This window comes from Centroberyx gerrardi, chromosome 11 (genome assembly GCF_048128805.1).
Source record: "Centroberyx gerrardi isolate f3 chromosome 11, fCenGer3.hap1.cur.20231027, whole genome shotgun sequence".
In the NCBI taxonomy this organism is placed as follows: Eukaryota; Metazoa; Chordata; class Actinopteri; order Beryciformes; family Berycidae; genus Centroberyx; species Centroberyx gerrardi.
Genome location: NC_136007.1, coordinates 8,564,098 through 8,708,276, shown reverse-complemented (window position 1 = coordinate 8,708,276; position 144,179 = coordinate 8,564,098). Strand labels below are relative to the sequence as shown.

General features: G+C 41.8%; 2 protein-coding genes across 4 annotated transcripts; one reads left to right on the top strand and one right to left on the bottom strand.

The window, feature by feature from the left end:
• Positions 1 to 32,980: 32,980 nt before the first annotated feature.
• Positions 32,981 to 83,432, top strand: sh3pxd2b (SH3 and PX domains 2B). Of its 3 annotated transcripts, XM_078286859.1 has the most exons (14): positions 32,981 to 33,287; positions 37,112 to 37,192; positions 51,003 to 51,078; positions 58,207 to 58,283; positions 64,402 to 64,493; positions 69,755 to 69,780; positions 70,643 to 70,678; positions 73,420 to 73,551; positions 74,288 to 74,389; positions 76,795 to 76,912; positions 77,477 to 77,679; positions 78,187 to 78,233; positions 78,576 to 78,701; positions 79,256 to 83,432. In XM_078286859.1, exons 1-14 carry the CDS (start codon positions 33,216 to 33,218, stop codon positions 80,798 to 80,800), a joined length of 2,733 nt encoding a protein of 910 aa, XP_078142985.1. In that variant the 5' UTR covers positions 32,981 to 33,215; the 3' UTR covers positions 80,801 to 83,432. The 3 variants fall into 3 exon arrangements, with proteins under 3 accessions (XP_078142985.1, XP_078142986.1, XP_071772415.1); XM_078286860.1 differs by lacking the exon at positions 70,643 to 70,678; XM_071916314.2 differs by lacking the exon at positions 70,643 to 70,678 and having other exon boundaries at positions 77,477 to 77,685; positions 78,190 to 78,233.
• stk10 (serine/threonine kinase 10) lies at positions 83,180 to 141,810 on the bottom strand. Its single transcript, XM_071916312.2, has 20 exons — positions 141,369 to 141,810; positions 124,677 to 124,841; positions 115,964 to 116,012; positions 114,294 to 114,443; positions 110,330 to 110,402; positions 107,801 to 107,995; positions 106,886 to 106,967; positions 100,665 to 100,799; positions 96,523 to 96,876; positions 95,734 to 96,177; positions 92,230 to 92,360; positions 91,201 to 91,324; positions 89,804 to 89,983; positions 89,407 to 89,499; positions 88,802 to 88,931; positions 87,848 to 87,972; positions 86,967 to 87,155; positions 86,149 to 86,274; positions 85,774 to 85,887; positions 83,180 to 85,290 (listed from the first exon to the last, which is right to left on the bottom strand). Exons 1-20 carry the CDS (start codon positions 141,525 to 141,527, stop codon positions 85,150 to 85,152), a joined length of 3,159 nt encoding a protein of 1,052 aa, XP_071772413.2. The 5' UTR covers positions 141,528 to 141,810; the 3' UTR covers positions 83,180 to 85,149.
• Positions 141,811 to 144,179: the final 2,369 nt, after the last annotated feature.

Sequence of the window (144,179 nt, the reverse complement as noted above, 5' to 3'; positions counted from 1 at the left end):
ATAAGAAGGTATTACATATATAAAAACATATTTAAAAAAAGATAAAAACATATAGGATAAGAAGGTATTCCAATAAAAAGGAATAAGATAAGAAGGTATTATTATTATTATTATTACTGTTATTATTATTATTAAAAAGGGAATAATAGTAATAATACTGATTCTAAAATAAAAGTTTTCCCATTAACCACACACTAACTAACCTAACTAAAAGCTTGCAAAAAGAGATATGTTTTTAGTCTGCTTTTAAAAGAAGACAAGATGAAGACCAGCCAGGTACACTGACTGCAGTACATGGAAGCACTCACCACATCAACATTCTTAGGTGTGGCATGTATTTTGCCAACACCACACTGAATTATTTCTGTCATTCTCAAAGGGAATTGCATTCAGTATGTGTCTTCAGTGCATGGCACCAGATCTGACCCCTTTTACACGGAGACAAGGATTTCACGGCCAAATAATTCCCTTCTAACATTTGTGGATGGTGGGGTCACAGGATAAAAAGCCTCATAAAGTGCTTTCTGCTATGGTAAGCAATTTAGGTGAGAGAGGACAATTTGCATACAGCTAACCTTTGCTATAGCAGCTCTCTGGAGAGTGTTCAGCAAGCAAATGCCCTATTACAATGAGGCAACCATCAAATCACAAAACTCCCTCTCCTCTTACTTGTATTTCACTCCTCTCTCACACACTTACTTCTCACATTCTCTCCCTGTCCTCTCTTTTTCACTCCTTCCATCATTTCTTCGCTTCTTCCAGAAATACATTTTGAGGTCTTCACCTATCAAGCAACTGGTTCCCTTGTGACTGTCAGCGTGTTTGCTGCAAGGTGCGGAGTTCACTACAATGAGCACACGCTGTCAAACTTTACAACTTTAAATAGACTTCTTTTTCTTCTCTCTCTCTCTCTCTCTCTCTCTCTCTCTCTCTCTCTCTCTCTCTCTCTCATTACGTGCAGAGGACAAGGGAGGATAAAAACATAGCAGATAATGTATATATTTGTTTCATTTCTTAAAGTCTTCCTCCTACAGTACACTTTGTACACGTGCTTTCCATAATTTAGGATTAACTCCGCTGCATCTTGTGTACCTGCTGCTAATGATGTTTGATTGTGTGTGTGTGTGTGTGTGTGTTCCATGCAGGCTGGACGAGGGAGAGAACCTTAGGGAGACTTGAGCTCAGTAGGGCTCCATGAAGCCAGAGGCATCAAAACTAGACATAGATGCAGAACTGCGGCAAATATGTCCACTTCTTGGGACAAAACCCAAAGTTACAGGCCCTGCTTATGACTCATGAAAGAAGCTGACTCTTCTGTGAGGCTCCCTTTAGGCTCAGGTCCCGGGACATCTGTCCTGGTTGCCCCCCCCCCCCCCCCCCCCCCCACCTCCACTGGTGTCAGTCCTGTATAGGCGCACAAGGGGCCTCGTTGTCACACGTACACAACATTGAAACTCCCTCTGCAGTACCAGGAAGTAGTCCGGCCCATTGTCGCTACAGAGGATTGCTGTAGCCCCAGGGAAAGGAGTGGAGGTGGGCAGAATCTAACAAAAACAAGGGAGGAGGAGTTGGAAGAGGAGAAGGAGGAGCAGTTGGTCCTCCTTTTTCATAGGGAGAAAGAGGAGGAGAAGGAGGAACGCTGTGTTTCCGCTGTCTTCAAGTAGGTCACGTATGCAGTGCTGCATTTGTCATAAGTGACAGCCCTATTAATCATGGGAGGGGCGGTGTCAATGCCCAGTGGCTTTGCTCTGCAGGTGGGTTGTCCCTCTGGATGCCAGGACTCCAACCTTTGTGTTCTGCCTCTGTTCTGTCCTCTTCCTCTCGCTCCTCTTCCTCTTATCCGAATCGGTTCTCCTCACGTCCTCTGTGTGCGTCTCACTCTCACCTCTCTGTTTTTATGGTCCCATATCTCACTCTCTTTCACTTTTCCCTCCGACGCCACACTGTTGTCCCTCCCCTCTTTCCCCCGCCCGTCTTCCTTTGCACTTATTTCAACTCTTGCACTCACTTTCCCATCAAAATGCAGACTGTCTTGCCTGTCTCGAAGTCTGAAATTTCTCGTCTCTCTGTCTCTTTCTCTCTGCCTCTCCTTATCATTCTGTCTCTCCTTCTCTTTCCCCTTTCAACTGTTCTCTTTCTTTCCACTCTGCCCCCCACCCTCTCTCTCCCTCCCTTCCTTCTCCTCTCCCCAGACGACTCCTCTGGTTTTAAGATGCTCAGCAGGCGCTGGATCTGCAGCCAGCCAGTTAGTACTCCAGGCGCTGGCATGTTTGGGTTCCCAGGAGTCTTGACCAACCCTTTTCCACCCCCACCCCACCCCCCACACACACACACACACACACACACACACACACATGCACTTGCACACACCTGTCTCTTAACAGCTCTCCTCTCCTCCATATAGAGAGTGGTTAGTATAGGCCTGCAGGGAGAAGGATTTTAAAGGGAGATGTCTGTGTAGTTGTCTGTTTGAGTGTCTGGCAGGCTGTCTATGAAGTATACAGGAATATGGAACATGGTAAGATGCCTGATATGACGTTAGAGGAGTTTCACTACTTTTGTGTCTTACCTTCCACTTTATTCATTTATTTATTTGTTTATATAGCCCTTTATCACACTCAAGTCTCAAAGGGCTTTGCATACAATCATATAGGCTACATGTCATATACCATACTACAATATTCAATATGCAGCCCAAGCATGTTTGTAATTCAGAATCAGAATTTAAAAAAAAAACACTTGACACAGTAAATGTATAGGAATATATTTTGGGGACACTGGTGGCAACTTACAGATTTAGACAGTATATACTGATATATAACAACAGGATTTCACATACAGTGCAAAGGGATACTGCAAGTTATACTATACACAGCAGACCTCAAATTGTCCAAATAGTGATGAGTAAGCTAACTAATTAGAGTAGAGATCCAACAGAAATGTCTAGTGAAGATAGATGGATAGATAAATCTTCAATGTCCACTACACCACTTGAATGGAAAATTGACTTTGGCACTCCAGAAACAAAAATCCAACACATCAGACTTTATATACATGAGATAAAATTCAATATAAAAGAAAAAGTAGAAAGTAGAGAATAGAAATGTAACTTATGAAGAGCACTGATAGTAAATTAAGAAGAGGATAGAAGAAGAGGTAACATATCATGACATATCAAAACACTGTAGTAATAATAATACTGCTTTGTCATTTGCTTTTTTTGACTAGAGAACAAGACTCATTAGCCTTCACACCTGAAATGTTTTACGACAGCGGTCTCTCGCTCATGGCACCGTCCCCCATCGTTGAGTGGTTGAAAATGCCAGTAGGTGGGTTGGAGGAGCGTTTTTGTTCCAAAACAGAGAACGGGCCATAAAGTGAGTTTTGAAAGCCAGAAATCTCAGCACCTGTCAAAGTAATTGTTGAGTCATCTGTTATTGGACAACCCCCCGCAGATATATTATGGTCATTTTGCGCTGTGGGGCAGTAAAAATCTGACTCATTGCCTCTTTAAATGTTAAAAAATTATTGGTATGGATAGGCCTCCAGTGACTCTTTCTGAAAATTTAATAAGTTGCTTTGTATATACTTGAAGGTTACACTTAATTAGATTAATTCAATTATACTGAACAAAAATATAAACGCAACACTTTTGTTTTTGCTCCCATTTTTCATGAGTTGAACTAAAAGATCTAAGACTTTTATTTCTCTCAAATTTTGTTCACAAATTTGTTTAAATCCGTGTTAGTGAGCACTTCTCCTTTGCCAAGATAATCCATCCACCTGACAAGTGTGGCATATCAAGATGCTGATTAAACAGCATGATTATTGCACAGGTGTGCCTTGGGCTGGTCACAATAAAAGGCCACTCTAAAATGTGCAGTTTTTAATCACACAACACAATGCCACAGATGTCGCAAGTTTTGACTGCAGGAATGTCCACTAGAGCTCATGTTGCAGCATGATAATGCACGGCCCCATGTTGCAAGGATCTGTACACAATTCCTGGAAGCTGAAAACATCCCAGTTCTTGCATGGCCTGCATACTCACTCATTGAGCATGTTTGGGACGCTCTGGGTCGGCGTGTACGACAGCGTGTTCCGATTCCTGCCGATATCCAGCAACTTCGCACAGCCATTGAAGAGAAGTGGGCCGACACTCCACAGGCCACAATCAACAACCTGATCAACTCTATGTGAAGGAGATGTGTCGCACTGCATGAGGCAAATGGTGGCCACACCAGATACTGACTGGTTTTCAAAAAATGCATATCTGTAGCCCTAGTCATGTGAGATCCATAGTTCAGTGCCTAATAAATGTCTTTTTGGACATTCCTGCAGTCAAAACTTGCGACATCTGTGGCATTGTGTTGTGTGATTAAAAACTGCACATTTTAGAGTGGCCTTTTATTGTGACCAGCCCAAGGCACACTTGTGCAATATTCATGCTGTTTAATCAGCATCTTGATATGCCACAACTGTCAGGTAGATGGATTATCTTGGCAAAGGAGAAGTGCTCACTAACATCGATTTAAACAAATTTGTGAACAAAATTTGAGCAAAACCAAAAGTGTTGCATTTATATTTTTGTTCAGTATACATTATTCTGATAGTAAATGTGATGGTGGATTGGGGTAGATTCAATGCTAAAACTACATCCCATGTTTAGTTACATTTGGAATTTCTGAGTGTTGACATTTAGACAGAGGCTGTTAAACACTGACAGAGGATATTAACTGTCATCTCACACAGAAACATTTTCAAGGTTACACTGATTGTGCGTGTGGAGTGGTTGCATCTGCTTGTTATTGCTACTGAGAGAGAGTGGCGCACTTTCATACACACTCGTCATGTGAGAGTGTGGGTGGGTGGGTGGGTGAGTTTATGCATACGGCACATCCATCAACAGCACCACGTGTTTGTGTATACACATGTTGAGCCGATACATGGGATATGTGGGTGTGTGGGAGGATGGTATATATATATAAGTAGATCTCAGAAAATGATTAGATGACACCCAGTGTAGTGTTTTCATATATATCTGTTTGTGTGTGTGCCAATGTATGTACGTGTGTAATATTGATTGATTTGGACAAGTGCATGCATTCATTTTTTTTAAATGCACATTTGCTATGGTTTGTTGGTTACAGTTACGCTTATGCATTTTTCATATATTTTGCTACGGCACACTGCATATTGATCTACAGCTAGCAATCACCTGGCTCAAATTGGCCTAAGGGCCGTAGCATTATGGTTGCTACCGGCCTTAACGCTGCATTAGGAAACAGCTCACTTTAACGGCGCCAAGTTGCAGCAAGACATAACTGTTTGCATTTTTGGAAAGTTTGAAGGACTTCATTACTCAGAAATCATGTAACGTGACATCAAGTGTGCACTCCTCGGACCAAAGTTTCTTCTTAGAGGCTGGCAGCGAAAACAAAACCTGCTGCGAAAACAATCTTTTCGCAGCAGGTTCAACCATCCCACTTTATCTGAACGGAGTGCGTCAGAGTTTCGATTCATCACTTCATGTGCAACGGGAGGATTTCCCATCAGTAACCATACCTGATACCTGAAATTAATTTGGGCAAACAGGATGAATGTACAGCATCACACTTACGGGGGATAGCACCGCTCCTCTGTTTTACAGCACCAGTTTGTGATTTTCTGTAGGCTGAAAAGTATTGAGTATTTTTACATGAAAACTTTGCTTAGTGCAGCTTTAATGCAGAGTAAGAGCGTGAAAGGTTTGAACAAAACAACACAGCATAAACCAAGCGGGTTGTGGATCATGTTTAACCTACTTTACCACCTGAAGTTCTTTAGACAGTTCCTCTTTGGGATTTAGAGTGCAGCATCAATGCAGCAAGCATGTAAAAAGTGATATTTCTCTGATGGCTACATCTAAATGCAGTATTTTCCAAACCTTAATCTTCAATTCACTTATACAATAGCTGCAAAGTGCTTTTGAGGCCACTTTCTGCAGATTCACAATGACTCCATTAAGATTATCAATCAGGAATCTAGGAAAACTAGCACAGCAACCGTGTTTCCACAACAACAAGCTGTTACCACGGAGATGTTAACTTAACTACTATGGCACAATTTATTCTGTGTGATGTTGACACTTTGGCTCACAATTCCTCCGAGGGACTGTCTTGTCACATTGTCTTCTCACACTAGCCTGTGTCGACGCATGTTTGTGTGTGTGTGTGTGTGTGCGTGTGTGTGTGTGTGTGTGTGTGTGTGTGTGTGTGTGTGCGTGCGTGTGTGTGTGTGCGTGCGCCTGTCTGTCTATGCTTGTTTGTGTGTGTGCCTTTATGTGTGTGTGTGGATGGGTGTGCCCATCACTACTGTTGATAGTGTTACATATTTCAGTCAGATTCCACGGTCATATATCTGGGTGCATTTGAGACCCGAGATAAGAAGGGATTTATGAAGGCAGCCCTCCGCTAAGTCAAGGTGAACACCAGAGATATGATGCTCCTGTGTGTCTGTGTGTGTGTTTCAGTGTGTGTGCGTGTGTCTGTGTGTGTGAGAGAGTGAGTGTGTGAGAGAAGGCGAATGTTTCTGTGCGCGTCTGTTTTTGAGTGTGTGTGTGTGTGTGTGCTCTCCATTGACTGGTGCCTGAAATTCGTCCTTTCAGTATCTCAGTATCATTATCTTCATTCATTCATTCATTTTCTCTACCCGCTTAATCCTTTTCATGGTCGCGGGTGGCTGAAGCCTTTCCCAGCATACAGAAGGCAGGGAAACCTGCGATGGACTGTCCAGCATGTCTTCCTCCATTCCACTCAATGTGTGCTGTAAGCCCATTACCTCGACATCATCTGCATAGCTGTCACTTATTTTCATATGATGGATTTCTTGTGGGAACAAAACTCTTCCTATAACTTGGAAGGCACTCAGAGAGCGCAAACCTTTGTTGAACAATTCTCCAATTTGTTTTTACACCCAAAGTCGTTCGTTCCTATCACTTAAATTTAAGTTAAGTTGATTTCTTGACCTCACAAACCCCCTTACCTTTACCTGTAGGTGTCGCTGTTGCACTTCGCCCCACCACCCTCTCCAACACAATGTTTACGAAACAAGTACAGAGTGGGGCGACACATCAATCACAGATTGTAGCTTTATGTCTCTGTCTCCGTTAGTTTCATAGTTTAGAGTTAAAAACAATAATCGTCTAATGGCGGGAATCCCAGATTTGGATCACACCTAAAATCAAATCAGTTGTTCCTTTGCCCAAGGCCTACCTGTCCAGCAAATTTCATGGAAATCTGTTAATAAGTTTTTGAGATTTGCTAGAGACAGACTAAATGACTAAATAACGGGCAAAAACATAATCTCCTTGGTGGAGGTCGTAAAAACAAAATCTGTCAGTAACAGTGACAAGTGAAGAGTGTTAGAGTTAGTGCGTATAAGGAAAATATAAATTATTAGAAAACACAACATGCAGTGAAACTGAAACCCGTAGGTGGTGTTTTTATCTTTTTGCCCGCCAAATTAGGCATTTTATATTCAACTAAGTTGTGCCTGCAGCACGATTTATATATTTTTCTTGACACCAGAAGTATATTTTTACCCATTATTTTGTTTTCTATCATAATACAGTTTTTCACAAATGCTTACACACATTTTCTGAAACCAGGGCTCATTTTCTCAAAACTCTTAACACAAAACACAAAACCACTAACACAAAATGCAAAAATCACTGGCAAAATGAAACACTGCATTCAAAACCATTTTATCTCTTTTCAAAATGCTATTTTGCAGTAAAATGACACACACAACCACCAAATGAATACATCTTTCTAACAACTGACTACACTGAAACACTATTATGAATATCTCATCAGTAGCCTTTTGCATGTTCAGAGGTACATTCATGCACAGTAGCATATTGTAAAAGACTGTTACAGTATACAGTAATATAAAATACTTTATTTCAATCACAAATACTTTATTTCAACACTTGAATGTGTTGGATATGTGAAGTGTTCTACATACAAAACACAATGCAGTAGGAAAAAAACAGAAAAAAAAAGGTTTTCTGTAAAAAAAAAAAGCCGTGTTCACACAGACTGGTCGTCTCTCAGCTCAGCTCTAAAAACATGATGTGATTGGTTATGGTACAAGAATATTTCTATTTTTCAATATGAAATGACACATTACTGTAACATTGGCCAACCATCACTGAGTAGCACAGGCCTAGTGATATGTAGGACTATAGTATACTATAAAGAACAGTAGCATGGGGTAGAGAGGCGTAACAGGCATGCAGCCTACTCTCTACACCATGCTACTGTTCTTTATAGTATACTGTAGTCCTATTTCTGAATGTCTGGATGATGGAAGCAGCAGTGAAGCTCAGGTTGGACTGGACTCTCTGCCCAGCCTCTCTCTCCTTGTCCTCTTTGTCCTCTTCCTCCTCTTCCTCTCACTCCTCTTCTTTTAGCTCTCACTGCAACATTGGTTTCCATTGTTCTCAAAAACAGGAGAGCTCACCTGTGGCCTTTTTTATAGTGCTAAAGCTCTGATTTCTGAGTGAACAATTCAGATATTAGTGTTTATATGTGTGATGAGTGGATGTTGCCAATTGGTAAATGAATTTAAGCATTTGGGATGGCAGTGCTTCCAAATGAACACATGTGATTTTAGTTTTTGAATGTTGTGCCTAAGGTAGAGAACGAGAGAAAACTACTCATTATTGTGTGTAGTGTTTTGCAAAAAGTGTGATAGAGAATTGCAAACTGAGTGAAAAGCAGAAAATGTGCTTGTAGTTTTGCAGACTTGGTTTAGGGATTTGATAAATGAGTTTCAGGTTTCAGTGACTGTGTCCGAAGTTCCAATTTTAGTGTGTAAACAATTGTGAAAAACTGTAATATACCCAGACAAGGAAGGATTTAGCGTTACAACCTATACTTGAGCCAAAACTGGGACAGAAGTAGAACTAAATCAAAAGTACCCCTAACCGTCACTCCTGCAAAAATTGCAAGGAATTTGCAGGAAGAAAGACTGGTAAGAGATGGTACAGGGTGTTATAGGGTGAGAGGGGTTTGGGACATTGGGGTGGATTCTAGGACAGAGTGGAGTGGGGTCTTTAAGGCGATATTTGAGGTAATATTTCAGAGGTGAATGATACTCGATGGACGTGAGATTTAGAGGAGAGAGACCCTGGGTTCACTGCTGGAAGAGAGCAGTAAATGCAGGGTTTGGGAGCGTCGGGGTGAATGCTAAGGCAGATCAGGATCATCAGAGTGGGAGAAAGTGAAATTTTGGCAAGTGGGATAGGTGCTAGGAGAAAAGGAAGTTTTGGAGAGAGAGGAGTGTGGGGTGATGTGTGTCAGTCCCTATTGGGCGTCTCCCTGCCTGCCTTCCCGTCCGCTGGCAGCCTCTTAACTGAGGGGGATCACACCGCATCAGCACAGTGGCTCCTGCCCTCTCGCATTTTGGTATTTCATCGCTGAGTCCGTCTCTTTTTGGACTTTTCTTTCCGGCCTCTCAGATCCCCTTCTCTTCCCTGTCACACCACTTTCCTCTCCCTCTCTCTCCAACTTTTTTCTTCCTCCAGTGAGAACGCTCATGCCTTCATCTACTCTTTCTTTCACTCTCTTTAACCAACATAAAGCGTTGTATGCAGCAAACTAGGATGGAGAGAGACAAAGTTTTAATTTTTTAGTTCAGAAATGTCACATGCTCTAAACTGCTTTGGCAACATTGTTTCTATTTCATTGTTCTTTGGATGCTGCTCTAGATAAAAGTGTCTGCTAAATGCCTAAAATGTAAATATAAATGCCAGTAAAGATTCAGAGACAGAAACAGAGACCACAAATCTATTTCTTTAGGGTATTTCTATTCTAATTGCATTTAAAGCATGCCATTTGTCTAGGTTTCCCCTCGCCATTCCTGGTTTGTATGCACACTGTCAGCATAGTTGGAGAAATTAGAGTTTGAGCCATTTGCTGCTATTAATTTTTTGTACAGCATGAAAAACAACTTCCACAGACTTGAAAATTGCTCGAGCTAGACAATCCATCACAATAAACATGAAACCTTAATTTGGTTTTGTCAAAGTTTCTGTTTTATCATTTAATTGTGCCCGAGTTGAGTGTTTCCAAGTCAGTGTGTGCATGAGAGACCTCACTAGAGAATATTTCAGACTGTTTGACTGGATGAGCGAGGCTGGAGGGCGTGGCTGTCACAATGTAAACATAGGATGTAGAGAAATGTTTTCACCAATCGCTGACATCCTGTGTGATTACGTTAAGCTGTGCTTACTGTCAATCACCTGACACCCACAGTCAGGAAGAAACTGAAGTCTCCATCAGGAAATAATCCCTCAAAAACATGTCGCCTTACAAACTCTATTGTCACATCCCTGTCTTTTTTATTCACAGTGTCTTTGTTAAAGGATAAGGCCGGTGTTTTTTAATGCATTGCTTACCAACAAATCCTATGAAAATAACAAAATCAGCAATGATTTTGCTTTGCCAACAAGTCTCGTCCATGTAGCCGGTGCCCAATGCAGCCACGTCCCAGCAGCCATAGAACTCCATTGTATTAAAAAAACGATTAAAAACACGTCAAAGAGCCATGCCGTTGCTCTGGGCAACATATTTCATCATCACGATGTACTGGGCCAGCCGACTTTTTCCTCAAACAACTTAATAAGCCGGCTGTAAACACGTTTTCCATCTCAGGAAAGTAGTTCCGTAGCACCAAAAATAGTCCCCGGCGTAATGAAGAATTTTTCCCATTTGAATTTGATTTGGTAATAACTACAACAGCCTGACTTTTCATGGTAACAGTTTAACGATTTTTAAAATTGACATTATGTCTTTGTGAGCTGTATTTCAAGGTTATTAGCTTACAATTGGAGCCAATGACTTCCGGGTTGACGGCTAAAAACGGTACATGGGAAGTCAGAAAGTAACGGGAGTAGAGCAAACGCATTGTTGATTTTGTTATTTTCATAGGATTTGTTGACGGTAAGCAATGCATTAAAAAACACCAGCCTTATCCTTTAAGTGGGACAGCAGTTGATTTCAAGTGGGTTTGACACATTGACGCAAAATGATTGGGAGAAATTTAAACTATGTAGATAGAAGTAAATGGGCTATAACTCTAAATGACACCGGTATTCTCTAATATACTCTAATATACAGCATTTTGTATTCCCATGTCACACTGTGTGAATTGACATGGATGAAGTACATATTTGTGTGTAGCCAATGCTTTAACCTCACCATGCTGGAAAATACTCAAACCACTGGTGAGTTCAATGACAAAATGCCATTTTCTTATTGGAGGATAAGGAAAATACATTACCACCATGGGAGTAGAATATAATTGGGATATGACACACACACAGTGAGAATTTTTACCAAGTTGGTCAATTCTTTCTGTGCTAAGTGAGTAAAAGGTGCCCCTGTGCATTCTTTGTACCCTTTATGTCTGACTTTGGCGACACTAATGACTCCTCTTAGCAATGTCCATGGCTCTGTTATAGACTGTGGGCCTATTACCATACACTGTAGCTATCTCTCTCTCTCTCTCTCTTTCTCTCTCTCCCTCTCTCTCTCTCTCTCTCTCTCTCTCCCTCCCTCCCTCCCCCCCCCCCCCCCCCCTCTCTCTCTCTCTCTCTCTCTCTCTCTCTCCCTCTGGCTCCCTTCCCTTGCTTTCTTTCTCTCATTTTTAACTATTCAGCTACGGAATGCAGTGTGCCACACAGATATGTACACACACACTCACACATACACACACACACACACACACACACACACACACAAACACGTACACAATACGCTATATATGTCATGGCTCTTGCCATGACTCTAGTTTTCCTTGTGTTTCTCGTTGTTCCCTGCCCCCTGTGTGTCTCCGCCTCCCTGGTTTGTCTTTCTGTGTTTGTCTGTGTCTGTCGTGTGTGGCGTGGGCGTGGCTCCCTCTCCTTCCCAGCTCCTGGGCTCCTGAGTTGCCGACACACCTGAACCTCATCACTCATCACCTCCTGTATATCAACCCCGGCGTACCTACCAGTGGTCGCCAGATTGTTCCACCAACTCCGTGGTAGACACACTCTCGGTCGCTCTGCACTTTATGTCTGGACTTACCTTGTGTATCAAGTTCTGTTAATGTTGATCGTGTCTCTCCTGTGCCCAGGATTTCCTCCATGAGTCTCTCCACCTGTCCACGCCACATCTGCCAGCCACCCAGCTTTCCTGCCTGTCCGCCAGCTCGTTACACTCCAACCCGAGCTCCAGCCAGCCGTCTCGCTCGCCGGCTAACCCACCAGCTCGTCAGCTCGCCGGTCAGCCCAGCTCCGATCATCTTCCCTACTCCGGCTGCCTGCCTTCATCTCACCACTTCTAATTCCAACCTCCAATAAATCGCTTTTCCTTTTACATTTTGTCTGTGTCTGCATTTGGGTCCAAGAAGACAACCATTCCTAACAATATACATATATAACGCTGAACACCAATCAATATAATTGCCCGTTCCTTTCCGTTTTGCACACTCATTTTCCTCTTCATGAATTGACCGGCCCCTGAGAGCATGAATGCAAATGTTTTCATTCTCCGTGAACAGGTTTAATAATGAATGACAAAGCATCAGAATATACATTTGATTCCGTGCATGGTCTCCCTTTTTTGTCCTTCCCTTGAGCCAGGGTTGTGACAACATGAAATTTTAACAAACAATATATATAATTGGACAATTTCCTTAAAAAAATAAATAAATAAATCTCTAGCCATCTGTAATCAAATGTATGGACTACATCTACATCAGTGCATTCTTTTACCTACAGCCAATATTTCTTTCATTATTCACTTTATTAACATTCAGGGTCAAAATGCCAAGGCCTCTGTCAAACAGGAAGGCTCTGAAAACCAGATGAAAACATGTATCCTGATCAGTGCAGATCAGCTGTGTGTTGTTGTGTGTGGATAACCATCCGTCCTCTAAAAAAATCTACTTTTCAGGAATAGAGTAGTGGCAGGTCTTCCAACTGATTCCTATGCTTTTAAGAGTCTTGAAACCTACTCAACCAATAAAGACCCATGCAAAGCCATCAGTTTGGCAGACAGCAGCACAGGGTGAGGGGGCAGCCTGGGTTAGAAAGACTGTCCCGTAACTGGACAGTCACAGGTTTGATCCCCACAACAACTAATGTGTCCAGCCTTAACAGTCTTGTATTAAGTGCCATAGAGCAGGACACTGAACTCACTACCTGCTCACTCATTGTAAATCACCCTGGATACGTGTAAATATCTAAAAGCCTAAAATGTGAAATGTATACTCATGCAAACAGAAAGAAAGAAAATCTCCAATATCAGAGTTCCCAAGGTTTTGTACGATAGAAGAGTTCTGAATATGGGTTACCAGAGTTTGGTATTCATCACTTCAGTCTCTTAGAGTGGATGTGCTGGCCTAGAATGGGTTTTTATGGTTGTCAAAGCTGGTTAAGGCCATCACATCAGTGCTAGACCTGTACTATCTAGTAGGAGTATGACCCGTCTGGATAAACAACTCCTATGAAAAGTTGTATTTATTTTGTATTATATATTTGTTATGGTGCTACCTTTTTGGCAGATGTATTAGAATAAATTTGGCTTGAATCATTTGTGCTGCTTGCAAGGGCTAAATATACATACAGAGAGAGAATGCGTAGAAGGAGTTTTATCAAGCAGTCAAGAAGTTTTATCAAAGCTCCAGCAGAAGAGTTACTAAGCTTTTACACACCAGCAGAGTTCCCAGGGTTTGGTATTCATGAAGTGTTGAAGTGTTGATTTAGAAATGGTTTTCTCGAATGAAGCAGCCAAGGCTGGATATCAGGTCAGTGATCCTTGATCTGCTCTCCTTAGATCTGAACCTTTATGAATATGGATCTGTGGGAGAAAGAGAAGTGTGGAAAACCTGGTCTCATGAAATTCTGTGAAATGAGCACAAACAATGGGCTCCTCGCACGGAAAGTGACAGAAATGTGTTTATGGATTGTATACACATATCAGGATTATGCGGAGGAGTCACAAGTCGAAACAGGCAGTAGTTTTTACATTGAAGTAATGTGAGGGAGGGTAAAGGTGTGGAGGTCAGGGTGGTGAATGGGTGGAATTTTTATACAGCGAGTGACGTTTTCATTTTCAGCAAACGTTTTCCTATTTAACTGTGACCTAAACCTCAACCAAAGTTGTTTAAGTTGTCTAACCTTAACCCCAACCTTAACTAAAGTTGTTTTACTTTCCTAAACTCAACTGCTAACATTTTTTCACGTGGAACACTTGAAAATGGCGTGTCCAATTTCGTGCTGTTGTCACATAATCCTTTTGTGGTGGAGGAACGCAATGTTCACATTATTTGTGTCCACAACACGTCGTCTGCCTTTCAGAGTTTGTGCTCATTTCGGGAAATTTCCTGAGACTGTGGAATGGAAGTGTGGCAGGTTATGCCTACAGATAGAGAAGCTGAAGATAGGAGAGTGCATTTAGACTATGAGCTGGGGACAAAAAGGATGAATTGTTTTACATCTCGTCACTGTCAGGTGAAAACCCTGTATCTCCAAAATGTCAACGTTTCAGGAACTAAGAAAAATGTTTTAGCTTGATCACAATGCATTTTTGACTTTATCCTGTGGATTTTCTTTGGGTTTCATATAAGCCCAAGAGGTCGGAGAATTTTCTCAACCATCTGAGGAGCATGCAATCCTTCAACTGAAGTGAAAATATAAAAATCACCAAAATTGGAATCGCACACCCTCACTGCTGATGTGCCTTTGACCAAGGCACTGAACCCTAAACTTGCTCCCTGGGTGCTGCACTATGGATGAACCTGCAGTCTGACCTCTCTGATGAAATATCTCTGTGTACAAGGCTGCATGTGTGTGTATCTAGACGGGATAAAATAAGAAATTCTGGTTACTTTGTGTGACACCTTGGCTGACAAAATGATCTTGTTCTCCTTCCTCCCTCTCAAGACAAGCCAGTGAGCGCGGCCTTGTTTGTCATCGCCCGGTCAGTGATAGAAATTAAATGTTCGGCACAGAAACTGTAATGCCAAAGCAAGAAAATGTGTGCAGATTATTAGCTTGCAAACAGATTTCTCTTCTTTCTCTACCTTCCCTCTCTCCCTCTCTCTCTCTCACACACACTCTTTCTCTTTATCTCTCTGTCTCAATCTCTCTTCTGTGCTTCTATCCAGTTAGCTACTGTTTGAATGATCACGTTCCCTGGCATGAGAGTGCTATGTAATTAACCTATGAGTTTCCTGCTGTTGCAACGTGCCTCCTGCCTGCCTCACAGGCCTCCTCTGGTGGATTATTACTGCCATCTCCTGGCCAGACAAAACCCCCCCGCTGTCCCCGTGGTGAGAGAAAGATGGGACAGACGCAAAAGCCAGGCCAGTTCAGACCGCACACATTTTTTTTATTTTTCTTTATTTTTGTCCTTTGGAGAGAGACTTGCTTTTGCAGCAGAGATTTTATACCTCCAAACATTCTTCAGATGATAAACTGGTGTCCAGCTGAATGTTTGATTTTATCAACAAAGTGGTCATGCGGTATGGGCTCTCACTCTCTTAATCTGTCTATCTTTCTTTCTCTGTATGTGTGTTGTTTCTCTTTGAAGATATATGATGGGGAGGCTGCCTTTTTCTGCTCAGTTCTGCTCCATCTATTCTTGCACCTCTCTGCTCCTCACCATCTGTTGGCCCGGTAGAATTGCAACCTATTCCGTTAAACAATGATCATCCCTATTTTGTGTTTTTATAGGTTCTAGCTTTTGCTCTGAGCGGCAGACAGGTATATTAGAATCAGTTTTGCTCTAATTATGTCTGCAATAGGTGCTTACTAAGGCTAATTATACATGGAGGCTGCATTGAAGGAGTTTTATCTAGCAAGCGTGATGTAAAAACACAGTAATTATAGATAATGTGGGTGTAATTAGGTACTTCTTAATGAACAGAGTTTTAAATGAGATGTTGCGAAGATGAGAGAGAGAGAGAGAGAGAGCAAGAGAGAGAGAGGACAGAGAGAGAGAGAGAGAGAAAGAGAGGACAGAGGGAGAGAGAGTTGCTTGTGGCTAAGCATTGTTTGCACTTCCAAAAGTCTATACTTCTCCTATATGAGCTTGCAACAACGATCTCTGCTGTGCAAATGGGTGGCATCCCTGTTGCTAGCTCCATCAATACAACTTCACAGTGCAGCTAATCGATGCAAAGAGAGCTGGGATATGTGCTTCATGACGAACACACACTGCTAGAATCCCTTAGTCTCCTTTTGTCATTTCCTGTTGAGAAATACAAACTTTAAGATGCGGCAAAACATTATTCTGTGCTGGTCTGGCTCAAACATGTGAGAACACACTTGTGATACCCGCTCCTGCACGGTTATTTCCAGACTGAGAAGCCGGAGTGTGAATCTACAGCTTAGCTACAGGCTCCATGAGCGGAGAGAGAGCCTGAATCAAACTCCTTCTTCTGGGAAAACAGCGGGTCCCCCCCCCCCCCCCCAGCCGTGATCACATGCAAGTGAGAGTGACAAGACTGACTGCCATGTTTTACAGCAGTGACTTCCACCACTTCTGCTCCCTGCCTCGCTCTCTCCCTCTCTCTCTCTCTCTCTCTCTCTCTCTCTCCTCTCCCTGTTCCCCCCGCTCTCCACCTCATCTTTCCCTGCGTACCTCTCTCTTCCTGCTCATCAAAGCGGAGGGATGTGATTTAGCCATCCTCCCCGCTGTGTTTCGTATTCTCACTCTCCTCCGCGCCGACCGATCCATCGTGGGCTCGGTCGGCACCCGGCTTTGATCCATACCTGATTGGCCGTGACATGTGTGACATTCATCTCCTCGGCCTATCACATTCACCCTTCCCGTTACGTCCACTCCTGCACAGTACAAAGGCTTCGGTCTTTAAACTTAAGGCTCTCTCATTCTCACATGTCCTCTGTCTCTCTCACTCTCTCTCATCTTTCTCCCTCTCGTTTTATCTCTCCCTAACTATTCTCACTTTCTCATTTTGCTCCGCGTCTTGTTTTCTCTCCTTCATCCCCGCATTTGTTGTGTCACGGGCTTCATTAGCTCTCTCACAACTGAGGTTGTCAAGCAACACGAAAGGAAATGTCAGAGGTCAAAGTGTCAAATGGAGCCATTTGTTTGAACAGAAAAAGATAAGATACACAGCCGTTACCTTTCGCAAACACTGCTCTAAATGCCACCTTTCATTACAGCGAACAGTGTTATAGAACAGCGAATATGAGGGGAAAAAAATGAAAAAACCATATGACTTCCGCCTCTGCATTTTTTTTTTTTTAATCCTTGTTGTACTTCTGGGAACAGCACTAGGTTTAATGGACCTTAGGCTCTGTCAATAAAAACATCCATTTTAGAATAATTGATGTTATTTAATGCTCTGAAAGAATATTGCGGCAGTAAACATTGCCTCCCTCATTCGATCCGTACCCGTGCGTTTCAGATCGACGGGCCTTAAGATTCCAGTCACATACAATCTTCTGCTCTGTTGCCTCTCCGCCTGTTGCTCAGGTCGGCTTTCAACTTGCAGGTTCACTGGAATTCACAGGGAGCGAATGCTGAAGGACACTGAGTGACATTCGTATATTTTTTAAAGGATATGTTCAGCCTAAATGTTGTTGTTGTTTTTTCCCCGCAGACCCAGAGAGAAGGACCCAGACGTGTGACCAGACTCCAGTCCGTCCACTAACACCCCTTGAAAGCCCTCCCCAGGCGTACATAGAAACGCTATTAGTGGAAGGCATTATCCAGACTTTGGCGCCCCCTGTCTGCCGCCGCCGGTATCACCCGGAGTTCATCCCTGCCCCGAGGCGCTCTGTTTGTCTGCTCAGCCTGGCTAAACCCACGTTCCCCAAGTCCCTCAAATATGTTAACAAATCGACAGAGCCAAGTGGGCGTGACTGGGCCGCTGTGTTGAGAAAGCTGATTTAGACCCGCAAGAGCCGCTCCGATCCATCATCAGACACACAGCGCTTTCTTTTCACAAGCCCCTTTTTTTGTGAGATGTTCCTTTCACCTGAGCGGCAGAAAGAAGCACCAAAAAATAATAAAAAATGAAAACGAGAAAAAGTCCTGGCTCTTGCCAAGTAACTGCACGGCTTGTAAAAGGGTGAAATATCACTGCGCTCTTTCGATATTTTGTCTGCTACCAGTTCTCAATTGCAGTGCCTTCAACCTTCACAGGGAATAGCCTCACTGTGTGCTTTTTCTTTACAGATGACAGGGGCCTGAATGTCATTTGATGCAGCCGTGGCAGTTTGCTGAAGGGAACAGGAGGGAGATGTAGGGAGAGAGAGACAGAGGGAGAGAGAGAGAGAGAGGGAGAGAGAGAGAGGGGGGGGGGGGGGGGGGAGTCAGGAGAATTAGAATGTATTTCAGGTCTGAAGCAAGTGGTGCATTGCTGCATCTCGTACCTCTGGGAAGGAGGGAGTTTAAAGGAGGGGGGGGGGTATAGAGAGCAGGTGGGAGGGGGAGTTTTTTTTTTTTTTTTTTGCTGCGAACTGTTGCTAGGAAACACTTGTGGCATCTCTTCTCCCTCTCCTTGAAATGCCAGAACTAACTGACAGAGAAGCCAGAGTGAAATGTCAGTCCTATCCTCCCAGGAGTTTGTGAGAATGTGGCGTGTGTTTCTATTTAAGTAGCCATGTTTATCAAAGGGTTTCTCAAAGAGTCAACACAAGCCTTTCTTCTGCCGGTGCGGAGACTGCTTAGGATGCAGGCAGGCTGGCTGCAGAGGAGTTTCAATTGCTTCTTTCTGTCTTTCTGGCCGGCTGTCTTTCTCTCTTCATCTCCTGCCTTTCTCGCTCCCGCCTTTCTTCTGCTAGAGAGGAGTCTCCATTCTTTCTCTTTCTTTCTCTTTCTCCGTCTATTTTTCCTCTCGCTCCGTTTCTCCAGATGTTTCTGCCTCTCATTCATTTGGTCACACCTGCCCACTCCTTCCCTCCTTCATTCACTCCCTCACGCAACTCACTCACTCTGCCTCAGTCGAGAGCTGTTACTATCTCTCTCTCTCTCTCATTATTTCCCCCTTTTCTCTCTGCCCATTATCAGACTCCCTCGCTCCCTCATTCCCTCTCTCCTTTTCAAATTCCAAGCCATATGGTCTATCAGTGTAATCCTCAGCCCAGATATTTGATTATCAAAGCCGTCTTGCTGCAAAAGGCTCAACTCTCCGCTGGCCGCTACTGAGCCCGTTCCCTGTGCAGTCAGTGCATTGTGATTCAGAGAGCGTAACCGGCACAGAATTGAAATGAAACTATTCAAATTCTGTAGTAACCACATCTGCACCACACTACAAGACAATATGCCACCAGCGGCACTGCCTGCTGCAGATGCTTGGACATACTAGATGGACAGGAGACAACCTTGGATATAAACAGCAATCAAACAACCACAGATCAGGATGTGTCAGGAAATGAAGGGTGTAGTTTCAAAACCCTATAGGAACAACACTCTTTTTTGATATTCATTAATGTTCAGGTAACACTTTACAATAAGGGTACACTAAGTTAAGGGTTAGTTAATGCTTAATAAGGGTTAGTTAATGCTTAATAAGCATTAACTAACCCTTAATTGTTGTACCCTTATTGTAAAGTGTTACTAATGTTCATTCATTAATTAACAAATGTTTGAATTGTAGAGCTGTTAAGATAGTTAATAACTTTAATAGTATTACATGAATGCGTTTTATTCTCATGCCTGCAACCATTTTGTGAGATTAGGTATTGCAAATCCAATCAGAATCATCGCCTCACGCATGTTTTGCACAAGCTTTGAACTGGATTACCGCGTTGCCCGTTGCAATGTAACCTTGAAGAAATCTGACTTGGTGTCTTTGAACGTCAGCACATAACATACAATACAGACTCGTAAAGGCCCTACTTCCACATGCCTCACATCATTCATCCACGTGCCTGAGTTTCATTCTACCATGGGGAGGGGAGGAAATTCATACCATTGATTGACTCCCATTGCATTGTGTGAGGCTTAAAGCTAATTATCTCATAATAGATGCCAGGCGGATGCTGAGAGCACTGAGCTTGGAGAATAATGGATTTTTTATCTTGTTAAGGGGGAGGAGCCAGGGTTTGACAGCGTGAGGGCATGCAGTGGTGAGAGACACTCGAGACACAACAGTCCCATGCCTGCAGACGGCTCCGCACATACTAATGCTGACGGGAAGCGTGTAGCACGACAGAATACATCATGTTCAGGATGCACGATAATATGTTGTGAGATAGTATGGCGAGAAATCACTCCCTCCATACTAATGTAGAGGTAACACAAAGTCATTCTGAAAAACCATAGAGGGGACACATATGTCTATATGGGTTATATACATGCAACCCTCATAGAAGTCATTTTTTACTGTGTGTTTGCTGCACAGTTGCTCTATCCTCATGAGGAATTATTGGCAATATATAATTTTGTTGTCTTTTTGGACTTTAGAAGGCACAAGGAATGGTATGCTAACCAGTCATTTAAGAAACCTGAATTTTATGTTACAGATTGTAGCAACTAATAATCTAATAACTGCTGGATAATATAATAAGCTGTCAAAATGTAATAAAATGTCCCTCTAAATGGGTTGAAAATGTAATAAAAACCTGTTAATGTAATGCATCACATTTCTACATTACTTGGCAATTAGTACTTAATAACATTTGTGTAACATGTATGACTGATAATGTAATATCTGAAGTTGTTACATTATTATTCAGTATTATTATTACATCATCAGTTACACATATGTAACTGATATAAATTATTACTATAAAGTAATAATTGCTGTTTAATGTAATGACGTAATGTGATGTTGTTACATGATCTGGTAGTTTATTACAGTGACAGGTTTTATAATGTTTTCAACCCATTTAGAGGGACATTTTTATTTCATTTTGACTAGTTATTACATTATCAGTTGCTACACAGCTTCAGCGATTTTGGTCTGCTGTGTAACATTCAAGACAGATTTATCTACACAGCCATAAAAGTATGATCAAGACTCAGTACTTGCAGGATCAGAGCAAACCAATATGTCATACAAGGCTGAGATATGGCACAATAAATTATTTTGCAATTTAGAAAATATTGAAAAGTGAAAAAGTAATTAAGATGAATTTATGTTGTTGTGGTTGCTGTTGTTGTTGATGATGTTGATAATATTTCATTTCATATGTGGCTGAAGGGTTACAGGTTCAAGCCTAATTTCCGGCTGCTCTTTTCCAGTGGCCACAGTAGTTCTGTGTGTGTTTCAGTATGGCATACTGAAAGAAAAAGTCCAAAAAAGCGACCATCTTCCGGCGAGAGTAAAGGAGTGTGTTTTCTAAAGGCCAATATCAATATTGACAGTGGGGGAAAGTCCCGTGGCCGGGGCCTATGCAGCTTCCACAGCAGACTGACCTGCTTTCCAACAGTCTCCTCTTTGTGTTTCTTCCCACTGCGCCGGCGCCCGCACTACAACTGCTCCACAGGACCGGTGAGTATGGTTCACTTTTCTCTCACTATAAGATCTGGGTTGTAAGACTGTCAGAAATGGGGAGTGGGGCTACTTCTGTTTGGCCCCCAGGAGCAGAAACATGTTTTTACTGTATGAGCCTGCATGGGGTGATGTGCAAGAATACATTTCTGATTTGGTTTCTGGGGTGAGATCAGTTATGCTCCTGCAAGAAGATGACACTACACTATGGTCATGAGAAATAACTGTAATATGCAGCAGGGTTGGGGTCATTTCATGAATGAACTCATCAATTGAAAAAGACTTGGAATTGAACTGGAATTTCAGGGTTAGAATTGAATTCAATGAAATTCAATGAAAGTGCTATTTATTAGCAATACTGAATATCATAAAATGTTAAAGGGACCTTCATTTGGTTTTAATGCATAACATGTAATCGTAATACATACATTATGATTGAATGTATTTGATTTGTTTAACTGTCTTTTATTTGATTCATACTGTTTGATTTATAATATTTAGCAAGTCAAGACCACCTGTCTTAGAAGTGGAATTTTATGGAATTTAATGGAATACATTCGTCATTCCAATTCAATTCCAATTCAATTTCCTTAGAGCTGGTTGCAATTCCAACTCCAGCTGCAACTCCAGGAACTGAATTGGAATTTACCCTGCATTCTCATTCAATTCATGAATGGCCCCTCCTTTGTTTGAAAATGACACCATGTGGGAAACTTACCTGAGCAGATGGAAAAAGCTCATGTTTATATGCTTGTTCTGCAGGTTTTTGAATTTTGATCTTCCTCCATCCTCTCTGATGAGAATGCTGTTCAGGGTCTGCCTTATTGCAGCTCTGCTAGTATGCTGTAAGTAGCCTATTGTATGCAAAATATACACATTGCCAGCCAATTTAAATGTGCATCACAACCTATATGTATGGAGTGCTTATGTAACTGTACAAAATTGACCACACACATAAACACACACACAAACACAAACAATTCAGCAGTGAATGCTAACAGGATTCCTATTATAGAAACAATAAATAGTGTATGTAATGTCTGCCTGCCTGGGGATTACCATGAACTGAGCCTTATTAAGAGACTGTAAACTCCTGTAAACACAAACCTCGGGGGTTGGGGCCTATTGCTGGAGTGACTAAAGTGTATGGGGCATTTAAAGCATGATTGAATACTTCATGCAACATTAGATTAATTGCGTCTAACTGCAAAGCTTCAAAAGCTCTCACTCTGCTGCGGCACTGTGGGACAACGACATGTTCACAATCAAACAGTTGCGTCAAATGTGTCCAGCAATACTGTGCCTTAAACGGAATTAATGGACACACACCAGCCAATCAGAATTGAGTATTCTCTCAGGCCATGATGTGGCATGCTGCACTGCACTGAGCATTACTCCATGTACTTAATTGCTATCCGTCATTGGCTACGTTTACATACACAGAATAACTCGGCTATTGGTCACGCTCCAGTTAAGGTCTTATTTGGGTTAACGGTTGATTGAATATCCCTGTTTCCATTAATAAACAGGTTAACAGAATATTCCTGTCTACCTGTGGATTTCCACTCACAGATAGATCGGTCTGACAGCAAAAAAAAAGTATGAAAAGGTGCAGCTACCCTCTTTGACTGAGCCGGAGGTTACTTCTAATACATGGGAAAGAAATGATGATCGCAGCAGAAATGGTAGTGTTCACCATCATGTTTTTTGTTGACACTAAAATGAACCCATAACTGTGCTAGTCTGAGTTTGTGCAGATGGTTTCCATGCCTCAGTAACCACTGCCAGAGTAAAGGCCCATTCACACCTACAGTGATAACTATAAAGATAACAATAAACTAGAACGATACACAGTTACTCAAGCATTCACACTACAACAATATTGTCTTATTTCGGTGCCGAATATTCAGAGGAAAAATGGAGCATGATTACTTGTCACCCAAAACCGGGTTACTTGAGCAACTTGGTTACTTGTTTATTAATGTAATGTAACGTCATTTATCAAGGGGGATGGTGGGCAGGTAAATTGCCATTTCCCCCCACATTTTTAAATTTAACAAATGGCATGCTTGCAACAAATTTCAAACATGGATGCCATTTCCTTCAGGCTCATGATCCAGCCAAGATTGACCTTATTCAACAATTCCATTTAAAAGCAGAGGACAGCATGTAAAAAAAAATAAATATCCCAGTAGATCTTGGGACTTGGCCGCAGAGCGAGAGCCACCTTGAAGATTAGTGTAACATGTTAGCTTGTGATGCAAAAACCCCTTCATCCCCACTCAGATCAACCACTGACTTGAATTATCCAAAACCCAGATCTTAGTGCTGTAAAATCTCAAGAAAAACTTTGTAAATGCGAGCGTGCACCTTACTTATTTACCTCACGTATCACTTGCCTGCGTATAGTCTTTTAGGAGGCCAACTGCTCTCCACATGCTCTCCTCTCAGTCATGGTAGTCCACGTGCGGAGGGAAATTGCTTTTCCATGCCAGTACCAGCCATCCAGCCCGCCTGTCTGCCAGCCATTACGGTCTTCTAGTGATAAGCAGCTTCTTTCAATCACGAGGCCCGGCGTGTGTTCCTGTGCCAGGGCAGAGTGATTGAAATATTCGTTGTGCCTCTGAGGTTAATAGAGTTAATGAAGATCAAAGACTCATGTCTGGGCAGGATAATTAGTTTGCTGTCAGAATGAAAACACACCATGAAAAACTGAACTTTGACTCTCTCCGTCTCTGTGGAGAAGTAACACAGTTTTCAACAAGTGTGGCCAGGCGGCGAGCTGAAGTGAGCTGAAGTGTGCCTTGAGATTTTGTTCAAATGTTAAGAAAATGTTATGAAAATCCACGTCAAACAAAAGTACTTCATAGACATAATTAAAAAGTCACTTTTATGAACTAATTAAACTTTTTCCATTAATTTAACACCCATCTGTTGCTATTGTCTAGTCTAGGAGGACATTGTGCTTGTTATTGTTATCTTTCTTTTATGATAATACAGATCGAGGGTTTTGTGTGGCATTTTGAAGCAATCAGCAGTTTGATGTAACATGGAATCTGATGATTTTGCTGAACTGTGCTGCAGCATCTAAATGTTTTGGGACCATTAATCTTTTTTTTTTTTTTTACTAACGCCCATTTCTGCACTCCGAGTTTGTGTTGTTTCAGCCCTAAGGTGAATTAAATTAGTTAGATTTCAATTAGAGTTAGAGCCTAATGTGACACCTTGATTGAAGCTTGTCCAATTACCGATGCTACCTCATGAATATTTTCCCACTCTGAATTTACTTGTGATGGCTCCATATAAAACACAATTTCAGGTTTTTAGAAGAAATGTAATGAATGGTTCAAGTTTTTGGGAGATTTGCCCGTTAAACTTACCTGCTAAGTAATGCAAACATCATCTGTGAGTCCCCAGTAGACCTTTCGCTCAGGCTCTCCATGCTAATTCATGCTAGTCACACCATGTTAAGTGGTAGTTGGCAACTAGCATTATCTCAAAGGTGAGAAAATTCTAAATGTTAAGTAATTAAAGCGAAATGATAAGTAATCCTAAATGTCAATCTCCCAAAAACTTGGTGTATTCCTATAACCAAGGAAGTTGTTTCAAGCCACATTGTCATTTATAACCCCCCCCTTCCTGAACTCTCTCACCACCTTTTCATCTCTCCATAAGACCTCCTGTTAAGTTGCGCTTTGGAAAATGAAAAGAAAAAGGGTGTCGGATTTCAAGGGAGGGAAAAGAAAGTTGACAGCGGCATCAAGGTGAAGAGAAACCACACGGCGGCGAGTGACAGACGGACGAAGGCTTCGACTCCGAGGAAAAGGGTCAAGGAGACGGGAAGCAGGAGAGCCGGCGCCGGGCCGAGGAGCGACTCCAGCTGCAGCCGACTGGGAGGCATCTGCCAGCCCAGCCGCTACGTCTGCCAGGGCCGCTACCTGACAGACAAGTGCTCCGGGGCCAAGACACGCCAGTGCTGCATGCCAGGTACAGTGACACAGTGACACACTCACATACAAACACACACACATGCACACACACAAATATTACAGAGCTTAAGAGTGGCTGAGGGACATAAATGATCTCCAGCACACAGGCTAGCTATCTGTTACATGCACACATCTTAAAACTTAAATCTTATCTTAAAACTCTTTTTGAAAAGGCCTTCTTATCATTTGCTGTGTTGTTCTCATTTGGTACTTTTTCTTGGTGTCTCATTTTAAATGTGTTTTTATTGTTTTTTTATTTTCTTATATATTGATATTACTCTATTTTTTGTAACTCATGTTGTATTTTTTCACTGTGAAGGACTTTATAACCTTGTTTTGAAAAGTGCTATATAAATAAATAAAGTTTATTATTATTATTATTATTATTATTATTAGACACACACACACACCGCTGCACTAACAAAGACAAAATGAAATGGCATTTGGAGAGTGTCTTGCTTCTGTAATTTGACGTATTTCCAGTTGAAACAGAACATGAGGCAGGACATAATGTGTGTGTGTGTGTGTGTGTGTGTGGTGGAGGGGTTGGGGGTTTGGGGGGTAGTTGGCATAGCAAACATGGAAGGTGACTCAGAAGAACTGGACACTAGCCTGCAGGCAACAGACAGATCTGTCAGAGTACAGGAAGCCCAGGAGGAAGAGGGAGAGGAGGAATAATTTGTCCCCCATGCATGTTGCCACTCGTGTCACTTTTATGATGGCGAGGGGTTTAAAAAATCTTATGGGTTGGAATTTTTATGTGCGCCTACTGGGAAATGGTGCAGCAACCACTAAAAACATGCTGTATTTCCAGAAGGAAAAGTAAAAGAGAAGAGTTTTTGATATATAAAATGAGAAAATGACAATTTTATTAACTTTTTGGCATGTATTGTTAAATAGGTGTATGTTACGACATGGAAAATTAATTAATAAGGTTCAAAAGTCATTTTTCATATCATTTTGTCTCTGTAGTCGGGGCCTGGAGCGTCCTGTGTGCCGGTCATCACAACAACAGAGTGAGAGCCTGTGATGTGTATGGCTGCGGGGCTTTCAACTCCAGAAGGTGATTCTGTCCGATCTCAGCTTCATGCTTAAAGGAATAGTTCACCCAAAAATTAAAATTCTATCATCATCTACTCACCCTCATGCCTGTTGAAACACAGGTGAAGTTTGTCCATATAACACACAGGGAGGTTGCCAGCACAACTCCATAGCAGCCTTCTCCAAAACAACTGAAGTCAGTGGGGACCAGTTCTTCAGAGCTCCAAAAAGGCCTACAGTATATTTACACCATAATTTAGTGAAAATCTTAACTACAGCTGATTGATTTGCAACAAATAATGGTGTATAGGTCTTTCTATTCACAGTGTGATTGTTTGGCTGTTTTTGTTTTGGAACTCTAAAGAACCGGTCCCCATTGACTTCAGTTGTTTTGGAGAAGGCTGCTACCAAGTTGTGCTGGCAACCTCCCTGTGTGTTATATGGACTAACAAATTTCACCTGTGTTTCATTTGGCATGAGGGTGAGTAGATGATGACAGAATTTTCATTTTTGGGTGAACTATTCCTTTAAGTTTCAGAGGATTACTTATACCATGTGTACAGTTCCATACTTAAAGCAGCACTAGGCAACTTTGCACGTTGCCAGTTCCAGGTTGCAGCGAGTTTGAAAAATGTCAACTTCAATATCCAGAAATTGTGTTCAATGTTGGCCGGTGTGTGATCACTTTATACCAAGGGATAACAAAGGGATGAGGGAGGTAAAAGATCTAATGTTGGTGGGTCAAGTTTCCAGTTTCAATTTGTCACCTCCTGTGGGCGGAGAAGTGTCCATACCTGGTCCATACCCAACACCAGACTTTCATTTGGGCATACAGGGTGAATCTACAGGGTCTCAGTTAGACTAGGGTGTTAGGGCATGGGACAGTTTTCTGTTGCAGCACCACTTTGTGATGTAGTCTGATGAAAAGGGTGAATTTTCACATAAAAATCTTTAAGAGTTTAGAGATAGTTCATGGTTTTTTTCAGCTACAGTATTTGACACATCTGATATTTTGTTGCTGTAAATATAACCACTAAAACCGAATAAAAGATCAGCCATGAACAGCTCAGATCTGCACCACATGAATAACTCAAATAATCATTTTAAGATGGTAGTGTAATTCCAACCTGGTATTTTAATGTCTGTGTCTCTTCTAACAGAGGTGAGGACCTCCATAAAGCGGTGGACGTGGTGTGTGACGACTACAGCATCGTCAACGCTCCGTTCTCAGGCTCGCTGGCTGGTCCAGTGGGGCGGACCGGGCCTGATGGGATCCAGTATGACGGGGTCAAACTCCTCAGTGATGGTAGGCACCACAAGTCCCAGTATATTTCTGTTGTTACACTGCTTGGAAGTGAGTGCAGCAAGGAATCAGATTGATGATCAGTGATTTTCCACTGTATATAAAGAGCTCTATTACAGAACACAATGTCCATTTTGGGACAAAAATATTACCTTAAGATCATCATTCAATATCTCTAAAATTGGAGGATCCAGTCTTTAAGGGTTATTTCTCAACCAAGGACAAAAGCATCATCATTGGTTTCAATTTAGCATTTTGTTTAGTTTTCTATAACTTTGTATCAATCATTTTGTAAGAATGTAAGAGGTGTCACTTTTTTTTTTTTTTTTTTTTAAATGGTGGGTATCTCATGAAAAGAGACAGATTGTGGCCTCTAGTGCTGGAACATGCAAAATTTAAAAATATAGTAATTGAGTCATTCACAAAAAATGATACAGAGGCATTTTGGTGGTAAGCCAATACAATAAAGGCTTTTTAATATGTTTCACTAAAAAAGTGCGCCATGGTATTATTTTTTGATAATGGCCCTTTTTTACATTTTTATATTTTGCATGTTCCAGCACTCCTTCTAGCCATGATGTATCTCTTTTCATGAGCTAACTCCCTGGTTTCCAAGATCACCTTTTTTGACACCAGTAACTTCATTTTTTGTGGACAGTGCAGCACTTTTTGTATATTCTCTTCTATGGCTTCTATCTCAGTTTGGAACAAGACTCCTCCTATATTATATCTGTGTACTGTATTTGTAATGCAACCGTTGCAATTCAAAGAACCCAATGTTACAGTCAAGATTTTTGAATATGACTGTTGGATACATTGAAGAAAAAGTCTATTTGCAGTTTCCTACTAATTATTAGCCTCATTTGCAACTACTGTACAATAAATCAAAACCAACTCACATACTGTATCTGCCCCATTTTCTGGAACAATCCCATCTCAGAACCAGCAGGCAAAATCAGACCTTAGAATGCATGCTTTATTAAACCACTGTAACCTCCTAGTATTATCCCTACAAGTAATTCCGGTAATCTATAGCGTATGTTAAGGGCAAGGGGTGAGAGCAGGGTTTCACGGTGGAGGCGTTGGGTAGGGATGTAAAGGCTGGCAGTGATTTGGAGGGATTAGTCAAGGTGCTGGAGAGAAGGGGCTGAGACTCCTGTGAACTCCTGCTTGCCTCTGACATCAGCCCCATGTGAAACCCCATCAAAGCCTGTTCATGTATAATGATCCCCCACTAAGGGCCATCATTACAGAACAGAGTCACGCATCAGCATTTGTTTTTTTTGTGTAGACGGTGTGTACATGTGCCTGCCCGAGAGTGCAATGTATATGTAGTGTTTATGCAATGTATATCTGTGTGTGTGTGTGTGTGTGTGTGTGTGTGAGAGTGTATTTTGAGAGCATCCTGAGTTGATAAGCCACCGGAGTGATGAGTAAACATCATTATTCCTCATTCTGCCTCTACCTCTAATTGAACTGCATTATGGGAAGAACACATGTACTGTCAGCTCCTTTCATCTCTGGGTAAAGCACAGACATGATTAGACATCACAGGGACACACAGCCTCTCCATGATACCCACATTAATGCTGAGACGTTGATTCATTAGGAGCTCAATGGTGGTGTCGACTTTGTTCCAGACTAGCCTACTTTTAGGTTGTTTTTTTTTCGTAACTTGACAACTCCCTTGTCTTTGTCTGAGGAGGGGAGACGGTGTAAACAAGACAGTTATTATTCAAGGTCTTGAGCCTAACTTGACCCATTTGGATTTATAAATTAGCAATTACAGAGCACTTATTTTGCTGCACTATTCAAACTGCTTAAATCCCCTTTAAAGTGCTGTGATCCAAAGAAGTGGTTACCTAAATAAAAAATAAAACATTTGTAACTTCTTTAGTCAAGTGGAAACGTCTTCTAATTTTGTCTAACTTGTTTGCCTTCCTCCGAGAAAGACAATGACTATTGTGTTTAGTGATTAGCCACTTGACTCCTATTATTCACATCTATTCAGCTGTGGTGGAGGAACAGTCATAAGCTCTCTGTTGAGCTGTTCTGCTATTCAGCTGCACCCGTTCTCTCGAGTGATTGGACAAACATGACTGAGCAATTCTAAGACTTCCCAATGAAAGAAAAGTAGTATGAACAACAAAAGAGAGCAGCAGTGCTCTTTTTCCTCCGCTGAATGACTGCACTCAAGTGTAAATTTGCCTTCGTTCCCTAACACAGTTCTTTATTGAGACTCACCATTTTTTTAAATACTGAGCTCTACCTAAAAACTGAAATTAGTCCTCATTAGGGATGGGATGATATATCGAAATTGAATATATTGCAATACAAAAATGTGACAATACGTATCGTGGGGAAGAAAAATTACCCATCACAATTTCACAAGCTCTCCATCCAAATTATATTATTTGTATTTTGTAATGACATTTTTAAATTGTTGTTTACATTCTAGCAAGCCAATGCCATTGTTAGAAAGATTTGTGGCTCAGAAATAAACATAATTCTGCACAGTCAGACTTTGTTGTCACTGAACTTGAATTTATTACATCGTATCGCAGTTGTATCGAATCATGAACCACATATCGCATATCGAATCGTATCGTGAGATAAGCATATCATCCCATCCCCTAGTCATCATCTCATTGTCTATTTCTGATCAAATGATTTTCAGTATCCTTATACATTGCACTACACATTTTGAACAGTCATATATTCCTGTGTATTATCTGTTTGTGTCTCATCCAGCGCACTGTGTGAAGATCTTCAACATCCGTCCTTACCGTTACGTCGGCCCGGTGTCTCAGGGAGAAGCCCTGGGCTATCTGCTGCCGCTGCAGGAACGCTTCGCTGGCATCACCTCGCACATGGAGCTGCAGCTGTGTGACGGCGCTGACCCTTCACCTTTCATCTGACCTCTGACCCCTCACCTTCCATCTGACCTCTGACCCCTCACCTTCCATCTGACCTCTGACCCCTCACCTTCCATCTGACCTCGGACCCCTCACCTTTCATTTAAGCCATGACCCTTCACATTTCCTATCACCTCTGACGCTTCATCAAGTTCAAGTTCAAGTCTGTTTATTTGTCATATAGGGTAATGAAATGCTTGTATGCTGGGTCCTTTCAGTATAAACAGAATAGTAACATATATTCACAGAGATAAATAAAGAATTAAGATACAATAAGAATCAACCTTTCACTTTTCATATGATCTATGACTTCTTCACTTCATCATTATTTTTTCCCACTTGACAGCACGTTTGTTTTGTAAAGTATAAAAAGCAGTTTTTAGAATTATTATTCTTACAAACTTTCAACTTTCTCCTTTTATATACCAAATGTCCCACCTCTCAACATTGATATGACCTCTTTTGGTACTTTTGATTCGACACAATAAATTCTCATTTTGTATTTTTCATTTCTGCTTTTCATTATAATGATTTCTACTTTCTACTTCTAAGTAAAATGTGAAAAATGAGAAACAAAACTGTTATAACTAGTTGAAACTGGGGACCTGATGCATACGCAGCCACATATTTTAACCACTTGTAATGAAAACTACATAATTCAAGTTCTCCCACTGCAGATAGGGACAGCTGCCACATGTAGACCATATTGATGTAATGAGCATAACACACCAAAAGATGGAGCTGCTTCTCAACAAAATTGTCAGTCAAAGACTCCAAGTGTGTGACTGCTCTGTCAAAAAGTTGTAAAAACAGGTCATGTAATAAATGTCCAGTATCACATTAGTAATTTCTTTGAGTGACTCATGAAACAAAGTGCTTCACAATCAGAAAAGTTAAGAAAAGTTAAACTTAAGAACATAGTGGAAAGAACATAATGATTCCAATAAATGATAATGTGAGTGATGTTTTTTTCTAAGAAAGGGATTTTGTGATGTTTGAAACAACCACATCAGTGATAGTTCAGGTCTGCCATTGTGTCCAACTAGGAAACATCTAGTAACTTTGTTTTTAACTTGCTGTTCATCCTCGGCTTAAGAAATTACACCTTACCCAATTACCCCCCATTAAAGTTTCATGGAATCATCTCATGACAGATTTAACAAGACATTTACCACATAGTGACATGTGGAGATCAGGTGATACAGCTTCAGTGAGTCATTCTCTCCATGACTCTTCCCCTTCTTCATCTAAACCATTTACAAAATTTCCTCAACATTATCAGATCATAGTCAGCCATGGCGGTTTTTCTGAAAAATAGTTACCCTATGACTATTTTTGTTTTTTTGTTTTTGTTTTTTTTGTTATCAACAGCAAACCTGTTACATAACACTATTGGACTCAAGTTCAGATCATTTTGCAATCCACTTGGACAAACAACAGGGCGACCATGAATCAATTACATGTGAGTGTGGCCAATCACAAAATTACCCATAATTACTTTTTATCTATTCATTATAAAACTTGGTACACATGCTCTGTACAGTCCTTTAACCATGCCCTTCTAGACATTTCCTAATTGACCAATAGGGGGCGCAACAAACGCCAAAAATTAGTCGATGCATGCTTGGAGTGTTCTCCCATTTTTGGGGCAGCAGGGAGACACTGGCCTCTGATTTACAGTTTTATTTCCATACAATTTTTAATTCGCTACAAATGATCCTAATTAGAGAATGTGTAAGAATGACTAGCCTATTGTAATGATAGGTTTCACTCTCACCTCTATCTCCCCCTACAGAGTACACAGTTCTAAAACTCAATATTAAGTCAACAATAACAACAATCCTTCCATATGGGGGAGGTTTCTGGGACTAATCTAACTAACTAATCTATTGAAATGGGGTCCTTGGTGTGTCTATTTGTGGATCCTTAACATGAAAGTGATTGAGGACTCCTGTCCTGGGTGGATCAATAAAGTATCATATTATTGCAAATATAAGACATGGATATAGATCAAAACTGTTTACATGCAGAGATACACATTTAAACTTCTGGATTTGAACCACTTTGTCTGAGTGATCCTGCAGCCTGTGGTTAACTAGTCGGAGGGTTGGTCCATGGAGCATAATGGAGCGTCCCAGTTGTGCAAATGGGAGTAGGTGAGCTGGGATAGGCTGGGAGTTTGGTTGGAGCCGACAGCGAGACGGGACAAGGCACGAGAGAAGAGGGGGGGAAAAGAGGAACCGACCGACCAACTTCTGACTCCCTGGTCGACTGAATGTGGGACAGGAAATCTGACGTAGGCCGATTACGGAAAATCACAATTGTTGCATTCACAAGTCACGGATCCTGAGCTGCGCGGATGACAAAAAAGCGTCGCGGTGCAAACTTTCTCAGTCGGGTTTGATCGCTCGTGAAACCCAACGGGGGATTTTAGTTTTTGAACGCAGACGCACAGAAGAGGACATCATGCCACGGCGGACTGTGCACGAAGTAACAGTGCAAGATGTCCAGAAGCGGAGGAATCCGAACAAACACTATGTAAGCTTTTTATTTTATTTTCATAACAGCGGTGCTTTGCTACTTGGAGCGCAACAGATCTAGGTTATTCCCTGCATTTTTTCCCTGGGCTGACTGTCGGGTAAAGTAAAAACAAAGGGAGTATCAAATTACAGTTTGCCAAGGCAGCCGAAATGGACAGACATCCACATTTTTAGGCGTTGTTTCACAACAATACATTAAAGGTTTTGAAAAGTTGTCAGGTTCAGACTCTTACTCTTTTAGGGTTTTATTATCATTATTTTTATTAGCCACGATAACAACAGGAACAGTCCGTTTATTAGGACTCCACACTTACTAAACGAAGAAATAAAAAAAATGCACACACTTTAAAGATTGACACCCTTAAAGATACACTTCATCTTACATTTAAGTAGTTCTTAAGTGTTTTTATGATAGGTTATTATCTTAATGTTGAATCAGAATGGAGAATTATGTCACTTTTATCAGTTCTTTGTTTGGGTTAGAGATTAAATCAGTAGTCCAGGAGTTTTATCTCTTCCTCCCTAGAGGGAATGAGGTCAATATTGTTGTTCTGGGTGCCAAGAAACAATCAAATAGATCAGGTCAGTGTGACCTATGACCCCGAGTCGGCATACTGTCAAGAGTGCAACCCTATAACCTGTTTATGAGTATTGGCAGTTCACTAGGTCTATCACATGTATGTATGGGAACACTGGTATTGTTCTGACAGGGTGTGTGAGTGGAAAATGGGTCCTTGCATGCTAATTTATGAATGGAGATTAATAGGGAAGGTACTGTATGGAGCTGGCAGAGTATTAGGCCCAGTCCCTTCCAAAATTTCCTCCATTACTGCTCATAGACCTACCAAGAGTGTGCCATCCTAGAAGAAGGTCCCAGAAGTCTTCTTCATAGGCGATCATAGGCAATCCAACCAATCCAATCCAATCCATGGGCAATCCAGACTGATCCCCTGAGGTTGGGATTAATCCTCAAGGCTGGAGTTCAGATTGAGCAGCACAGCTTTGTCATGCCTCCAGGCTCTCCAGCTCACTCAGACACACACACTTACCTGGCTGCAGGCTTTGCCAAACAGGAAGTACACATATGCTCACAAGACACAGTTCCTAAGGTCATTGTTATCACAGTGTACACAAAACTGTGGAGAAGTGTTTGAACAAGGGAACAGCCTAACCGTTATGATGACCGGCCACGTGTCCTGCAGCATGTTGTGACTACTGTTTTGTGTACTTTATGGTAGTTGTAAGGCTTTTGTTATATTTTAACTTGTCAGCTTTTGACCCAATTATGTATTCTATAAAGGCTTCAGTAGGCCCAGTTCGTTGATAATGTGTCTCAACTTTTCTCAACAGTAAGTTGATTATAAATTACACATGCAAGTGGCTTGTTACAGGGAAAAGCTCAGGTTCTAGACTTAGTTAAGAGAGACATCAACAGTAATGCAATCATGGTGTCCATAGGAAATGATGTGTGATGTGTGATAGTGCTGTGATTAGGCCATTGCCATGACAGTGTCTCTCCACCGGCATGTCTCCGCCACATGAGGGGCTCTGTTTTGAATTAGTACCTTCATTGCATGGTGGTGGTGGTGGTGGTGGTGGTGGGGGGGGGGGGGGGGGGGGGGGGGGGGGGGTGATGATGATGAAGAAGAAGAAGAAGAAGAAGAAGAGGAGTGTGTCTTGAGGCAGATGGAGCGGTATTTTTCCTGTTTTGACAGTCATTCCCCACTGGTTATGCAGGACTTGTGTGGGAGATAAAAATGTCCAAAAGACAAAGGCACATTTCTCACTTTCTCTGCAATTCATAAACAATAGAGCCTTTATCATTATTGGCAAACGGCAAGTAGTGGGAGTTATCATGTGGGTGATTTTGTCTACAACATTCCGTTTGTTTTGCATGCAGTCCATTTCAAGCAACAAACATGACATCATTTGAAGTAGAGGGCCAACAGTGAAGGCCACTGCCAAAGGCTTGGCAGGTGTGAATGTTGGTTTTGTGTTTGCAATCTGTGAATATGCATATGCGGTGTGTGTGTGCATGTGTGTGTGTGTGCGCACCCATATGCGTGTGTGTGCTCGCATCCATGAACGTGTGAAAACGGTGACTGGGTTGATGGACCAACAGACCTTAACGCTGTGAGTGTTAGTGGTGAAGGACATGAGGTTCTAGGGGTCCTGCGTCTCCTCCATCTGTCCGTTTGCTCTCTGGTCCAGGTCCGTGTTGTTTTCTGCTTCCGGTCTTCTCTCTAAACACAGAGGCCTCAGACCTCCGACCTCCAGAAACCTGAGGTGTGATTGAGAATACAAAATGCAGGATAAAGGTCATGTCACTTTTGAAATGAATGGGAGTTGAACCTATCCTGAAGGAAAAAACAACTGAAAAATCACATCCCTGAGAGGCTCTTTGTATGGGAGCATGTATACATATGAGAGTGTTTGTTTGACCTGAGGAACTTTGATAGGTATAATTGGTACGGTGACTGAGCTCCTTTTCTGTCTGGGAGCTATGGAGGAATTGTTTCCTTTTACAGGCCCCAGCCTCGCTTGCCTGGGTAGGAGTATGGACCTTGTAATCCCAGTTTAGAGGACTAATTCATCTTAATTATTCTTGCAGACTGTAGCAAGGAAAAAGCTCAGCCTACATGCTTTCCTTTGAATAAATCTCCTTCTGAACTGCAGAAAACTTAGTTAGCCACAAGCTATACTCTGGATATAGTCATTAGGCTCATTCTTGATGTGTAATGAAGCCACCATTGGTTAAAAGTGATACCTATTCTTACAAACTGATTGATAGCACAGAGTTGAAATAAGTTATGAAACCTTTTAAGGGATAGTGGGGGACAAAGGACTTAAATCCTTTGTTGACAAAATTATAACACAATTCTGGATCCTCTATACTTTAGGTAAGGGTTTCATTTCCAAAGAATGGATATACACTGTTTGGGGATATAACTCTTTTTCTACAATGAAGACAGCCTCCCAGCTAGCCAGCAGTTGGACCGTCCATGGCCATATCTGACTCCAGCGCCCTGAGAGGGAAAGCGAGGCCAGAGAAGGTCTGGGAGCGGGGCCAACAGAAGCATTCATCCAGACACAGCCAGCCACCAGGGAGTTTCCAATCACCTCCCTGCCTCTCCTCTTCTCCTGCTTCAGGGAGGGAAAAAAAGCAAAGTGTTTGTTCGAGTTGAAGCCCAGCCAACAGACTGTGATGATTAGGCTAGATGACGGCAGTGGGTTAGATGCTTTTTATGTTGTTTCACTGTTGAAGGTGTTGATCTGAGGCTGATCTGGTCTTGTGCGGTTTCACATGTACAAGAGGTTGACTTTTAATGCTACAAATGATGCACAGCTGAACAGCGATGTCTCTTTTGTATTTGAAAGGTCTTGAGATGCTTCATACAAATTTAGAGTGCGATGTAATGCTTTTCCTTGCATGTTCTCCATGGTAATATCTGGTATGACAGTCTATTCCTCAAAGATCAGAAGTAATTTGCAAAAACAACATGGCCAAATCTGCTGCACACGCATAATGATTTCCTCTTTCACGGGAAGTGATGATGCGTGTGGAGTGGGAAGTTAAATCATAGGATATCCCTGTTGCGTTTATGTGAGCGGATGATGACAGTGAACACCACCTGATGTTGCCCGGTGCACGCGCCATCCACCGTTCCTCTCATGCTATCCTCACCGCTGCTCACGCCAGCGCCCATTACTGGCACCATGAGTCAGGACTGATGTCCCAAGGGCTTTTGATCATCGGATCGCTGACAATTACGGTGGTTTGCTGGTTCAAATGTTCCAATTATCTCCGTCTTTGTGTTCCAGGTTTACATCATCAAAGTGTCCTGGAGCGATGGCAGCACAGAAATCATTTACAGACGCTACAGCAAATTCTTCGACCTGCAGGTGAGTGCGTGTGTGTGTGTGTGTGTGTTACTTTGTGTGTATTTATGTTGGTGTGTGAGTTAGGGTGTGTGCTAAAGTCCCCATGAAATAAACTCTCATTACTTTTACTTCCTGGAAAACAGAGTATTTTTAATGGTGACCTTATGCTGTACTAGTAGGCGTAAATATACATTTCTAACCAATAAAACCATCAGATTTTTTAACAATCCCGCCCCTCCGCACCCCTCCCATCAAATAAAACTGCCTTTCTCCCCCTGACTCATATTCCATTGGTTTAGACTCTTGAATCACTGTGTTATGTCCCGCCCCAATATCCTGTTTCAAAAAGAAATGCATCAAATCAAGGAAGTAAAGATGCCATTTCACGGGGTCTTTAAGAGTGTCTTGGTATGTGTTCCTGTATGTATACGTTGTGTGTGTGTGTGTGTGTGTGTATGCATGTGCAGTTGTGTGATTTAGGGGGCAAGGAGTGTGACAGGTTCTTAATTTATCTGCCAATGAAGACTAGCACAGGTCAGGAAGAGATTGGCGGCACTGTCACAGTTCTACACCCAACACTGGAGAGCTGGCGTCTCTGGCAAAGCTCTCCCTGCTCCACCCATATGACACCGATAATTATATATGTGCGCGAGGAGTCGGAAAAAAATGCCCCAATGAAGTTAATAGAGGACAGTAATGAACGAGATGACCGCACCGATGACCACAGAAATGTCTGAATCATTCTCGAACGTCACGCTGGCAGTGCGTGTTGCTCGAGGAGGGAACCTCATCAGCATCCTAGTTTCCCTTCTTGTTTCTAATGTAATGGATCCAGGCTCCTGTCCCTGTCTGGGCTTAGAGAGCAACCTCTTCTAATGAGCACATACTCAATTTAGGCGCAGCACGCTGTCAACCCTAATTGGATTATATTCCTTTTAATTGATCAGGAAAACTGAATAGTCAAGGCATGAGCAGTGGAATAAAGTTAAGTTACAGAATTATAATGATGCATCCGGGTTTTCTGAGGCTGCAAATGTACTGTTAACAGCAAGGATACAAACTATCTCAGTGCTAGTTTCATTAGGTTGATTTAAGCCTGGAAAAGCTGCCAAGCGCCTAATTATAGATCAGCTCTTCTTACTCTTGTAACTCACTGCAGTTTTGAATCATAGCACCCTTCTCTCCTGTTGAGGCTGTGCCAAAGTAATTCTCCATCTATGGCTATCAACAAGAACCTTTTTAGTGTGAAGTACACAGGTAGGCTAAAATACGTTGGCTGAGGCTTGTTGTTTGCCCTTCATCGATAATATTTAAAGGGTAGTTAAGTAAGGGATGGGTGTCTTTGCATTCCAATGGGCGATGTTTTCATGTTCCAAAACCGAGAGTATGGGTCAGTTTTTAAAGTCAGAAATCTCAGCACCTGGCAAAGTAATCGTTGACTCATTGGTATTAATGAATAACCATATCTTCCCCCCTGGTCATTTGTGCTGTGGGGCAGTAGACTCAACAATGAACATACTCCTGAAATAATAAAAAAAGGTGTTGCATTGCAAGTAGCAGAGTACTTGCAGTGCAACACCTTTTTTTGAATTTCACAGTAAAGTTTCGGTCCAACTGGACCTTCGCCAGACCTTCGTCATTGATGAGTCTGCTGCTTTTCTCCGACGCACCTGCACAAACGTTTTTGGATGTGCAAGTTTACCACTTGGGACAGTAAAAATCTTACCTATTGCCCCTTACCAAATCCTCAAATAGTTACCTTTTACTGAGAAGGTTTGTCATTTTCAACTATGTCATTCCACAGCTTTTCTTTCACCCGTAAGTAAGTCATCATATTGCCAGCACAATTCACAAGTGACGTCACTGAGAAACTATTGTATCAATGGTGTTTTGAAACCGATGAGCTGGTATGAATAATACCAACTGAGCCGGCTGGTATTTTCAGCAGGGGCATTCCCCCTGCTGGTGTTTCGCCGCTGCTGTGCCGCTCAGCTGCTTCCTGCTGCGTTGATAGCCTGTGGGTGGGCTGTCAGTGGTGAGGCAGATGTAGATAAACCCAGCTGGAGAGATTACAAGCCAATCTCTTATCTCCTGTTAGGTTTGGCATTAAGGTATGAAACTACCCCGAGGCTTTGGTATCTCTCACAGAGAGAGAGAGAGTGTTTGTGGCTGTTTGGAAAGGACTAAACCTCGCACACGCTTCACCTTGAAAAGAGATTATACACGTTTTATATGCAGTTGTTTGTAGCATTCCATGAAGTTGTGTTTCTTAATCTTCTTAAAAAAATCAATAATTCCTCGATATTGACCTTGTGTAAATTTACAGAACCTGCCTTGACTTTTGAGGGCACAAAGGCTGTATTTTTCCCTTCCCTTCACTTAATTTACCGGACTATGATGAGAGACAAGGTAGCGGTTTGACATCAGGCGTCATCTCAGATGTCTGGCCGGAATAGTGACATATAGTTGAGTCATCCAGCTTCTCTCTCTTCCCTTTCCTCTCTTCCTCTTTCCCGTCTCTCTGTCTTATCCTCCTCCCCTTTCTCCCTTCTGCCCGGGTCATCTCTCGTTCAGTGACGTGACGCTGTCTTCACGGTGACAGCCATGTGTTGCAGGAGGGGTTGAAATGAACAGAGACGGGCTGGTAACAAGTGACAGATGAAGTGTCCCTGCTCACAGCCAAAACAAAAAAATTCAGAGCCAGACAGGAAGTGTTATTCATCACATCCTGTCAGAGTAGCCAGTCCAAGCAGCTGATGCTTAAATTGAACCTCAGCAACATGGTTTTGTGTGTGATCACTGGCCACAGGATAGAGTTGATTCACAGAGACAAGTACTTTCTGACGTCAGTCTAAAGTCTACGTTTATTTAGGGGATTTGTGTTCTTTCTGACCTAATTGATTAGCGGTTTATGTTTTAAATCCACTTATTTTGTAGTCGGATAAGGTATTATAATTTTGTTTTCTTCCATTTAACAACCAAAATACAGACCAAGTTATATTGAGCAGACAGTGATCTTGACAACAAGGGGAAAAAACAGACGATGTCTCGATGCTAACTCACATTCCTTCACCTTTTAAAAGCAGGGCTTATGTTACATTAACTGGCCCAGTAATGCCTCCCCTTCCTTCTTAGATTGAAGTGGTTACCTGTTGATGAAGGTGATAAACACAAATAGCATAGTATTAACTCCACCACATCAAATACAGACTTGGGAACAAGGCCGGCATCATGGCTGAAACTGCGTTTACTTCTCTCTAATTACCGATACCTTGCTTGTCTGGCAGTACAGTGCAAACCTCCTGACTCTGAGGCTGCTTGACAGAGAGCCAGAGGATATTTCTGCTGCTTCACACCCACCGAAATTTCTTTCCTCTAACCATGGTTTATATGTGGCTGCTCACCCTAAATAGCATAAGGGAGAGTTGTATCCATTTATGTGTATTGGTGAATGACTAAGCTGTCTATGGAGAGGCAGGCACAACACCCCGTTCCCTGCATTTATCCATGCATGTAGGCAATAGCAAGTATGCGTATAAGTATAATAAGCAAGCTAGAAACAAATTGAACATGAATTCATTTGCATCTTAACATAGAAAACTGGTGTTTTGTCCCTGCGTTTCATCCTGACAACCTCCAAATAAACATCTACAACAAATTGACTAATGGGTTGCTTCAGAAAGACGGAAAGTGCAGAGATTTTTTGCCATGGGGTCATCCTAGTGGCTTTGTAATTGTATTTCCATGCCACCAAGAGCAGTTTCCATGCTGTACACGTGTCCACTCAACTTCACACAAACCCAGTCTCCCAGCTTTCTCAGTCTCGTTTGAGTACAAAAACTCTTATTACTGTAGCGTAAAGTTGTGTAAAATCCAGTACTTTGTTACTTGCTTCTTCAGAGTCGCACAGCTGTCACATATTTTCCATGTGCAGTAATCAAATAACAAAGGAGGGGTGCACAATGTTTTGCTGTGAGCAATAGGGCTGCCTGTTGTGAGCATTTCACAAAACAGCAAAAATGTGCTCATTTGCTACTAGTGCACAGTAAGTTGGGCATTTTCGCAATAAAGTGCCTCTACATCCTTATTCGTGCATTTTGTTCTGGGGGTAACTTCCCATAACATGTGTTATTACTTAGGAAATGTTGAATGAACGATAGATATACTTTGCTAAAGCACCATGGACTGGTTACGGTATATGTGTTAGGGGTCGTTTTAGAAGAGATTTAGAAGTTGGACTAAAGACGTGTGTGGAATACTATGAAAGGAAACAATATAATAGTCCAAAATAATCCATTGTTAGAAAATGTAGAGTCATCTTAACATTTTTTCAACCAAACTGTTCAATGCAGTGAAATGAACTTTGTTTTAGTTCTTTCCATACAACCATATGATCTGCGTTGGAGATGCTAGCCTTTATGATTCAGTGAAATGAAAACAAAAGACAAACATTCAGAAAGTTTATGTCACCAGAACGCTCAGTTTCACTCTTTCCCTATTCGTGTCTTTTTGTTTATGACTGTTGAGAATGGATGTGGTTTCTAGGCAGTATGTCCCAGACTCACACCATGCCAACAGTGAAATGGGAGATCTTTTTTCTCTTTACCATTTTTTTCTTGTCTTTTCTCATTTTTTTTTTTATTTGAAGACTTTCTTTACAAACAAAAAAAATGACAGCTGCTCTGAAATAATGATTATTGGCATCTCAAAGTAAAACTCACTATTGGATATTATCCAAGTTGTTAGCTATTGTTTATCTATTTACTTACAAAACAGCAACAAATATAGAGTAACAAACATCAGGTAACATTTTTTTCACCCAAAAAATTAATATATAGCATTTTGGATTGAAACCCTTCAATTCTCCTCAGTAGAATAATCAGTAGTTTGGAGTCTGTGTGCTGAGAGAGCAAATAGCTGGGAAGGCAGACAGGGAGTCAGGAAATGCATGTCTAAACCCAGTCTCCTCCCTGGGATGTTGATCCATGCAGCTCAACAGGCCGCATGCTCCCAGTGAGTCTTGTTAACAGCTCATGATGAGGAGAGGGCACACAATGCCACGGCCCTGTACAACTCAATATTTACAGCATAGCATTAGAAAAGCCAGCGTTAGCAGTTCTGTAGGATGCTGTAAGACGCTTTGGCAAAAAGCACCCACCAAATGATAGATGTTAAAGGCATACTGAGCAGGATTTTCCCCCTTGAAATAGCATAGACTCATCCAAAAATGAGCCTACTCAATCATTACTTATGGCCCATTGGTAGTCTAGTGTGACAGTGTGTGTGTCTGCAGAGACTCTGCCTTCTGCTTGGATTTTCTTATTTCTGAATGTTTGGGACGTTTCTGGGTGTCAACCTTTTGGCAGTGGGTGTATCCGACTGCAACCAAAACCACCGCTGAATCGTTTTATATCTAAAAGCCACGCTGGCTGTGGTAGCGGTCCCAAACTCTACCTACCTGTCCAACAGAAAACAGGCCAACTCTGCATCGCCCTTCATCCCCATCCTCTCCTTCAATACTCGCCAATGGGTGAAAGCCAACCCCAGATTCAGTTTCACCTCGCTAGCAACAGCGTTCAGGGGCGTGCGCTTTGCATCTTGTTGAGCTAGGGAGGAATACACTTTTTAGCAGTTTCTGGCAGCAGGGTGGCACAGTGCACAGCAGGGAGACGAGCCTTCAGCTGGAGGAACCAGGTTTTAAGCCCCTTTGTCGACAAGCCTCCATCCTGCTGAAGTGTCCTTGAGGAGACACTGACTCCCTGCCAGCCCCACGGGTGCTGTTGTATAGCCAACCCTCCCTCTCCACTCTGACCTCCCTGGAGGGGGTTAAGGGAGAAAAGAATGTCCCTACAGGGAGTTATAAAATATCACATTATCTAGACTATATCTAGACCCAGTTTTAGCGTCCCAGCGTCCATTGCAGACAACACTTCATGATCAGTGTTTTTACAGTGGATGGTTCTAGGGAGGAAATTATATACAAATTTTCTCCATGATCGTGTAAAGTTTTTGTGGGACTGCTAAACTGTTTGAGCACACTCTAATGTAGATGTCATGGAGATTGAAATTAAAGGAATACACCAAGTTTTTGGGAGAGTGATGCGTTGGTCAACTTGCCTGTTAATTGAGGAGATTGCAGATGCCAAAATCATCCATGTGTCCTCGGTAGATCATTTGCTCCAGTGCTCCATGCTAACACTTTAGCATATACACTATGTTGAGTGATTGTGTGTGGCTAGCATTATCCGAAGTAAGAAGACTGACCCTTTTAGTAATAAAGAGTTGAGTGTTTTTTTTTATTAAATGATCTGTGGATTTATACATTTTAAAAATAAAATATCATTGACTCAATATGGCTGATGTAGCCAGGTTTATTTTTGGAACTGTTTCACATGAGTTACCGCTTACTCATCACCGGGTGCTCAGTGATTTTTAACTGTATAAATTCTCCCCTCACCCACCACATTCACTTCCAAAGTAGTCTCTGTTAGTTCAAAGCACGATTTTATTTTTGCATCACATTTTGTGTAAATTTTACCTAATTTGTATCCTACACAAAACCACCAGACAGGAGCGACCGACCTGCCAGGGACACATGGATGATTTTGGTGTTTAAGTTCTCACTGCTTAACGCGTGAGTCGACCAACGGGCCAATCTCCCACAAACTTGGCATATTCCTTTAAGAAGAGAGTCGTCCACATCATATAGGAATGTACAGTAGCCTGAGTGGAAGAATCAGAAGCCTATCAAGATATAGACACTGAAGTCGCACAGAGAGCAGCCATTGTTCCGGAGCCTTTCATATTGAGTCTGATGCCTCTCACATCCTCTTCATAAGGCCTTTGTTCAAAGGCTGGTTGATGTGGTTACAGAGGATATGGACTAGACAAATAATAGCCTGTTGGAAAATTACATTAGTCTCTGACCCAGCAAGCATTTGTCAAATGAAATGACAGCATACAGTATGACTGGATGTACTTGTCATGTGACAGTGGAAAGTTCTGTTCCTGCGATGTCACTCCAGCCGGATAGAACCACTCTTACAGATATTGATATGTATTCCTGTTTGTAGAATATAATGGCCTGTGTTTGTGGATGGGAATATAGTCAGTCGGCCACAAAATAAGTTAAATTTCCGTATGTTTTTAACTAAGATAAGATCAAACTTTAATGATCCAGATGGAAACACCATATTCACGTTAAAGTGACAATGTGCATGGTGCGTGTGCATTGTTAGATAGAGGTAGTGTACGTACAGGAAAAACACCCAGAGATATGTTCAGATTAATGTAGAGAATGCACAGACTTACTGCCCTTAAGTACTATTTGATTTTGTCTGTTATTTTTCAATTAAGAAGTAAGGAAAAAATGCTTTTGTGAACATAAAATAGCTATTTACTAATACTTTGGATATATTCATGCAACATTCAGCTTCGTGTTCATCAGAGTGTCTCTTTGGTGTGAAGAGAAGGTTTTTCATGGCAGAGCGTCTCTGAGGAACGCCTGGAAAAACTGACTGCTGGCATGAAGAAAGTGTGAGCAGCAGTTCCAGCTGCTAAGGAGTTTTTTTTTATGAACGTATAGTTTACTTGTTTTAGTGTTATTATCACAAATATTTGCATGTATGATTATTTTTTCTCAAACTAACTAGTTAGTCGTTAATGGGGTTAAGTTATTGCCAACCGACAAAGAAAACATCCTTATTTATTTAGCATTTTCAAAAGCTAGGTGTCCCCAAACTTTTGACAGGCAGTGTTTGTACAGATAAACAGCGCAGTAAATAACTGACACTCTGGTCTCCCAGTAGACTGAATTGAGATGTTTCTGGCAACTTTATTGCGATGCGATCAGTGTGTGGTGTCAACAAATGTTTACATGAATCGGTTATGATGCTAATCTGTATAATGCTAACGCAGCGCGCATTTCCTTCCAACTGAGAGGAACGCAGCAGGGGATCGTTAAGCAAACATACTTCACTATAGCCTACAATAGGCACATGAAGCTCGGCTGTGCTCCGCCTCAGCCTGTCATCCGCCCGCCTGGGAAGCATGAATATTTGATGGTGGGTACATGATGTAACCGGCTGCCTGAAGAGACATCTTTACTCCATCCTCGTGTGAGTGGCTCTGATTACAGAGTAGATACAGGGTTTAGAGTAGAGATGGTAAAAAGGACACAGAGGCTGGGTGTGTCTCGCTCACGCATGGGAACAATTACAGCGTGTGGGGTATTGGCTCTTTCTCTCTGTTTGTCTCTCTCTCTCTCTCTCTCCCTCCCTCTCTCTCTCTCCCCCTCTCTCTCTCCGTCTCTCTCTCTAGCTCTTAACATGGAAGCTCTGTCTCTATGATGAGGCATCGGACTCTTTAGCCAGACAGATAAATGTCACGTCGGTTTTAGGGCTTTTCTTTTCTGAATCCCCTCTCTTCATGTCTGTGTGGAACTAAAGAAAGAGGGCTGAAAGACTTATATACCTGTTTTTCTTCAGCTCTTCTCTTTATTCTTCTCCTTATGTTGTGATAGAGGAAAGAGGGTTCAGGACTCTCTTTTCTGCGTATCTTCTCATTGTTTTGTTGCTTTGTTTAACAGAGAAAATGGTGGTTCTAACTGTATGATGTAGAGCTTTCGCAGTCAGAGCCAATCAGAAGTCAAGCACTTTGGTCAAACGTGTTTTGTGTTTAAAGTGCTATATAAAATCAATTGACACTTACATTTAACCCTGACCATAATCGGTTTGATAGTCATGCCTGACAGCTGATCTGGGGCCTCATATATATAAAAGATTCCTCTGCACAAATGTTATTCTCACAACCAAAACCAAGCCAAAGTTATGATTTATGAAAAGTGGTTACTGTGATTTTCTCCAGTTTCCTGAGATGTATCAAAAACTAATGTCAAAACTCATTTCTGTCATCACCCAAGGTATGAAGAGTATAGATGTTATGATTTGTTGTTTCATCATATTTTCATATATATTTTTTTTGATAAATGAGGCCCAGGTGTTTTAGCTATACTTTCCTGTAAGAATCAGTTCTCCACTGTAGGCTTATCGCGATGGACTGCTTGTTCTTGTTGTTTGGCCAGCTCTGCTCATTTTTAAAGAGGAGAGGAATACTTAATCAGCGGTCCTTTGAGATGGGAGTGTAGGTTTATTTAGTCAAACATCTGTCACAAATTGGATTTAGATACAAAGACCAGTTTCATATTTGGTACATTTCATGTCATGCTTGGTGATTTGTTGAACTCACAAAGGCTCTTCAGAGGTTTCGGAGATTAGGTTATCGATTAAGTGAGACATGTTGAACTCCCATGTATGTGAAATGATGCTGTTACATAAAATGATCAAATAGACACTGGGGATTTAGAAGCATTAGTTGTGAGCATGAGTTATTGGAGAAACAAGGTGGAGTGGAGAAAAAGAGCAGAGTCCAGGATAGTATAACATCCACAAGACCCTCTGGCTCTGCAAGAAACAGCCAATAGCTAGCCTGATATTCAGACTGAATGGCCATTTCATTACCACTCCATTCTTCAGCCTGAGATTGCCTTCTCGTTAGCCGTTTTCTGTGTGTGTGTGTGTGTGTGTGTGTGTGTGTGTGTGTGTGTGTGTGTGTGTGTGTGTGTGTGTGTGTGTGTGTGTGTGTGTGTGTGTGTGTGTGTGTGTGTGTGTGGGGGGGTTGATTTTCCCCTAACCAATCACTAGTGACTGAAGTATCCGGCCGCTCTGACGTTACTTCAGTCCGACACTGATGCTGCGCAGCCAGTTAGCCTCTACATCCATGGTTAGCCAGTGGATTTACCAACTTTACCAAGAATGTCGGTCGATTTTGACAAAATATATATAGTTTTTGCAAAGACAATATGTTAATATAACGTGTAACAATATGTTAAGGGAGTTATTTCAACAAATCCATTCTGCCAAAACGGTAATGAAAAACCGTTTCACGAACAGTTCAAACTTTAGTCCCGTCCGCAAAGGCGCTGATTGGCTCGATTGTTTCTCCGAGCGAGAACAAACCGTTGACTAGAGCAGTGATTCTCAACCTTTTTCATATCAAGGACCCCTAATTTAGTCCACATTAGGGCCACGGACCTCCATTTGATGAGATTTTGTCTCTCGGACCCAAATCTGAGAATATTTTTTATTGTTAGATATGATTTTGTCCAAAAGAGAGAGATAACAGTGAAACTATGATCAAAATATTAATTCTCTAACTTATTGTAAATTAAATAATGGTGAAGTTTAACAATTCATCAATTTGCTGGGGACCCCCTGGAACCCCCTCAAGGACCCCTGGTGGTCCCCGGACCCACGTTGAGAACCACTGGACTAGAGCAACAACAAACTCTCTGAATTGCTCAACAAAATCTGAAAAGTGGGCGGGATTCAGGAATCTGGAACCAGGCTAGCCGATAGTAGAATTTACACACATCTTTACAGCTAAAGACGTGCAGATCTGAAGATTCCTTTGTACATCGTTGTTCACCTGTAAAACACATGTCTTCCTACATCCTTGAACATCTGTCATGTTTTTCACACCGGGGTCAGATAGTATTTGCAAATAACTTTTAGCGGCAGTGCCAGTCAGCCTGGAGTACCAGATGGATGAGGTTTACCACATCAGTACAGTTCAGAAAGTGTCAAGTAAATTGCTAATTCTAAAAAAAAGAACTATACTAAATTGACTTGTGGCTGTCTAAACTTTCTGCTGCTCACTGTTCTATAGCAAACACCACCTCTCTCCACCTGAGTATCCTAAAACAAACCATAAACTAGTTTTTGAAAATACCGCTTGGCACAGGTCTGGGTCTTTCCCACACCCTCTCTCTCACCTCACCTCGGCTCACACCTCTCCCCTCCTTTCTCTGCTGGTTTTGGCTCAATCCAACATCGGACTGTTATTGTTTCTTTCAGATTTGCCGACGGACATTTTCTGACAGCTTTACTCTCCTGCATTTGTACAGCTGGTGTGCATGGAGGTGCTTTAATTCTGCTTACCTAAGAAACTATAGGCATATGATGACATTGAAATAAAGTACACTACCAGTCAAAAGTTTGGACACACCACATTTTTCTTTATTTTCCACATTTTAGAATAATAGTAAAGACATCAAAACTATGGAATAACACAAATGGAATTATGCAGTGTTAAAAGTGTTAAAAAAAACAAAACTATCTTATATTTTAGATTCTTTAAAGTAGCCGTCCTTTGCCTTGATGGAAAGGCAAAGGCTTTGGAAAGAAATTCATACATAGGCATCAACTTCACTATTTATATTTGTCTAAGAAACAAATTTCAAGCATTTAAGCATAAGCCTTTAGATTAAAATGGCTTTAAGATAATGAAGAACATAGTACATTCAATCGGGTGTGTCCAAACTTTTGACTGGTAGTGTATATAGCAAGAATCTGAACTGTGAACTTACTTATAATTAGAAGTTCATATGAACTACTGAGAGATTTCAGTGAACGTGATGTCTGGTTGAGCAGATGGAATGCAACAGCCTGTTTGTTGTTTATAGTTCACATTTTATGATTCACAAATTTGGATTGGAATTCAGCAGTAGGTGGACCACCAGTGGGCAGATCACCGATTTCCTGTTTTGAATGAATACCTGTCAATCATGTTTTATGAGGGCAGCAAGCTGGATGCTTCATATCCTCAACTATGAAATGAATGAATATGAGAACACCACATCAAATAGACAATCCCCCATACTGACCACATCATAAGCCTGCATTTTCCTTTGACATTTGATGGTGGAAGAGAGAAAATACACACACGCACACACACACACACACTGAGCTATGAATTCAACCATCTTGTACAGAGAGTAGACGTACCACTACTCATGTACATAAAAACTAGGACTGTATATTCCTAGTTGTACATTGCCAGTCCTGCATATTCCCGCATTCCTCTACAATCAGACCTAGGAGTGAATCACACATACCAGTCCAGGTTCACAGATTTTTAATGGGGAAGGGAATGAAAAACATTCCTGGTTTATCAAGAAGACGGCAGGGCAATTTGTTTTGACCCTCAGATGCCTCCATGGAGCTCAGCCCTGATAGATACCGTTTTATCAGGCTCACATTGCACATAACACAGCCAGAGAAGGGTATTACTTTCATCACATGCTCTTTCACAGTGTTCTGTTAACTGTCTTAATCCTTGGCTAAGTGGGCTCTTAGCTGTGAGCTGAGGATGACACATTCCAGCATTATCCAAGCCTGAATTTAGTTCAAGGATAACTAACCCTTCTTTCGAGCACCTCCAACTAGCCCTAAACAAATATCAAAGCAAGGAATCTCTGTCTGTATGTATGTGTGTGTGTGTGTGTGTGTGTGTGTCCTTCGCATATCTCGAGAACCGTTCGTTAGATCTACTTCACACTTGGCGGGTGTATTGCTGGGGACCCAAGGAAGTGCAGTGTTGGATTTGGTGCAATTTGGATACGCGACACGTTCAATACTAATAAACTTTGAATGAAGAAGCGAACAGCGCTCTGTGCAGCAGCGGGGCGAACGGGCACTGCACTAGTAACTTAAAGAATGAATGTCTAGTGTGAAAAGCACTATAGGGGGTTCATCCATCAAACACTTCCCTGACTTCCCCTAACAATATTCCTCTGTAGTGGAATAAAATTAGCTTTGAAATGTGAGAGTCTTCCCTTTGTGTTTTTGGAGTATTTGATTCTACACTCAGGGTGCAATATCAAAGAAATTTCCAGGCTCTCCTTTCTCAAAACATTACAAGTATTTTTCAAGTCTTCTGGCAGGAGGTTTCATGCGGTTTTTCCTCAAGTACCATACAGGGATCCGTAAGCGAAGACAAAGTGCAGATCTGCTGTCAGAAAAGTGCTTGCAGGCAGCAACAAACCTCCTGCGTTTTGTTGTGCTTAGCATGTAATGGTCTGCTCAGCTGGACTAAGAGTGACGCAACGCTTTTGAGTGCAGTGTGTCTGTGCTGAGAGAGAGAGAGAGAGGGAAGAGGTGATGAGAGAGCGAGAGAGAGAGAGAGAGAGACATGGTGAGAGAGGTGAAGAGAAAGATGAAGAATGAGAAGAGAAAGTGCAAGAGAGAGTTCATTGGTCGACACGGCCAGGTGTCATTTTATTGGCCTCCAGCTGCTTGGTGTATGCAGCTGGAGCCTGGAAACACACAGACACACACACAGACACACACACACACACACAAACACGTACACAGGCATATGTGTGCAAGCACACACAGATTTCATCAGATTGAACTGAAAGTGGCCAAGATGATGGAACATAACCTACAGTGCAATATGAAAGAGAGAGACGGGTAGAGAGAAAAAAAAGTGAGAGATGTCAAGAGAGAGAGAGAGAGACCAAACAACTGTATAGATAGATAGAGACAGAGAGACAGAGAGTGAGGGAGAGAGAAAGATAGAGAAAGATAAAGTGAGATCCAGAGAAATGGAGATTGAGAGAAAGAGAGAGAGAGACAAGGGAACCGCTGCTCTCTGGCCTATTAAAATTGGAGAAATGTTCCACTATGTCAGTGTTGCCTTGCTGCTAACAGCCCCGTAGCAGCAGCAGAGACAGCAGCATGTGTACTGGAAAGGAAAAACCATACCATCTGCTCAGTACATTCCTAATCATTGGCAGGCCTTCCTTTATTGGCCGAATTCCTTTTAGGAACTGCTGATTTGTAAAAATGTGAACCCTTCCTCTCCAGCCCCAGCTCTCATGTTGCGTGTAATGGGAAGTGTGTGTTTCTGTACGTGTTCGTGTGTGTGTGTGTGTCAGTGTGTGTATAGTATTTTGTGTAGTCATTAGTTTTAATTAATCTTGGTCTTTCAGATGGAATTGCTGGATAAATTCCCGGTGGAAGGAGGCCAGAAAGATCCCAAGCGCAGGATCATTCCTTTCCTGCCAGGTAAGAGTTAAACACAGTCATCCTCAACGCCCCTCCACACACACACACACACACACACACACACACACACATATTACACACTTGGAGTAATAATCTAATTTTCATATAAATAAATGTACAATTTCCTACTCTTTATCGGCAATTGATATAAAGCAATAGTGAATGATCTTATAGCCAGTTCATTAAAGCTTTTGCATTTGCTGTCCTAAACACTGGCCGTTAGATAGGTCTTTCCTGGGAGCAATCCTCTGGCTCACGGGAAGTGATGCATTTCAGTTTTCTGTCAGCAGCAACAGCAATTTGTCTGGGATAAATAGAAGAAGAACTGGGTAGTTAGCATGAGCAGTGATAGCCACCATGGCTGAAGAGACAAAGAAAAGAGCGCTACCTACAGAAACTCAAACTTCATAACCAAAAAATCCAAGGAAAAAGACGTCACAGTACCGAACACACTGTTTGATTGACAAGTGATCTCTTGCTAAATGTGTTCCCAAAAAAAACAACAACAAAAGAAAACGAGGAACTGGAGGATTACCACTTTAATCGCTCATTGTCCCTCCGTTTGATTTCTCTATCGCAAACACCTACACACACCGGGTTAAAATATAGACACAGACAGCAATGACTCAGTGACAGACTGTGAATGGAGCAGAGGTAGGCAGTAATGAAGCGACCAAAATAACCTACTGCAACCACACTTTCTCATAACCTCACTGTTTCTGTGGATCAAGCATGATTATGTTTTTCCATCTGCATTTTAAACATTTAGCTGACTCTCTAATTCAGACCAACTTAGAGTGAGTGAGAAGGTAGGAGTTAATTTTACAGCACATATGGCTGTTGATAGGCACATTGGATAGCAGTTTGGCATTTATTTTTCCTTGCACATTTGCATATTTGTTAATTTAATTGTTCAGTGTTGTGTTAATGTTTTATCTAAATCTTCATTTAAAGAGTTATGTATCCCAGAGTTTAAAAGAATGTCATTATTATGGGTTGCAATGTAGAGTTCTAGTGTCATATGGCCAAAAATGCAGTTTCAAAGGCCTTTCCATTCTGGCAAAAATAAAACTCTGGGGGAAACACTGAATACTTGTAATTTTGTGGCATGGAAATGGTCAAGATTAAAGATTCAATATTGGCACAAAATATCAGCTTTCGGTGACTTCAGTCTAAAAATATTTGTTGGCCTTCAGTTGAACTGTAGCATGGTTGGAATCTGCAAACTTTTGTTAGGAGTCAGTTTCTCTCACCATCTTCTCGTCTAAAATCTGACCAGAGGAGTTTAAGATTGCTGCTTTTTAGGAGTTTCCAATACTCTCCTGCAAGTACAAGTGGCAGTGGAGTTTATTTTGACTAAGGGCTTTGGGCGTTTTTGGACTAACTTTCGAAATAGAGCGATTGAGTCCCTGGTGAAAGTAATCCTTTATGAGTGTTTGGGAGAAAGCCTCACCCCAAAGACCCCACCCACCTCTCCCCTGCTGGGCGTAGGACGGGTGGGGGATAGGATTTTTCTGAGGCGAGCTGGAGGTCTGGAACTCATTGAGGGGATAGACACACACACACACACACACACACACACACCTACACTGTTTGATGAACTCAGACTGGAGGAGAAAAAGAGAGAGAGAGAGATAGGAAAACAATGGAGGCCATTCTTACTACCTCTTATTCGCCCTCTCAGAGGGAGAAGGGGGGTTCATTTTAATTTAAATGGAAACACAGTCAGACAAACCAAACCTGACCACGGATACTGTTACACATGCTCACCCACATTTAACTCTCTCTGCTTCCTTCCTGCCTTTACTGTTCGGCTTGGAAATTTATAGATTTTCTCTTGCATTGCTGTCCACTTCCCATTAGGGATCTCTCTCTTCCTATCTCTCTGTCTGTCTGTCTGTCTGTCTCTCTCGCTCTCTCTCTCTCTTCCTATCTCTCTCTCTCTCTCTCTCTCCCTCTCTCTCACAGTCTTTCAGTGTGGTTGTTAGATACATTCACTCCTGCTGTTTTCAGTTACAGTGTTTTATTTTCCCTTTCCTTCTTCCCCCCCCCCCCCTGAATGAAAGACACTGAACTGACATTTGTTCAGGTGGTTTTTATTTAACTCCTACCTCTCTGTCCCCCCTCAGATCTCTCTCTCCCTCCACCCACTCATCTGTCAGGAAGCGACAGGAAACACATTCTCTAGCTGTTTGACATCCTGCTCTGTAGGGTTTTTCTTGAGGTTTCCAGTATCTAAAATACATATCCAATAGTAGCATACAGCCATCCTTGACTTGCAGGATACATTTAACTCGCTCGTGATGCCAGTCTCTCTTTATGCCTGCTAGCAATACAAAGTTATTAATCCATGCCATACCAAAGTCTGGTTGACGTGTAAAAGCTGATGTGTGTGCAACAGTATGGCAGGTTTAAATAATATAAAATAGATCACTGAATGAAGGTGCAGTGATTTATCTCAACTCAGCAGGTGAAAGTGGATGTCAACCCAAAGAAGGCACTGGACCTCACAGATCACTGGTTATAATATCATTTAATAGGTGCAAGCACTGATGTTTCGATGCGACTGCGTCGTCCTCAGGCAATTTTTGACTTGTGTGGAAACATAAGTGCTTGCTCCTATTAAATTATATTATAACCAGTGATCTGTGTGCTCCATGCAGTGCCTTCTTTGGCTTGATATCCAGAGACTTTCACCTACAATCTAAAATAGATGTCAAGATTTGGTTGACCAGTGATCTAAAAATATGTGGCTTGAACAGAAAACTAAAACTGGGAATCAGTGTTATTCCTACTAGCATATTGTTCCCACTTAGACCTTGCCTGTCTGCGGTACAAGCTGGTGTTAATTTGGAGTCACCTTCGGTCTGAGCGGTGATTTAGGATCTGTCACTGTAAAGGGGTTAGAGAAGTGGGCTGGTGACCCAAAGGTTGCCGGTTCAAATCCCCGGACCGGCTGGGAACATCTGGACAGATAGTGAATGAGAGACCCTTCCCCCTCCCTCCTGCAAGGCACTTAACCCTCAAACTGCTCCGGTGGACCTGCTGAGAGACCAGCAGCAGAAGACTGGTTCTACTGGGCAGCTCCCAGGACTGAATATGTGGAACTGTATGAATGTGAAGCAGGGCATTTTTGGAAAAGATTATGCATGCTCAATCCCTGGATAAATTAAGGTTTAAAACATTTTTTAGATGATCAACCATGACTAATCCCAGATCAGATCAGGCACTTCTGTGAGAAGGTTGAAGTAACGTGGGTCTGATTTTCACAGGAAGTTTCCTGGCACCCGAGACCATATGGTGGTAAAAATGCGTTACTGACGGAGCAAAAATTTGGTCTGAGACCAGACTAACAAGGCACGGAAGTGGTTTTCCCTTCACAGCTTGGTTTGTTCAAGGCCCCAAACTGTTTTTACTCCTCTGGTATCTTCACATCAGCAAAGCGGTCTGTCTGTGTGTACACTGCAGAATGTCTACTGCATTTTTTTTTGCCAAATTTACTCACCAGAGGCCAAGCTATCATATTCTGTCCATCCTTGACCTTTAACAAGAGCTTTCCAAAGTTCCAAAACATGCCCATTCTTGACTTCTTCATTATCATTCTTTCCTGTATGATTATGTTGTTTTTTTTCTTGGTTCAAGATTACACATGTCTGTTGGGCATTTCTCATCTGAATACCTCACACGATGCTGTGTTTTTACATACCATACATAACCTTTAGGAAAAAGTGATGAATTTGATCTATTCGCCCCAGAACCCTGAACGCTGCATTTTAATGCGTAGTGTCAGTAGGTCACCCTTTGAAAAGCCGTTGATGTGCTCTTGACCAATAATCTAAACCCCAGGTTGTTAAACTATGAGTGAGAACCCAAGGTGGAATGTGGGTCTGTTTCCTTTGGGCCCCCAGCATGATAAAAGACGTGATATGCTTTCATGAACTTGGGTCCCAGAAAGAGACTATAAATTTGTAATCCCTTAAATGATAGATCTTCATACTGTATTCAGCCTTACAAATCAGGGCTTAGAAAGTATTTCTGTGGAGCCGAATAACTTGCATTCCCCTGTTGAAGGCCTCTGTGAAGGGCAAAACGAGACAAAATAACACTTAAAACGACCTTGTTGCTCATGCCCCATTCCCGTCACGTTCATGTCTTGTCTCAATGCATTACTCCCCTCAGGTTGCAGAGAGAGAAGCAATCATTGCTCTTTTCTGCTTGAGTGCGGTGTGCCAGTAGCATACCTGTCTTTTACAGCGGCTTATGAAGTCGTGTCTGCTCTTAGTCAGCAACTTACACAAGAACGCAGTAATTACAACACACACACAAACACAAACACACCTCATTGTTTCACCCTGTAACTTAGCAGCTCCACATACACGCCTTTGTTCGCCGCATTAAGCAAAAGTTTTAGCCAGCCAAAATTCCCAGAAGAGCGAGAATAGGGTCAGAGACAGGAGGAATTTACATCTGGTTCATCCAGTGACATACAGACTAAGGGGTGAATAGGAGGCAGCGCTAAGAGCAACTTTCTGTGTGTTCTCAGTTTGTCTGACTGTATTTCCATTTAACACACTCCTCTTTCTTCCTGAGAGGTGAGGAAGAACGACCTGTGTGTTCCCTCTCTCTCTCTCTCTCTCTCTGTCTCTTTATCCCTCTCTCTCTCCGTCTCCCTCCCTCACTCACTCTCCCCAGGAAACAAAAGTTGTTTGATACCCCTGGTCACTGCTGGCTCTCAGATTTACCATAAAGCCTGTCCTGACTAATCCTTGGCTCCAAGGCAGCGGTTTTCCTTCTCCCCCCCACTCCCCAAACAAGCCCTTTTCATCGGCTGCACCCATGGTCTGCCGTGCATACAGAGTGGGCAGTGTTGAGTCAACGCTTTTCTTCTGACCCCCCGAGAGCTTTGGAAAACTGTCAAGAAAGCTTTCTATTTGAGAAGTGACGAGGGACGGAGAGAAAGAAAAAAGAGAGAGAGACAGAGGAGAAGGAAGTGGACGAGGAGGAGGAGACTTGACTTTCAGCTAACTCTTTAGTCTTAGATGCTGTCCAGACACAGCGTCTGCTTTCGGTTTCTCTGGCAACATGTCGCCAAAACGGTTTGTCACTGTCATTGATGTTACATATTCTTCTTACTTGGTCAAATTGTTAGCTGTTAGCTTGTCGGCTAGCTAACGCTATAGGTGACTTTAGCCGGTTAAAAGGGATAGTTATAGGCTACAAGTTACACAATTAGACCAGGTTGTTTTGGAGATAAATCATAAACAAAATGGATTAACTGATCCGTACATAAAACAAATTATTCGCACTCTTCTCGTTAGTCACATGGAAAAGAGAGATGAGGGGGTGCCTCAAGGGAGGAAATGTAAATTAATGTTATTTCCTCTGGTTTCTGCCTCTCTCCGTTTTCCCCACCCACCTGAGTCAGCTAGCAGACCGCGGCCGGGGCAGAGATGAGATGGTTGGATACTGTATGGAGGCGGAGGGGTTGAAGGTTGGGTGTTGGTGGTTGCGGTTATTGTGTAAAGTGTGTGAGATCTGAACCTGTCCAGTCGACACAGACACATAGGAGTATACACTTTGTACACATTCGGTCTCTCTTCTCTCTGGTTGTCTCTCTCTTCCCCCTCTGTCTATATTTTTTTTAGAGATTTTGCAACACAGCTAGTTGACATCACAAGACAGTAAAACTTGATAAACATTCATAGACACTGATATTACAACATAATCATAAGTCTCTATGTGTCTATCATCTTTCACTATCAGTTTGTCTGTATGTCACTCGCTCACACACACACACACACACACACACTTACACACAAACAAAACAGACATCTGCGGTTTTGAGCTCTGTGGCTTAAGGAAGCAGAAAAGCCATTTCAGGCAACATGGGTAAATAAGGCGGACCTGGAGGGGGTCGACTTCTCAATGGCGATCTCCTGTGCGATAGATTCATGTTTCACCGAGTCTGCCTTAAATTCTCTCTCTAAACAAATACCACGAGCCCTTGATGGAGGTGATACAGTCACTCCTAAAACTGTGCCCCCTTTTTTGTACTCAGGATCTTTTTACAGTCTTGACTTGATGCCCAGTTCACATGCGTGCATTAGAGCTGTCTCAGTGAATTTACTGGAGAACCCTCACCAGTTAAAATGGAGAAGAAAATAGATGTTGGCTCTCGAATTTCCTGCATACCCTAAAAGTTAGAAGAGTGTTTTAAGAGGCCTATTTGTAGCCATTTCTTGTTATTGTTATGGCGACCCCGGCTCCTCCGTGCCTGTGGTTATTTGCGACTGGAGATAAGAATAGGGGAGTAGCATTTAAGATGTCACGCAGACGTAATTTGCTTTCCCGAAATCATTTATTCATGAGTTAGAAAGGCCAGCCATTCACCTAGCTCTTAACCCACCTCATTGTGCTGTCAAAGAGTTATTGATGACGCTACTGTATTGCGTCTGCATGCTAATGGACTAACTATGTTTTCTAAAGCCAGTATGGCCTTATTGTCCTTCACTGGATTTGTAACTTTTTAAAAGTTAGTAAGTTGCTTTGGATAAGAAATTAAAATCTATTACTGATACTTAGGTAGCTGTTTATTTGAAGTGTTACTCACAAGGAAATACATGACTGAAAATTTTAATATTTCATACAATTCAATACGCCATAGTCAAAATTCATACTGCAGTCAGGCTGATCAATCAAGCACCTTAAAATAACTTCACTTGGTGATAAGTGATAAGACAGTTTGTGTAAATTTGTTTCCTTTGTCCAAATGTGTAGGCTGTGCTACACTTATTTTTAGGAACCTTGTATGTACATATACCTTTTTTAAAATGTTATTCTGCTGATCTTTTAATTCATTTTAGTTATGTTTCTGTACTTTGTCTTGTCCACTTGTCCAAATGTGCTCTTTTTATGGATTCAAAAAATTCTGCTCTGTTTCAGTTTACTTTACTGCAAGCATGAATTAATAGTCAAAGACAAGGCTCTATGAACACATTATCTGCACATTATGAAAGCATTGGCAAAAAATTTCCCTGAAAATAATCTTAATTGACAACTGAAACTGATTAAAAGTTGGACTTCTCTGTACCGCCGGTCTCTAACACCGTTGTTCCTGATTTGTTCCAGGGAAAATCCTGTTCAGAAGGAGCCACATCAGAGATGTGGCCATGAAACGCCTGAGGCCCATCAACGAGTACTGCAGGGTGAGTAGACTGACCTACATGTGGCCTCAACCTGGAAAACTGTAACTGGTGTTTTAGACGGATCCAGGGAAGTTAAATACGTCCGCAACACAAACTGCTAAATTCAAGGTAGAAAGTGCAGTCCAATGGAAAAGAAAAAAATGTATCCCGCCCATGTTCCAACTTAGTGTTCAGGAAAATGGAAAAGAATCTTTTTATGTGCTCTGTGTTTATTTAAGCATTATGAGGAACTCTCTGTTTCTTTGGGCACATGCTATGTTACATTGAGAGTGACCAGACCATCTGGTTTCAAGACAATTTGTGGCTGAACTGACCATTTCCCATGATGATTTTATTGTCCCAAATTTGCCCAATTTGTAAACATTACCTTCTCCTCTCAGATGTCCCAGCTGTCAAACAGATAGACAGTCAGTTTAGCCGTTTAAAATTTCGCACACCCACGGATATAACGGGGTCACATCCATTAAAATTAAGCATGGACACATTTTAAGATTTCCATAACAAACAGATTTTTAGAATCACAGTGTTCCGGGAACAGCAGTATGAATAATGTTATTGCCCCAGCCTTCTAAATTGAAGCAGCGTGGTGTGTGTGGCATAATGAGTAAGGAGGCCGTGCTACAACTGGAAGTCCCGTTTGGGACTGGACGCTGGAACTGGAAGCCTTTGTGGCAGCAGGCGTCCAAACTGCTGAAGTGTCCTTGAGCAAGCTGTGGTGTCTCTTCTGCTGCAGGAGACAAGTGACAACAGAATTTCCCTCTAGGGATCAATAGAGTATCACAAAATAATCTTGTTCTGTGCATCTGTCTTAGCCAGTTCTAGGCAGTTGCTTGTTTTGTGTAGCTCAATAGGAAGAGGATGAACCTGTTGCCACCAAGTCTAGTGGTTTATTCCCCCATGGGGCTGCCCATGCTATAAATGCATACGTTTGTTTTTTATATGTTTGAGCCCGCCAGCCACCTGTTTTGAGGCCTTGTGGGAGACAGGAGCGGTTTCAACTCATTTCTGCCTCACCAGACCCAGTAATGTGTGACGGTGCCATTCTCACTCTGTCTCAGTCCAAATGGCCTGAAAAGGCTGGAAATGGCTTTTCGGTGCGCGGTAAGCAAAAAGTGGGTTGAACTTCCGGTCTGTCAAAAATGATGGAAATGTGACAGAGACGGACGCGTCATCAACCCTGCGCGGACAATGGACAGCTCTCATTGGAAATTAATTGAAATGAGCAGAGACGGACAGACACAACGGATCAGTGTGGCCGCACCTTAAGGCCCTTCACCGAGCATTCACCAAGTGTGTTTAACATAACATAAGATGACAGACTGCAGGGATTCCCCTTTTAAAGGGAGTTTGGAGGTGTGCTCTGATGTGTTGGTGTTATCTGTTTCACTATTAGAAATGCCACCGCCGTGCCACTTTACATCTGCTAAGTAACGGATAATGTACAGCCTGTAAATTATCTGGCTTATTACACGGCTGCTTACCAAAGACATTCATCATTTGAGACAGAATATTGATTTAAAATGCTTTTATTACAAGCTAAAGTAATTTACAACCCTCCTCCAAAAATAATAGCTCAGCAGGACTGCAACCATAGAAACAACTGTAACATCCATAGACTAGACTGTAGCAGAACTGTAACCATAGCAACGTAAACAAACCCCGTAAGATTGCCTTTCAGCCTCTAACCAACAATGAAAAAGTTTAATTCTCTCTAAATAAATTAAAAGTAATAGGGGTAAAAATCTTTCATGTTTCTAACTTAGGTTAGCCGGTGTAAGAGGTGTCGATACTTAATTTGATGAAAAATGAACAAAACAAGCCAGATTCTTGGAGCCTGTGGAGTGATATAAGATGTGAAACAGCGGTCTGGTATTCAGAAATAACAGGGGGAGGATGAGTTGGTATCTTGTGTTGTGGTTTTAACTATCTGGTTGTCAGGGATCCTGGCCAAAGGGAAAGAGCTAGCTGGCGCTGAGCTTGCTCCAGTCAGCACATCTACAGCCCATGTTGCTGTTTAGTTTTTAATAGGCTTGCCTTAGGGCCTCTAAACCATACACACGTCTTTCGGTCTTTCTGAGGGGGGGGAAATTTGAGGATGTTTTTGCAAGGTAGTTCTGACCTCGGCCTTAGTCATGCCTTCTTCCATATTCAACAATATTTTTTTGTCACGGAGCAGCTGCTCTTATACAAAACGACCCGCAGAAAAAAGCCTCGTTAAACCATCACCGTACAAATTACTGTCATCGCAAAGTAAAGCGCTTCTGATGTGGTGCTGATGGGCTTTTTGTCACTTCTTCCCTCCTCAATGAAAACAACAGATCTCAAGGCCTGTTTGCCAGTTAGTGAAGACTGTGTTTATGTATAGTAAACAGTGGTGAGGACTGGTGGGGGGTGGCGAATGCATGGCTCTGCTTCATCAAGAGTGTCGTTTGGGGTTAAAGGAATGTACAGCTGGAAGAGGCAACATCTTTTACCACTTATGTGAAAAATAGGAGTGTGGGGGGGGGTGGGGGGGTGGGGCATGTTGCGGGTTTGTGTCTGTGTGGGTGTGGATGTTTATGGGAAGGAATAGTTTTGCCTTTCAATGGAAGTCAATGGGATTACTGCAGTCACAGTTGTTATTGTGGAAGAGTCTGAAAGGTTGTTCTCATTTAATTGATAATTTGAGTATTGTTCATCCACACATTAGCAACAGGGTGATAGCTGTCGGGAATCATCCACCTCTGTATTCAAATAGAATTAATATTTTTGTTATTAGCATGATAAAGCCACTGATACATGTCATGCACTGTCTTTGTATGAGACAAGATGTCATGTCAAACTGCATCACAAAACCTGGCAGTTTAATGTTACACAGTCAGATTTTGTTGTCATTTAACCTGTATTTATTACATCGTATCGCAGTTGTATCGAATTGTGAAGCCCATATCGCATATCAAATCATATCGTGAGATAAACAAATCGTCCCGTATAAAGAATTCAAAGAATATGACTTGAGACCTTTTCTGAATCATTAAAGTTTACCCTTCAATACACCTGGTCCACCAAGCAGAGCCTATTTCAATAAAATTGGGCTGGCGTCGGCATCTAAGTCAAAATTTTGTTATTGTTACGATACTAGTGGCAGGTGAGCGTACCATTCACCACTCACGGAAGACATCCAGTTGATTGACAGGTCAACTGACCACCCTGGGGTCAGATGAAACCTTCCTCCCTCACCCTATTTCCTTAATTCTCTTATCAACTCCCCTCGCCCTGAGGTTCAAAGGCCTGTCTGGGTGATGAGTTTCCACCACCTTCATACGCAGTCAGCTTGACAAGGTGAAACCGGAGAGCCATTACGGTTCTTTTTCATGTTTTTCTCGAGAGAAGAGCTGTGTCAGCCCTTCTGTCGTACAGCTGAAGCCTCAACCTGACTCATATGGAATTCCCCCGGTTGTGAAATTTTATGTTATTGTTCAAGTCGGGAAACGCAGTCGAAAAAAAAAAAGAAGAAAACTGGGATTATGTGCATAAACCAAGTGTAAGAGTGCTGAGCTAGGATCACCAGTCAAGTCATGCAACTTAATGAAGGGCATCACTTCAAAAAGCTGTGTATCCATTTTGGAAAAACAACATTTCCACCTGATATTAATCAGTCAATATTCAAAAACGCAGATGATTTTATCCTCATAAAGATACCTATTTTGTAAACAAAGGAAGCCTAACTTTATTAATACGTCATAATGTGCTTTATTCTCAAGCCAACAACATTTTTTTTTTGTAAGAAAAGGCTTCTATATTTTGGAATGAGAGGCAAACTAGTCTTAGATGAACACTCTTTCTCTAAGACACTTTATGCATGCAGTCACTTTTTTTTACTGAAAACTTGGCCAAGAGATTAGCCCTTTTATATATATATTTTTTTTGTCGGATCATTTAAAATATGCATGTTTTTGGAGAAGGAAAGGTTATGGAGAGGGTGATGCCTTGAGGTAGTAGATGGAAATATACTACATAATTTAAAAGCTTAAACCTCCTTTGTTGGTGTTTGTCAGACCTCAGAAACCCCCATTGTTTGCATATACTGTATATGTGCTCTCATGTGCGCTGTTATTGTGTGCCGTCACATTGTACATTGTACTGTATCTTATGGGAGTGCACAAGTAGATCTGTTATTTCCCTGACTTATTTTTCCTCTGTCAAACACACACACACACACACACACACACACACACACACACACACACACACAATTACCTTAATGCTGCCCGCTGTAAAGAACACCCATAAAGTCCATTTGCTGTAATGCGCCCCGAGCCTCCCTACCGTCTGCTCCCTGGGGAGAATTGTAATGAGCGGACGGGCTGCAGGCTGACAGGAGGAGGGGCATAAATCCAGGGAGAGGATGGCCAATTCAGGACGCACTCTGACCCCAGGCGTAGTGCGCCGTTCTGGGCTCCAGGACCGCGCGATGGAGGGTGCGCTGGAGGTCACCCGTAAAAACGCTTAAATCAGCTAGTGAGCTTTAGAACCTCTTGGTGTGAATTTAGCTGAAAAGGGAGATTTGCGGGTCATAAAAAAAAAACATTTTAATCTTTGGAAATTGCATGCACACAGGGGTCAACAAACATGTACGTGGGCACACACACACACACACACACACACACACACTCCCCCTGACCTTGTGGCTAATGGAGAACACTGGTTCTACTTTGTCCATGGCAGTGGTCCCACTCCTTTCCTTCAACACAAGCTGTTGGCATGGACTTGTTCTGGTCCTATATGACAAGGCAGTGTGTCACACTAGACAAGGACACCTTGACTGGTCTTTGGCCTCAGTTCCATAGCCATCAGCCCTGATGTTATATCTGTGTGTGTCAGAGAGAGAGAGAGAGAGACGGAGACTCTCCTCCCTTAAAGGACAGTATTGAAGCACTTAGGATTATTAAAATCAGAGGCAGAGGCCAGCAGTGGAAGCTTGATGGATAGCACTGAGGTTTGCCTGCCAGCAGGAAAGAGGGAGCGGCCTAGCTCCCGCACTGCTCCACGGAGTGATAATCACCGTGCGGTCCACAAACACTTGGTGGTTGGCGGCAGTCATTCTGTCATCTGGTTGGGGGCGTCAGATTGTAGAGGTGATTATCTGTCTCTCTGCTGCCCTTCGGAGGCCCGGTTAAAAGATGAATGAAAGAGAGAGAGAGATGGGAGAGGAGGAGAGAGAGATAGAAAACAGACTCCAGGGAGAAGAGAGAGAAGCAGAGAGGAAGAAAGAAAGGGAAAGAGATTGTGTGGTAACGTGTCTAACCGTGTGTGTGTGTGTGTGTGAGAGAGAGAGAGAGAGAGAGAGAGAGAGGTAGAGAGAGATCAGACTAATAAAGAGAGAACTGAATGGGGTTGTTTGTCTTTCATCTCCAGCAGTGTTGTCAGACCTCGTCTCTCTCTGCCTCTAGTGATCCTCAGCAGAGGCATGAGATGAAGGAGGAAGGTAGGCGAGAGGGATCAATGAGCGGAGCTTAGGGCCAGGAAAGAGAGCAGAACCAGATGGCATGACGGAGCAGTATTTCAAAAGGGGAAGGCAACGTTATTACTTTTCCTCATTATTGATGTGCGTTTTCTTTTTGAAATCTTAACTCTGTGCTTCTCATATCAGAAGTTCTTACACTAATGGGGGCAATTCCAATAAATATGGAAATAATACTTGAATTGAGGTCAAATATTAACTATTCTGTGGCATTTAGGCTTGGGCGATATCCAATTATTATCGAATATTGGCCCAAGCCTAATGCCATTTAATGAAAATATAACTTTACGTAGGACGATTGTGGGATGGGACTTACAGATTCTTTTGTTTTTAAAGTCTTCGAATGTCTAAAAAATATATAATAATCATTTGCTCCATGTCTTCGGTACACAATAACAGCATTTATCTCTGTGTAGGAAGATAGTAGGTTGAGAGATCTTTTTGCCTGAAAGTGCTCCTAATGTCTAACAAATATAATAATCGTTTGCCTTCTGTGTGGTCAAAACGCGCTGACGACCATCTTTAACCTCTGTTTAACTTGTGTACATGTTGAGCTGATTGCACTTGTCAGTTTGTGTATTTCTCTAACTTCTCTGCTGTCTTCTCTGCCTGCAGGCCCTCATTCAGCTGCCAGTCTACATCTCCCAGTGCGAGGAGGTCAGAGTGTTTTTCGAGACCAGACCTGAAGACCTCAACCCACCCAAGGAGTAAGTACACAAACACACACACACACACACACACACACACATACACTCGGCTCCTCCAGCATTACACTCTTACCCTCAGGCTGACAAACAACCCCAAACATCCCTCATTGTTCTCCTGACGGATATCATTTCATGTCATGTCATGCCCCGGCGGCAGTTAGCCACGTCCCGGCAGTAATCAGCGCTACACACATTACACCCTTTAATGGATATGATGTCATACTCCTGCTGCACTACCTCCGGGGCTTCTCTAACCTACAGAAACCCATTTAACGAGTCCTTTAAACCCTGAGTTTGCGTTTTCGCATGTCGCGGCAGCTCAGTTCAGTCGCCAAGGCTCTAGACGACTGAGGTAGGCCTGCTCAGTTGTCTCTTGGAAATATCACTCAACACATTAGTGTCATACCCAGTGCTGACAGTTACTATGTGCCAAAACCAAGTCATAAAGGGACTACGACCACCGCGACCCAACACACACATGCACACATACGCATTCACACACAAGCCTCGGTTACAAACGTGTTGTTATTAATGTTGCCAGCACCTTTAGGGCGGTGGAGGTTACGGGCGACTGGTTTCATGGAGACCGTAACGTGGGGCGCGGACTGTGACCCTGGGGACGTTCTCAACACCAACAGCTGTCAGCTGAGGCATTAGTTTTAACCTCTCTGTCATCGCATGCTGGTGTGTGGCACCGGGCGTTGAGAAGTCGCTTCGGTCGACGGGAAATTGAGTTGATAAGTCCTGTGATATATGCCTCGAGTGCATGTAGGGGCAGCTGTGGCGTAGCGGCTAGAGAAGAGAGATGGTGACTGGGAGGTTTTTTGTTTCGTATTGCTGGACTAGGTGGGGAAGTCTGTGGGTGCTGGAAGTGAGCGTCTAAGATTCTCTACTCTCTTAAAGTCCCCATGAAATGAAGTCATGAAATGAAGTTTACTTTTACTTCCTGGAAAACACAGTCGCTTTAATGGTGACCTCATGCTGCACTAATAGGTGTAAATATACATTTCTAACCAACAAAACCATCAGATCCGCACCCCTCCCATCAAATAAAACTGCCTTTCTCTCCCTGACTCATATTCCATTAGTTTAGGCTTTTGAACGATCCTTCACTGCCTTATGTCCCGCCACAAAATCAAAGTAAAGATGCCATTTCATGGGGTCTTTAATTTTTGCTATTGGTATGTCCTTGAGCAAGGCACTTCCTCTGAGACTGTTTGGTGGCAAACTGGGCAGCTCCCAGGTGTGAGTGTGTGTATTCATGTAATTTTCCCTCAGTCAGCTTACCTCAATCAATGAGGGGTTTATATTTATCATAGCAGCATACAGCCCAATATGTTGACTCAGAAACACTGTTGAGCCAGTTAAATTGCAAAATCTCGCTTTACTTATGCATGAATTTTTAACACTCTAGCTCATGTTTTTTTTTTTCTCAGCTTCATATTTTCGCACAATCAAAGCATGTTTGCCTGATGAAGGTCTGAAGTATCATGCAAGTGTAGACAGTGTGCAGGATTATATTTCTTTCTCAGTAGTCAAGTCAAGTCAAGTCAATTTTATTATTATGTATAGCACATTTCATACGCAGGTAAGTTCAATGTGCTTCACATAAAAAGGCAAAATAGTAACAATAAACAAATAAGGAGATAGAATACACACATATATAAAATACTCCACATAAATAAAATAACCTTTCAGCCATACATACAACGCACACACACATACATAAAATACAGCTTTTTATAACCCCTGTCCTATTCATACAACAGCACTCACACACGTAGGCTATCTACCTCTTTGTTTTTTGTCCTAGACTTGTCAAGACTTTTAGGTGTGCAAAAATTCATTTTTTTTTCTAGCTTCATATTTTCAAAACAGCTCTTTTCATTTTTAAGCCTTTTCTCTATAATTTGTTAAAAAAAATCTGTGTGTCTAGTGATGGACAGCACATCTTGTTTTACTGTTCAGCACAATACCTGTCACTATTAACACATCTTTTTGAAAGCGACACCAGAATTACATTCACAGTCTTGGTATGTAGCTAATGCTGTTATCAGGTGAGTGAGCAGATAGGGGTTCAGTGTCATGCTCAAGGACAATTAGACAGGACACATAGCTGTTACGGGGATTGGAAGTGTGACCTTCTGCTTATGGGACAGGCACTCTAACCACTAGGTCACCCTGTCATAATATGTGTTGTCTGTAACTAGGCATGTGAATGGATTGAACGTCATTTTTAAAGTGTGGTACTGTCTCCTGCACCTAGGTAGTTTCACAAAGCTTGCTACAGTTCTTATGTTAATATGCCACACAGCAGGTGCTTCTCTCATCCCTGGCATTTAACAGCTCCAACATTCTGTATCTGTCCTCATGAAAAATAAACTGCTTCCTATTAGTGTGTTATGAATATGAAAACACTTGCTTCACTTGAGTATTTAAGAAAGGACTCAATAATAATCCTACTTATTTTATGATGCCATTTGAAGCTTTTATCGGAGCAATCCTATGATTGAATGTCAACCTACCCATTAAAAATCGGACTAAATATTTTTGGAACTAGACGTCCAACAAAAGTGTTGGTTATTGTATTATAACACAATGCAAAGTACAACGCTCCTGACACAATGTCATTTGCAAAACCACTCAGTATGCACAAATCAAGTAAGAGCAAGGAGTATTCCAAGTTAGGAATTAATACTTGTGTACTCATTATGTGAGGATACTTTTCATTCCTCAGTGGCTGCTTGCCAGTTTTATGATTGCAGTCAAGAGCAGACAGACAAATCTACAAAATAGTCACCCAGTGCCTAATTGTCCGATGACAAATGCACAAAATGTCTGGAAGAACCGAAGGCCTGTCTGCCATTGATCTGTATGAATGGTTGCTGACTGCTAGGTCTCTCTCTCTCTCTCTCTCTCTCTCTCTCTCTCTCTCTCTCTCTCTCTCTCTCTCTCTCTCTCTCTCTCTCTCTCTCTCTCTCTCTCTCTCTCTCTCTCTCTCTCTCTCTCTGTCGCTCACTCACACACACACTTAGTCTTCTGTCCTCCCTCGGAGATGGTTGCCAAGGACACATACCTTCTGAGTCCTCATACAAAACCCCAAGCATGTGGTGGGAGAGGGAGGAAAGAGAGGGAGCATTTACTGGACGAAGATGAATATAGAAAAGACCTTGGTTTGTCTTTATTGAAATTGGATTACGGCTCTCTGCTAATGCAGCCTGTTGGTTGGCTGACTGACAGCAGGGCCGGTCTACAGACACACCAGCCACCATGGAGGAAGATTTATCACCCGTCTATAAATCTACTTTGCAGAGAGGGACATCTCAGGAGGAGGAGAGAGTGAGAAGTTGGACGAGGAAGGGGAAAGGAGTTCTTATAGGAAGAGGAAAGTAGAGGGTGGAGAAAGAAGGGAAGAGGAAAAGAGAGGGCATGGGAGGGAAGATGACGTAAGGGGGAGGAGTCTGTGTAGAAAGAGGAAGTGTTGTGAGGAGAAGAGGAGGATGGAGGAGAAGAGTGGAAAAGGGAAAAGAGAGGAGATCATATATGAAGAAGTGAGTAGAAGCTAGAGGGAGAGGAGGAGAGGGAAGGAAAGGAGATTAGACTTTATAAGAAGACACTAGATGAAAAAGGGGCTGAGAAGAAGAGGGGTCGGAAGGAGAGGAGTTAAGGAAGAGAGAAGATGGAAAGAAAGGAGAGGAGCCTGTATACAATGAGGAGAGGAGTGGGAGGAGCGCACTACAACCGAGAGATAGAAAGACAGAGAGAAGATTATGAGAAGAGAGATCGATTACTCACTCAAATCATTATTCTGTGAGACCTCTGTGGTTTGGCACCTGTTTATGGCATCGGCTGGCTCCAAATTTAGAAACCAGCTGGCTTTTAGTTTAATAGGCCCCCGAGAAGTGAAGCCCGGAGTGACTCCATCCCTCTCCTAGCTTTGGTAGACGTCACCCCATCTCGCCTCTTTTGTGCAACAGTCCAGACTGACGCAAACCCAACAATCTGCTCTCTGTGGTGATGCTTTGTATTCCTATTCGACAGCTCACTGGCCACCATGACCCAAAGTTATTTGATGTGAGCGTTCCCATGAAAGTTGGAAATTGAAGTCGGCCCGGTAGTGGTGAGATTGTTTTTTAGTAACGAGGCACAGAATACACTCACGTGGGTGGAGGGGATTTGTTTGATCCAATGCTCTAAACCGGTTAAAATAATTATGTTAGACCAAGCCTTCAGATCATTGGCTGGGTCTGGTGCATTGCTTGACCCTGTTTTCACCTCAGCTCCAAATTAGCACACACACACACACACACACACACACATTGCTGCCCTTCAGTAGTCCAGATCACTGGTATTGCTTGGGTTGGCCTGTCCAGGGTTTTCTTTCTGTAGTGCGTTAATGGCTTCACTTATGGGTAAAGATTTATTGTGACTTGAGCCTCGACAATTAACAGCTCTGCCAATCGAACAATGCTTTATGTGATTGAGAGCATCCATGTTGATGCAGGAAAACGAAAGGAACAGTTGCCAAGGAAAATGAGCAAGGGAGATGGAAGAGTGAGTTAAGTAGAAGTGGAAGATGTGAGATGGAAAGAGGAAGAAGAGAAGAGGCTATAAAGCAAGGGGGGGGGGATATTTCGATTGCAAAGAGGGGGAGACACAGAGAGAAAGAGAAAGCAAAATGCTTAGCTTTAGCCATCATTGACTTTTTGGGCATCTGGACATTGAATCAGCTCCTGACTGCTGCTGTGGAGTGATGGACTATTTGTCCTGCTAATGTCTAAACCAGACACAGCAGATGCTGTATCGAATTTAACATCAGACTTAATTTCAGAGATCAGCTATCTAGCATCTCCCTGTTCACACAGGCCACAGAGAGAGAAAAAGAGAGAGAGAGAAAGAGAGAAAGAAAGAGACAGAGGGAGAGACAGAGCCCTATTCTTTCTCATATGCATCTGTAACATTGTAATACATCTGACAGAGAAAGGTACATGTTAGCTGCAATCAGTTTAAGTGCCTGGCTAGAATAATCAGTGTATGTGCTGTGCTGTGCTGTTAATATTTGGAAGTGACTGTACATATGAGGGCAAATCATAAAATTTGAAAAGGGTACAGTGTTGATACATCACACATTGTCCTACTATAGGTAAAACATGTTCATGGCCAATTGGAAATATTCATAATGGCCAAGAACATTTCCTTTACCTCTGCAAATGTATTTGATATCTCCTGGTGGTAATGTGATGATTTCCTCTGTTTTCCAGGGAGCCCATTGGAAAGAAGAAATCAGGTAAGACACAGCTGTATTTATGTATTTGGAATTAATATGGGGTAAGATGGTGTTTGTTATGGTGTGATATTTTATTTTGTTTTTGAAATAAAAGGCTAAGTGAAGCAGAGAAATAGATTCAGGTATGTTAATAAGTTAATTATTTTACCGATGTTATAGGGTCAAATGGTAGTTGCAACCACTAGTACTGGATGGGTGAGCTTTACAGCATCAGGACAATTTGGATACTGTCAAATTAGTTGTCAGCCATAGAAATGTATGCTAAATTAACTTGAAAATACTTTCCTGTGGTTGTCTCAGTAATTTTGGCAATCATTGGATTGAGCTCTATGGCAAACCCCATCCAAGAAGGTTAAAACAAACCATACAAATTATTTAAATACTATTTGACTGAGGTCTGACTTCTTTCCATTAGCAATACTGTCATCCCTCTACAATATATTTATGATATACAGTTTTTTACAATACATGACATTATTGCCATCTAGTGGTGACATAGTATTGCACACATTCTCTATTGTATTAAAGGGACATTCCACTGCAATATAACATTTAGCTCATTTAAATAGTATCACAGGCCTGATTCCCTCTTGAATATAAAATGTTCTTGACAGCCAAATACTTGTATCTGAAACGCACCAGTCTGTGAAATATAGGCATTTCAATTTTCTTTCTGTACTAAACATTCTCGGCTTTTTGCCTTGTGTTGAGTATTATTGGCAACAAAGGAACCATCTTGCCATTGTATCACTGTTTCTTGTTATCTTATTCTCTCTATCTTCTCCATTCATCTAACATTCTTAAGTTGCATCCATGTCATTTTTTTTCAATTTTCTTCTCCATTCATTTTCCTTTCCATCAGGGATTGTGGAGAGAGCGACTACTTTCCTAAAGCGAGGTAGTAACAGACTGTCATGCTTGGCCGTGCTGTGTGTGTGACCCCGCGGTTTGCTAGCGGCCTGATCCCCCTCTCCTCCCCTGGCCTGGGCAGGTGGGATGTGGCTCTGTTGAGGGCTTGGGGCTTGCTTTGGTACCGTAGGGAGAGGTGGAGTATAGTTGGTGAGCTTCAGAACCAGTGTGGGAGATTTCTTGGGTGCATTCAAGTGTAGAGTGATGGGATAGAGTAGAGAGGGTTTAAGATGATGGCAGAGTTTTACTGTGTAGCTGAATTAGAATCATATGCACCATGCATACAATAGGCAATTTTTTGGGTCATGTAGATTGGCAATGTTGCCAACAAGTAACAAAGTGAGGCAGATTGGAGTTGAGGCAGTGCTGCTCTGAAGGCAGAAACAATTTAATTGGTTGAATTGAACCTCAATGGGTGGAGCCAAACAACCAAGTCTTTTCTGTCTGAGTAAAGTTAGGCTGAAACCCAGTGAAAAAGACAAGGATTAAGAGTGAGGGTAGCTATACAAACCCTGCTCCTGCTACTAGCCATACTAAATTATGTAGGTTAGCTAGTTAGCCTAGCTGACCTTCCAAGTTCAAACTAGCCATACTAGCCTATAGCTATAGAACCTCCTTGCTATAAGCTAGTTAGCTAGCTGCTGACCTTTCAAGATCGTGAACGGCATGGTTATGAATGAATTAAAAAATGAATTCATTACCATTTATATTTTCTATTTATTTTCCGTGTCATCCAAGTTTGCAAGTTAGCTTACTTGCCCTGTGGTTCTTTGACTCCGTCCATTGAGGTTTAATTATCCAATGAGATTATTTCCCCCTCCAGAGAAGTCCTGCCTCAGAGAAATGTTTGTATAACTAAAACTCCAATCTCCTGGACACAGGGTCAAAAATCCATTCCAGATTTCTTGGCAAAAGGCTGTACCTTTGTGAATAAATCAACCTTGTTTAGGCAACTCTCCCTAGCTGCTCACCGAAGGATGTCCATGGCAAGTCAACTGGTATTTTAACCTGCTTGAAGAGCCAGATAAATAGAACCTACTGCATGTGGACTCTTCAAATTGGCACACTACATTTAGTTTCAATACATTCCTGTAGTTTTCTGAGCTCTCCAGTTGTCCTTGTAGTGTCCCATACAGCAAACTCTTCTGGCATCTAAGTAGGTTAAAGCAAAAAGTCTTTTCAGATGCTATTTCACCCACATCTGATGCACAAGATCACAAAATCACAAGATTAGTGTGTGCTGCTGCCCACTCCGGATCGATCCCGCTCTGCTCTTGTGTTGAAGTCACATGTTGATGGAAAATGCATCCATCAGCTCCTTCAGTGATCTGCATGCTGTGCTGGACCACAACGACCCCACCTTCACCCCTCCAACCCTCCACACAAAGGCACAAAGGTCATTTAATAGTCAGGGTGCTATGTAGTTTCAACCAGCAGGTATATTTCATTTTAAATTAATTCTGATATATTGCTGAGTTGATTTAAATCTAGAGTGAATTTTGTCCTCCAGTGTATATTGTAGATAAGCTTTCGGTGAACATAAATGCAGAGGAAATTTCCTTAGTGTTAACATCTGGGGAAATCTGCAAATTGTGATCCTTAGTTATTAGCATCGGTTAGTATTGTGAGCCCTCAGCTTATGAAATATTATTTTTTCCAGGCTGGCTTGGTGCTAACATTGGTGGTGGGTCTTGTTTCGGTGTTGGAAGTCACATCCATGTTGATGACTGGCATAACCTTTGTTTTTTGCCATTTCCTACCCTGTACACTCTCCTAACACCTACCAGTCACTCACATCCTTCATTCCTCCCTCCATTCCTTTATATCAGCTCACCTTTTCTTCCACTTCATCTCTCCAATCACACCTGCCACCTCCTTGTCTGTGTGAATCTCCATACTCTAGATAAGCCTCCTCTCACTGTCTCCTCTTACTCAGCAGCTGTTGAACAAATTGTGACCTTGGAATTAGTTTGACATTTCATAAAAAAAAATGAGCTATTCGCTTAATGTAGCTCTACAAATAGGTCTTTGGCTTTTTCTAAGAGCCTGTGGCTAAAGTTGGATTGTTGGAAAAGTTCATTTAAGTGCGTATAATAAATGACATTTTAAAAGGTTATATTACATTCGGTCAATGAGTTGCTAAAACTTTAAAAGCTCAATATCTCAAAGCCAGATGGAACCTTATAATTACAAGTTAATAGAAATTGTTTTCATCCCTCACATTAACAGCTATTCCAAAGGATTGTTAATGAATGAGAGAAGATGAGAAGAGGAGGCTTTCTGCACTGCAAAAAATCTCCATCTTAACAAGTCATTCGATTATTGAGTCCTAAAATTTTACTTTTCTTAAAATAAGTGAAACAATCTGCCAGCGGGGTTAGATCATTTCACTTGTTTCTAATGCAAATCAACTTGTTTCAAGAAGTTTGTAAAATCAAGTGTCATTTTCTTGATAGTAGTGCAGTGATCTGCCTTATTGACACTTCATTTCTAGAAAATTCCTGAAACTGCATTGGAAACAAGTGCAGTTATCTCACCACATTGGCAGAATTTTTCTCTTGGTTTAAGAAAAATAAGATCTGAAGGCTAAATATGAGACTAAATGACTGGTTAAGATGGACGTTTTTTGCAGTGTAATATGATTGAGATTTCATCCCTGGCCTGCCCAAGTAAAGACCAGAGAGGGAAAAGAGTTACATGTCCCTTTGCTTTGGTGTGTTCCCATAACAGGAGACTCCACCTCAGCTGACCCTCTGCTCCTGGACCAGTATGTGGCTGTTACAGACTACGAGAAGCAGGAAAGCTCTGAGATCAGCCTGCATGTGGGTCAGGTGGTGGAGGTGATCGAGAAGAATGAGTCAGGTAAGTCCAGTCTGGCAGATAATATTTATACTCTTTCATGGCCTCATTACCTAAAGGTTAGAAAAGCAGGCTTGTGACTAGAAGATTGCTGGTTCAGGAGCCAGCAGGGCATTGCTGGAAAAGATCGTCCAAGCTCAATTAATTTCTCCTGGGTAAATAATTGTGTTTCTCGTTTTATTACTTGTTTTTTTACTTACTTAGTTATTTATTACAGTCTCTTTAGGGGACAACTTGTATTGACTGGGCATTCATGTGGTTAGGCACCCACTGTTATCCGTTTTCTAGTTGTATCTGTGTATCTCGTGTTACCTTTTATTTCTGTTTTTTTACTTTTTTCTTTTTTATTCGACTTTTACATCACCGTCTCTTTGGGTTTTATTGTAAGTAAAGCACTTTGTAAACATTGTTTTTAGAAAAGTGCTATACAAATAAAGCTATTATTATTATTAAAGGGTCAAATCTGTCCACAAATTGAGTCACACATTCGCTGCCTGTGGAACTGTTCCAGACTTTAATTGCATCACAAATTTGTGGCTTTGGGAGAGAATCATTCATGTTTACAAATATGAACAGATAACAGTCATGCATTACAATAATGAATTGACATGAATTCTTAAACTGAATGCCATTCTCCTTTTTAAAAGAAGATGTAGGCTTAGAGAACTTGGTGTGCAACTGTGTGTGTGTGTGTGTGTGTGTGTGTGTGTGTGTGTGTGTGTGTGTTGTGCTCCCTCAGGCTGGTGGTTTGTGAGCTCGGACGATGCCCAGGGCTGGGTCCCTGCCACCTGCCTGGAGGCCCAGGACGACCCCGACGACTTCTCTCTGCCAGGGGAAGAAGGTACGCAACCCTCTCCGTCTGAGTGTCATCGTTTAGGGCCAAGATTTCTTCAAGGAAAGGTTCAGGATTTTGAGAGGCTGTTTGGAAAATTTACTCTCAATTCTTACTGTACATGCAAGTCATTCCTTACTCTTGGAAAAATGTCATAGTAAGGACAAGTAAAACTGTACTTTCCATGCGATTTTGACTGACCGTTTCATTCTGCATTAACGCTTGTTATAGTTTGATGACTAAAGCCCCATTCACATCTAGAACAATAACTATAAAGATAAAAATAAATACATTGTTTGTGTTCCCACTACAACGAAAACTAAAACAACATCTAAAACGATAACTATAACTATATTTTTCTGACTTTGAACCTTAATGCTAACAGGAGGCTGGTGCCCATTTCTCAGAAACAAAAACTCTGAGGTGAAATCTTTTTTTTTTTTTTTATGTCCTCAGAGGGAGCCTGATTAGTGATTAATAGGGTAATCTTCTAAAATCTTGACAGCTATGGACCTAAATGAGAATTTTCTCTCTCTGGGTTCATTAAAGCATATTAGTATTCCTGTCAGATGTGGGCCGACCAGAAATATCCCACAAACCATTTTTGGGAGTTAAAGAAATTAGGGTTCAGGACCATTTTTAAAGCATAGCCAAATCTTTTATTGCTCAAGCTAGTGGATAAGCCATCCTGTTCTCTCCATCTGGTGCTGACATACTGTAGCAGCTTTTGTTTTGGCCTATAGTTGCTTTGGCTGCATCATAAAAGATACTTGACAGGTAGGAAGTGCCAGCCAAGGGACATACAGTATAAGGCTAATTTGCACATGATGAGAATAAAACAAGTCACACTGATTCAGCCATCGTCCAGTTCTGTGTTCTCTTTAATGAACATGCAGTGTGGAGGGAAGTACACAGCAGTGGCAAATGCAGTTCTCTGACTAGTGAAGCAAAGCAGGAAACATATAAGGAGTATGTGAGGGAACAGGGGGGTGAAAACAGCTGGGGGACTATCTTGTGAGATCCAGACGTCCTTGATTTGTTTGGTGGAGACAGGCACGATGTCCTGGGAAATAAGTTGTGTAATGACTCAGCAGAAATAATAAAGCATACTAATACGATATATGGGAGTTTTCTCCACAGCACAACTTGTTTTGACATATTGAAATGTGTTATTGAGCATTAAAACCATGTAGCAAGCGCAGGACTCAGGATTTGAGACTGGGAAGGGGGCCAAGGGGAAGCTATTGTCCTTGCTAGCGGGAATGACACCTGTAACACTATGATAGAAAACATAATACACACCTTTTCGAGAGTATACAAACTTGGAGTGGTTCCGTTTCACAAACTGGGTATAGCATAGCACCAAGACCACCAGGATTAAAAGTTTGATTTCTACTTGGGCCACCTATACTGAAAATGTTTGTACTGGAAAGAACTTTAGGATAAATACATCCACCAAATGGCATATGTAATGTCCACTTCCTGTTTGCTGACTTCCTGCCCCGCCCACTGTGCTGTGATGTCACTGTGATGTCAGTGCCTCGGAGATTCTGGTCACTGCCGAGGCACGTGGGTCGCCGCAGAACGTTAGGGGATCTATTCAGCACAGGCTTTGGGCAAGGTGGAGCGCACGCCTTTCTTCTCCCCCTATTCTACGTGTGTGTGTGTGTGTGTGTGTGTGTGTGTGTGTGTGCACGTGCACAACTGTGTGCATGTTTGTCCATGTGTATGTGTGCATGTGTGTTGCATGAAAGATCCGAGCATGTAAATTAAACCCTTGCATGCAGAGTGGACTTTGTTTTTCTGTTGCATGTCAAGAAAAATACTTTGTAGTACTTATGACTTCAGTTAACCAGCATTAATAAAATAATTGATAGACCATTAGCAAATCACATAGAATCAGTAGTTCATAGAATCTTTCTCACATAGTCTTAATACATAATGAACTAGCAGATCATGGCTTTGATAGTTATGACTGCATTTCTATCACAGTTCTAAGTTTGTCCTGTTTGTGATGGATATTTGTGGAGGATGTATGTGTGTTTTCTGTGTGTTTATCTCACATCTTCTCACTCCACAAGATGCTGCTCAAACCCTGCCTCGTTTAAGTCAGTTGTAAAAACCAATACACTTTTGTATTGGGAAACTATCTTATCCTAGATCATACAGAGAGACAGTCAGTGTTGTAGGAGAGGTTTTGATCTGTTAAAAGCCCTTATAGATAGACTTGAATTGCCTTGAAAAGCTGCAAGACCCTGTAACTGGATGTAACTGTGCCATTGTGTGCTTTGTCTCCCACACTATTCCCTACATCAGCATTATTTGTGGCTCCCCTGTTTGTGAACCTATACTATAATCTTCAAAACGGATGTTATCTTCTTATATTAAACAACATTGCCTCTTTCCTGCCTCAGAGGAGAAGTATTCGGTGATCTACCCATACTCCGCCAGGGACGAGGATGAGATCGACCTGGAGAGAGGCATGATTGTGGAGGTGATCCAGAAGAACCTGGAGGGCTGGTGGAAGATCAGGTGAGTGAGAAAGATCAACAACATCACTTTAATTTTCCTTATTCTGGGATGCTTCTCTGGCAATGTTAAAGAGTAACTAAACCCCAAACCTAAATCTGTGTGAAGCCTGACATCTAATGGTGAAAAGTATGCTACTGAACTGGCCATCTGCTATTGGCTGGTCTTTGGGGCCAGGTGATGTCACCTTCTATAGAGCACAACAGGTGGTGACATCACCTGACCCCAATGACCAGCCAATAGCAGATGGCCAGTTCAGTAGCCTACTTTTAATATCAAAAATATACACAGCAATATTGACTAAAGAGACAAGTGTTGTCAAGTCTGTAAGTATAGGTTGCATACTTTAAAACAATTTAGTATGAGTGACTATCAGAATGTACTGGAGCTTCTTGAAAATTGATTTGGCATTACAGATACCTTACATTATAATGTAGAAAACTGACTTAAATCTGATTGTATAGATTGACTGTCAGCAATTCTACCTAGTCAGCATACGACCATGCCTTTGTTCAGTATTGTATCTGTCAGCTGAAGTCATTGAGTGTACATCTCTCCTGCTCTCAGGTACCAGGGCCGTGAGGGCTGGGCCCCAGCCTCCTACCTGAAGAAGGTGGACATCCAGACCCAGAAACAGTCAGCAGGCGGCGCTGCCCACGCCAGTGCAAACGACCTAGACGGGTTCTCCAAGCAGAACAATGTGGCCAAAGAGAACCGAGACAACGGCCAGAAAGACAACAAGCTCTCGCCTTTCTCTGACAACAAACGCAGTAAGTGTATTAAACGACGGTCTCAGCGTGTGATAAATCAAATACATTTAACTGCTCACTGTCACTGCTGCGACACTTTGTATTTCAAAGCTGTCAATCTATGAATGTATGAATAAATAATGCCAGGGTTCCTACACTAGTCTGCAATGTCTGGAATGAATTTCATAATTTCCAGGTCAGGAGATGGAATCTTTGTTTTGGAATTGAACAAAATGTCTGGAAAAGATATTTGTTATGACACATTTTACTTCTAGACCTGCTGTCATGTATTTAGTATTTGTGGTATTTGTTGTTGTATAAGAGACTCGTCTTCGTCAGCAGTCGATCAGCATACACCGTATTTAACACTCCATTTATCCAAATGGAAATTGAAATGAAAACCTAAATGTAAAATGTGTAGGTAGAGAATGCGGGTTTTGCAGATAGGCTGGGCCCTGCTGCATTGCAAATGTACAACACAATGACAAGAGTAAATCCTTTAATTACTTTTGTCTTTTCCCTCCACAGAAGTGGGATTAAGACAAAGACCTCCTCCACGCAGGGATCTCACCATTGTAAGTGCCCCCACTTAGAACGATCTCCACTTGACACAATGGGGTTTGTATCGATTTGGCGTTAAGCGTTTATCTTCCACAAGATAACACCGGTGCCGAGCCTCTCTCAGCTGAACTTTAGTCTTACTCTCTGCCTCTGCTACAACGTCCTTCTCCTCTTTCCTTTCTTCTGCCTCTTATTCTCTCTTCCTGTCCAGCTATCTTTTCCCCTTCTTTTTCTTTCCTGTTTTTTGCCATATATGCTCTTCTTTACCCTTTCCTGCCTTCTTCATCCCCTTTATCTCTCCATTTCTCTCCACTGTCATCCACTTCATCTTTCTGTGTCCCTCTCACATCCCACAGCCACGCGGTGTGAACCTGCCCAAGCCGCCCATCCCCCCTCAGGTTGAGGAAGAGTTCTACACCATAGCAGACTTCCAGACCACAATCCCCGATGGCATTAGCTTCCCGGCTGGAGTTAAAGTGGAGGTGAGACTCCAGACATTTCATAACATTGTATCAAAATTAAATGGCAAAAAAAATTTTCTCGCACACTCAGTTTGAAAAAGGTGAAGAATGGAGATGGGACAATATATCGAAATTCAATATATATCGCAATATAAATATGTGACAATACGTATCGTGGGGCAGAAAAATATTATCTGCATTTTATTCTGCTGTAGTAATCACAAATGAGACAGCTTGCCCATCACAATTTAACAAGCTCTCCATCCAAATTATATTATTTACACTTTGTAGTGACATTTTTAAATTGTTGCTTACAATGCTAGAAAGATTTGTGGCTCAGAAATAAACATAATTCTGCACAGTCATACTTTGTTGTCACTGAACTTTTATTTATTACATCGTATTGTGAACCCCATACCGCATATCGAATTGTATCGTGACATCAGCATATCGTCCCATCCCTAGTGAAGACTGTTTGTGCCAAAAGGTAAAGAGAATGCACAGGTGTGTGTGTTTTTTTTTTTTTCAATTGTGATCAATCTTAAAGTGATAATTTCTCCTCTTTTACCTACCAGGTGATTGAGAAGAATTCAAGCGGTTGGTGGTACATCCAGATAGATGACAAAGAGGGCTGGGCCCCTGTCACCTTTATTGACAAGTACAAGAAGACCAGCAACGCCGTGCGGCCTAATTTCCTGGCCCCTCTGCCCAATGAGATGGAGAAGCTGAGGCTGGAAGATGGTGGTGGTTCTTCAAGCATCCCGGGTGCAGATGACAGCTGGTCTAAGCCTTTACCAGATGAGCCAACCGTAGCGTCTGATTCCTGCGCCCGGCCCAAGCTGAGAGACTGGAAGTCCAGCGCTAGCAAGGGGGCCTCTACCTTCTCCGGGCCTTTACCTCCAGCTCCAGCCGCCCCTCCAGGGGAGGAGAAACCAGCTCTGCCGCCTCGTAGGGAGTCCATTAATAAGAGCTTTGAATTGGAGGTAGCGGAGAAGCCCAGGTCTGATCTTTCCAAACCTTTGCCGCCCAAACCACCAGCCCCTGGGGTCATCATGCCCCTGGTAACCCCCAAGGCACCCCCCTTCAAACCGGAGAAACCGCCAGAGCCCAAGAAAGAGGACAAGAGCAAGGCCCTTCACCTTAGGAATGAGATGGGGCTTGAGTGTGGCCACAAGATCTCTGCCAAGGAGGTGAAGAAGTTTAATCTGAAACCCGTACCTAAACAGCCACCAAAACCTAAACCAGACGTCCACGAGGAGAAACCAGAGGCAGCAGGCCCAGCAGTGTTTATGAAACCCAAACCAATGATCCGGCCCAAACCTGTCCCAGCTGCCAAACCAGATCCCCCAGCAGAGAACAAACTAGATATCACCAACCTAAGGAGCAAGCTGAGGCCTTCAAAACCTGCGGATCTTGGCTCTGGATCGGCAGAAGTGAACCATCAGAATGACACCTCAGCGGCACCAAACAGCCCCCACCCCAGTCCACCTCCCAGCTCTCCCCCCATCAGTATCCCTGCTCTCAACAACGGCAAGCCCTCTGATGAGCCAAGGTTCCCCCCAAAACAACTCAACGGTCATAGCCAGGAGAGCTCATCCCCCCCTGCAAAACCGGCAGTGCCTCCCCACAGAGAAGTCCCCCAGCGACCCCCCGCCATGGTTCCAAGGAGACCCCCTCCTCCCAAGAAGACCGACCCATCCAGCCCGACCGAGATCAAACCGCCATCTGCTCTAAAAGAAGCCCAGGACGTCGCCAGGCCCGGACCGCCCCAACTCAGCAGACCCCCTCCCCCTAAACCCAAAGCGTTCGCTCTGCCGCCTCCTAAAGACAAGGAGAAAGAGGAGCCCAAGGCCAATAAAGTTCCTCCCAAGCCCCCGCTGAAGAGCGAGAAGCCGGGCCCGCCCAAGGACAAGCTCCCCCCTTTACTCAAGGAGCCCAGTAAGGATGAGCTGTACCTAGCTGTGGCGGACTTTGAAGGCGATGAACAAACATCCGGCTTCAAGGTGGGTACAGTGTTCGAGGTGATGGAAAAAAACAGCAGTGGCTGGTGGTTCTGTAAAAATGTAGGAGAAGAAAACGAGAGCTGGATCCCCTCGAATTACCTGAGCAAGAAACCTTAGGTACTGAATGTCCTCTCAAATCCATGGCCCTTTTTTAATAAAAAACAAATAAACTAAGGATTTAAAAAAACAGAATATCACTATTTTGTATTTAATTAGCCTTTTTTTTTTATTTATAGGTACCCTTTTTTCACATTTTTGTTAAATTTCATTTTTTATAGTTGTATTCTAGCTAAACTGAACCAGCAATAACACATTATTTTGTTGGGTTTTGTGATGTTTACTTGTTTTTCGTTTTATCCAGATATTACATCAAATCTTAGGTAAACCAATTGTTTGCTTCTGTTCACATTTTTGTGCCATATGTTACTCAAAGCCTGTGTCACTTTTACAACTACGTATTCAAGCCTAGAACAGCAGTACATGTATCTACGCCCTTGCCTTCTATGATACGGTGCCTCAATATAATATGCAAAGTGCTTCGATGCTTAGATATATGCAATTCTAGTGGTTGTCCCTGTTGATTCTCAAAGTGTTTTTAGGAAAAAATCAATAGACTTGTTCCCGACAATGTATTGCCTCTGGAAGAAAAGCCTACGCTACAGGAGAATACACCAGATGAATATTCAAATTCAGCCAGTCTTTTCCCAGCAGTGGACACACAAAAAAATTATTCCTTGCCTTCTACAAAAACTGCGTCTGAACTCACTGGGGGAGTTCAGTAAGGACACCTGGGTGCAAATAGAATTACTACAAGAGAAGTCTTTGCCAAGCAGATTTTAAGTAGTGTTATACTAGAGACATGCATATTAGTTTTCGCGCCATTGTAATGTTTTTTTGTTGTTGTTTTCTTGTTAGACTGCATAATTAATGTTGCAATGATTTTTAACAGATGTGCACTTTTCCAATCATTTCAGATGAGGTAGGTTTAAGGTTTGCACATGGTGGAGGAGAGGGGAAGAATGCCATGGAGCATCTTATTAGTCTAGCCATGTTTTGTATACTCATTGCAACAAGAATCCACTAATGTAAAGTTGAGGGTAAAAAAATCCAAAATGAGAACTTGAAAAATATGTTTTCTGTCATATCTTTTACCTTCATCTTGAAGTTATCACACACCAAAAAAGAACCAGAATCGTCTTTATTTGCCAAGCACATTTGCCTACATACTCTACTACAGTGATTTGTGCAATGATTCACAGTATTGTAAGTGTACAGTCTGTTCTTTACAAACCGAATTTTGGTGCTCGGCTAACACAGCGAAATATGACCATTGTATAAAAATAATGTTTTACATTAATGCTTGACTGGTCTCAAGCAGGGTCATCATAGCGAAATAGTTTTTATTGTACAGTAATGAGAGTCATATCATAACTGTTGTCACTTTTCTCTGATGGTCCATCTGCTATGTCTTTTTTTATTCTGTAGTGATGAGGGTGATGATTAGAAAGAGGAAGGGACAAGAAGGAATTTGGTTGGTTGCTTTATGGAAATCGCTTGTTGGGGGGAAAAGAGAAAGAGAGTTGTGTTTTGTCTGCCAAGAGACAAATCTGTCACTGCTTGGGGGAAAAAAACACTCGTGGATTTAAATGTATGTGAAACAACAGGCTGCTGATTTCATACCAAGTAGTCCAGAAATTATTGTTGTATACACCTTTGTATTAAGTGTTAGGTTTACAAAAGGAATCATGGGTGAAAATGGCAAATGAAAATAAAAGGTAGTAATTAATGGTTTTGGGCAGGGTCGCTGACAAGGCTGGGAGTTGTAACTTGCTGATTTATTGCATTTTTATCTGTCAATCTGTTCTGCTCCTAGTTGCTATAATGTTATACCACCTTCCATCCCATTTCCATACAAACATCTGTTATCTTACCCACTATGAACACAACAATGTGTCTTCTGTAGGTGATAATATACCTACAATTGAGTCAGACAGGTGGATTCAGTTGTACATATACAGCTATATTTAATTGGGCAATAGTGAGCCAGGCAAGTACAGTATTTGAACACTACAATGCAAGACAAATGTATGGGGTGGTTGTTGGTATGATTACTTCAGTACTGTAGTCTGCTATTTACTTTGCTTTTTTTCCAATGTATTTCTCATTACATTGACTCTTCCTTTACTTTCATATTAAGTCAATAAACATTTCTGATTTTTCAGCTGTCATACCGTGTGTATTGATGTAGAAAGTTTAATCAAAAATTTAAGAGAAAAATGTTTACTGCTACAAAGTATTTTTGTCTTTTTATTTCTTGCCAATTTTTAATGAAGTGACAGAAATTACTAAGGGAAATCAGAGGGCTATTATAGGGATCCAGAATCAGTTGCCTTCACTATATAACCGGTTTAAATTGAAATAATTAATTTGTGTAATCGAGAACCTTACAGGAAAATGTGAAATGTATCATGATGACCAAATTATGTTGACACACAGTTTAGTAATTAGAAAATCTGTATTTATTAAGAGTTATTTACAACAGTGGTTCCTTCTGATGGACAGTTTCATTCACACTCACACCCCCTCCATACAAATAATGTTATGTAAACTAAGGCAGGGAGGAAGACATGAATGCAGCCACTAAACATGGCAACAGAAAGAAGAGGAATTTTACAACAAATTAAAATACTTTTGAGTGAGAGAGAGAGGAAAGAGAGAGAGAGATCAGATTAAGCTGTACCTGATTACTGACCTGATTCAATGTAATTCTGCAGGCCAAACTGGTCTAGAAATCACTTTATCTCACTCAAAGGCAACAAGGTCTTCAGCTGCAAAATATAGTTTCAGTTCAAGATTCAAGATATACAGGTATGTTACAACAGACCAAATTGTTGCACTCCCTCAAAGAACATATGAAGAGTTATGTTCCAAAATGAGATCCACTATTTGAAAAACGTAAAACCTACTCTTACTAAATTATTGCTGAAAAACCCATTAAAGTCATTTGCATACCTTGTGTTGAAGATGAAAAATCTAGATTTTTTTTAACTATTGACTGATACATTTCAAGCAACTTTTTTTTTTTTTTTTCTAAAAGTGGATAAATATTATTTTGGAATGAAACCCTTCATATTATTTCCCCTTCTCAGTGCAAGGGAAGGCAAAGTTGATGAAAAAATAAACCTCTTAAAGCTAAGCAATGACATAATATTGCACTTTGGTTAGCAGACAGTGCATTTAATAGAACCATAGAACAATTATACACTTAATATATTTTTTAATTCTGATTTAAATCCCCTATTTGTTAACATCCTTCAAAGAACAACAGTATTTTGCTTTGGCTTGGTCAGTTCCCATCCAGTGTGATAGAGATTTTACAGTAAAAATACAACTGAAAACAAATGTCATAATAGAAACACTTTACATGAAACACAATTAGTCTTCCCGTCTGTTAAAATCTCACCCCTAAATAATCATTTTTAAATGTAAAAAAAAAAAAAATGGATAACTTTGGATATAACTTCCTCCCCCATTTCAAACAAGATATAAAACTTAAAATTATAATATGCAGATCCTTCAAACCATGGGTGTTGGTTGAAAATTAGCAAAAGTTTAAATTAATATTTACAGTGATTAATCTGAATTTTTAGTTTAGTTTGTCCTTTAACAGTAAAAATAAATAAAAGCAAAATTTGGCAACTGGATGTACAACATGCATCTGACTTGTAGACAAAAAGTAATTGAGCCAAGACATACAGACACACAAAATATATCAGTAAATTAGATCAGTTTGGGTTTGTTTTTAGTTATGATGATCTTTGGAAGACAGCAAGGACATTTTGGGGTAAAGAAAAAGTGCTTAGTTACTGGCTCAACAGCATTTCACGAAGCGTTATATTCATTTTCTGCTTCATGCAAAAAGAAATTCCCTAGCTGGGCGTCTTTGGACAACAAGCAACTTCTTACCAACAAATAACCAACAAAGTGTTTTTCCTCTAATATCTAATCATCAAGATTGATAAATGGTTGGGTGTCTTAAGACCATCCAACGGCCACTTTATCAAGTTAGCCTCATGTTTCATTGGTAAGCTCTAAGAGGCAGACTATAACAGAAAAAGGAAATCAAAACACTGTATGGAAGCAGATGCTATATAATCAAGTCACCTGAAGCGCATGATGAGCTGTGAATCCCATCAAATAATACAACACTTGTAATCAAAAGAAAAACTTAAAACATGAATTAAAACATAAATATTTCCTAAAAAAATTAAAAGGAACCTAAAGGAGGGATAAGTATGCTGCCAATACCGGCAAAGCAAATAAAAACTGAGGCAGCAGGCAATCATACGCCTCCAGGTGTGTGTGTGTGGTGTGTGTGTGTGTGTGTGTGTGTGTGTGTGTGTGTGTGTGTGTGTGCTGGTCCTAACAGTGGCCAGGAGACGGCGTGCAAAGTCACAGGGGCCATTTTATGTGTTGGAGGAGTCGGCATACGGCAGGAACTTGGAGAGTTTGTTGGGTGAGCTGGGGTTGGGGCATGCCGAGTTCTCACTCATCCTGAAGAAAGCCTCCTGCTCCCTTTTCTTCTGGTTTAACTCCTCTTCAAGGGCCTGGGGGTGATGGAGGGGAGGGGGGAGAAGAGGGAGGGGGGAGAAGAGGGGTTATAGTTGTCTCACTGCAGGACAGAAACTTCACTGGCCTTTGTAGGCACGAACGAACGAGTGATTACAGACTTGCATCATTTGACACTCCCACTTTGACGCTTCCGTGACGCACTGCAGGTGGAATATCTTAAGTGTCAGCAGCACTGGCATGTTTATGATTTTAGAGCATTGGCCTGCCTTGTTAAGCTTGATTACATACACTGAGCTAATAATAATTTCTCCGGGCTAGTAGAAAGAGCAAGGACATTGAGCTGGTATTTTTGTCAAAATCGTCGATATGAATTTGGAAAATGGTAAAAGTGAATTTAATTATAGGCTGTCCTTTCATTTGTTGTGCATAAAATAACTACAATTCTTTTGAATGAAATGAAACATTGAAACATGAATGAAACTTTATATTCTACCATCCCAACAGGAAACATGATGTACCTTCTTTCTGGGTTTCAGCTGATCCCTCCAGTCCCTCAGCTGCTGGTTGTGTTGCTCATCCAAGTACTTGAGCCTCTGAGTCTCATTCTCAATCAGCAGGTGGCATTTCTCATTCTGAAGCACACAACAAAGTCCTGTTAGCAACTTCAGGGCATTCACTGCGTTTGTATTGTGTGCTGTCCTGAAGACATGAGCACAAACATCACCACTAAAAGAGAAACTGTATAAAAAATATGGATTCATCTTCAATCACATGGACTGTGCCAGATTACATGTGGCAGTGAGGCAAGGAAACTTTGTGATGAATGAAAATCTCAGTCCATATGAAGATGTATCCATGTTTTTTTATACAGGGGCAAAGAGAAACAACGTCACCTGTAGCTGCTGCAGCTCTCGGACGTTGGCTTCACACTGACCGACCATCTCTCTCATCTGGTTCTCATGTTTCTGCTGCTGGTGCATCCGCTCTGCCTTCTGCCGCTTGTCCTCCTGCTGAGAAAACTGGAGAGAGGGAGAGAGAGAAAGACTTTAAACACAAGAATGTAGCCTGATATTTACCAATACATGGGATTTGATGGTGGAATCTTTTGTGCCATAATCCAGGGTGAGCTTTCATGCAGAAGCCCAATTCAGATGTCAATGATTTCTGGCATCCAAGAACCAACCCCTCAACACCAAAAACAGCTAAAGTCACTTAGTAACTAACTTAGTCAGTTTTGATATCAGTTCTGTGGGAATTTTGTCAATTCCCTAATGGTTTAACTTGAGGAAGAATTCATTTAGAAAACATTCATGGTTTGCAGGTGATAAGAAAAAGGAGGGCGAGAGAAACTGGGCAGGGGAGCGCATAACAGCAAGCAAATACCCAAGAAAACATATTTATTCACTTAATGTATTAACATGTTTAATTTGGTAATCAAGAAAAATATTAGCAACACTATGTTTACATCAGTCTCAGCCCAAAGATGATGAAGGCAGACAAGCTTTGTCTATTTCCTTCCTTTGAGTTCATCCAGTGGGGTTTCAAAGGGTTTCAAAAGCCCAGGGGTCATAGAATTTTCTCAACCCATGGAGGAAAGCGTAATCCTTCAACTGAAGTTAAAACATGAAAATCACCAAAACTGGAGTGACAAGGTTTTCACATGACAACAGTGATATATGTAAATACATCTCTTAACACCCTCTCCCTGTACCTGTTTGATCTTCTCTCGGTCCTCGGAGGCGCTGCCGGTTGAGTTGATGCGGAGGCTCTTCTTGAACATGGCCATGCGGGTCTTGGCTTCGCTGCGCTGGATCTTGGGCAGCCGACCTTTCTCCTGCTGCTGCCGAGCCTTCAGGATCTCAATCATACGCTGGTTATAGCACTGCATCTGCTCCTGTTCCTGTAATGACACAAACAGACATAATATCACCATCTTTGTCCTCCAAAGCAATCAGGTATCCACTACCAGTCAAAAGTTTGGACACATCTGATTGAATGCACTATGTTTTTCATTATCTTAAAGCCATTTTGATTCTAAAGGCTTATGCTTAAATGCTTGAAATGAGTTTCTTAGACAGTCAAGGCAAAGGGCGGCTACTTTAAAGAATCTAAAATATAAGATAGTTTTGATTTGTTTAACACTTTTTTGGTCACTGCATAATTCCATTCGAGTTATTTCATAGTTTTGATGTCTTAACTATTATTCTAAAATGTGGAAAATAAAAAAATAAAATAAAAAAAAAAATAAAAAATGCATATGTCCAAACTTTTGACTGGTAGTGTATGAACACACAAGGTCATACAGAGGTGCGACTTACAGTGTGTGTGCTTTAATAGTCTACGTCTTTGATAGTATTGAACCAAAACTACAGTATGAAATCTAACATGCATGATTAACAGATATGGATGCACCAGGTACATGTACTGATGGGGTGAAACCTGGAAAACACGTTGAGCCTGAATCCCTAAGAGTTAACCGACATGTGATCAAGATCATTTACATACCAAGAACAAACATTTTTATGGATGTGGAGCGTTTATTTAAAACTTATTGTGGCGAGGGGGCTTGGGAGTTGCAGTCCACTGGGTTACCTTCTCATGTTTCTTGAGCAGCTGGTGCCTCTGGAGGAAGTACTGGTCTTTCAGCTGCTGCTTCATCAGCTGGTGTCTCTCATAGAGGTTCTTCTCCTCCATGTCCCAAATCGTTGCTTCTCGCTCTAATGGAAGCAGGGAGATGAATTGAGAGGAGAATCGTCTTTAAAGCAAAGCGCGCTATTTCAACACAGATATGTGTTGAAATATGACATATGAATATGAATATGTTAGTACACAGAACACAAAACATAATGAAAAATCTCAGGAAAATCAAATAGTCCCGTTACAAATTAGTGGAAGTTGCGTGTCTGAAATTCCTGCCAAAATAATAATAAACTTTATTTATATAGCACCTTTCAAAACACGGTTAGAAAGTGCTTTACAATAAAAACAGAACACATTAGAAGCACAGGGAGATTAGAATGAACTAAAAGCCATAAAAATAGACACATTATAAACACAAAGGGAGTAAAAACACAAAATTAAAAAATGTAAATAATAGACATGAAATTAAAAACAAATAAAAATCAAGTAAAATAAAAAAAAAAGGATTGCTTGCACAGAGTCACAGTATGAAACAAATCCAACCATGGCATCTACCAACCGAACCCTTCTGCCCACTTGCACAGCTGATAATTTGATCTATGCGTTCTGATCACTGGATAGGAACTGGAAGACTCTTTCAAAGCCGAGTTGCCAAGTGGCTCAGTGATTCACCGCACCCTTTATTAGCCCTCTGTAACAAATGGCCATCTGATTGTCCCTTAGCTAGAAACTTCTCCACACTGTAATCTAGCAAACCATTCAGTACATGGGAAAACATTGGAGTTTAAATAGTAGAATATAGGAGTTCAGACATTTGGATGTCCGAGTGAACAGTGTCTCAAAGAGCCTTTAAGCGAAGTGGTCACTTGGTTTGAGACTGAACCCTCTATTGAACACTTATTGTACCTCTGATTAGATGCTGCTTCTTGTTGAGGCATTCCCTCTCCGTCTCTGAGATCTCCCTCTTGTTGTCCGAGATGATTCTCGTCAGCGTCGTGTCCAGGTGGTTCTTCTGGGCGGCCAAGAAGTTCTGCTCCTAAACCACAGAGAGGAGAAGAAGAAGAACATGTAAGTATGGAGGGCAGGAATGGAAATAGGGATAAGACACTGTGTTGAATCAAATAATGAGTCAAATACTCAGAACTGGGTGAAGTAGGAACAGAATATTCTTCAAAAGAAGAGAACAAAAAATGTTTGTTGTTGCCGGTGATATGATCAATTTTCAGAAGTGGCTGGTAAGTGAAACTATGGATGCCTCGGTACTTAAAATATTGGAAACCAAGATTCTTTAAAAAAAAGCTTTATCCCACTGGAGGAAGAGCAAGATAAGGAGAACTTACTTTTCCTTTACATCTTAATAAAGTTGTACTGTATGTGTTAATAAAAAAAAATCTGAAAATGGAATCTATTCTCTAGTGGTTCATAGGTTGAGTTCAGAATGTATGACATTTTATAGACCTTGAGAGTCCCACTTGAGAGTACCAATCTCCCTTAATTTATTTCAACCTTACCTCAGTTAACTTCATCTGTTGGAAGGTGTTCATGCTCTGCTTCATGGATTCTTTACGCTGATTTCTGGGCAGCTTGTCAACAGATTGTTTCACCTAAAGAAATAAGAGAGTGACGTTATAGCTATATTCAGGAAGTTTTGTCATAGAATAAGAACATTAAAACAAAGACAGCTAAGCAAGCAAACTATGTGAAGATGGACAGACAAAATATTACAACCACCATCTTTTGTGCAATCCAGGTCTCAGTTTTTCAAGGCTAAAAAAGATATTCTGTGACCCATTTTCTTCCCTTCATCTGCATCCTCCCCTTATGATTTAATTGGATTGAACAGATGAAATCAAGAAGGTTCAACTGGTCAGAGAGAGCGCAGGTGGACCTAATAACTTGTGCATGTACCTCTTTTTTCTTGTGTTTCATCTGATCCTGGAACTTATGGTGCTCGCGCTCCTGCTCTGCTCGGATGCGTTTGGACTCGTCTTTGAGCTTAAAGGCGTGGTCCGTCTCCATCTTCTCTATGGTCTGCTTCTGGTGCTTCTCCAGGCTCTCCAGCTCCACATCATAGTACTTCTTCTTGGCCTGGGAGGGACCAGAGGGCAAAACAAACACACACACACATTCAAAGAGAGACACACAAAGAGCGGGGCTTCTTTTCTGCTCAATCGTTTTCCCCCTCTTCTGGTTACTTTTCCTTTGGTTTGATCATACATGAATCCTTCAGAAGGTGAACCATGTGCCTGTTTTAAGTATTCAGATGAGTTTTCAAATCTTAATATACAAAGACTGTAAGTTTAAGAAATGTGTACATATATGAAAAAACACAGTAGAGTTCTTTGTTTTAAGACTTCCATCAGAAAAGTAAAATAGTAAGAAATAGTCCTTCAACTCAAGGGGGAAATGAAAGTGTCTATTAAAATTCATGGTACTGCTTTGAATAAAAGTGTCCACCAATTAGCATATACATAAAGAGAAAAATGACAATACGCTATATAATGCAGTCCTATTCTGCATGCTCAAAGGATCGGTCTCAAGCCTGATTTCAGCGGTAGAACCATGAAAACTATGTAAACTGATAATGTCCACATTCCTTCCTACCAGACTATACAAAGTAGTTAGAAAAGAGCAAAGTCAACATGAAAAAGTCAAGAAAGTCCAACATATGGGGCTTGATAATAGCAGGAGGGAGGCTCTGGAGAGGATATCCCCCTTTTGTTCATGAAGGCACAACATGACATACAGGCATCACCTTAAACTTCTTATCCTCTAGAGTGACCCGTGGAAAACTGATTGTTTTATCTGTCAGAGCACAAGTAAACTCAGCAGATTGTTCTCTCTCTCTGTGTGTGTGTGTGTGTGTGTGTGTGTGTGTATGTATATATAGACAGGAAGATAGAGATATGACAGGTGTAACGATAGGAGTTAAGAGGCCTAGCACTTTTCCTCCAACAGGAAATTAAATAAAGTACCAATGATTTCTTAAAGGCAACTTAAAGGAAAATATTGACATTTTTTCTTACTGTTGTGCAATGAGAAGATTACTTGCAGTTTCTCTTTGGTGTATTCAGTAACATTCATTTGACATAAAGCAAAGTCTACCGAGAATACACAGTGTGCTAAAGCATTAGCAACGATACTAGATACAGAGGTTAAATGGCTACCAATCTTCATTGATCAAGGAGCTTATGCACCAAAATGTTGGTGTATTCATTCACATCTATCAAAAGAGAGAGAGAGAGAGAGAGAGAGAGAGAGAGAGAGAGAGAGAGAGAGAGAGAGAGAGAGAGAGAGAGACTCACATTCATCTCCTGGTCAAAGCGTCTCTGCATCTGCTCTCTCTGAGCCTCCAGCTTGGCGTTGAGAACAGCCTGAGCACGATGTTCCTCCTTCTGCAGCAAACGGAGCTCACGCAGCTCCTGACGCCTAAACACACACACACACACACACACACACACACACACACACACACACACACACACACACACACACACACACACACACAAAAAGAGGTACATGTGTATTAGAACTGTCATTTCAGCATGATTGTTAGTTCAACAACCTCTCAAGTATTTTACTCATTTTTATCCAAGGCAATGCTCTATCCCTGTAATTTCTAAATTGTGTGATCACTGAAATTCTAAGAATTATTGGTAAAAACGACTTGACCCAGGTCTGCTGTTATTACCATACACACATCAGATGTAGTGTCATATTCCTACCACTAGATGGCAGTAGCAGTGCACTAGGAAATCCCCAGGGCTTCAAAGGGTGTAGAGTGTGTATGTTAAGAGTGTCTTTACTGGACAAAATATGGTTCTTTTTAAAGCATAAGTAACAAAATCACAACAGTGTAGATCCTCCTCTCAGAAGATTTGGACTCCCTATGTCCCACTTCCCACATACACTACAACTAACTGACCTCATCTTCACCCTGATCTAAAAGTAACTTCACAGACATTCTTTTTTTTCAGTTTCCTACTGTAACCCAAGTTAGTAATTTTTCCATAAAAGCATTCAAGCTTTTTGTGTCCACTAATCTCAAAGGACTAAAGACCAAAAGAGCAGGATGCCTGAAATAGTCTGTTTAGTAAACGGACATCCCAACATGGAGCAGCCACACACACAACCGTTCAGACTCAACTCTGAGCCAAAGAATGAACGGACCCCTGAGTTCATGCCCCTCGTTTAATGAGAAAGAAAACAGCGTCACTTTTCCAGGAAACAAGAGGGGGACAGACAGGCAGGCAGAGCCACCGTCCAACCCTACTAATGTGTGTGTGTGTGTGTGTGTGTGTAAGAGAGAGGGAGAGAGACAGAGACAGACTTACCTGAGGAACCTCATCTCCTCGTCCTTCTTCTCATCGTCGCCGATGATCTTGGAGGTGGTCACGCTCACCTCCACGCCGTCGATAACGAACTTCCTGGTTCGCTTCAGGGTCTTACTGGAGAAGCGAGAGTCCTGAGGGGGACAGGTAGAGAGAGAGGGACATCGAAGGTTATGAGTGTGTGTGTGTGTGTGTGTGTGTGTGTTTCCTTCTACACTACATGTGTTTGAGAATAAATATATTGGAGATTGAAGATTATTTTAGGGCATTTCAACACTATTATAGTGGAGTGGAGTTGAAAGATATTGACAAAAAAATCGAATTGCAATTATTTGACAGAATATTGCAATTGCGATTTAAACTGCGATTCCTTTCATTTTGTTTAAAAAATATAGATGTGCAGGATTTACTGAGTTTGAGTGTGATGAAAGGTTTTCACCAATCATTTCACCAAAGATTACCAGGAGCTCTAAAGCACCTTGTTCAGAAATCCAGTTTGGACGCCCCTCTCTCTTAAGGAATTAATTGCAGCCTCTGCGATTTAGAAATTGCAGAAGTTCATATCACAATTTTGATATTTTTTCGATTTACTGTTCAGCTCTACAGTGGAGAGTGGCATGTGGGAAGACAGATTCAAACGCTATTGCATGGTATGTTCCCTAGCCTGCTGTGCCACAAAGACACTCCACATTGCTACATTAAAAAATAAAAGTGTGAGTGTGCATGAGTTTGAGGTTCTCTACATAGTCTCTTTATCTGACAGGAGGGGCAACTGTATGTGTGTGTGTGTGTGTGTGTGTTAACATATCCACTGATATTCCTGTTAATCCGGTTCTACTGTAACAAGCACCAAGATGCTCTCTCTGTCACTCTAAGTGGGAGTGCCAAGCAGGAAGTAACCCTGTCTAACACAACAACATCACATCATCCCCTAAATATGACACTCTGTAGCTGGGCTGGGCCTCTTTTTCAGCAAGATACCAAATCTGAGTACCGAGCCTCAGACCTGGGACCCAAGTTCTTTAAGACATATTTAGTGTCACTGCTGGGTGAAAACTTTGTTACTCCAAATTTGGCTGATTTTCACATTTTCACTTCAAATGAAGGATTTCACGTTCCTCTGTTTGTGAGAAAATTCTGCAAAACCGCATGAGTGAACCACAAAACCAATAAGATAAACTCAATAATGCATCGTCATCAAACTAATAGCAAGGGTGTTTTTCTTAGTTCCTGAAAAGTATAATGTTTCATTATATTTCTCTCATGGGACCTACCAGGAAGAGGCCCATGACCTTGTGTTGGCTCCCAGATCAAAGTTTAAGAACCCCCTGAACCCCTTTTTGGTAGCATTGAGAAAGACAAACGCGATAGCAGAGACTGCAGCATGAGCCTTGAAATACATATCCAGAGACAAGTCCATATTATATAACATTGAGACTTAATAAAAAGAAATGTTTAAGAGACGTTAGAGCCCGACTTGTCTCCGTCTTTGCAGCTTCACAGGCAAAACGTGCCATGACTGACCAGGCACATGCTGTTGAATGGTTATATATTTCCAGTGTCCCCTATCTAAATCAGCTTCCACTGACAATATTTACAAAACTGCTAGGGCGGAGTTTACACAGTAAACACTGGGAGGCTCAACCCCTGGATTTCGTCACTTCCTAGTTGCAACATATATCAATCGTTTCTACAAAGACGAGAGAAGAGGAAGTAAGAAATTGAGGATGGATGCAAGAAAACAAGGAAGGACTGAAAGAAACAAGGAAGAGAGAATGGAATCAAGAGAGCAAGGGAAGACAGAAGGAAGGGCAGCTCTTTTCTAGGCAGAGTAGGAATTCATTTGGTTTGCACAAACTGCTGTCAACACTGAAAAAGCTGCATCATGGAGCCACTACTCCACTATAGCCCCACTCATCCCGTTAGTGATGAGAAGTTGAAGTGAAATCGGCCAGCTGAGCAAACAGACTCCGTATGAGTCTCTGTGTGAGGCTATCACTATAGGGAAGGCAGCTACTGGAAGCTACTTCTGTACTGTTCTGTTCTGTACTGTCGACACCCTCTCTACGTGTCTGACACACTCATAATGATGACACATCTGTGTGTGTGTGTGTGTGTTATGAAGTACACGTTGACAGTGTATTCAGAGAACCTGGGGGTTTTTCTGTAGCTCAGCTGCTGTGTTTGGCTTGGAGGCTTGATGTGATCCTGCTGTGTTCCCATGAACTGTCATTCAGAAAATCACACTCACACACAAGTACATACAAACAGGTTTTCATGCGCGCACACTCACACAAATGCACATGTAGAGCGAGAGAGAGAGAGAGAGAGCAAGTGAGAGTGAGAGAGTCTGCCTAGCCTCCTGTCCAAAAACAAAGATAGCCCATTCACTTTCGCCGCGGGCCGCTGGCTGAGTGGCCTGCTGAATAATCTGTTCTGGAAAAACTTACATATCACAAACAGACACAACTCCACACACAGTCAATAGGTCAGTCCATAAGCGACCAGAAGCGACTCGGTGACAATGGGCCGCATAGAAACTTCCATTCACAGTACTGAATACTGAATAGCGCCCACACAAAGGCCACCATTGGTCCCAGTGAATGGAAAATGTTGCATATTTTGCTTCAGAAAGGCTTGGTGTCTAATGATAAAATGGACTCTCTCTTCCCTCTCTTCACTTCCCTCCCTCCCTGGGATTCTCAGGTTGAGCACTAGCTATTACAGAAGCTGTTTTTGTATCTGTAGAACTTTAGTTTTAATGCTTTCAATGCTAGAAATGTTTGTAAATGTTTCCCCTCAGTCCAGCTTCACTAAATTAATCCATATTCACCATCAATCATAACCAATTTGAAAATATATTGCATTTGCAAAGCTTCATGTTTGAGAGTGTTTTCTTATTTCATTCACTGTATCCACCCTGAATGTAACGTGAAGGGCAAGCCCAACGGAAGACAGGCTTGCCTCTGTTTAAGAGGGTTCACACCCACGGCCCAAAACACAACACCATACAGTCTCAGTTCCTCCGTGGGTGCTGAGAAATAGTTTTTCCAAGGAGGGGTCCTGCTACCGAGGTGCTGAGCTACAGCGGACCATTTTTGCACTTCAGCACCTTGTCCCATTTCATGTTGAAGACATGCTGTGTTGTAGCACGTAAAAATGAATGATTGGTCTATATGCAAGGTTTGTTCAAGTTATTTTGTCATTTTTCTGCGTCATACCTATACATTACAAGAAAACATTACATAAAGGATTTCTTGACGCATGCATATGCGTCAAGAAATCATTAAATAAAAGGATTTGAATCGTTCTACATAATATTTAAATAATCTGACTGAAAGGGAGATTTTTCACATTTTATGTCTGAGAGCAAGGGCAAATATCTTAATTGCTGAGTACTCGGAGTAAAAAGTACTGCTGTGTAATTGAGTACTTACAGAAATACTCCTTACCATGTATTTCTAAATGTGAATAATGTTTAATAATTTTTGCTTTATGCAGACTTACCCTGATAGAGAGCAAGATGTTCTCCTTGTTGACCGACATGTCCATGCTCTCTGAGGCCATGCTGCTCGCGTCCGAGTACCGCTTGTTGGCTATCCTTCCGTTGGCGTGGGGCGAGACAGTCTCCATGTTTCCTCCTATCGACGTCCGCTCTGGCGTTCCCTTCATCATGCTGCCATTCAGCCCAGAGCGAGGTGCAGGTACCGGGGTAGGAGTGGAGGAAGGCGTGGGAGTGGGACTGGGGGTGACAGTGGAGCTGGGAGGAGGACTGGGGCTTGGAGCTCGTACCTCTCCGTTACCCCTAACGTTGCTCTCCTCCTCGGACACCAGGATCTTGGGCACCTCCGGCTCTGTTGGTACCATGACGATGTCAACCCTTTCCTCGGGCTGTGCCTCCGGTTGGGCCAGCGACGGTGGCTGTTCTGTCTCCGGGGTCTCCACGACAACCTTGGGAGTTAAATCAAATTAACTTCATGTATAAAATCTTTGAATATACAGTCAAAACATTAGGAATATCCCCCCGACAGCAGATAAATCTCTAATTTTCTCAAGGTCTAAAGGTCTAAACATCCCTCCTTAACCTGTGTTTATTTACATCTCCCCTTTATTGCTCAAGTGAATTTGAAAGGTGAAATCAACAAGGGGTAATATTGTTTTCTTTGATTCACCTGGTCAGTCTAGTTTGTGGAAAGAGCAAGTGTTCCTAATTTTCGTACATTCAGTATATATAATACATTTTGCGCAACGGTTTAAAATGCAACAGCCAAAGAATCAACAGATTCAAAAAAGCACCTTTTCTTCCTCTGATGTGGGTGTGCTCTTCCCGTCCTCGATGCCCGAGTCCGAGCTGGAGGTCTTGGTTGAGGCCTCGCTCTCGGATTTCTCAGACTCAAGAATGACTTCTTCGGGCAGCTTGTCGCCCAACTCCGCCTGATCTTCTTGGTGGGGTGCCTGGCGTGGCAGGGGAACGGGGACCACCACGACGCCGCCGGGGTCCCCCTCTGCTGGGGTGTCCGGCCTGGCCTCCTCCCTGGGGACAGGTACTGGTGTGGTAGGGGAAGGTGTGGTGGGGGAGGGTGTGGTGGGGCTCGATTGGTCTCCTTCCAAACTGGTCTGGCTGGTCTGGCATGGCTCCTTGCCTGGGGGCTGAAGGAAGAAAGAGAAGGAAGGGCAGAGGAGTCATTGTCATGCACGGATGTGACAAAATATTCAGTGATAATGTTTTTAGGCTCTGTGTTGCTGGTGTTCTCCAAAATGTTAATGTTTTTAGCCTCGCTGCTATTTGGTCTAATCCCAAATGCTAATGGCTGAAGTCCTTTAAGCCTCCCACCAACACTGAACTAACCTTGACCTTTGCTTTAGTAGGAATGCAGTAATTCCTGTTTAGACTCCTGCACTGCTTGTTTCCCCTCTTATTGTAGCTGGGCTGAGATAGCCATCTAATCAGTAATAAGTAGCACTAATAATTACAGAGGTGAAAAGCCTGTGTAAATCATGGCAGACATGCAGGAAGAGAGGGACCTTGAGGGTATTTCATTAAGCATGATTACCAAGAATTTGGTGTGATTCTTAATGAGGGTTTTGCAAGATAAAGCATTGGATAGGCCTATTGGTTCATGTTCATGTCTTGTAGCCATAGAAACTCCATAAACACTAATTGTAAACAACATGGAAGAAGTTATTCCATGATCATGTGCAGAGTTATATGGCTAACCGAGCAATTCTGCTTTTTGAAATACTCTTCTGCAGTCTCCCAGCATGGGTAAACAATGCCATCAGACATCTTTATGATCGGGTCTGGCCTTCCTAATGGTGTCTGAAAACATCTCTGTCTGGCTGTGTATGATATATAGCTAGAGAGGAATGGCTGGCTAACTGCCTGGCTGGGTTCCAGGGCCTTGAAGGGTGTTTACAGCACTGGGCTAGCTTCCTTCTGCATGTGGGTCGAGGTGTACCTGTGTGTGTGTGTGTGTTTGTTTATGAGAGAGAGAGAGAGAGAGAGAGAGAGAGAGAGAGAGAGAGAGAGAGAGAGAGAGAGAGAGAGAGAGAGAGAGAGAGAGAGAGAGAGAGAGAGAGAGAGAGCGCTTGCAGCTGCCCTCTGGGAGACAGTGAGGAAAAGAGATGAGGTTCTGGTAGTGAAGTGAAAGTCGCTTGCAATGTGACGACTTCCCAGTTAGCTGAGCTCAGCGATGAAGAAGTCTGATGTTCAGACTCTGCAGGCCAGCTCGTCTGGACCAGCAGGCCATACACGTAGAGTAATGCACATTAAAGTATATTATAGTAATCTGCCACATTTTCATATTAAAAAATGTCAATCTTTCTACTCTCTATTGCCAATTGATATAAACACAAAAGGTCAGGTAGGTCTTCCCCAGGAAAAAACCTCTGGCGGACAGGAAGTGATGCGTTTTCCTGCAGCATCAACAGTGTTTTGTTTGGAATAAATAAAAGAACAGCTCGGCAGTTAGCATGAGCAGCGATAGCCGCCGTGGCTGAACAGACAAAGAAAAGAGCGCCACCTACAGAAACTCAAACTTCATCAACAGAAAATCAGAAAAAAGTCCTAACAAAAAAAAAAAAAGACGTCACAGTAGACAGGTGATGTCTGGGAAGCACAGTGCAGAAACACCACAGCAATGAGCGCTTGCACCAGAGATGTTGCCAAAATCTTCTTTAAAAGCACTTGATAATGAACAAAGAGGCTGAAATAATGGCTGAAATCAACCAGACAGACCCTACAACAACTCTTACTGATCACTACTCTGCAGCCTATATTCACCTCAATAAAGTCATCAATGAAGTCGTCACAATAACTGTTGACATTATCATTGGCAACTGGCCAAATGCTGGTAACTTTAGGCTGTGACTGGTAGCCTGTCAATTCTGCTAGTACCTCAGGCAGGTATCAAACCAGCATGACTTGAATCAGTCTCGTCTATTCTCAAACATTCTGGGTAAATAAAATCCTGAAATCTTGAATCGACTTGCCACTGAGGCTGTGAAGGTTAGCTTCATGCCTAAGGCTTGAACAGCTAGCGTTCAGGAACACAACAAGCAGAAATAATCTCTTAATAAAAATGAATTTATGTCCTGGAGAAGAGGAAAAAAAAACACATTTCTCTAGTCACAACTACCTGTTGACAAGATTATTTCTCAGGTCCCTCAAGGTCATGGGATGTATCGTATACAGCCCATGTTTACTTACGGGTCAGACTGCAGCGGCAGAACAATGTCAGACTTTAAATAATTTACTCCATCGGAGGTTGCGAGGTGATAGCATTTCTATACACGAGTAAGGTCTAAGGTCTAAGGCAGCACCTAAATTTAACCTTGCCGCATGGGAATGGGTGAATGCCAGTGTTCCGGTTTCTGTTCCTGTGTTTGTGCTGAGCGTGGTTAAGTGCAGGCTGATGCCATGTCACTTTCTAATCCAGTGCTCTCTATAGATTTAGAAACGCCCGCTGCAGAACGGACCTTCAATCTTTTGGCAGGCAGAGCACAGGAAGGCCGTGTTTACAAGAAATGCTGCTCTAAGAGGTCAACAAGCAAGAACTTCAAAAGCTGGGGAAGTCGAGATTGAAGGAAAAGAGTGTGTGTGTGTGTGTGTGCATGCGTAGGTGAGTGTATGCATGTGTGTGTGTTTGTGTAAACGTGTGCATGTGCGTTCCACCTCTCATCTTTCTGTCAGTTGTCAACACTTAGACCGAAAACACACTTTTCTAAAACCACTGAACCCAAACCGTCAGATTCAGCTTCAGACCGCCCAGAAAGACAGAGAAAGTCTAAGACCACTGCAAAAAACAAGTAATTTATACTCATATTCAGTCTTTTAATGTTATTATTAAAACAACTGAGAAACTCTGCTAATGGGGGTGAGATAATTTCACTTGTTTCAAGAATTTTCAGTCAATATCTTGAAACAAGGCAGAAAAAAGCAGATCACTTCACTAGTGTGAAGAAAATGTCACTTATTTAAAAACAGAAGAACTTGATTTGCACTGGAAACAAGTGATCGCAACTGACCCAATGGCAGAATTTTCCCAGTTGTTGTGAGACAAAAATAAACACCAATGTAAGCTGGGATAGGATCCAGCCCCCATCGATCCTGAAAAGGATCAAGCGGGTAGAGAAAATGAATGAATGACTGAAAGAATGAATGACTCAGTACTTTTTAAGTACTTGTTAAGATGGATCCTTTTTGCAGCGTTTCTCAGTCCACAGACAGAAGAAATATATATAGAAATGTAAAAAGGACAGGTAGATGATATAAAGACAGATGGAGGATAGATGGATGAAATGTAAAATAGTGAAAACCAAAATATACCAATGAAAATTTCCTAGGAGTATTCACTGGTGATAGTTGGAGAACTCTTAATATATGACAAAAATACAAAAGTTACTTCATTTAGCATAGACTTTTGTTGCTGAGGTTGGCTGACATTTCAGCATCGATATGCCTTCCTCAGAGCCAGGTAGTGAAAACATTTTTATTCCTGATGTATACCAAGGTGCTGGATTAGAGGTGAGGGATTAGAGCTAAATAAAAGATCAGTATCTGGAACTGGTCATGGGCCTATTTTAGATGGGTTTTCACATTACTAGAGTACTATGTTTTCATGGGCCTTTGTCCAAAGATAAGAGACTAATTTACTTGGGCTGAAAAAGTTTACTGTGCTTCCCTGGAGTGCAGTAGATGATTAGAAAGAGGGTCCAGAGACGGTGTTGTGGATTGACCCCTGCCTCTTGAATCACATGTACTCCTACTGGCCTAAATTCCACCAGAGCCTTGTATTTCTTTCAGCCTTACTGCCTCAAAAAAAAAAAAAAACAGAAAAACCTACTGGGGGAAAGTGGACTGCCCACTCTCCTTTTAGAAACACAACAAAAAAAAGAATATGAAGGGATTGAAAAGAGAAAAGATCCAGGTTTGGTACCACAGTGAGCTCCGCGGCGTCGTCCTCCTCTCCTTCCTCTCTATTGTCCTCGATTTCCTCCATGACCTCAGCCTTGGCCTCGGCCACCAGCTCCCGCAGCGGGCGGTTGGACGTCACCGAGCTCACAAAGGGGTGCTGTCGACACGGAGACAGAGGGGAGACGGGTGTTAGCGGCATCACCAGTCAAACAAAAATGAGTGCTAAGCATTTAAAAAGCAAGACTGAGTTGACAGAGACAACCTCTGTTTCTGTTCCTTTCAAAAAAAATAACAAAACAAGTTCCTAAAAAACATTTCTTTCTTTTTCAGTTTACACCACCCATCGTTCAGTTTCCCATTTTTAATCTACGCACCATATTCTGAGCATAAATGAGCTTGTAAACAATACCATAAACATTTACCAGATAACATTTGGGTGTTGCCAGTACAAAGAGGGAGAGAGATTGAAAAGATTGATGTAACCACAGAATAAACACACATACAACCATTAAACTGGTGTGTGTGTGTGTCAGTAGACCACCATGAAACAGCCATGCTTGAGGGACGCTGCAAGTACAGGAATGGGGAGAGAAGAAGAAGAAGAGATAACCTCCAATATATGTCGGTAAATATGCTGGTAGTGGTTTGACTTCTGGCCATTTTATGTGTCACTACTTTAGCTGTATTTGTCTTTATTTAAATCAGACGAGAAAAGCCTGCAGGAAATGTGCTATGACATGCCGGGGTAAAGAAAAACAATGAGTTAAAAGAGAAAAGGGAGAGGAAGTGTGCTGACTCAATGAAAGTAAATTCTGGTGAAAACAACAAAAATAACTGCTGCAGACAAGCATGTACAGTAGCTTCAGTACAAGCATGGGTTCTGGACAATGTTAACACCAGGAGAGGAGTGAGACTGAAAGACAACAGGCAAGAAAGTGCAGGCAAGGGGAGACTTTCACTGCTGTCACCCTATCTACCACCTGGCAGCTCCTGATCAGCAGTCACTCTACAATACAACTGTCCCTATGAATGATATACTGATGAAACAAAACTAACAGCATGTCCTTAAAATAGCAAGCTATGTATATCCTGCAACTTCTAAAGGAGAAAACAGTGTTTTTCCGCGGCTCAAACGAGGCAATAAAAAGGCGAGCGGCGAGAGAATAAAAGCTAAATTAAAAGGTGAGTGCAGCAGGGATAAAAGACCTATCATCTATTATTCAGCTGCTTTGCACTGTAGTGTAATTTAATTGGTACAGCTGGCAAAGGGGAAGGCTGCAAGAAGATTATGGTGTGTGTGTGTGTGTGTACGTGCGCGCACAGGGGTTTGTTTGTGTGCTGGGTCCTGTCCATGAGGACCGCATTAGCCCTTAGCTTTTAACTTCTCCAATGACAAACAACAGTCAGCTACTCTCTAATGACTCAGGTAAATGCTGAGTGCCATCTAGCCGTTTATTACACTGCAGAGGGGAGAAGACAGAGCGAGGCAGAGGGAAACAATTCTGCTAAGTGATGCTGCTGTTTATTAGCGGCTCAAACGGCACTGAATATTATCTATTATTATCCAGTTTGGAAGACACAGACATTAACATGGTATGAAAACATAAAAAAAAACATCAAAGGCCTCATATATACACACACACACACAACTTGGACAACTTATGGACAAAACAGACAACATTTAAGGCAACATTTCCCAATTAAGAGAGTATTATTGGAAGCATTTAAGATACATTTTTGTCCCATATGTCCTAGTGTATCAGAGACTTGAGGCTTCTTCTTCTGAAAATGACCTTAAGTTCCAATTATGTAACATGCTTCCATCCAAATGTGAAGCAAGTTGTAAGTAAACTTTTGAAATGTTGCAAGACATAGAATGCAAATGATGTAAGTTTCCATTAACTTGAGTTCAAGCAAATAAATTGGCTTCCTGAATGTTAGGTTAAAGCAACATCAGAAAACACATTCACAAGGAAAACAACATGGAAATTTAATCACAAGTGAGCATAAACTTTTTTGCAATATTGAGGACATTTTATTAAAATTTGCCATTTCTGCTCAGCCTTCCCAATTTGCTATGTCCTAATTTTCACAAATGTACTTCAATTCGAAACCCAGCTACTGAGGCAGAGGAAGGACATACCAGTAACTCAAGCCCCACTACGAGTTGAACTGAAATGATTTAGACTCCACCAACACCACAGCACCACTTCCTGAGAACATTCTCACAGACAGAAAACAGCCATCAGTCTGTCAAAACCACAGCAGGGACCTGTGTTGGTACCGAGTGAGCTGAATAAGCTGCAGGGTTGTCATCAAGAACACACTAAAAAAATCCTGAAAAACATGAAAACAGTAATCTTCCATTTTAAATAATTTGCAGTTGTGCGACCAATAACACCTAAAGAACCCCATCTGTGAATTTGGGATCCTATTTACTGAGCTAAGCAGTATTTCTTCTTCTTGTAAGTGGGTGTGGTGGTGGTGGTGGCGGCGGTGCAGGGGGGTGTACGTGCATAAAAGTGAAATAAAATAAATAACCCAGACACTCTATATAGAGGCCATCTGCTCCTCCCCTTCCTCAACAGCAAAATGGCATGACATTCTGGGCTTCCTGTGGAGGTGCTGTCAAAATGACGGGTCAGAACAAGAGTCTGAACTATATCTCAAGCCTGGATCCCAGGAAAAGGGTAAATGAATTCAAGATGGATCCTGAGCTGAGTAAAAAGCATATATAGACTGATGTGGTTCAAGAAAATGTGTTAGCCTAGCTTCTAGGGATATATCAATATGGATATTAGTTATCAGATATTGGTCTCAGATATTGTATGGGTATCAGAATTTATCCAATACAAAAACCTGAATGACAAAAATGGATTATAAAACATTCTTATCCAATGGCCCCAACTAATGGTCCAAGTCTACATTGTTCAGTAATATTAACTGGTTTGAAACAAAATATTAGCAGTGTATCCCTTTCTCCTTTCCCCTTAAGGATCATTACAACACCTACAGTAGCGCACTTCTGAGATTTTAACTTCAAACTGTTTATTATCACAACTGAACCCAGACCACCCCTGCTCCAGCTAAACCCAGTTTCACTGGGGCGAATCAAAGGGGGGGGGGAAACGCTGACGGTGTAGTATTGCAGCCCCGTTGGATCTAATGATGTTATTTTACCGCCATTTTGGATTAAGATGCGGATCAATGGAGCTTATGTCCTGTCTTTGATGTTTCCATTGCTTTAGGCCCCGCGAGTCTGGCCATTTTGGGTCTTATATGGATGGCTGCCTGGCGACAAGGCGTGAAATGGTTAAATGTGAACCATATGGGCTATTTGGGAACCAGAGTAGTAGGAGAGGGACAGCAGGAAGGCAGAGTTACCTGTATAGTAATGACAGGGGAGTGTGTGTATGTGTGTGTGTGTATGCATGTTGACGTTGCAAAACCATTACAAAGCCCAGGCTGGGATATAAAGTAGACAGGTAATCCCATGGTGAAGTTATCCTACATACAGGTGTACTATGATCAGAAACAAAAAGCAGGAAAAAGGCAGGAAAACAGTGATCTCCCATTATAAATGAATGGGTGCTATGTGGGCAAAAAAAACCCCCTGAAAACTCCTAGTCCTGGGAGAAGCAGCTACATACAGTCTAATGAGTGCTACTCATCCAGATGGTCTCCAGCCAGCCACAGATGCTGTATCATGCTGTTTTGTATACATTCCATACATGCACACAAGTGGGAGGGATACAAGAGGAGAGAGAGAGAGAGAGAGAGAGAGAGAGAGAGAGAGAGAGAGAGAGAGAGAGAGAGAGAGAGAGAGAGAGAGAGAGAGAGAGAGAGAGAGAGAGAGAGAGAGAGAGAGAGAGAGAGAGAGAGAGGGCAGAGGAAGACAGACACAAACAGTAGCGAGAGAGAGAGCTTACAGTTCATACCCCTGCATATATACACTACCAGTCAAAAGTTTGGACACACCACATTTTTCTTTATTTTTACTATTTTCCACATTTTAGAATAATAGTAAAGACAGCTATGAAATAACACAAATGGAATTATGCAGTGACCAAAAAAGTGTTAAACAAATCAAAACTATCTTATATTTTAGATTCTTTAAAGTAGCCGCCCTTTGCCTTGATGGAAAGGCAAAGGCTTTGGAAAGAAATTCATACATAGGCAACTTTTTATATTTGTCTAAGAAACAAATTTCAAGGATTTAAGCATAAGCCTTTAGATCAAAGTGGCTTTAAGATAATGAAGAACATACTACATTCAAATCAGGTGTGTCCAACTTTTGACTGGTAGGGTTAGTCCCTCCCTTAAAAAAAGTTGATGACCAAGACATTATCTAGCTTCCGCTCTTAATTTTGCAGTCATACACACTAAAAAAAATATATCCACCTATACTCCTGTCTCTACTATCTATGATTTATCATTATTTGCCTTTTTACCTACTGTACTACATGCATTTTTCACATTCAGACCACCCGAAGGATTAACTGGAATAATGAGTCTGACCTAGCAAGTGTGACATAAACTGGCGGTCATTTACAGCCCGCAATCATCAGCCAGCATCCATTACTCAGCGGAATTTATCCCCAGCTATCTAAACGCTATCTGACAGCCGTTAGGAGCGGCAGGGGCATGATAACCATCTGAAACCTCCGGCACGGCACCAAAACCGGACCGCGCCCGTCTCTCCCCGACTGGGGAGCACATGCAGAATTCCCAGAAGGCCTTGGTCTAGGGTATTCGTCTCCCCCTCTCTCTAATTGGCCAGAGGTGGCGAGCTCGGAGTGATCCAGACATGCTATTGGCTGAGACCGGGAATGTAAATAGCTGGCATTCCCTCAGCTGTGGGATGCAGACAGGAAACTGTGGCTTTTGAATTTTAATGGATGTTGCTCTCTCTCTCTCTCTCTCTCTTTCATCCACACCCTGTTCACTTGTTTTCTCTTCCATTCTTTCCCCTCTCCCTCTTCATCTCAGGATTCAGGATTTTGAGAAGCCTTTCCCATGGATCACTTGTCAAAGCTCCTCCACGAACATCAAAACAGTTTTGACGGAAGAGTTTTTGTGCCAGAGAAATTGGCACCAGTGTGTTTCTCAGTGTTTATTGGCAATGATACTGCAAGTCAAAGTCCCCCTTGCACTTAAATGTGAGGTGCTGTTGTCTCATGTGTGCCAAAGTGCACTTCTGGGACCATTTGAGTTGTTTATACTGTATGTTGCTGCACCAGTGTCACCAAGACAAATCCCTGTGCATTTACTGTACTTGGCAAACAAAGGGATTCTGATACTTTTGTAGCTCTACTAATATTAAGAGAAGAAATACAACTATTTGAGAGGATTTGTCAATGATTTTGAGAGTAATATTTCTTGGTGTCAATATTTCAGAGACAACAAGTCTGGGGTCCCAAGGTAAAAACGTGGAAGGAGGCAAATAGGATCGGCTTCTAAAAATCCTGAACATTCCCTTTTATTTGCCTTTTCTTTACACTACCAGTCAAAAGTTGGACACACCTGATTGAATGTAGTATGTTTTTCATTATCTTAAAGCCATTTTGATCTAAAGGCTTATGCTTAAATCCTTGAAATTTGTTTCTTAGACAAATATAAAAAGTTGATGCCTATGTATGGATTTCTTTCCAAAGCCTTTGCCTTTCCATCAAGGCAAAGGGCGGCTACTTTAAAGAATCTAAAATATAAGATAGTTTTGATTTGTTTAACGCTTTTTTTGGTCACTGCATAGTTCCATTTGTGTTATTTCATAGTTTCGATGTCTTTACTATTATTCTAAAATGGGAAAAATCGTAAAAATAAAGAAAAATGTGTGCGTCCAAACATTTGACTGGTAGTGTAGCTTTGTTCTTTCACCTTTTCTCTCTGGTTCTTTCCCAATCATCGGCTCACTCTCTCTCTCACCCCACACACTCTGGATCTGTCTACACCTGGTCTGTTTCTTGTCTGGCCTTGCCCTCTTCCAAATGTCCTATACCTCTTTCTAACCACCCCCACGCCCACGCCCTCCACGTGGCACCGCTCACCTCCCTAGCATAGATCACTCCATTCATGGCTCAAAATAGAAGATTAACTGATAAGGTTCTGTATGTGTGTGCGTGTGTGTTTGTGTGCCAGTGCAAGATAAGGACAGAAAGCGGACAATGCCCCATCGTGCATCAAAGCGCCCATGTTGTACAATACTCACTAAGTTATAGGTGCTCATTGTGTATCGGGGCGTACCTCTATGAGTTGTGCCGCAGTCGGCCGGCTCTCTGGGTTTTTATCCAAAGCTTTCTTCAGGAAATCTTTAAACTCCCGCGACCTTAGGTAAACACAAGGAAAAGGTATTAATCAAAACAAAAGGAATGAAGAAAGGAGGGAGGGAAGGAGGGATGGAGGAAGGGAGGGGAGAGGTGCTGTGTTGTTTTTTTTTTAGATAACTTCATGACATAGCAAACAGAGAACAGAGCATTTCCAGGAATGTGGCGCTGGTACAGTTGGCTGCATAACTCCTCGCGGGTAGCAATCGTTTGGTTCTTAAACGCAGCGATATTTCTTAATACAAATAAAGCTTTCAGCAGAGGTGATGAGTAGGCTCCCCACGTTCAACACCCGATAACTTCAGCTATGCGGTGCTGTACGTGCTGCAAATGGAACACTCAGACTCGTAAAACGGACTGGAAAAAGCCACAGCTTTGCACTCGCTACAGTCTTGTCTCTTCGCTGAGTTGTGGCTGTAGTTTTGGAGCGGCCAAACTGGACCGCTGGTGGAGAGGAGGAGGAGGAGGAGGAGGAGGAGAATGTGATATATAGAGTGTCGACTCTTTACTGAGTGTGCAAAATTTTGGGAACGCTTACTTGCTCATATTCCATGAAATCGACTGACCAGGTGAATCGAGGTGAAAAAAAATGATCCCCTACTGACTTCACCTGTCATATTCAGTGCTGAAACCAATGAGACATGGATTGTGCAAAAGAGGCTACAACCCAAAGACGTTCCCAGTGTTTTATATACTCGGTTTCTATTTCTATTTTCCATTCCTCTACAATGCAACCCAACTTTCTGTTCTCAATTGGCACATTTTACATGGGAAGATTATTGACCAATGCGTACAATCCAGCTGAAATCGGACTGATTTTAAACGTAGCTCTCACCATTTATTTGGCTGATCCAGGGCGGGAGGCTCCGACTTGGCTATCTTCAGCAGGACCCTCATGGGGTTGAGCTCATGGTGCGGGGGTTCAATCTGGGCGAGCTCGATCAGCGTGATTCCCAGAGACCAGATATCCGCCTTGTAGTCGTACGGAGCATCCTTCATGGTCTCACACATTACCACCTCCGGAGCCATCCTGGACACAGACAAAACAGACACACAAAGCAACAGTTAAAGTTTTGTAGGGACCAGGACATAATGCAGGGCACCGAATCCTCGCTCAAAACTATTTTAGCTCTACAGACAACAAGCTATGAGACCTACACTGCATGTTATTGATGTATTATCTTAAACCAGGCTTAAAGGAATAGTCAAGGTGTTGAGTGGGGTGTCATCCTCCCCACAGAATTAACTATTTTGTGAAAAAGTGCATCATGTGACTTTTCTGAGACATGGTTGTGGATAAAATAAAGCTGAGCATGTGCAGCAAATGTTTAAAATATGAAGATATTAAAAAATGAAGAGCACTTGATCTTCCTTATTCTACAAGTTTTCAAGCATAATACATGTACTGCAATTTTAGAGTGCAGGCATCACAGCACACATAACCACAGTATGCAAAAACACAGAAGCCTGTAGAAGACTGATAAAGAGAGTAACACCAAAACAGGAAAAGAAAGGGAAGAGTTGTATTCCAAAAATAGATACCCACTCTCCCATATTGACTGTTGGCATGAAAGTTAAGCACATCATGGGTTTAAGTTAGAAGTCATCTTAAGACATTTGCTTATAAAATAGTAAAATTTTTGATAAAATAAGTTCTTTTTTCAAATAATATTGAGTCAGGTAGCAACATTTTTCAAAATGGATATATAGCATTTTGGAATGAAACCCTTCAAGGACAAACACTGATGCAGCGTTCATGATATTGGCATCTTATGGTGGCATCATTCTCCTCAGCTGTCCATCTGGGATTACTGAACTTGGAGGCTGTTTGTGTGTGCGTCTGGCCATGTGCACCTTAAATCCAAGATCAGATCTTTAACATCTTTTAAGTATTTCCCAAGGTGTATGTGTCCTAATGATTAGCAGTCAAAAGTAACTTGTGTTATTGAGCATGATTGAGAACAAGGTGACGCAGCTAATAAATAACTGGAGCAGTAAACATTTGAAGCGTGAAATCATGTTGGAAAGATATGATTCAATGGTTTCATATGGTTTCAAAGGTTTACCTGACAACTTTTCAAAACAACCATAAACTGACACAGCAAACCATAAAGAGAGAGCAGCCTCAATCTGGTTTTATCGTTTCTATAGTTACAAACATTATACTGTATCTCTGAATGAGAGCAGCCAGTGACTAGCTGGTGATTACTGCAGAGAGAGTTTCCTCACTCTCATTACTCACTAGTTTGCGTGTGTCAACATCAAGCACGCTTCTCCAGTCAGCGTGTGTTTGCTGACAATTTGCAAAGCGGCTCTCATAGCACAGAGCCACAATCTGAGCTCTTAGATTTACTTAAGAAGTGTTAAGAAACTATTGTTTACTCCCCGTTTCATGTTGACTTTGGTTATCAGTGCGTTCAGTGAAAGGTGTACGCCAAGACTGTCGCTAATATTCTATTCAGCACATAAAGGGAAGGGTTAAGTTTTCATTGTGCCGGGAGGGTATTCCAGACTGATGATAGCCTGTTCTAGTCAATGGTTAACTGTGACTGACCATATTCACAGAGGGAATAGCACTATGGAACAAGGTTCAGGGCAACACCAACACAGTGCAGCCGTCAACGTGGAGAGAGTTGCACTGTTGTGAAAACAATAGAGGGTTAAGGTATTGAGTTGAGTACACAACTCAACTGTGTGTGTGTGTGTGTGTGTGTGTGTGTGTGTGGGCATGTATATGTGTGTGCACAAACTAGAGGTGGGGACTCGAGTCAACAATTTGAATTGCTTGAGACTTGACTTGATGTATGAAGAGAATACTTGAAACTTGACTTGACTTGGGACTTGACTTTGATGATTTGAAAGGTTTCTAAAGTCTTGACAAAAGATTGTGTGTGTGTGTAAATGACTTAGAGTGAAAGTGATGAGATTTGTTCCACCAGACGACTGAATTTAAATTCTGTTTTCTGAATTTGTATGGAATGATTGAATTTATTGATGTTGAAACTGATTATAGAAATCAAACTCATGATGCTCTTACCAAGTTTTAATCCTATTAAAACCACATTGCACTGAAACGTCTTAGATATTTAGTTTTCTTTAAGATAATTGAATTGATACTGGACTCTTGATTTGTTCTGACTTGACTTGGTGTTCTAGATTTAGACTTGGGACTTGTGCCTCAAGACTTAAGACTGACTTGGGACTCGAGCAAAGTTGACTCGGTCACACCTCTGGTACAAACACATTCAGTTCAAGTTTGCTCTTAAGAAGTAATCATCCACTGCATCTATAGCTCACACAAAGCAGTGTGTGCAATCCTTTTTCACTTGATGCTGTTCTCATGTTTGGTGTATGAGTTACTCACCAATATGGCGTTCCAATGAAAGAATCTCTTCTTTGTAAGGTTTTGGTGTTTTTTGCCGACACGCCAAAATCAGCTACAAGGACGAAGAGAGACAACAAAAAAGACAGGTTGAGAAAGTTAAAAGACATTCCACAACAGTAATTCTTAGCAAGAGGGGATTGATTGATAACCCCTCCCATCCTCTCTTTTCTCCTCTAGTGGGGCAGACAGATATGTTTCCAGCTCGTAAAGCTGTCATGACATCATGGTGGGCAGAGACGCAAAGCGAGCTCACTGAATTTATAGCAGAAGCCCTGTGTCCTAAACAAGCGATCCCCGTTCCCTGACATGACCCTGAGCTTATAGGGGTGTTATTTTGACTTTGGCTGAACACATTTCAGAATCACATCACAGAATGTTACTAGTAGCACGCCCTGGGTTGAGATTAGACAAGTGTTTGGCAGAGGAGCCAAGGATTTCACTCATAAGACAGCAGACTAACTGCTTCAATTACAAACTGGCATGTTCTATTACGGGGACTTAAGTGACTGTCTTGGTTTCACAGACTACAGTCCAAATGTCCTTGAATTCCCAGTCAAACATATCATTTGGTCTGTTGCAGTCTGCAGAAAGAGTTTACTTCTTAAAGACAAAAAAATAGTATTACAGCACATATAGTATATCAGCTGAGGTTTCAGGGATCAATGTCAATATCCTGAAAGACCAGTAACATACACTGGTAAAATACTTGTACAATAAGTAATGACTCAGCCTGAGCATATGTAATTAATGTGACATACTTGTAACCCCACAGAAGCCACTTCAAGGCTCCACCAGAGAATCATCATCATACCAAACATTCTAAAGGTTGCAACACACAAGGCAATTTTTGGGGCTCCCTATTGTAATTGACGCAACAATGCCAAGGCAGATCCTTGTGCCAAGCCGCTCCTCAGCATTGCCCAAAATATTTGCCCTGTATATCACTGCCTTCAATCCATGTTCCTGAGTAGAAGCACCAAGGGTGTGTTTCTCAAGAAGCATCATATTATTCATAAGCAAAACACTGTATGCTGCACCTGAGGGCTCTCATGATGCACCACACCATCATGCACTGAACCCATGGACAAGAATAAATGTTCCAGAGGAAAATGTAAACAGGTTTCTTGCTGTATTCTGACTGCAAGCCCAGAAGACTAGGACTCATATTAAGTCAATTTTCTGAGAATGGAAGTACTGTTCTAGAGTCGTATTCATTTTAAGTGAAAAATCAAAATAATGCATTTATTCTCCTGTATGAGTATGCATAACAATCCAGTGTTGTTGTTGGAGGTCATCACCTTGACACAGCAGCAAGACAATTTTTTTGTCCTTGATAATTGTTGTCCAGTGTTTTTAAATTGGTCAAATAAGCCAAACTGATCCTAGATCAATAGTCCTATTCTGAAGATCTATATAAAAATAAGCCCAGGGTGCCGACTGCAAGCTAAGCTGCATTTACAGTATAAAAAAAATATATCAGATAATTCTCAGGGAATTCTTTCTCGCTATGCACCATGGGCTGGTATATTTGGCTCACCTCAAAGACAGTTAATTGCTGCCTTGTTTGCATTAATATATAGTTAGATAACTCTGGAGGCTGTAAATGAGCCAGTGTCATGACTTAATGAGTTAAGAGAGGCAACTCCCAGTGATTATATCTAGTTGTGGTGTCTTGAAGGAAGTATGTGAGGCTTTGGAAAAGGTTTTCAGCTAGTAGGACACGTCAAACTCAATGAACACAGTGCCTGGGAAAATGTGTTAATGAAAATTGAATTAGAATTAAAAATAAAGACATACAGTAAAAATATATGAAGAATAACTAAACCAAATGTCTCTTGGGGGATAATAAACATTTTGAATCAAATTAAACCTAATTGAATTAGACTGAAAGCTTAGTGATCTCATGATTGAGTGTTTTCCTTGCACAGCACAATCTGTTTAATCTTCATCCCAGAAGGTCCAAATGTTGGGCAGGCGTTTAAAAAGACAACAATGTGGAGGAGAGATGTTTCTCTCTCCCCTCCGCTCCCATGACTGACACTTACATAAAGCATCTATGACAATCAGACACAGCGTTGGCCGAGCCATGCTTTAATAGAAATCATATTGACCATTTGGCTGGATCCAAACCTTCGACTGTGCAATGTCAGGAATGCTGAGAAATCTTCAAAAAGCCCATAAATTAGAATATAAAAGGAGAAAACTTTGCAGAATGCAGCTTTCTCACACAACGCTCATTTATGATCCCCCTGCGGTGCCTCAGGAGGGGCACAGGGCCTCCGATGTGTGTGTGTGTGTGTGTGTGAGACGAAGAGACAACAGACCCACTTTCCAAAGATAACTTACAATGTGCAATGAGAATGTGTTGTTTATCTGAGAGTCAGTTATACTAGCATCATTTTGGAGATGGCCTGGTTTTGCTCAGTGAAATATGATAAGGCACAAGAATAAGGAAAGATTATTATAACAGATTATACATCTCCAGGCTTCAGAAATTTGGTCCAAGAGTTAGTTAACACATCATCATACACAATTGGAAATTACAGTAGCTTGGGCAAAATAAGTTTAGGTGGGTTTCCCCCACACTGTACCCCTGCAGGTAATAGATCAAATGCCACGCTGTTTATATCCTCCACCATCTACCCACAACAGAAGGGTCAGAGGTCGTCTTACAGCTGAGCCAATGTTCTGGAAAGGCATGTGAGCGGAACACAGAGCATCAGTCCAGTGTTCTGGAACAGTGAGGGAAGAGAATTCCAGTTCTAGAAGTGTGGGGAAGAGAATGTTCCTTCAAGACAAGGTTTTCACCTCTGAGAGTGATGCTGTTAAAGTAAAAGGTAAGAGTTTCCCACCAGCTGGCAGTTTACCTCAGCGGTGGCGGGGCTTTTTTGTGTGTGTGTGCGTGTGTGCGTGTGTGTGTGTGTGTGTGTGTGTGTGTGTGTGTGTGTGTGTGTGTGGGGGGGGGGGCATTAAAGTCTCTCAAGCATAAACAAATAGGGCTATATAACTTGATACTGCAACATTAGCTGGCTTTTATACTCCCATCTGATTATCGCTATACTTAAGTGAAGGCAAGTACATACAGCTAATTACAAATGAGTTACCGCCTCAGTGTGTCATGTAAGCTGTGTTTCTAACTTTGCATCTACCTTTTTAAAGTATCTCATTTTTTCTGGCACCAAAGTCTCTCACTCTAGTAAAAGCTAATGAGGATAGCATTAGCTAAATTGATACTGCAACATTTGCTATTACACTCCCATCTGATTATTGCTACTTTAGTGCAACATACCATTCACATACCAGTGGCCAATTTCGGATACTGTTGACCAATTTTGGATACCCTTAGCCAAATCAGACATACATACTCTTTGATATGAAATAAAAAATGTTGCCTCTTGAATATGCATAATGTCATGTCACTTTCATGTCCTTTCATCAGGTTAGCCTACTTATTAAAAAAAAATTGCGCTAAAAGACTAGAAACTGCATCCAAGTGTGTGTGTCCGGAATTGGCCGAGAAGATTCCGGAATTCTTATTTTAATTACAAATGGGATTACCTTCTCAACATATAGTGCAAGCTATGTTTCTAACTTTGCTTGTCTATTCAGTTGGCACAGACAGAGCGCCACTTGAACACCATGTGCCCTATAGGCAAAATGAATAATGGTCATTGTTGTGCACCAACATGCTTTCAGTCCTTGACAGCACTAAATCTTGTGTTTTTTGGAAAACTGCACTGATGAGAAATGCTAGGTTTGGAACACCAGCTTCATGCATCAAAGTACCTGAAATTAATATAAAGTTGACAGTGCAACCTCTCAAAAAGAAAAACAAGTCAGGATAGATACAATACAGTTTAATTATTGGATCTTGAGAGAGGTCTGCAGACGAATCAACTGCATCTTCGTCCCCCTTTTTTTTTTAACAAGTCTGAAACCTCACCCAGTTTGATGTCCCCATCCAGCATGAGGAGGATGTTGCCAGCCTTGAGGTCTCTGTGGATGATCTTCATGCTGTGGAGGTAGACCAGAGCCTCCAGCATCTGGCGACAGATCACCTTAATTTGCGGCTCCATCAGCCCACGATCCAACTCTAATGGGGAGACGAGAGGAGGAGGGAGGAGGAGGAAGGAGATAGGAGATGTAGAGGGGAAACAGGAGGTAGGGGAGAGGAGGTGAGGGTGGAGGAGGGAGAGAGGAGACAAGAGGAGAGGACCGGAGGTGAGCAGGGAGCGAGAAGGGGAGAGGGTACAGTAACAGAAAGAAAATAATTAAGGGGTTAGTCACTGCTAAATTGAGGCCTCAAAACCCATAATGGTGAAGTGGTATTTTTACAGGGCTAATTACTGTGCACACCTTGCACATTCCCTACTTTGTGTACATACCAATCATGGCTATAAGAAGTCTTGAGGACTAAGAATCAGTGTGTGAACTCCACAAGAATAAACATTACAAGGTAAAAAACTAGGATGATACGTGTCAAGCATCTCAGAGCTGAAGGATAGTGAATCTATGTTAACTTGTGCTAATCTAGGATTCATATTTGAGATCGTGTTGCTCGATCCTAGATCAGCCAACGCTTCACCAATGCAAGCCGGTCCTGCTCCACAGACTTCACTCTGCTGCCTGTGTGTTTGGTTAGCTGCAGTGGGGGTACAGACGGTTATATGAGGTCGTGGATTACCCAGTAAAAACACACCAGGGGGATTTCCCACACCGGGGGACTCCACCATGTCTGACTGTTTTCTAGAGCTTCACAGGCAGCATACGAAATTAGTAAAAGTGCCATACATGATCGGAGTCTAGTCATACAGATCCACTGGCAGCCAGTGGCTGGTTTCAGTATGTCTGGCAGAAATGTGAATAGAATTAGAACTATATGATTGGAGACACACATTAAGTGTAACCATTACAAATGGATTTTAATGGAATGGATTAGACTGCCGTTGTAAATTTCCTGTGGTTTAATATACACTGCTTTGTAATTTTATGTAAAGTCTGATGTAGTTTATGTATATTTCATCCTATTTTTGAAGATTTTTTGTATGTATATTGTACTTCTGTTCACCTGCCCAGGGACTGGGTATGAAAAGTAGCTGTTTAGCTATATCTCTGTGCAATGCATCAGACTTCTTGGAGGTTTATGTTTTTATTTTACCCTGTTAAATAAACTTCAGAAAGAAAGTAAAGAGAAAAACTGAATCATGGTTTCAAAATTAAATATCCGGCATGAATGAAATACTGCAAAATTAACATCTGTTTCTAGTTGGAAGTGCACATCAAGAGTATTGTCTGCAATTCTGGCCTTCTAGATCAATTTGTTTGGTAAAATTCCATTCCCAAATTTGTGCACCAAGCAGCCATGCAACCATTTTTCGACGTAAAGATTGGAGCTTTAAAAACAGCACCTGACGTCCTTGGCCTCTGATCATTCCTCTATAATTAAGTCATTTCCTCAGAGCCAGCGCTGAAGGGACGGGGCAAGTTATAGCACTGCCGCAGGTATGGAACCTGACTCTTGTGTGTGACAGAGGGAGAAAGGTGGAGTGCTTATGAAAATACACACAAAGCAAGAAATAGACATGAGAGAGAGAGAGACAGAGAGAGATCTACCTAGCATTGTGGCATCCACAGCGCCTCCAGGGCAGAACTCGATCATGATCTGGGGAAAGAAGGGGAGAAGAGAAGATGAGGTTCAAGTTGACCAAGCATTGCGAATACATGACAGCTTTCCTGTCTCATCTTGTCCTATTCCAATATACTGACTTCTCTGCATTATCCTCGATCATTCTGACATGCATGCAGATTCTTAACATGTTTTAAACAAACTGTCTATTAAATGCAAGTGCAGCAATCAGCACTGAAGACTGTGAAAGGAGTTTTTGCACTTTAACAGGAAAGTGTGCAACCCCATCTCCATGTTTAGATTTGCCAGTTAGCAGACACTCTGATTTAGGAGCAGCTCGCATTAAGTGTGACAGTAGAATAAGCTTAAATTTATGTATCGCAAACATAACATGCAACCAATTATAAGGAGTGGAAGGGATAAAAATAACAGCAGCAAATCAGTAGAATATGTGAAAACATTCCTAGTCACTGGAAAAATCCATTTGTCATCAGCAAACACAACAAAGAAAAACGAAGAGTAAAGTTGAGCATTTTGTTTTTTTCTTTTTTGGCAAGGCATGACCAAAACAAGGCCCAGGTATGGGAGGAAGGTAGGGAAGAGGAGGGGGTGAGGTATTTTCTGAGAATATTTTGAAGATATAATAATAACAATAACAAGTGACCCTTCCCCCCTGACTGTGAAAGAGAACATTGCCTCTCAGCAGAAAGCTATTGGGCAATATCCTCCATTAACATCAGCGTACATTAATTTCGACACATGAAAGCTTTGGACAACCCTAACCTTTCCCCATTGCTTACATATATCTTTGTCTATTAATATTACAACACTTCTGGAGCATAGGATAACATGCAAGCTGTATCTTACCACATGCCAGAGTGACACAGGAGATACAGACTGCAGAGAGCCAGTCAGAAAGCCCTAAATGTGATCCAGATTAAATATTATTCTGTGATTATTCTGTGTCTAGGACCCATTTTGTGAACAAAATATCATAACCAAGTCTTTAGAATTTAGGTTACATGTCCACCAGGAACCTCGCATGTGCTTGATTCTCTTCTTGTTATATTCGATGGAAGGGATGAGCGGTCGCATGAGAGATTAGGATGCGTTGAGAGCCGATATTTCACCTTTTAGCGAAAGAGCGGAACACTGCAAATGGGTTTTCAATAGTCACGTAGCAACAATTCAAGCGCTTCCCCCAAGCATCTGTTTAGTGCTGCTAAAAAAAACAGAAGTACCAGGTGGATTACTGGGGAATGAAGGTGAGTTTTGGGAAAGAAAAAAAAAAAAAAAAGGATTCCATTAGCCTTCATCATGTGGCTTTTAAAGTAATTAAGTAACTCAGTCTGAATCTATTAGTAGACGGCGGAGTGTTAATGTTTAACTGTCAGCACTCCCTCCTCCGGCTGAGCCAAACATTTCTTTGACATCTGTGGTAAAAGTGCTATACACACAGTAAGAGTCTTTGCACAAGAATATATACATATGCATGCAGTTGGCGGTGCATGCAGGTGCACACACCCGCACACACACACACACAAGGAGAAGAGAAGAATCCTGTGCAAAGTGAAAAGTGGAGAGCTGGATTCAGACTGAGGTGCGTGATAACAAACTGTCAGTCTGTAACTCCACACTCTTCCTGAGACACATTGCCAAATAAATACCAGTCCAGCACTGAAGTAAAACAGAGAGGGAGAGAGAGGGAGAGAGGGAGAGAGAGAGCGAGAAAGAGAGAAAGAGAGATCACTCCCTAAAAAGGTGTCCTCTTGGCCAAGACTAACTTCCAACAATCACCTTTCATTTCCTCTCCTTACATAGTCAGCCTCTCTCTCTCTCTCTCTCTCTCTCTCTCACACTCACGCTTCCACACATTACTGTCAGGAAAATTTCTAAATCTGTCATGCAAGTAATACGGAACCAAACAAAACAAAGAGGAGACCTTAAGATTTAATAACATTCCTGCGGAGAGCAGTTGGAGTACATTAACCTCAGTCTGTGTATGTGTGTTTGTGTGTGTGTGTGTGTCTGTTTATACACACTTCATAAACAATGTATAAATGTATCAGTGTGTTTGACACGTGTATGCGTAAAAGTGTAATCACTGATTTAATACCAGTGTTTAATAAGTGGCCTTCGGATGCCAAGTCACCGAAGATCAACCCCAAGTGGCGTGCAGCATACCTGCTGTGTGATGTCATACTTACACAATCACACACACAATCACACACACACACACACACACACACACACACACATATACTCTTGTGTCGCATAACAAAGGACCAACTCCTAGTTATCCATTGGAGTCTTGCACTATCAAAACATCAACCTGGTACTGGACAGGGTGCGGAGTTTCAGTCCAGACAAAGACACACAGAGAAGAATCACATCCAAGGAGACAAAGAAGTCCACTGAGTAATACATGTGCACACACACACACACACACACACACACACACACACACAGACTCAGACTCAGACTCAGACTTAGACAGACTCAGGCAACGACACACACTTTTTGGAAACCCAGAAGATAAGAAACGACTGTCACTTTTGGCAAGCATCCAGAGGTAAAACAATGGTCTCTTATGAGGTCCGGGGCCTCGTGCGTGCCTGTCTTCGTCACAGTCATGTTGAAGACAGTTTCACATCTTATCCTTTTGCTAACATGATTGAGATCTGAAAGACTGAGTACGTGCCGCACACTGTCCTGTCTCCAACTCACAATGTTTCATTTATATCTCTTTATTTTATCATAGAGACAGATAGAAGCTAGATTGTCATCGGCAGTGTCTGACCTCTTCCACAAGACAAAGACACACCTACAATAAAATGAAAATGAACATGTTCTGATACATTTTGGATTTTTGATCTTTCGAGCGTGAGATTTGTGACGCAGCAGTATTTTGATTGTCCGAGAAATTTACGAGATAAGTACGTTTCCAAGCTATGTCTCTATGCAGTGCCTAGTTAATGCAAGTCAAATGATAATCCTGTTTGACAGCACACTTCATAATTTCATTAAAACTTTATCAGAGGGAGGTTTATTAACTGAAAGCAATCAACGTTTCTTTGCAAAATACTAAAATCAAATCACATTTTTTCTGCTCAACACTTATCTTCTAAAACAAAATGCACAACACTACAATACTAACATACTGTACTGACTAACCTAAACTACTTTACACTGCAAAACTGTTTCAGAGGTAACTGCTTGGGGTGCAACTGCTTATACTGTATCCATCAATACAAGGTTTGTGTTTTCGGTAGAGTCTCTCCGACTAGATTTTCTCTCCCGGCTTGAAGGAATTCTTGGAATACGGATGACATCGACGTTGCGCTCTGGTGACAGATGTGATCCGACTGGTCAGGCTGCATGCAAAGCATACCCACTATGGGCTGAACTCACATGCAGACACAGGCTCTCACACACACGCACAAGATTATTTTATCATTACACATTTCAGGTGCAGACATGTAAAGACATAGCACCAAAAATCTGTTGAACAGCCAACGTATGCCACGTATTTGGAGTGGCCAGTGTTGCTGTTTTAATAGGAAAATGGAAATTGAGCAGTATTAGAAAAATATACAGTAGCTATTGGTTACAGTTCTGTGCATTAGCTCGACTCTTTAGTCCACTCTTAAGAGATAAATCTAATCTGTTAATCGGCCATTTCACAAAGCTCATTCTCTGAATTCTTAAACTAAGCCAAGTTGGATTCAGCCTATGTACAAATGTTTTATAGTGAGAATTTGGCCATTTTCTTTCTCTTTTGAGTCAAGCCGAACCCAGTTAGACACGGTCTACGAAAGCTAAAAAGTTTTCTAGAAAAAGCTAAAGCTAAACTGAGCGGACCTCGTCGACACTGGGGTGTTACTCCAGTTCACAGCTTTGACAGAGATTCCCCACCTCATTTTCTCAGGAGTCCACAGAGCGTAAAACCCTGCTCGACAGTTCTAATAAAATAGACCTGCTTCAAAACTGCAAAAACAAAATAAAGAAAGAAATGCCATTGTATCTTTCTCCTTCTTATGACACTTTGAAAATAACTAATGTTTTAGTGTGTTTTCTCTGAACTGTGTATTTTGGCATGTGTGAGAGTGTAAAAAGGAGGAAGTGCCAACAAAGACACGACATACTGACTTCTGTTGGGGCTTTGCAGTTGCATCACAAATCTCCATAGCAACCACGGCTGGCTCCAACATGGAGGTCCAGTTGGAGAATTGGCTGTACGTAAATAATGGCTAAATATAGAACAACCGAACAAGAAAAAGAGTGTTGTGGTGTGGATGTAGATCCATTAAGTAACATTATAAGTAAAAACAAATAGTCTGATAAAGTAGATTTGTTTTGAAATTCTAAATTACTATGATTACTGCAAAAACTACATGTTGTAGCTTGATCAGAGTCAGTTAAGTTAACCTAAACAGTTGTTTTGGCTTTGTTAGCTAGTTAAACTACTTAATCACACTATTGTCATAGTATTGTGTGCGTGTAAAAGTGGCTTACATGATACTATGATTTGCTAGCTAACAAGCTGACATTTAAACACAAAATCGATCAGATTTATCATTGGCGAAATTATTATTTCCCAGTCAAAAACAGCACAGCAATTGACTATGTCTATCGAACTGTGTTGCGACAGCCAAGTTGTACAATAAGCTGTTTGTTACGTTACCGAAAAGCCCTCTCTAGCAGGAAACACTAAGCAGAAAGTAAAAAGTAATGCTCTGCTGATACTGGATCTCTTCTGACACGTATCTCTCTGTCAGTGTTTCTCTCTCTGCATATCTGTGTATCTATCTCTTCATCACTCTGATTGTTTGATGCCTCTGTCCATGTCCGTCTGTTTCTCTGTCTCTGTCTCCAACACCAGGCAGCATTCCTTTACAGCCAGAGCTCAAGCCTCTCTTCCTTCCTTGTCAAAGCAAAAGCACTCAGCAAAGAGTTACAGACAGACTCCGGGTACACATTATACACATAGACTAATTACACATAAAGACACTCAAGCACTGACATACACATACAAGCACCCACTCTCACACAATGATACACTGCAAAATGTCAGGAGCACCTTCCTACAACTGAGCTGAGGGCTTAGGACCCAACAACTTTAATCCTGTTTCCTCCCCTTCATGATTACAGTGGAATTAAAAAGGTAAAGTCAGCTTTCATCTAGAATTTTGAGGAAAGAGGAAATTAAGTCCTAATATTTTACATACTTTGTGTTGATCACTAGGAAGAACCAACTGCAAAGCTTTTTTTTTATCTCAACATGATTGTAACTCAGTGTTCACTCTGTGTTTGTTATGTAGAGACAACCAGGAACAAAACATTTGTCAAGGCAGCAGCCAGCACTGTTCATCAGGCACAGAATGCACACAAATCATTTAAATGAGATATGGATGTATATTAATAAGCTGACATTAATTCAAACCAGGGAGTCAAGTATATGTCTAATTCATAAAACTCTGCAGTAACAGAATAGCGGCGGGCAAAACCTGCGACCCGGTAATTCATAAAAGTGAATACCGTGATGGAGCCACATTACCGCTGTGTTATCCTCAGCTGTAGGCCGGGTGACAGCCAATCAAAACCAACATGTTAATGAAGCTTTACATATGCAACACCTTGTCCACGCGTGTGTCAGTGCCACGGACCGCACAGACGTGTCACAACGGCAGAGAAAACCTCTTCCTCCTCATGCAGTCCTACTGCTGCCATGGCAATGTTGGCCATGGTAAACCCAATCATATCAGATGGAAACTGGCTTTTATAACTGCAATCAGAGCGGCAATTAAAATGAGAATTCATGGCCTGGGACACAATGTAACTTCATCTATTGATTTTTTAATCATTTAAATATATTTTTATTGGGTAACAATTTCTACAATATACCATCTGTCCAGAGCAGGTGGTATTTCTTGCGCTTCGGTGAGCATTTATGAATCTCTTTCACAATATGTAAATGACCAAAAGAGGTGGGAGAACAGGGAAAACAGGTAACAGGTTAACACTAATAACAACCCGGTATTTCATATTTACAAATGAGAAAACACCCAACCGTGACGGTATCTGCCCCTAACGCCACGCTAAAAATGTGACTTTATTATTAATGTCAATTAAAGGTCACCATAAGGAGACAAGTTCTATCAATGTTGTTGCAACACAGATCGATAAAAGTAATTGATTACTTAACGCCCTTTTAAAAGACAGGTTGCTTTGCCTTTAGAATGTCCAACAGACATAACAATGCTTCATCTACACCTAAATGATGTGTATAAATCAAGGAGATCTGTCCGTCTTCCTCTGCCCTTTCTCTCTCTCCCTTTCTTTCTTTCTTTCCATCTCTCTCTCCCTCTGTGCTTATGTCAGCAGTGCCGTCCGTATGTTAAAGGCCCCCTTTTTCTCACGCTGTGGGTCTGGCTGCCTCGCCGGCCTCAAGACCAAACTGTCCCTAAAGGGGAACAAACAGCCCTTCTCTCTCTGTCTCTGTCTCTCTCTCTCTCCCTCTCTAGCTCTCTCTCTCTCTCCCTCCCTCTCTCTCTCTCTGGGTGGGTGGGCACAGGAATGCACCATGCCACCCCCTGCCCGCTCCACCCAACTCAAGGTTAGTGAGGCCTGGCCACCAACCACTGGGCCAATTCTCCATATCCTAAAGCTAGAACACACACACAGCACTGAGGTTCTATACTTACTGTACATACAGCTTGTTCACTGTATATCGTGTTTTTACAGAGGGTTTTATGGTCTGATGCCTCAAACATGCAGCTGTAAACCCTTAAAATATTGTAAAAATATCAATTGTGGCTTTGTGTTTATACTGTCCCAGAGAGGCGTGTGTGTGTGTGTGTGGTTGTTCTTAAAATATAGTCAGAATAACAGACGGCAAGGAGAGTGAGAGTGTGTGTGTGTGTAAGTGAGATTACACTATAGTGTAGTGTAGTATCGGAACATTATATATGATATTTTTAAAGACTTGGAAGTGAGATAGAGTGAAAGCTGAGACTCCAAACACACACTCACAGGAACCTCACATGTGGTCTGAATGCTGTAAGTAGGGATGTTTGTACGTTTGACTAAACACCACAAGCTGACACAGTCTCACTAAGTCCAGGTTTGAATGAAGAGGGACGTTTACCTTACGTGCTCAGGAATTCCAGCTATGACCTGTACAACCCTGTCTAGTGTGTGTGTGTGTTTCATGTGTGTGTGTGGAGACGTAGAGGCAGTAACCTAGGTCACATCTTCTTATGGTAGTGAGAATGTCACATTTGAAGTTTGTGCCATTTGTGTTCTAAAAAAAATGTCTTACTTAGTCTGACCAGGAGCCAAAAAACCCTCAAAGTATTAATTTTATAATGATATGAAACAGAGAAAAGCAGCAAATCTTAGCATTTGTGAAGCTGTAAACAGCAAATGTGTGGTATTTTTACTTGATAAATTATCAAAATTATAATTGATTAATCGATTAATTTTCTATTCATCGACTAATCGATTGACTAATCATTTCAGCACTAATCTACATGTATACAAACTTCATTAATGGTCTGAAAACATGGTGAAATTAGTGGGGTTATGTCTCCACTTGACACTAAGTGACCCCACTGAGAAATTGTAACTTCCCTACTTTGACTATTTAACTAATGTCATGTCAACATCTGTGCTTGTCAGCTGACTTAAAATCGCTCTCCATCTCCCTTTATACACTCAAAGGACACTGGAAATAGAATAAGACGCATTTCTAAATATATGTGCATATACTCTTAAATATACATGTTCCTACAGTATAAAAAATGCGCACATACAAGTGGAATGAGTCTGAATTCCTTCAAAGTTTATAATAACATCACAAATTCTATAGGGGGAAAAAAAAAATGAAAAAACGAACACAACTATCTTTAGTCTTTACGCTGCCTTGTAATTCCTGAGATATTTAAGGTCATGGCCCAGCATGAGGTCACTAGTATTTGTCTTGGCCAGACAGACTGGGAGATTATAGAGAGAGTTGGAAAGTTTACAGTTGACTCAATGAGAGAGTGGGGAGAGGCAAAATAACTGAAGAGCAGAAGACACTGAACTGATGTCGATCTGCGTTCCTGCAGTGACCTCAGGGTGAAGATTAGGTCACCACTGATTCATTGTGTCACCCATGGGTCCTCCGTCATTCCGTTTAGATGATTCACCTTTCCTTATTTTTATTTTTAAACAGATGTCTCATATGTAGAACAGAATAAATATACTGTAGATGAAATGCTGTAGCGATAAACTAACAAGGCAGTCACAGATTAGACTAGATTTTATCATTCCATACTGAGTATATTTGTCCTTGTGTATTACACAGAGCTGGTAGATAGAAATCATTAAGTGTGTGTGTTGTTTATTCAGGTGTTTAGGTTAGTCAGTAACTGCAGTCTTGACTTGACACATTGTGGGAAACACCGATACTGAAACACGCACATGCAAGGTCAAAAATACTGCTCAATCTGATTTTAAATTGATTATTGATTATAAATTCTGCAGTGGCTGACTTGTTTAATAGTACTCAGTAAAGAGTGATGGGGATGATGTGACAGAGAGGGGATGACATGCAAATAAGGCTGCCACCCAGATTTGAATCCACACCACCACACAGTTGCATGGTAAAGACTTCAGATCTCACTGAAGGCTCTGCAGGGCGGGCCTGTTACCTACCCAGAGTTTGTTGTCGTGGTAAAACGCGTCGAGCAGCTTGACGATGTAGCGGTGGTCACATTTAGCCAGGATGTCAATCTCAACTATGTAGTCCTCCAACTCCTCCTCAGATTTTGTCTCTATCACCTTGGCCGCAGCCAGCGCCTCCGTCTCCTTGTTCCTGGCCTGAAACACAGAGAAATACAACATTAAATTCAACATGTATGGTTAATGGCAGGCTCCTGCTGTCTTAGGCCCCTTTGGTGGTTTCTTACTTTTTACTTTTATTGTTATTTGCATAAGTTTTCATCATTTTACATGAGGTTTTGCAGGGGCAAGAGTGCCTGGACCTCTCTTGGGATTTCCTGCCTGTTATTCTTTTTACGTTAAGTGGAGATAAATAGCTCCAAACTTTTGTCCTCTTACAACATTCATCATTTGACAGTGGATTAACATGAGAGAGATTCCGATAACATGCATCATCTAACATTTTAGACTATTGGATATGCATTATGATGTAGTGTAAACAGGTAAAACCAGGTTTGAATGTGGTTTTGGCCTGCAACCTGCAGAAGTGATGGCCAAAATCTGTATTCACAGCCACATTGTGTCTGTCTATAACACAAATCCTTTCTCTTTGGCTAAAACTCTTCCATGCCAGAAGCAAAAAAGCGAAATTTTCCGATTAGTGTTAAGGGCCAATGAACTCACAGAGTTTCACTTCTGCAGAAAATAGCTATTCTTATGAACTAAACTTGCATAGAGAAGTTTAAAGTTCGCACTTGCATCACAGGGTGCGGCTGTGTGATATGAAGAGGGTGTGTGAGGAAACTGCAAAAATGTATTACCCTGTTCCAATCATTTCTTTAGCTACGTGGCAGACTAAGGTGAGAGATATCCAAATCAAACTCAGTCAGTCAATGTCAGTGACACCTACTCTTAAAAAACAATGACCACTAGCAAAAACATAAAACCAATTATGCTACTTGTAAAAGGATGGTGTCAAACTTAAGTCCGTAATAATCATACGGTTTTAACAAACAGAGGGAATGTGGTTTCAGTTGCTGTTCAAGATGGAGATCAAAGTGTTGAGAGACAATTTAACCAAAGATTAACCAACAACAACCACCAAACACAAGACTTCAAAGCATCAACCTGGCCAATTCTCATCTCGCCTCAAAGCCTAAACCCCATTGTGTTATTTTTACACGTGTCCATCAGTCTGTGCCAGACTCTTATAGCCCAATTGAAAACCAAAGGGAGCCCGAAACGTTAAGGAACACAGGGCTGTAATTAAAATGTTGACTAGCCGACATTTAGAGGCACAACAGGAAAGGAAACTCCACACCCTCTCTGAGCAATCGGGGAGAAGGAGGAACCACGAAACCCATGAAGTGTTACTAGGGCTAAGCTAACACACACACACACACACACACACACACACACACACAGAATTCCAAGTAGCGGTTGTAAACATCAGCGCTGATTGCTCTGTGTTTTGTCGGAGAAACACGCATCAAAACACCCAAACTGCGGAGTGACTCAGAGCGAAGCACATGCATGGCACCAAACACATGATGTACATCCTTGTGTCACGGCTAGAATGTTGTGAACGCCGACTGAAGGGGTTTTGTGGGTAAACAAGACATGACTGGACGCCCGCAGTCAGGACCACACAAACGTGGTCGGTGCCATAATAAATGATCTTTCACACTGGATGTTCCAAAACAGGGGAATTATAAGATGTAAAAACACTGGGTCAGTGGAGGAGGTGATCCATGATGCAACATCTTAAGAGCTTCTGCCTTGAAGTAATAATCTGCAGCGTTTTCATACAAATAAACGTCCATTTCGCTGAACGATAGAGACTTATACCCAGTTCATGAAAGCTTTTACATTTGTTACACTTGCTGTTCTGAACACTCGGTGTCTGGTAGGTCTTTCCCTGGAAAATTCCTCTGGCACAAGGAAGTGATGTTTTTTTTTTTTTACATTTCCTGTAGCAGCAACAACTATTTGTTTGAAATAAATAAAAGGACTGGGTAGTTAGCGTGAGCAGCGATAGCCTCCATAGCTGAACAGACGAAGGAAAGAGCGCCACTTACAGAAACTTCATCAAGACAAAATCCAAGGAAAAAGACGTCACAGTACTGGACACACGGTTTGATTGACAGGTGATCTCTGGGAAGTGCAGTGCAGAAACACCACAGCAATGAGCGCTTAGCACCAAAGATGTCACCAAAATAAAAAGAAAAAATGGATTTCTCAGATTACCACTTAAAAATAAAACAGCTGAGAGAAAAAAACGTGATTATTGGCTACAAACAAGACATTTTGGTGATGCAAAACATCATGTATCATCTTTCATAGAGATTGTCGCTCCTCTCTTTATAGGAAGAGAAGCCGAGGGTAGAGCAGGGAAAGAACAATCCAGTAGAGTGTTAGTGAAACATTAGCTAGCGAGTGAGAATGTGAACAACAGTGTGAGAGTTGGTGTGTGCTCGAGAAAACTGGTCGAAGCTAGTGAAGATATGAGTGTGACAGTGATGTATCTCGACGAGAAAGAGACGGACTGCCATAGCGTGTGTGTGTGTGTGTGTGTGTGTGTGTGTGTGTGTGCATGCACATGTGCACCCGGTGACCTGCAGATTCTCGGCAGACTAAACAGCCCAGTGGGGTCTGATGCCTCAGTGCCTCACGGGAGCTGTGGGAAAACATCTGAATCAACAGAGCAGGCACACAGCAACACACACACACACACATACTTTAATTCGTCTTGGTACACCGTGCATGAGCATGTGTGTGTGTGTGTGTGTGTGTGTGTGTGTGTGTCAAACAGAGCTCCTGAGAAGCCGATCTGCCCCCACCAGGGAAAGCCGGCGGTGTGAGTCAACAGGACGCCTCCTACTGCCATCAGTCAGTTAACGAGCCTCGACTGTAAACACCGAGACATCTGACACTTTCACTCCTCTGCTAACCTCTCCACTATAAATGTATGCACTCATGGTACAGCAAGACACTTTAGATGAAAGTGTCCACCAAATGGCAAATGCTACATTATTATTGTCTCTTCATCTGCACATCTTACATTACCTTTACAGTGAATCTCTCCAAGCCTCTGCCTTGTAAAGTCCTATTTAGTGTCACAGTACCAGAATTTGTACTTTGATACCAATACAAAGTTCAATACTATTACGATACATCAGCAAACAAGAAAACCCATCAAGCAACATCACAGAGAAACTTGTTAAAAAATATTTTAGCAAGTTCTGTTGCCATATTGACGGTTGGGCGTTCATCTTTGTCGGCACTGTAAGCAAAATAGTTCTGGTAGTTTCGCTCCTAGCACCAGATTTATCAACCAGTTTAGGTGAACTGGGATTCAGGTCCAGATGTTGTGAACTGTTTGACATGTTTTCAGCTGTTTGACTGCTGCAATTCACTATTCCAATTCTTCTTCTTCTTTTAACTATTCCAGTCCATATGCCATCTGCATGTATACGGCCTCTATAGGAGACGATGGAATGAAACTTCAGCTTGCAGGACACACCGATTGAAAGTATCACATGCTTACAAAAATTCAATGTTAAATTCAAACATTGGCAACAGGATAAGTAGTGTTGAAACGTATTTTTTGTGACAACACTAGTGCTATTACACCTGTCATTTAAAGCCATTCTTCCTCATCTTACTCTATATCTTACTCTCTCTGTCTGTCTCTCTCCCCCAACCAAAGGCTCTCTGCATCATTTCCTTGCTTTGTGTTCATCAGTCTCAGATTTAGAGAGCTGCAGAGTGACTAGGCTTACATGGGGGATTGTGGGTATCTGTGGGCCGCAGAGGCTTTCTATGTGGGCTACATACGCCTCCCCGAAGTTTCCACTGCACACTTGCCTCGCAGACAACACAGAGATACGAGACATGCTGCCAGAAGCTGTGCAACAAATGGAGGCGAACTGATTTGTCAGATATAAATGCGTTCTTCATGTGAAGATGTGAAGAAGTCCTACTTTCATACTCAACAATGCTAACAGTGAGAATTGTGCACAGATATAAACAAGAGATAAGGAGAGGTGCAGGTCTGGGAGTTATAACCTTTCTTTATGCTGTGGTGTAGTCTCGCCTTTTAACAGCCAACCCTCCGACCCGACATTCACAAGGGCATGCAAATGCGTGCGCAGAATGGTGCACACACAGACAAACACACACACACACACACACACACACCTCTACATCTCAGTGGGAACAAGACTGAGGAATGCGCTTCTGGGCTTCAGCTGGATAGGGGGAGTGGAAGAAGTGGGTAGACAGAGAGAACTGAGCGTCTTCACATGTATGTGTGTGTGTGTGTGTGTGTGTGTGTGTGTGTACGTCCACATGTGGTACCATTACTGTACACAGCGGAAATTACACTGAAACGCCTCATTGTGTCTCACATGGGACCCCCTGACTTCCTAGAAGTTAGGGTGTGTGTGGGTGTGTGGGTGTGTGTGTGTGTGTGTGTGTGTGTCGCACATACTTGGGTATGCACACACGAGAGAGAAATAAGAAAGTCATTGCGGGAAGAGGCATCATCCTGCTCAAAGCTCTCTAATCTTACTAACCTAATTAGCTAAACTGGCGGAAAACATGTCACCCACCAAACAGGCTTGAAACAGCCTGAAACCAGCAGCAGCCTCTCCCTTCACAGCCGAGGGAACAAAACGCAAACTGAGTCTAGCTGACTGAAGCTCTTATTTACAGCCTGTCATGCCAGATGAGTGACATTTTAAAATCTCATTATCTAAAGACTGTAAGCGTTAAGGTTCCACTTTCACTTTGTGATATTAAATTTCACACTCCAAATGACTTGGAGAGAGAATATAATGGCAAGTACATACAGGGAACTGGTTTGATTCTCATGAAACTTGGAGGATGATGCATCTTTTCCACTGTGTTCCAGTGTTTTTAGGAGTTAAAGAAATGAAAGGTCAAAATTTGAAACTCAAACATGATCTCTCAGACACCACCAGTCCGATTTTGACAAACAAATTACACCGATTGTCCTGATGAGGACGCTATAATTAAATGTCAACAATTTCAACTCAAATGTGATATCTCAGACACAAACTGGTGCATTTATGACAAAGCTTAGAGGGATGATGCATTTTGGCGGTGTTCTGGTGTTTAAAAGCATTACACTAACTGACCTGCTGGTGACACTATAATTAAAGGTCACAATTTCACACTTAGGTCTTAACTGCTACACCACCAGTCCAATTTTGAGGGATGATGCATCTCGTTACCGATTGGCCCAAGGGGAGCCTGCGTCAGTCATGGTGGACGACATGTTTACCTGTTTTGAATTATTTACTACACATAAAAACAGCGTGAATGTCAAGTGAGAAGAAAACAAAAGAAACAGCGCATTGTGAAAGAGAGGACAGATGCCGCAGCCTTACAACAGAGACGTCCTCTCTGAAGTAAGTCAAACAGAAAACATAGTAAAATATAATAACATAATAACAGTGCAAAGCCACAGGACTGTAGGAGTGACGCAAGAATACTCTCCGACTACACAGCTCTAGCTCTCCCCGGGGAAAACAGCACGGCACTGTTTCTACCTCACTAACTCTTCTTAGAGAGAGGCCAAGGCTTTACTCTCTCCAACTACTCCAACAACAGTGAGACTCTCCTCCAGAAGAGGAACAACCAAGTCTTTGGGTTTTGTTTGGCTCCTGGTTTCCATGGAGACCATGAGGGATGCGGTGCACAGACTTGTTTCTGCTGGTCTGTCCTGCTGCTCGTCTGACTAGTTCTCTGCCTGGCTGCCTTTCCTGTTCATTAGTGACTTGGCTTACGTGCAGGCAGCACGTGGATTATCTGCAGCACCCGGCCTGACCGAAAGGCAGACAGAAGACAGACTGTTGGATTCACTATTTAAATCACAACCACTTTTAAGCTTCAACCAAACTGTCTGAAGGAGTGGGGAGATTGACTAATGACACAAATGTTAAGTTGCTGTTGTACATTTGAGGCATCTAATGCAAGGTCATTTTTTTGACCTCATATAGATGGGATTAGTAAATTATAGGGCTAAAAGATAGACAAAAAATCGAAATGCGATTATTCGACATATTGCATTTGCGAGTTTCTTGTCATACGTTTTTTAGAACTTTGAAATTGTTAAATTGTTATAATTGTTAAAAAAAATAGATGTCAGTGTGCAGGATTTACTGAGTTTGAGAATGACGAAAGGTTTTCACCAATATTGTTGATTCCTGGACCAAAGATTACCTGCAGCTCTAAAACACCTTGTTCAGAAATCCATTTTGGACGCTCCTCTCTCTTAAGCAATTAATTGTATCCTCTGCAATTTGGAAACTGCAGAAGTTCATATTGCGATTTCGATTATTATTATTATTTTTTTCGATTAATTGTTCAGCTCTAGTAAATTACTCACAAAACAAGACACCCGCACACTGGATCTCTACTCCCTTATCACTTTATTGGTAGCTTTCACCCAGAGTTTGCCTATTTTGCTGCCTTGTCCCAGCACCTGGCTGAATATGTGGATGTGCATACTTTGCCTTTCTTTGAATTAGTAAATTACTCCCCATAACATCTTTTAAGCCACATATAAACACTGTGTTGGTTAGTTTATATGTCTGTTTCCCTGTCTTATCTTCCTATATTCATGCCAGTCTATCCATTCATCCATCACTCTGTCTGTATGCCTTTTTCTCCATCTTTCTCTGTATCCAATTGTTGTTTGTTTTGTCGTTTTACACGCTCCTCTTTGTCTTTTTAGCTGTTTTTTGGTTGTTCTGTCCTCCTACTGTACTCTCTGCCTGCCTGGCTCTTCCATTGTCTGCCATGCATTTTTTGTTTCCGTTTCTCCCTCCCTATGAGTTTGTCATCCATGCCTGTCTGTCTCTCCCCATCTGTCATGCATATTTATCTATCTGTCTGTCTGTCTTCGGTAGCCGTCTATCTGAAGGCCACAATTCATGAGAGCAACCCTCCCTGCCGAGAAACACACCCACTGCTGCTAAACAAAAGCTTTAGAAAGGGCAAAGCTGTAAAAGGAGAAGTTAGTGACCCCTACGCAAGTATACAAACATAATGCACTGGTATAGACAAAGTACACACACACACACACACTCCTAGCCTCTATCATCCAGTATTCAGGAACACATAATCTTTTCAAAATGAATCAAGTTGTGAATAAAAACGTTTGATACTCCATCTGTGTTGACTAAAGCATTAGCGGTTACTTTGGGTGTGTTGGCTTAAAAGCATCAGATCAGAAGCACCGTCAAATGGGACAAGGAGACGCGCCCCTGCCAGTTATATAAAGGACAATAAGCTGAGATAGCAAAAAAAAAAGTTTTACTCCTATCTCTTCTTAATGTCATTTTTTTTAGGCTTGATGCCAGAGCTGGCTGGTGTGGAAGCTCCTTCTCCCTTTTGATGGCGTTTTAAAAATAATTCAAAAGGCCATAAGACTAGAGTGTCAGTGGGACAGATGAACTCGCATAACTGGGGAGATGGAGCACTTTCCCTGGGGTCAATCACATCCAGGTTGAATCAGTGGTATAACTGTTATGCTGACGTCTGTATTTTCTGCTTGGAAAGTGTGTTATAGTCCGTACAAGCGCACACACACACAACTTGTACAACAACTCCCTGCAGGAGAATGTGTGTATGTTAGACCTTTGCCCCATCATAAACCTGTACAACCCCCTTCATGTTGTGTGTGAACAGGAATGTGGTTCTCACCCCTCCATAATGACACCAGCTAGTAAAACCTAACCTCTGACAGCAGACGCCTGTTGAAGCGCTGATCTCTTATTCAGACGAACAAGCAGAGAAAAAGGGTTTGATTTATTTAGCAGCAGACCTGAGACAAAAAGTATATGAAAGCTCTTTTTACGGTTTGTTTTAGCACACTTTGGTGCCGGATGGGTGTTAGCGGGCACAGCTGTACCTCAATCAATGTTATCAAACTAAAAGATTAATCTTGGTGTGGGGTGTAACTTTTTTGTTTGTATCTTGGTGGAAAAATCGATCTTAAAACTCAGGAATCCCGCATGAAAGTCCGCTGCCCCACCAAGTGAGCTAAAGCACCAGTGTGACAGCCTGAGAAACACATAGGTGTTGTATCTCTGTATCCTGCAGCTCTATATGTGCAATGGGGTTTTTGGTAAATTTCTGGGACCGACAGACTGACCCTACTGGCCAAGTGAATTATACCAACAGCAGGTTGCAGCTAAAAACACCGGTATTATCCTTTAACAATTCACTCAGTGCAATTTGCTTTGTTATCTCTTTCAGAGAGCGTCATAACCATTAGAACATCATATCTGACATTTTATAAGGAGACTCATGAAATAAAGTTTTAAGGTTAAGGTTTATTTGTATATTAACTGACCTCAAGAGGTCAGTCATTGAGTTCACTAGTTAGTCACTAGTGTGTGCATCCTAAGTCCAAGTCATTGCACTATTACACTGTACTGTATCACTTTCTTTCCCCTGCCCCTCTCAGTGATAATGTACATAAAATGGCTTTCTAGCCTTAAACTATCGCTCTTAAAGGTCTTTAACCACAGCTGGTTGTGACGACTGAGGTCAGGGTTCCTACACATTCTCCGTTTCAAAATTCCACACCTTTTTTAGATCTTAATGTCTTGACTGAAGCTGATTTTGGTCGGTGTTCAATACGATAGTGGCAGGGAAAAATGACTATAAACTAGGCCATATCATTCTATAGCAGAAATAATATGTGACATGACAGAGGGCCAGTGTAACAGGACAGGACAACAGTTTTTCTTTGATAGTCTAAACTTGTTGCAAATACTTCAGAACCTGAAAATTCTCAAATTAATTTTCCATACATTTTGAGACTTTGCAGACCTGTGTGTAGGAACCCTGTGAGACATCTATAGCCAGCAGATCAGAGCAAATAGATCATAGTAAGTCAGGATTCAGGGTCACTAACCATAATGTTTCATTGGCCACATTTTTTGATTAAGATTTACAGTGTGAAACTGATTCTAGATGAGTGCTCTTCTGTAAATACAGGTCTGGGCCTTGATCATAGCTGAGGTCAATACAGATTGAATCAGATCATAAGATCAACAGAGAAGGTTAAGACATGATTGTTATCCCCAGAAAGCCGGATAGGCGCTGTGGGGGATTGGTTAGCCTACATTAAGCTTTGTGTGAATCGGCTTTGGTTTTGGATAGGATGATCTTTATTTCCTTGAAAGTAAAAAGCTGTTGCTGTTGTTACTTTCTAGGCTGAAAAGCTGGAACTGGAAGTTTTCACCTAAAAATTGGGTTAGAAACGTGACCAGAACTTTAACCTAAAGGCCTAACCCTAACCTTAAATAGAGACAGAGAAAATAATAAAAATGTTGTATCTTGGCCAGAAAATGCCAACAACTGAAAAGCCTTTTCGCTGGGTGTAACTGCAAACAGTAGAGAACTATTTCTTCCTGCTCTGAAAGGGGAAGGACACTAAAACTGAGGGCCTAGAAAGAGAATGTGGCCTATTTTCTTCTATCAACTCATCAACAAGATTCTTTCTCTCTTGCATAACCCGCTGACTGCACATGAACATAAATTCATGCATTTATAGACTGTAACTGTAACAGGGTGTGCAGCACATAACCGAGGGAAGCTCAAAGTTTGGACCCCAAGTTGGAGCAATGTGTGTCGTCTTTTCAGGATGTGAAAGTTTTCATCAACGTTGCAAAATGCCCCACATTCGAAACCACAAAGTGTGCACAACTCACTCGAGCAAAGCAGTGAAGCAGAAAATGGCCATGTGCAACACAGAGCCGTGAAACAAAATAACCTCTGCCTACATTTCTGAAGATCTCGATCATTCATACACTCATAAACTTTGACATCCAAGCTTTTAATCATGGCCAGGGTTGTGCAGTATTTCAAAAGCAAGTTCTGATGAATCAGGCATGACTGGTTCACGGATGAGACAAACTTCCTGACTCCTGCCTACACCATACAAGTCACCATGGAAAGGAGGATTTACACAATCATATTTCTGGAAGTAAACAAACACCAAGGTTACCAAAGGTTACACCAACCAAATACTCAAGCTCAGAGAGGCATTTCAAGAGGCCAGGTTATTCAGTTGACTTGATAACTTTTAAGAACTATCATGAAATAACTTCAAGTGTATGCCTACAATAATGATCTTAAATAATCATGATCTTTGTTTTGAAAAGGGCTATGCAAATAGTTACAAAGCACTTGCAGTAAAGGCAATGCAAATAAAGCCAAGAAACATAAAAGTAAAACAAAAGCGGTCAAGGAAAACTGACATGAACGCAAGTCTATAAAAGTAAGAGATGATGCTGATGTGGCCATGCAAGGCATCTATAAGACCAAATATCAAAGCAAACAGCAATAATTAATTATACAATTCTTTTTTATAGTTATGTGGGTAATTGAAATACCCCTCATGGTCTGGTGAAATCTGGTGAAAATCTTGTGAGCTTGTTACAGGTACATATGACCATAGCAATAAAAGGGCGGGGCAATGCTCCAGTGCAGGAGAGGCTGCCTGTATGTTGTCTGTCACAGCGTCATAAGGAGCATGGAGAGGACTCCCGGCCTGCTAGACCCACACCCAGCCAGCAGGCTCTTATCAGGCACCGCGGGCCCAGCTGCTCCCTGAGATTAGAGAGAGACCCACTTCTCCACCTGACTGAGAGCTGGTTAAAAGGACAAAGGGTATTTCACATTTTTGTTAAGAAAATATTCATCAAGTATTCATCAAATGTTGTAATATTTGGGTGCTCCATGTAGCATTTTTCCATGCAGCATCAATATAACATGTCAAATTAACTGTGATACCTTGGTATAATTACTAAAAACAAATGAGGTCATGTTTGAGATGAGTGATAGCCTTTATCTCATACCAGTGGTATTGTTAGTGCTAGTATTTTTCAAAATTAAGACCACATTTTCCACAAATCTCACTGCTTCCTGTCACAAAGAGGATGTTGCTCTTCGACCCCCCCCCCCTCCTGGTGTTGCCACATGCAAGTTTGTTTTCTCTTTCGCTTTACCGAAGACGATAAACGCTGCAAGTGATTTTTCCATCGGCCTGACACTCATCCGCCGTTGCATGAAACTCTGAACGTTTTAGCGTGAATGAGACACTTTATTGATCCCTGTAATGAAAGTCTCTTTTCACTTGATGGTAGGGATTCAGTGTCTTGCTCAAGGACACTTCAGCAGGGTGGAAACTTGCCAGCATGGGGATTTGAACCCGGGTCAAGTTCATAATGTTCACAGTGTTTGAAAATGTGCGAGATTGTGTACATAAACCACATTGTTTTTCATGACGTGCGTGGAACTGCTCTGAATCTATGGAGTTGGTATTGAAATTAAACTGTAGCCCTTGGATTCAAAACCATCTGGATCAAGAACACATACACTGACGGTCATACAGTATGAGGCTTGTGCACACTACAACACAAGCAATCTCCCCAGTATATTCTTCCAAATAATAGGTTTAGCACACTGTCTTTTACATTAGAGACAATAGGGATAAGATGGACAGTTTTTTCCCCATGACAGGAAGTTCATGGAGCGTAACCCTCCAGCCTGCGTGTGTCTATGGCGACATGCTTCACTAGCAGCAGCAGGGCAGCGTGCTCAGCGGCACGCGGCCCATTAATTAGTGAAGGGAACCATTCAACACTTCTGTTTCACGCTTCAGTCGCAGCCGCAAACATTCAAGCACGCACGCACGCACATGCGCACACACACTCATTCCAACAAGTGCAAGCATGCATACAGACAAAAAATTCTCCTGTTATGGCTGGATGTGTGGGAGAGACTTATGGGGAAAGATGAGGATGAGGCCCACAGTGAAGTGACTGGGGTGAATTACAAGGAACACTAGTGTGTGTGTGTGTGTGTGTGTGTGTGTGTGTGGAGAGAGAGAGAAAGCAAAGGATTATACCTCCCATGCTGGTTGAAACATATGTCAGCAAAGGACTGAATTCCCAGTTAAACTTTAAATGTAACAGACTGTCAGACTTACTATGTGTTCAGGGTCCAGAAGATAAGACCTAGTCTTTAGACTTAAATCTGACCTTAAGTCAAGCTTGCTATAGACACTTATACCTGTTACTACTACTTCTTGATTGTTGTAGATCTCTAATGGGTTGTTTCTGTCTCTAAAGACTCTCTCTCTTCTTCAGGCTCTTTCCAAAAACCAAAGATTTGCCATATTTTATAAAATAGCTACAGTATTTAAACTTCCCACTCTGACAGTTAGGCCGACTCGTTGCTATAGAAACAAAGTTCTTAACCCAAGCTTAGCCAGGGGGAAGGTCCTATTTCCTATCTCAAATTAGTCAGTCTTAATATTTAAGCAAAATGCAGTGTAAATTAGACTAATCTACCCTGAGAATCTAAGACCAGTCTAAGGCTTAGACTAGTCTTAAACTAGCTTTATGCAACTGGCCCCAGTTTGTGAAACTTTATCATACATATACTGGCATGTCCTATAAGCACCATAGGGCATCAAACACTACAGTCATGATCAATGCAAGCTGCACACCTTGCAGCATTTTAGGTCTGGAAGCAGTTCAGTACATTTTGCAGTACGATTATGCCGTTAATTTCGGAAGTGTTCACTTGAAGCCAGACTTGAGTGAATCCCTGGCAACCTTAAGCAAATTTGAAAGCTTCTGAGTCATTTTTCTGGGTCAGAACTTGACAACAGTCCTACAATGTTTTCATCAAACTGGGTCCCATGGGTGAGACTACATTTCTCAAATTCAGGTCCCGGCCGGGCTGAGCAAATTGAAGAATCCTGGTATGTAGTGATAAAGTGCAAACAATGTACGAGTGCATGAGACACTTCTTCACTGTCTTCCTGTCGGCCGACGTCACTGACACACCGGTGGGGACAATATGATACCGTGGCCTTGTGACACAGAAAACTTGAGAATGTCAACAACAGCTTGTTTCCGTGTGTATGGATCTTAAACACACACACACACACACACACACGCCATGAAGCCACACTGAAGCCATGGGGAGTATTCTGGATTTGGTTGGTTTGTTTATTTTGTCAAATCATGTGCTCAGAATCATGTAATTTACAACAACCAGGATACAAACAAAGAACTTCCTGTTTTCAAATATTTGATCAGTGAACATGACTGCAAGTATACATGCAATTAAAATTATTTGGGGAGTGAATGAACATGAATGTACTGTTTTGCCATGAAGTGACTGACAACAGCATCAATGACTTGAAAACCTAAAATCGACTTGCAGTACATAAGCTATCTGTCTGAATGCCTCATTTATTCTTAAACCAAGTGGCAAAGCAATCTATCTTTCACTAAAAGCCTCCCACTGTGGCCACATGCCCAGCAAACAATTTTAATCAACAAAACAAACATTTCAATCTTCTTTAAAGTCATTCAACTCTTAAAAATGATCCATTAGACTAGACTATATATGAAAAGGTGTAGCTTCAGTGTAAACTCCTAGGGATATACAGCAGTATGTGTCTGATAACTGAGGGACCATATTGCTAAGTTGGTTTTTTTTTCCACAGCTGTCTCAAGCATGATTTCCCAACAATGCGCGCACGCACACACACACACAGCTTGACTTGCTCTTAGCGCTCTCCTGAACCAGCAGAGTGAGGTGTTGTCCTCACCACCGGTGTCACTGACCTTTAGTTTACAGTGTCGGCTTGACAGAGGCACTTTGTACTTTCAACCTCAACACTGTACAGTCAGAAAAGTTCATGTTTTAAATCTCAAAGAAATCTGTTGGAAAAAAAAAGCAGGGGGCTTCAGTTTGTTCAAATGTCAAGTATCAAAACTTTGTCTTTTGATGTGAGCAAGAAGTATGGAAAAAAAAACTGTCAGCACTGTCACCCACCCAAACCAAGTCTATAAGCTTTCTGCTCGACTCCTGTCTGATAGCGCTCGAAAAGCAGCCGATATCATTGGTGAGGAAGATGTTGAGGCTCCTCCCATCAGACCTGCTCTACCAATTAATTAGCCTTGGATTGACTGTGGAAATACTTACAAGGGGGGGAGGGGGGGGGGGGGGCGTTAAGGACTTTTAACAGCGGAAAAACATCTGAGATCCACCACTCGGGGCCTTTCCCTCCCACAGACAAGCTGATTAGTCGGAGGTCTGGGAGCGATACAGGAAGTGGTCCCATGATTCCTGCCCACGGTTTCCTCTCTTGCCCGTCTATTGCTCCCTCCCTGCCTCCCTCCCCTGCCTCCCTCCCCTCCATCTGACAACTGCAGGTGTGGATCAGTTCTCCTCCTCCTCCTCCTCCTCCTCCTCCTCCTCCTCCTCCTCTTCCTTCGCACTCAAGGAAAGGAAACAGCAGCCAAGCAGAGGCTGGATATATGCATGACAAAAGGAGACTGGACTGTTTATCACAGTCCTCAATTAAAGTTAAGTCTGCCTATTAATCAAGTGGAATGATGGCGAATTTTTTGTTCATTTGTCACCTCTTTGTGAGCCATTCATATCATTTTATGTCATTTGGTGTCGGATTTCTGTGTGGTTGTACTGTCTGTACCTATCTGCAAGAAGAAAAGGAATGATGCTGAATACATTTAATCACAATGGAGTATTACTATTCCAGTTAAGTCCATTTAAGATCGTTATCGGCTCTTTGGTGGTCTCTTTTAGTTTGGCTTTAGTTTTAACGAGGGAGTTGTCATCACACATACTAAAAATCAATGAATTCCGACGTGTTTACAGAATTCAAACTGACTTTTAATGGCTTCTTCAGACTTGCAGCACCTTAACCCCCGGCTCAATCACTCCCTCAGCCTTAGGTGGTGTATGTATGTTTTTTTTCCCCTTCTTGGAAGCAAAATGAAAGCGTTGTTTGTTTCCACAGTATACTGAACTGGTTCCTTTACTCGTGTTTTCGTGTCTCACATGCCTGCTCTGTTCACGAGATACAGTATATGACAATTTGCGCAATCTATAACTTGGACTTGTGGTTATGCAACATATACTTAGGGATGAATGACTGGATGAATCATTTTATTTTCAGGTTATGATATTACATGACACATTATCTTGTAAACATAAAGTGAGCATTGGGTAAGATTTGGCAGAAGAGGGAGGCCTGAATCACCCAGGATGGGTGGGAGATGCAAGTTTATCTCAGTCCCAGTCACTCCACCACAAATCAGAGTTGGGTCATCATGTGTCAAATCACGTGTAGCCTAATGAGTTTGAAGCCCACGCTGTTATACCACACCCCTCTCCCTCTGCCTGTGTTCCCTGTTCATTTCCCGAACACATGTACACTATCCAATAAAAACAAAATACCTAAATAAGGCGGACTCCTCTAAAAAAAGACTGCCTTTTCTGTTCAATGCAGACCTGTAGTAAGGCATCACTTCTTCCACTGAGGCCCCTGGTGTGTCAAAGACATTCACTGTGCTCCGCTGGGCTCCGCTGGGCCGCAGACACAGAGGGCCTGTGCTTCACAGAGGGGGCTAACTAGCTAGCAGATCCAGATCAAATAGCTCCTCTGAGCCAAAACTGCTGCTGAGGTTGGGAAGCGCGAACAGCACTAATGAAGTGTGCTTTCACCGTCCCGCTGACTGGATTAAAATCGATTTCAGGGCAAGCGTTAGGGTGAAAAAACCTAAAGAGACACTGGTGGTCAGTAGTGGTGTCATGCTTTCTCTGACTGCTTCAACCTAAAACTGGCTGGTTCATATTTGCAAAGTTCATTTCTATTAACTTTTAACATTTTCTAAACCTTTTTTAAGAGTAACGGCAGGTATTTTCAGAAAGCTGCTGGAGTGAAAAGTGGGATACTTTCTTTGAAATGTAATTGAGTAAAACTATAATACCATAAACAGTCTAATTCGGGTGTGGATTCATCACTCAACTGACCTGTCACTGTATTTAGTGCATCAAACTGGAGGTGAAGTGGACCTCAGCAGGAGGGAGTGCAACACTCTCAGACTGACATGTAATGGGAATGGGAATATGATGCTGAATGTCAACTGATTCTGCTGAAACAAGTACAGTCACTCTCCATCCCAGTCGGGTGTGGCAACAACCATGACACCCAAAACTAGTGACTCTCTCAGTTTCTTCTCGAGTGGACTCTGGACCAGCCGCATAGTCAAGGTTTTAGTCATAAACTCAACAATGCTGGGTTGTTGAAGCACCCGCATGTGATCAGAGAGAGAGGATTTATCTCTTATAAAACTGTAAGTGAGAGATCATTTACGATATTCGCATCACAGCAAACCTATAAACTATGTAGCCTGTAATATCTTATAAAAAATATTACAGGAAAATGTTAGTGATACCATGGAAGATAAAGAGAATACCAGAATGGTCCCTTTTAACTCACTGTGTACCACACGCACAGGGACATGATTGTGATTTTTCATTTGGGAAGAGATGTGGCCATGAACATAATTTTGAAGTTTTACATGTATATGATGCCCCTGTTTGTCACTGTTTCCCTGACATAAAAGAGACAAAGTTACAGGGGGAACAAACTGAAAATGCGAAGTACCAGCAGTGACAGCAGGTGCCAAAAACAATTTAACTGTAAGCAGCTTATCCAAAGTCTGAAAGAAATATGACAATTGGGAACCAAACGTTTACTCTAACATCAGTATCATCAATTCGCATTTCGCCCCCGTCTGTAAAAACACTCACCTTGTACACCTTTCCAAACGCCCCATCGCCCAACTCGCCAATGATTTCCCATATGTCGTTAGGGTTGATGTCTCGATGGACGTGCTCGTACTGCTTGACTTTCTTTTTGATTTCAATAGTGGGCAGGCGAAGTATCTTGCTGAATCTAGCGAATGCCATTATTTCCTATGAAACTCACTTCAACTTAAAAAAAGAAATACACAAAATAAAAAAAAGGAAAAGTCTCGGCTGTCTACTCCACTCCGGAGAGCATTACGCACGCCGGACGCGCAGCCCGTCAAACACTTGTCTAACAATTAGCGCTCTATACTTTTCCACGTCCTTGAGACAATAAAAGAAAACCGAAAAAAATTGATTCAGACAAGTTATTCCGCGCCGTCCATTTCAGCCCAGCGCTCCGCAGGCTTTCAGGTCAAAACGTTTCATACTCCCATTCACGAGCTGCGGTGACCACCTGCCGCTGGAAACACGGCGGATAATTAGCGGCTGCCTGGGCAACTTGTTGCTTCACTTCACTTCTCTATTGAAAAGCCCCACCTTGTTACTCAACAGCGCTCCCGCTGCCGTCAGGGAAATGTAGTTTTTCACGGAAGAACAATCCGTCCTCTTTATGCGACGACGAGGGTTCAAAGGACTTCATGTCCTGGGTTGGGCGTGTCCGGTGACGGCGGCGGTCTCACACACTGCTCAAACATTTGTGGCAGTAACGAAATATCACTACCTATCACTATAAGAACGTATCACTATCACTATCACTACTTACCACCGTAGGAACTTAGTACCACGCATCGGTGGTACTCAGTAGTGCGTTTATGATCTTACTGTAGTTTATTGTACTTTTACCTCCTATTGCATCATTATAGATAGGCTACTATTCCTATACTACTACTTATAGTTTTGCTGTGATGTGTGTATAGTATCCTTTTAAAATTTATGATAGGATTACTGTAGTTATTTTTGTGCAACTGGAGCATGTTTCCGCTTTTAAAGACCAACACCATAAAGCCAAGTGAGACTCAGACTTCAGCGGATAGTTTGTCACATTTATGATCCTTAATTCCTTAATTTATAACATCATTCAGTCTTAAACTGGCCGTTTATTAGGCTAAATGAAATCGTATTGTGGTTTCTATTCACTTTACAACTGACAGCCTGCTCATCACTGTCCTGCGCTCACATCCAGTATCTGTAGGCAGAGCTATAGCGACACCTAGTGGAACACTGGACTCATGTCAACTGCTGCCTGTTTGCCTGGAGTAAGTGGAGGAAGACAGCACTTGTAGGCAGGCAGATGGAACGACTATAATTTAAAGAACAAGATAATTAGTCTGTTCGAATAAATAATTCAGAAGTTACTTTATAATAATGACTGCAAATCCATGCAGTGCTAGACAGTTAAACATCTTTAAAGTCACCATATTGGCTTAAACCCCACAATATTCCCTCATATAAAATCCTTCTGACATCAGCTGGGTGACCTGCAAGGCACACTGGAGAACATGATGGCATCTTTGTCCTTTCTGCTCTCAAGGAACCTCCAGGATGATCCCGAATGTTGATCCAGCATCCTGAACTAAATGATCCAGCATCCTGAACTACGGCTGCAGTCTGGCCTGAAAACAGATCAGAAAAAGTCTGATCTTTCCAAACACAAACCAAGCTTGTGGGTTATAGCTGTTTGTGAGCCCAAACCAAACTAAAACCTGAAGTCATTTTCTAACAAAAAACAACTCGCAAAACAGTATTTTTCAAAAACAAATCTGTAATTCAAAACGACAGCAATGAAGTGAGAAGTTCAGAGAGAGTCCAGTCACATCAGGTTCAGATCTACCATGAACAATCAATTACTGCAGTGTGATGACGGTGTCTAATCTTCATCTTGGTTTTGAACAGGAGGAAGCAGAACAAATAAAGGTTAACTGAGGGGTTAAAGATTGAGATGCTGTGAAATCAAAATGACTTGGCTCAATGAGTGTTCAGTATAAAGACTGGCATTGATGATAAGATGAAATGAAAAAATGCCTACGGGAAGCTGACACCCAGGTGTGTGTGTGTGTGTGTGTGTGTCAGAGTGCACAGTTGCTGCAGACAGGGTGAGAATCTCCTCCACGGCACCGCTAGTCTCCTTCGACCCCAACCATTATGGGATAATTATAATTATAATAATTATAGGAAATATTATGATTTATCCTTTTTGCTTTGGTGCACAGAGATATCAAAACTTGTGCACTGTACTGTTACAACTTTATAGAGACTTCTGCTTTGTTTCACTCTGACTGTTTTTGTGACCTTTTGTTCCTTATGCTGATCGTCTCAGGGAAACGTCCAAATGTCAACTGTTGGCCATTAACATAACTGATAACCAAAGGCAATCGGAACAATATGAATGAAATGAGATCAATAAGTGGGAGGAATTACATGTGCTTATTATGACTATAAGATATAAGGAGCTGTTAGATGAATTGTCCCTCTGAGAGAGAGAGAGAGAGAGAGAGAGAGAGAGAGAGAGAGAGAGAGAGGCTGGCATCTGCATGCCTGCAATCTCTGCTAATTGTACTTTTGTATTTTTGCATTAATAATATGCAAATAATAGGTAATTCTCTCTCCACTGCAGACTGCAATTAAAGATGAATCTCTGGTTTTGCTATTACAATTGAGTTTGTGCCTTTGTTTAACATGTTGACCTAAACACTGCAGGGTCCAGACAGCAGCAGCACAGTTACAGAATGAGGGAGGGAAGGAGACAGTGGATAGTCATTTTTACCAATACACAGGATCTGATGTAACTATCGCTTGTGTTATTACAGTAAG

What these genes read in the sequence shown, in the direction of transcription:
- sh3pxd2b (XM_078286859.1), top strand. Translation starts at nt 33,216, where the DNA reads ATGCCACGGCGGACTGTGCACGAAGTAACAGTGCAAGATGTCCAGAAG. An exon ending in GATCATTCCTTTCCTGCCAG is followed by an intron (nt 51,079 to 58,206) that starts GTAAGAGTTAAA and finishes GATTTGTTCCAG; the next exon opens with GGAAAATCCTGTTCAGAAGG. An exon ending in CGGCTGGAGTTAAAGTGGAG is followed by an intron (nt 78,702 to 79,255) that starts GTGAGACTCCAG and finishes TTTACCTACCAG; the next exon opens with GTGATTGAGAAGAATTCAAG.
- stk10 (XM_071916312.2), bottom strand. Translation starts at nt 141,527, where the DNA reads ATGGCATTCGCTAGATTCAGCAAGATACTTCGCCTGCCCACTATTGAA. An exon ending in CGTTTGGAAAGGTGTACAAG is followed by an intron (nt 124,842 to 141,368) that starts GTGAGTGTTTTT and finishes TCTGTGTTTCAG; the next exon opens with GCCAGGAACAAGGAGACGGA. An exon ending in ACCACGACAACAAACTCTGG is followed by an intron (nt 116,013 to 124,676) that starts GTAGGTAACAGG and finishes TTCTTTCCCCAG; the next exon opens with ATCATGATCGAGTTCTGCCC.